This window comes from Theropithecus gelada, chromosome 6 (genome assembly GCF_003255815.1).
Source record: "Theropithecus gelada isolate Dixy chromosome 6, Tgel_1.0, whole genome shotgun sequence".
Classification (NCBI taxonomy): Eukaryota; Metazoa; Chordata; class Mammalia; order Primates; family Cercopithecidae; genus Theropithecus; species Theropithecus gelada.
In genome coordinates, this window is record NC_037673.1 from 120,101,915 (window position 1) to 120,246,093 (window position 144,179).

Consider the following 144,179-nt stretch of genomic DNA (forward strand, 5'->3'; position numbering starts at 1 on the left):
AGCGACATTTTACTGAGTCATTCACTGTGACGGGTGAGAATGGTACTGCCGAGTAATGATTATTTTTAGACAGGCAGCTAGATACTAGACATACATCAATGTTCAGGACACTCAAAAGGTAACAGTAAATAGGAAGACATTTAATTCTCCTTTTTTTGCTGATGTGATATTTTTGTTGATGGATTATATTTCTGGGAGAAAGGAGGTTTCTAGATAAGTAGTACATTCTTTCAAATTGAAAAATATGAAATGTGTTAAGAGTTCCTAGGGACTTGACTGAATAATCAGTTCTAGGAGCTTTGTCTGTCTATAAGACCCAAATTTGCTTCCCTGCAAGAGTGTATTGGTCCTTGGAGCCTACAGGAAGCAAATGTTGACAGCAGCGCTTAAATCAGTGTGTCGTTCTTTACTGCAGGCATTTTCGCCTTGTAGAGACATCATGGTCATGCTGTCGTACACTTTTTTTCTTCTCCCTCATTGTAGATTACATTTTCCAGGTGAATAGAATTGAAGCCCTCAGATGATATAGCATCCCTGTGAGAAATTATGTAGCTAGTATAGAGACCTATTCCCAAACAATTACCAAATAAAGCAGCCTTCAGAGCCTACCATTACACTACTGTTGCACTCAGTCAGGCACAGCCATCTGTATCATTTCCTAGGCAGGAAGCACATCATTTTTAGTGTCATGCTGTGGCCCCTTGTGGCAGATAGACTTTGGGTGTAGGGCCTGAAAAAGTCTTTTTTGCTACTTTGGCAATAGCTTATCTTTCATATGCCAAACCGTTTTTAATGAGGGAGTGTGAGTGGTTAACACATGCTCTCTTCCCTTTTCTTTTGGTATTTATGAAGTCAAGAATGCTGTAGCGGTTTGGTTTTCTGTGTGCTCATGGGGATACATATTTTGGTAAGTGCTGACACCTTTTTTTCCCCAGAGTAATCCATTGTCTCCTTTTTGCTTACCTTGCTACGCTTTCATTTTTAATACTCTGGTCACTCTTTCAAATGCCTCAGGCACGGAAGTTGCCGGTTCAGTGGGAATGGGGAGAGGAAGAAATTTATAGAAATGTTTTCTAGGTTGTATTTATGAATTTATTGGTGGTATATCATATTTCCAATAGATGGAGAGTTTCAATATTTTTTAAAATGTCATTTTGATATTTTATTCTAAGCAGCAAGCCTAAATCAGGATTTTGTAAAAAAGGAACACTTGAAAAAAAATCTCTAAAATAGAACATTAAGAAGCCTAGCACAAATTCACTGATGTGATAGATATGTTTATTTCTGCATAAAACATAAAGTAAAACTGACAGAAGCTTAGCTCATTTGATAAAATCATATTTGTTTAACAGCAATTTATTTTCTTTCAGCGTCTGCCAACAATTTACCCAATGAGATATTTAGTTAGAACAGGTAAATGTTAATTCACTCCCAAGAACTTGAGTCATCACTAAGTGAATAATTTTGTTCACCTCTTTGGTAATTCAAAGTCCTAGTTTGTGCCTCTAGTAATCCAGAATGCTGCTGAATACTTGTGAAATGTTCCCAGCATGGCAGATGCGGCTAGTACCCTTGCTATAAAGAAAATAGGCCATGCTGTGAAAAGATACAATCATACAAAAGGGAAACAATAGGAAAAAGTTACCATCTGAGCAACCTTATGTACCATGTCATTGTGTTACGTGCATTACTGTGTAGACAATTCATTTGACCATTTTATAGATGATGGAACTGAGGTTCAAAAAAGGTAAATAATTGGCTGAAGAATGGGAAGAGAAAAAGCAAAACCCTGATCTTCTGATGCCAAAGCCCTCAGTCATTCTTTGTTACACCATGTTTCCAGAGCCAATTCTGTTAATGGAGAGGTAGAGCTGCAGTTCAAGATGCATATTATTTTGCATTTACAATTAGTTTCCAGTGCAATGAAAGAAGTAGTTCCATACCCCTCGACATTTAAGTTAAGCATCTGTAAGGAGGGAGGAAGACATTTTTAGGAATATTTTCTAGGCTATATTATTTATAAATTTATTTGTTGAACTTGTTATTTTCCCAGTTGGTGGAGAGCTTCAGTATCTCAATTGTTATTTTGAATTTTCTAGGGAAAAAAAAATTTAAAACAACTCTTAATCCTCAACTAGAATTAAGACACATGAGTATTTCCCTATAAGACAGAATTTATGCAAAGCATGATCTTTTCAATCTTTGTATTTGAGGATAAAAGTGTGACTTCTGGCTGGGTGCGGTGGCTCACGCCTGTAATCCCAGCACTTTGGGAGGCTGAGGCAGGCGAATCACGAGTGCAGAAGATCGAGACCATCTTGGCTAACACGTTGAAACCCTGTCTCTACTAAAAAATACAAAAAATTAGCCAGGCATGGTGGCGGGCACCTGTAGTCCCAGCTACTTGGGAGGCTGAGGCAGGAGAATGGTGGGAACCCGGGAGGCGGAGCTTGCAGTGAGCCGAGATTACGCCACTGTACTCCAGCCCGGGCGACAGAGTGAGACTCTGTCTCAAAAAAAAAAAAAAAAAAAAAAAAAAAAAAAAAAAAAAAAAAGTGTGACTTCCAACAGTGTGAACTAAATCTGGCACTTACTTCTGGTATGACTTTTCTGTCTTTCCAGTCTGATTATGTACTGACTCTTATGAAAATGAATCAGCATTTCTCTCAGCTGACATTGATTATAAGGGGTTCTAAGTAAAATTGGGCCTTGGCTATTCAATAACATGTTAGATGCTGTTTTCTGTATGCTTTTATGATTGTGTTAATTTATCATCCGCACTATTATTGTTATGTAGGAACTTAAGCATAAAATGCACAAGAAAATTTTGGTTCAGAAATAGTAAGTGATGATGGATAGCAAATAAGTGGTAAACATTGAGTGACTTTATTTAAAAGAAAAAAGAATTTGAAGCATGTTTACTTCAAAATAAACCAGAGAATTATGCCTATTTTTTTCCTCCTAGGTATCTGTGCTAATCTTAACATTTGCAGTTGCATCACATTCATTTTTAATTGGAGCATTAAATAAAGATAATTAGTTTTAACTGGAAATTAAAATGAGGCTTTAAAATTTATAACTTTCAGATGCCAGGTTTAAAAAAATCTCCCCATTAACTTTTTAAAATAAATTCTCTTTGCCATTCTCCAACAGAAAATTTAGAATCTAGAGTTTTGCAGCCTGCAGATAAGAATGTTAGATTCTAAATCTGAATGCGAACATGGGAACAATGAAATTTTAAATGCATTTGGTCTCCAAATTTAATGTGTTGTTAACCGGAAATGTAAGAATGAATTATATTGAATATCTCTGTATTCAGAGATTTAAACTCATGTTTAGATCTACTCTATTCACTTTAGGCTCTACACAAACATTAGTCAACTTTCAAGAACTATGTTGTAATGTAATACAAGACAAGTAGAAACTGCAGTAATTTACTAAGAAACAAAAAGGTAAACCTCAATGAACTTGGTTCATGGGAAATCATTTAATTTTGTCTTCAAGTCTTCACAGCCATGCCCATCAGCATCTAGTCATCCACTCTTCTGGAAATTCCAGGATGTGGAAGAACATGCTGTACCATCTCCAGAATCAGGAGTTAGAAAAAGAAAGATAAAATCATTTTATAAAGGAGGAGGGAATAAGATAGTGGAATAGGAATCTACACTGTTCATACCTTCTGCAGGAACATCAAATTTTAACAGCTGAATACACAGGAAAGCAGTGTCTCAAAAACCAAACATCAGGTGAACAATCACAGCACCCGGTTTTAACTTCATATAATGGAAAGAGGCATTGAGGAGGGTGGGAGAGAAGAGATACTCTCAGATTGCCAACACCATCACTTCCCCATCCCCCAGCAATGGCCATGCAGCATGGAGGATCTGTGCATTGAGGGAGGGAGAGTGCAGTGACTGGGGAACTTTACATTGAACTCATTGCTGCTCTGTCATAGCAGAGATCAAAGATGTGCTGGGTTCAGCCAGTATCTGTATGTAGAGGGAGCTTTTGGACCTGACCTAGCCAGAAAGGAATTGCCCATTCCATCAACTGAAACTTGAGCTTCTTGGCAAGCCTTGCCATTGCAGACCAAAAGTGCTCTGGGGTCCTAAATCTTGAAAAGCAGTCTAGGACACAAGGACTGCAATTCCTAGGCAACTGTTAGTGTTGAGCTGGGCCAAGAGGACTAGGGTTGCATGTGACTTAGGGAGATACCAGTTGGGCAGCTAAAGGAGAGCTTGTACCATCACTCCCACAATGCCCAGGCAGTGAAGCTCACAGGAATAAAAGTATCGTCCCTCCACTAACAAGAGGAGAGCAAAGAATAAAAAGGATTTTGTCTTACATCTTGGCCACAATAGGATAGGGCACTGGGCAGAGTTGTGAGGTCCCCATTCTAGGCCCTAATTCCTGGATAACATTTTTAGACACACCCTGGGCCTGTTGCCTTGAAGGGCCCCATCCTAGCAGGATTTATCACCTGCTGAATAAAGGGCCCTTGGGTCTTGAAGAACCATTAGCAATGCCCAGGTAGTATATGGTGGACTCTGGGTTCTGAGATATACTGACTATGGTAACCCAGCACATTCTCAGCTGTGGTGGCTACAGTGAAAGACTCCTGTTAGAGAAAATCAGAGGAAAAAGTGAAGAGAAATTTGTTACACCTTAGGTACCAGGTTGGCTACAGTAGGATAGAGTAGCAAGCAGTCTCTTGGGTTCCCTGAGTCCAGGCCAAGGCTCTTGGACAACATTCTAGACACCTGTTCTGGGCCAGAGAGGACCCTACTGCCCTGAAACATGAGTCCCAGGCCTGGCAGCACTCACCACAAACTGATTGAAGAGCCGTTGGACTTTAAGTGAATGTTAGTGGTAGCCTAGAAGAACTCCCCTGCCATGGGATGGGGGTGGTTGTACCCATAGGGAGTGAAGTGTGGGAGGAACTTTATATTGTGATTTGAGTGCCAGTATAGCCACAGTAGAATAGAACATCCAGCAAATTTCTCAGGTTTTTGGTTCTAATCCCTAGCTCCCAGACAGCATCTCTGGACCTGCCTGGGGGAACTTGCCACCCTGAAGAAGAGGACACAAACATGGCTGGCTTCATAAACTGCTGATTGTAGAGCTCTAGGGCCTTGAGTGAACATAGATGGTAGCCAGGTAGTTGTTATGTTGGGCCTTGGGCAAGACCTAGTGCTGCGCTGACTTCAGATTTGACCCTGCATAGTCCCAGTGGCAATGGCCACAGGGGTGTTTGCATCACCACACCTCAACTTCTGGGTGACTCAGCACAGAGAGAAGGACTCCATTTGTTTAGGAGAAAGTAAGGGAAAATAACAAGAGTTTCTACCTGGTAAGCCAGAGAATTCTTCCAGATCTTATCCAAGATCACCAAGGTGGTACCTCTATGAGTCTGTAAAAACCACAGTGATACTGGGCTTGTGGTGCTTCTCTAGAGTTGAAAAATGCAGTTGACATACTGAAGAATGCATCAGAGTCACCCAATAGTGGAACTGATCAAGCAGAAGAATTAGCTTGAAGACACACACCATTTGAAAATATACAGTCAGAGGAGACAAAAGAAAAAAAGATACGAGAATGAAGCATACCTACAGGATCTAGAAAATAACCTCAAAAGGACAAATTTAAGAGTTTTTGGGCTTAAATAGGAGGTAGAGTGAGGGGTAGAAATTTTATTCCAAGGGATAATATCAGAGAACTTCCCAAACTTAAAGATAGATATAAACATTCACGTACAAGAAGGTTATAGAACATCATGCAGATTTAACCCAAAGAAGACCACCTCAAGGCATATAGTAACCAAACTCCCAATGATCAAGGATAAAAAGAGGATCCTAAAAGCAGAAAGAAAAAAATAATATAAAATAGAGCTCCAATACATCTGGAAGCAGACTTTTCAGTGGAAACCTTACAGGCCAGGAGACAGTGGCATGACATATTTAAAACGCTGAAGGAAAAACCTTTTACCCTAGAATAGTATATCTGGTGAAAATATCCTTCAATCACAGAGCAGAAATAATGATCTTCCAAGACAAACAATAGCTGAGGGAGTTCATCAATACCAGAACTGTCCTACAAGAAATGCTAAAGAGAGCTCTTCAACCTGAAAGAAAAGGATGTTAATGAACAGGAAGAATCCAAAGGAACAAAACTCACTGGTAATAGTAAACACACAGAAAAATATAGAATATTGTAGCACTATAATTGTGGTGTGTCAACTATTAAGTAGAAAGACTACATGATGAACCAATGAAAAATAACTACAACTTTTCAAGACAGTACAATAAGACATAGAGAAAAAAAGTTATAAAGCAGATGGACAAAGTTAAAATGTAGAGTTTTAATTGTTTATGTGATCAGTGTTAAGTTGTCATCAGCTTAAAATAATGAGTTATAAGATAGCATTTGCAAACCTCATGGTAACTTCAAATTGAACAACATAGATACACAAAAGACAAAAAGCAAGAAAGTAAATCATACCAACAGAGAAAATCACCTTCACTAAAAGGAAGACAGGAAAAGAGGAAAGAAGGAAGAGAAGATCATAAAACAACCAGAAAACAACAAAATGGCAGAAGTAAGCCCCTACTTAGCAATAATATTGAATGAAAATGGACTAAATTCCCTAATCAAAATATATACAGTGGCTGAATGGATTAAAAAAATAAGACCCAATAATATGTTGCCTAAAAGAATCACACTCATCTATCAAGATACACATATACTGAAAGTAAAAGAATGGAAAAGAGATTCCATGCCAAAAGGAACCCAAAAAGAACCGAAATAAGCTATGCTTATATTAGACAAAATAGATTTCAGAAGAAAAACTGTAAGAAAATACAAAGAAAGTCATTATATAATGATAAAGGGGTCAATCCACAAGAAGTCATAATTTTAAATATATATGCACCCAACACTGCAGTGCACAGATATATGAAGGAAATACTAATATTATTAGAGCTAAAGAGAGAGATAGACCTCAAGACTATAATAGCTGCAACTTCAACACCCCACTTTCAGCATTGGAGAGAGCTCCCAGACAGAAATTCAACAAAGAAACATGGAATTTAATCTGTACTATAGAACAAAGGGACCTAATAGTTATATTACATTTTATCCAAAGCCTGTAGAACACATTCTTCTGTCTAGCACGTGGCTTACTCTCAAGGATAGAGCACACGTTAGGTCACAAAACAAGTCTGAAACCATTTTAAAAAATTGAAATAATATCAAGTATCTTCTCTGATTACAATGGAATAAAACTAGAAATCAACAATAGGGATTTTGGAAAGTATATAAAAATATGGAAATTAAACAAAAATGCTCCTGAATGACCAGTGAATTGATGAAGAAAGCAGGAAATAGAAAAATTTATTGATACAAGTGATACCATAACCTATGAGACACATATCAAAACCTATGAGACACAGCAAAAGCAGTACTGAGAGGGAAATTTATAGCTATGTGTCTATATCAAAAAAGAAAAAAAACTTCAAATAAATAATCTAATGATACATCTTAAAGAAGTAGAAAAGCAAGAGCAAACTGAACCCCAAAATAGTAGAATAAATAATAAAGATCAGAGCAGAAATAAATGAATTTGAATTGAAGAAAACGGTACAAAAGATCAACAAAAAGTTTGTTTTTTTGAAAAGATAAACAAAATTGACAAACCTTTATCCAGACTATGAAGATAAAAAGGGGAATAGACCCAAATAAATCAGAAATGAAAAAGGAGAAATTACAACTGATACCACAGAAATTCAAAGAATTATTAGTGGCTACTGTGAGGAATGATATGCCAATAATTTGGAAAATCTAGAGGAAATGGACAAATTGTGGGATAGAAGATCAATGCACAAAAATCAGTAGCATTTCTATATGCCAACAGTGAACAATCTGAAAAAGAAATTAAAAAATGTAATCTCATTTACAATAGCCACACATAAATACCTAGGAATTAACTTAACCTAAGAAGTGAAAGATCTCTACAACGAAAACTATAAAAACACTGATGAAAGAAATTGAAGAGAATACAAATAAAGGGAAAGATATTCCATATTCATGAATTGGAAGAATTAATACTGTTAAAATCTTCATACTACCCAAAGTAATCTATAGATTCAATGCAATCCTTATAAAAATACCAATGACATTCTTCACAGAATAGAAAAAAATAATCCTGAAATTTATATGGAACCACAAAAGACCCAGAATAAGCAAAGCTATCCTGAGCAAAAAGAACAAAACTGAAGAATCACATTTCCTGACTTCTAATTGTAGTATATAGAGCTATATTAACCAAAACAGCATGGTAGTGGCATAAAAATGAGACACAGACCAATGGAGCAGAAGAGAGAAACCAGAAACAAATCCATACACCTACAGTGAATTCACTTTCAACAAAGTTGCCAAGCACATATGTTGGAGAAAGGACAGTCTCTTCAATAAATTTGGTTAGGAAAACTGGATATCCCTATATAGAAGAATGAAACTTGACCCCTATCTCTTACCACATACAAAAATCAAATCAAGATGAATTAAAGACTTAATTCTAAGACCTCAAACTATGAAGCCACTACAAGAAAACTTTGTAGAAACTCTCCAGAATATTGGTCTGGGCAAAATTTCGTGAGTATTGTCTCACAAACACAGGCAACCAAAGCAAAAATGGACAAATTTAATCATATCAAGTTAATCTTCTGCACAGCAGAGTAAACAACCAACAAAATGAAGAGACATCCCAGAAAATGTGAGAAAATATTTGCAAATAACCCATCTGAGAAGAGACTAACAACTAGAACATAAAAGGAACTCAGACAACCCTATAGAAAAAAAAAAATTCAATTAAAAATGGGCAAAATATTTGAACAGACATGTCTCAAAAGAAGACAAATGACAAACAGGCATACAAACAGGTGCTGAATATCATCATTATAGAAATGGAAATCAAAACTGCAATGGGATATCACACCCCAGAGATGATAAAATCTCAATTAAAATGGCTTTTATCCAAAAGACAGGAAATAACAAATGCTGGTAAAGATGTGGAGAAAAGGGAACTCTTATACACAGCTGTTGGCAATTTAAATTATTCCAGCCACTGTAGAGAACAGCTTGCAAGTTCCTCAAAAAACCAAAAATAGGGCTACCATGTAATCCAGCAATCTCATTGCTGGGTGTGTACTCAAAAGAAGTGAAATCAATATATTGAAGAATTATCTGTACTCCTGTGTTTGTTGTAGTACTGTTCATGATAGCCAAGATATGGAAGTAACCTAAGTGTATATCAATAGATGACTGGATAAAGAAAATGTAGTACTTGTATATAATAGAATACTACTCAGACATCAAAAAGATGGCGTGTTGGTTTGCAACCAACATGGATTGAACTAAAGGTGATTATATTAGCTAAAGTAAACCAGGCACAGAAAGATAAATATCACGTGTTCTCACTTATTTGTGGGACCTGAAAATTAAAACAATTGAATTCATGGACACAGAGAGTAAAAGGATTGTTACTAGAGACTGGGAAGGGTAGTGCAGGCCTAGATGGGAGGTGGGGATTGCTAATGGGTTAAAAAAAGAATGAATGAATGAATAAGACCTACTATTTGATAGCACAAAATGCTTTAGGAGATGGATACCGTATTCTTTATGATGTGATTATTTCACGTTGCATGCCTGTATCAAACCATCTCATGTGCTCCATAAATATATACACCTACCTATGTATACACAAAATTAAAAGTTAAAAACATAGAAAGAATAAATATTAATTAGTATTTAGTAGCACAATAGGGTGACTAACCAAAATAATTTAATTGTAATTTTCTAAATCAACTTAAAGAGAATAATTGGATTGATTGTAATACAAAGGATAAATGCCAGAAGGAATAGATACCCCCTTTGCCATGATGTAATTATTACACATTTTATGTTTGTATCAAAATATTTCATGTACCTCATATATACATGTACTATGTACTCACAAAAATTAAAAGTAAAAAATTAAAAATCCTCATATATGATATGGTTTGGCTGTGTCCTCACCCAAATCTTAACTTGAATTGTATCTCCCAGAATTCCCATGTGTTGTGGGAGAGACCTGAGGGGAGATAACTGAGTCATGGGGGCTGGTCTTCCCCCAACTGTTCTAGTGATCGTGAATGGGTCTTACTAGATCTGATGGGTTTATCAGGGGTTTCCGCTTTTGCTTCTTCCTTATTTTCTCTTGCCACCACCATGTAAGAAGTGCCTTTTGCCTCCTGCCATGATTCTGAGGCCTCCACAGCCATGTGGAACTGTAAGTCCAATTAAACTTCTTTTTTTTCCAGTTTCAGGTATGTCTTGTCAGCAGCGTGGAAATGGACTAATACAGGAAATTGGTGCCAGTAGAGTGGGGTGTTACTTAAAAGATATCTGAAAATGTGGAAGTGACTTTGGAACTGGGTAACAGGCAGAGTTTGGAACAGTTTGGAGGCCTCAGAAGAAGACAGGGAAATGTGGGAAAGTTTGGAACGTCCTAGAGATTTGTTGAATGGGAATGGTTTTGCCTAAAATACTGATAGCAATATGGACAATGAGGTCCAGGGTCAGGTGGTCTCAGATGAAGAAGGTAAAGAACTTGTTGGGAACTGGAGCAAAGGTGACTCTTGTTATGTTTTAGCAAAAAGACTGGCAGCATTTTTCCCCTGCCCTAAAGATTTGCAGAACTTTGAACTTGAGAGAAATGATTTAGGGTATCTGGTAGAAGAAATTTCTAAGCAGCAAAGCATTCAAAAGGTGACTTGGGTGCTGTTAAAAGCATTCTGTTTCAAAAGGGAAACAAAGCATAAAAGTTCAGAAAATTTGCAGCCTGATGACGTAGTAGAAAAGAAAAACCCTTTTGTTTTTTGAGAAGAAATTCAAGCTGGCTTCAGGAATTTACATAAGTAGCAAGGAACCTAATGTCAATCCCCAAGACCATGGAGAAAATGTCTCCAGGCCATGTCAGAGAGCTTCATGACAGCCCTTCCCATCATAGGCCCAGAGACCCAGGAGGAAAAAATGTTTTGTGGGCCAGGCGCAAGGTCCCCATGCTGTGTGCAGCCTAGGGACTTAGTGTCCTGTGTCCCAGCTGCTCCAGCCATGGCTGAGAGGGGCCAATGTAGAGCTTTGTCTGTGGCTTCAGAGAGTGGAAACCTCAAGCCTCAGTAGCTTTCACATATTGTTGAGCCTGCAGGTGCACAGAAGTCAAGAATTGAGGTTTGGGAACCTCTACCTAGATTTCAGAAGATGTATGAAAATGCCTAGATGGTCAGGCAACAGTTTTCCCCAAGGGCAAGGCCCTCATGGAGAACCTCTGCTAGGGCAGTGTGGGAGGGAAATGTGGGGTTGGAGCCCCCACACACAGTCCCTACTGGGGCACTGCCTAGTGGAGCTGTGAGAAGAGGGCCACTGTCCTCTGGACCTCAGAATGGTAGATCCATGGACAGCTTGCACCATGTGCCTGGAAAATCTGCAGACACCCCACATCAGTGAAAGCAGCTGGGAGAGAGTCTGTACCCAGCGAAACCATAGGGGCAGAGCTGCCCAAGACCATGAGAACATACATCTTGCATAAGTGTGACCTGAATGTGAGACCTGCAGTCAAAGGAGATAATTTTGGAGCTGTAAAATTTGACTGCCCCACTGAATTATGTACTCGCATGGGCCCTGTAACCCCTTTGTTTTGGTCAATTTCTCACGTTTAGGATGGCTGTATTTACCCAATACCTGTACCCCCATTGTATCTAAAAAGTAACTATCTTGCTTTTGGTTTGACAGGTTCATAGGCAGAAGGGACTTGCCTTGCCTCAGATGAAAATTTGGGCTGTGGACTTTTGGGTTAATGCTGAAATGAGTTAAGACTTTGGGGAACTGTTAGGAAAGCATGGTTTGGTTTTGAAATGTGAGGACATGAAATTTGGAGGGTCTAGGGGGTGGAATGATATTGTTTGGCTGTGTCCCCACCCAAATCTCAAGTTGAACTGTATCTCCCAGAATTCCCACGTGTTATGGGAGGTATCCAGGGGCAGGTAATTTAATCATGGGGGCCGGTCTTTCCCAGGCCATTCTTGTGATAGTAAATGGATCTTGTGAGATCTGATGGGTTTATCAGGGGTTTCCACTTTTGCTTCTTTCTTATTTTCTCTTGCCCTTGCCATGTAAGAAGTGCCTTTCACCTCCCTCCATGATTCTGAGGCCTCCCCAGCCATGTGGAACTATAAGTCTAATTAAACCTCTTTTTCTTTCCAGTCTCAGGTATGTCCTTATCGGCAGTGTGAGAATGTACAGTATACTCAAGACATACTGTCTTGAGTATAAGACACTTTACTAAAAATCTGTCATTGGTTGTTGTTGCCTCTTTTGTCTGATTCAATACTTGCTGAAAAGTTTTACAGATAATAGAGATGAATGATATACTTGATTGGTGGTTGTTTTGTAGTCATTTCTCTTAAATTTGACATTAAGTTGTTATCCTATGATACTATTTTAGTTTTACCATAAGTAAAACTGGTGCATGGAAACTCCTATGGGAAGGAAATCTGCAGACTAAGTATGGTCCTGTGATGGTTAATATTAGTGTCAACTTGATTGAAGGATGCCTAGGTGGCTGGTAAAGTATTGTTTCTGGGTGTGTCTGTGAGGGTGTTGCCAGAGGAGAATGACGTTTGAGTTGGTGGACTGGGAGAGGAAGACCCACCCTCAATGTGGGTAGGCACCATCTAATGGGCTGCCAGCACCACTAGAACAAAGCAGGTTGAAGAAGGTGGCATAAGCTGGCTCACTGAGTCTTCTGGCTTTCATCTTTCTCCCATGCTGGATGCTCCCTTCCATTCCTCCTGTCCCTCTATGTCAGACTCCAGGTTCTTCAGCCTTTGAACTCTTGGATTTACACCAGTGGTTTGCTGGGGGTTCTCAGGCCTCCAGTCACAGACTGAAGGCTGCACTGTTGGCTTCCCTGCTTTTGAGGCTTTGGTCTTACACTGAGCCACTACTCGTTTCCTTCTTCCCCAGCTTGCAGATGACCTATCATGTGACTTTGCCTTGTGACTGTGTGAGCCAATTCTCGTTAATAAACTCCCTTTCATATATACGTATATCCTATTAGTTCTGTCCCTCTAGAGAACCCTAACCAAAACAGGCCCGTAAATGTTTTTTATAACTTTGGTTCAGCCTAGTGCTTACTATAATTTCTAACATGTATATAAAGAGGTATATGTATAAAAGAAATCTCACAGTAACAGATTTGTATGTAATATGCAAATATTATAAAAAAGACCAACATGGCCTCATATTTATAAGGTGGTCAGATATAACCTTAGATACAACAGTAGAGTACTATTGAACTATATTATTGGAAAGCCATAAGAAATAGGGCTCTCAGTTTCAGCGTTAAAGGAGTATTTCCATCTGGTGGGTGAGACAGAATACACATAGATGTGAATCACTTGGGTCTTATGGTGCATCATGCAAACAAGTGGTGGCCAATGCCCTGTGCTAAGAAGGCTCACGACAAAGTGGTATTCGGCAGTATTCCAATACAGAAGACTTCCTGGAGTTAGTAATTATTTTTGAAAAATTTTATTTAAAAACCTTATAAAACTAATATATGCACATAGGTTCTTTGGACATTCAAACAATTCAGAAGTACATATAGTACCGGATATAAGTTTTCCTTTATATCCTTTCTCAAACTTCCAATTCTATTCACTTATGTAAGGTAACTTCTGTTAGCATTTGCTATATGATATGCTATATTCAGATTATCTCTATTTATCTATCATCTATTTTTCTTTCTATGTATCTGTCCATGAATGAGATCAAACTATATACATATTCTGCAATTTTCTCTTTAATTTGTCAATATTTTTACAATTTTTCTCATGTTAGCATGCATATATATGTATTATGTATATATTTTTTTGAAAAATTTTATATAGCATGTATGTATCCTAATGTAAACTTTCATTTATTGATTTTTACATTTCATCTATCACAAACAGCATTGCAATGAAAATTCTTGCAGTTAATTCATTTATTTATTCGTTTGATAGATGTTTATTGAGTGACTACCGTATGTCAGGCATTGCCTTAGGTGTGGCAAAAATGAACAAAAAACACACAACTAACCAACCAACAAACCAATGATAACAAAAATATGTGGTTACTGATAGAGTTGGGACCATGGACTTAGTAATCATGATAAATACTTTAATGCAATATTTTTTAAAGGTCAAAATTAATTAAAAGTTCTATGATAAAATATGAGAATTTTAAATAAAAAGAGTCTGTAGCTAGCTCATAGTCTAGTTAAGGAGACGTTAAATAAATACAAAATTATTATTATTATTATTGTTCTTCACAAATTGTGATGAGGGAAAACAATAGGCTATTATAAGAGGATCCTGTGCTAAATTAGATTCAGGTGTCAGAGACTGTCACAGATTGGTTTTCTCTGGAAGCCAATCAGAAGAGAATTAGCAGTTAGGGGGTTTGTTAGGGTGTGTTCTTAAGACCATCACCTGGGAGAGAAAAGACAGCAGGATTTGGGAGAGTGAGAGGTTGAGCTGCAATGCCTTCTCAGCTGGAACCTCAGGTGACTCTGGCAGTTCTGGAGGTAAAATGACTTCTCAAAACTCTACCAAGTTAGGACAAGAGGGATGGGCTGAGTTCTTATGTCAATAAATCACTTAAATGTGGACCACCTTGGGAAGGAGTTGTGTCCTTGAACAAGGTGGCTTTATTCAGTTAAGATAATTCCTGAAGGGGTCTGCAATGGAGTGCTGGCTGCTGACTGCACTCATAGCATCTTGAAGGAGGCCTCCGTGGCACATCAGAGAGATGACAGCATCCACCACAGAAACCATATTGCAGGGGAAATGAACCTGCAGGAGAAACAGTAATATGAAATTCCTTCAACAAGTGTTTATGAAGCTCCTGTTATATGACAGGTACGACTTCAAGTTCTGGAAAGTATTGCAGAAGATGAAGAAAAGTTTTTTTACTAAAGGCTTATGAGGTGCCATGACCTGTGTTAAGCCCTTCCCAAGAATTATTTAATCGTTCCTTTCCAAGGAATTTATAAACTGGGTCCCATAATCATTCCCATTTTAGGTAAGAAAATTGAGGCTCAGAGATTTTGCAGCTTGACCATAATCTCACAGCTAATGAGTCATAAGCAGCATTGAACCTAAAGTCTTTATACTACAATGTCTTTGAGTGTCCTTGATCTCAATTTAACATTGCCCTATTATTGTGTGCATGTTAGACAGTTCTGTATTATAGAGTCCTAGAAGTAAGGTTGTTGTGTCAAAGTGTTTATGCATTTTTAAATGTTAGTAGATACTACCAAACTGATCTTCAAACAGTACCAATTTATACCTTTACTCTGGGCCTATAGAAATGCATATTTGCCCACAGCCTTGTCACCTGTGGTTATTAACAATTCTTTTCATTACTGTTAAAATAATAAGTGAAAATTTAGTATAATTGTTATTTTAACTTGGCTTTTCCAAAGGACCAATGAGGTTGAGTCTTTTTCATACTTACTGGCAATTTCAGGGCTTATTTCTTGTGAATTTCCTGTTTATAATTTTTCTGAACTTTTATTGTGTTACCTTATTTTCAATAATTAGTAGTTCTTTGCCTATATGTTGCAAATATTTTTCATAATCTCTTATTTTTTAAATGTTTTTATCCATCTCTCATTGCATAATTTGTTTTGAAAAATTAAGTAGTCAAAGCTTTCAATCTTTGAGCTTTCTGGATTTTATGTCTTGCATAGAAAAGCTTTTTACATCTCAAATATAAAAAATGTTTTATATTTTAATGTGCATATATAAAATTGTGGAACAACCCACATGGAATTTATTTTTGTGAATTATGTGAGATAGATGTTTAACTTAATTTTTTTTCCAGTGGATAGCTAAAATTCTATTGAGTTTTCCTGAATGATTTTAAATGTTACTTTTATTATCTAACTCTCATTGATACTATCTCTGCTTCTAGATTCTATTTAGTTTTATTATTTTATTTTTCCATTCCTGAACCAATTTGATACTAATTATTGCTATATTATTGTAATTACTGTATTTGGTAGGGCAAGTCTCCTTTCTTTGCTCTTCTAGGTGAACTTAATAGTCAATGTATCAAGTCCTACAAATTACCCCATTGGGATTTTGATTGGGATTGCACTGAATTGTAGATTAATTATAGATTAATTTCTAGATGACTTTACATGACTTAAATGCTTATAAAACACCTTGATAAGGTTAAGACTTGAAATCTAAAATATAGTTATCAATTTGTTCAGTTTTTACTTTGTCCTTCCATAAAATACAGTTTTCTTCATGTATCTTATAACTTTCCTCACATACTTCTAGCACTTAGGACTAAATCATGAGACATTACAATATTTGCAGGTATTGTAAGGAGTACCTTTGTTCATAACATCTTTGAATTATTTATTGCTCTGACATGAGAAAAAATAGCTAACACTTAAATATACTTTACTGTATGCCAGGCATAGTGCTTTACATATATAAATACATTTAATTCTCAAAGCAACTCAATGAGGATGGTGCCATTATTAATCTGATTTTACAGAAGAAGATACTGAGATATGGAGAAGTTGAGTAACTAGACTACACAATTATATCTGGGAAAAAGTGGAGCCAGAGTGAAACAAGGCAAAGAATTTCTCCACAGTCTGCTCTTGAACCACTATGTTTTGATCTGTGTGACGGTGGTTCTGGTCATCTTACTAAATCCTTTTATTACTTCTGATCCTTCTTAAAGTTGTTTGATTAGGTAGAAATTGCATAATCAGCTTATCATGGCAATTTAAAATATTACATTCACATACTTATTCTGTTTATGTCACTTTTTTCATATTGCTTGAGGATCTTGCTCTGCCTTTCCCATCATCTAGAATACCTCCCACACCCTTTTTTGAGAAGGTCTCAAACAGCATAATTAATGTATGTTTCATGCATGCAATCATTTGTAGACTACTTAGGATTTTCTACATAGAGAACCATCTTATTCACAAAGAATGTTCTTTCTACTTTTTTCCTTTTCTACCATACATATTATTTCTTTTTCTAGCTGTATTGTTCTTGCCAGGACCTCCACTGAAATGTAGACACCTTTCCTTTGAGAAGGAAAGAGTTCATTGTTTTACCATTATGTGTGCTGTTACCTTTAGATTTTCAATAGATGTTATCAAGTTTTAAAAATTTCCTTTTTTATAGTTTCTTATTAGTTAATATCACTTGATATTTTGGATTTTGTCAAATGCTTTAATGCATTTATGAAGATGATCACTTTTTTGTTGTTATTGTAATCTGTTTATATAGTGAGTTACATTGGTTGATTGTATTTTGTTAACCCAACCCTGAATTTCTGTGATAAACCCCACCTGATCATGATTTCTTATTCTTTTTACATAATATTGGATCCCATTTAGTAATTTTTTTGTTAAGAACGTTTGTTTCCATATTCCTGATTGCTCTGTAGTTGCTTTTTCTTAATGCTTGATTACTGGTCTTAGTAATAGAGTATTTTTGGATTCATGGGAGAAGTTGGAAAGTATTACCTTCTTATATGTTTTCTAAAAGAGTTTGCAAAAAAAAATGGTATTTCTTCTTTAAAAGTGTGATAAAATGCATCAACAAAGCCACTTAGGCCTGGAGTTTCCTTTGTGAGAGGTTCTTAAGTACAAAGTCATATTTTTAAAAAATAGGTAAAAGGCTATTAGAGTTATGTATTCTTTCCAAGTGAGCTTTCATGCATTCTTTGTTTCAATAAATTTATTTTATCTAGACTATGAAATTTACTAGCATAAAGTTCTTTATAATATTCCTTCATTATCTTTGTAATATCTGTAGGATCTGTAGTTATATCTCCTCTCTCTTCCTAATGTTGGTAAATCAATTTTTTTTTCTGATCATTCTTTCTAAAGACTTATTAGATGTATTAAACTTCTCACAGAAACAGCTCTTTGGTTCATTGATTTTTCTCTAGTTTTTTTCTGTTTTCAATTCTATTGGTTTTTGCCTTTATTTTTGTAATTTACTTTCGCTTGCTTTGTGTTTGATCTTTCTCTTTCTTTCTTTCTTTCTTTCTTTCTTTCTTTCTTTCTTTCTTTCTTTCTTTCTTTCTTTCTTTCTTTCCTTCTTTCTCTCTTTCTCTCTTTCTTCTCTTTCTCTCTTTCTCTCTTTCTCTCTTTCTTTCTTTTTCAGACAGAGTCTTGCTCTGTTGCCCAGGCTGGAGTGCAGTGGCATGATCTCAGCTCACTGCAAGCTCCGCCTCCCAGATTCACACCATTCTCCTGCCTCAGCCTCCCAAGTAGCTGGGATTGCAGGCATACACTGGTACCATGCCTGGCTAATTTTTCTGTATTTTTAGTAGAGATGGGGTTTCACCATGTTCGCCAGGATGGTCTCGAGCTCCTGACCTCGTGACCTCGATCTCCTCACCGCCCACCTCAGCCTCCCAAAGTGCTGGGATTACAGGCGTGAGCCTGCCTGCCTGCCTGCCTGCCTGCCTCCCTGCCTGCCTGCCTGCCTGCCTCCCTGCCTGCCTGCCTTCCTTCCTTCCTTCCTTCCTTCCTTCCTTCCTTCCTTCCTTCCTTCCTTCCTTCCTTCCTTCCTTCCTATTTCTCTCTCTCTCTTTCTCTCTCTCTCTCTCTTTCTCTCTCTCTCTCTCTCTCTCTCTCTTTCACAAATGGAGTCTTTTGTCTAGGCTGGAGTGTAGTGGTGTGATTATAGCTAACTGCAGATTTCTTCCTCTTTTTTATTTTCTTAAGGTGGATGCCTAGCTCCCTTTCTTAACTTCTAATAAAGACATTTAAAGTTATACATTTCTTTTTAAGCACTGCAGCATGCAAATTTTGATATCCTGTGTTTTAATTTTCATTCAGATACAGACTTTCTCATTTTGTATGTGATATCTTCTTTGATCAATAGGCATTTAGTAACGTGTCATTATATTTCCAAATATTTTGAGATTTCCTCTTATCAATTCCTAATACAATTCCCTGTTACCAGAAAACTTACTTTGCATGACTTGAATCCTTTAAAATTTACTAGGACTTGTTCTGTGGCCCAGAATATGGCCTATTTTAATAAATATTCTGTGTACACTTGAAAAGAATGTGTATTCTGCTGTTATTGGATGTAATGCTACTTAAGTATCTATTAGTTCAAATTTGTTTATGGCAGTGGTTAAATGTCCTATATACTTACTGATTTTCTGCCTACTTATTCTATCATTATAGAGAGAAGTGTGCTGACATCCCTGACTATTGTTGTGAATTTTTTCCACCACTTTTTCAGTCCTATGTGTTTTGTTTCATATATTTTGAATCTCCATTATCAGGGACATGAAAATTTAGAGTTGTTATGTCCTTTTGATTTTTGTCTCCTTTGTCATTTTAAAATGATCTGATTTATCTCTGATAATATTCTTTGCACTGAAATTTTTGTCTAATATTTATAAAGCTATGCTAGCTATTTTTAGTACTATTGGCTGAGAATATTTGTTTTCATTCTTTCATTTTCAACCTCTCTATAATTTTATTTAAAGCCATTTATTGTAGACAGTATATAATTGGCTCTGGCTTTTTTTTTGTGCTTCAATTTAGGCAATTAGCACGTATTTTCAAGTTTACTGATCTTTTCTTTTATAGTAACTAAACTGCTGCTAATTCTATTCACTGAGTTTTTTAAATTTTAGATAACATGTTTTCTACCTGTATAGCTCCATTTGATAATTTTATTTTATAGTTTCCATTTTTTATCATTTCCTTCTTGTATTTCTTAAAATCCTTGAACAATTTATATTACCTGTTTTTAAATCCTTGTATGAGAATTCTGTTATGCCTATCGCTTTTGGTTTTATTTCTATTGAATGACTTTTCTCCTATTTATTTGTCACATTATTCTGCTTCTTCACACATATAGTAATTTTTTATTGGATATTAGATGTTTTATTGACTATCTGGTTTGCTTGTTTAAGCATAACCCTTAAATAATTTAAGTATGACCCTTTTGGGATCTTCCCTCAATGTGCTGGGCTTTTAATAAGGTCCCTTCACTATGACGTATTAGAAATTGAACATCTCTCAGTTCTTTGTGAACTTGGAAATTGTTCAGATTAGTTTTCCATTGTGCTTTGTTGCTTGCCTTTGTAGAGGTTCACATTACTTATTAAGTGTAATGTGTTTGGAACCTTCCTTAACCATGATCCAAAAAGTGCCTTCAGTCAAAAAGATAGAGCAGCCATGAGGCTTATCTTAATCATTTACCTATCTTCAAAGATTGCAGTCATATGGGACCTGTTATCTAACGTCTGAAAACATTGCTTCTTGCATTTGTGTAGGTTTATTTTTATTTATGGGGTGACAGGAATAGGTCTGGAGCCACTTACTTCCTCATTGAAGAAGTGGAAGTTCTTTCTCTAGTTTTTATTTATATTAATGTACTGAATTTTATTGCTAAAAATTACATCGATATTTGGAACCCTGCTTTTCATAATATGTTACTCATGTATACATTTTTAGGTACTTTCACTAATATTTTAATTAGAATTTTTATATTTGGATTCATAAGTAAGGATGATTGGGAGTATCCTTTAATCCTATTTTTCCCTGACTTTAGTATCAGAGTTGTAATTTGTAAATTTATTTAGAAAGTTGTTAAACTTTTTACATGCTCTGTAATAGTTCTAAAACCAGAATTTATACTTTTCATCTTACATTTCTAATGAAAATATCTGTATTAGATCTTTTATTAGGAGATAGAGGGAATAATTTTATTTCTGGAGTGCCTTTTAAATTTCTTTTATAATTATTGATATATTAGTGTTTCCTACCTCTTAATTTTGTTTTTAAATAGAGACAAGGTCTTGCCATCTTTCCCAGGCTGGTCTTGAACTCCCGAGGTCAAATAATCTTCCCATCTCAGCCTCCCAAAGTGCTGGGATTACAGGTGTGAGTCACCATGTCTGGCCTTCTACCTCTGCTTGTTTGACTTTTTATTTTCCTAATCATGTCATCTAAGTTGTATGTATTTACACCTATAATTCCCTCATGATTCAGAAAATCCTTATCCTTTTCCTATATATGGCATTTTCCTATATATGACATTTCCTATATATGACTTCTAATGTTTTAAAATTTGTTTAATCTTTTTTCTTTGTTGCATTCACCAAACTTTTACCTATTTTGCCTTTTCAAATCATATTTTGACATTTTCAAAGAGTGTATTTTTAGTGAAGTTTAGGAAATGAGAGGGCTAAAGAGAGAAGACAACATTATATTACACAAGAAGAAGAACACACATAAAGACAAAGCAAGAATGTGTGTGGAAAGGTGTGTGAGATGATGAGATGGAAGAGGGGGGTGGGATGAAGGGTCTTGAGGAATATCCTAAGGGCTAGGCAAAGAACTTCTGAGTTGAAACAGCTGATGATGAGAAATGATGCCATGTTTATAAGCTTTGGAAACATATAATTGAAATAGACTTGGAAGAAAATTATTTCAACAGCTTTGGTATGTTGACATGCTCGGATTTTGAAGGCAGAGAGCTTTTCTTGGGATGCTGCCTCAGAAAGGCTTAAGAGAACACAAGGATTATTTAGATAAGTTGTTTTGAAAATGGAAAAATGAAGTGTGAACCCAAAATATAATATTGAAGAGAATATGGTGTATATTGACTCTGGAAATACATGCGTGGTTTTAGCGGTGGGAGAAGGTATGAGAAGGAACATTTTAAAAAGGAGAATGTTGCAAAGTTGTAAGATTTTGAGAACTGAAAAAAAGCTGGTATAATAAATGTTGGTAAAGAAATTGGGTTGAGCTGCCTAACAGGGTGGAAGGGGCAAGCAGGTATCTGCTCAGGATACATAATAGTTACGTGATATTAAATAGATGTTCTACAGATGTTCTAGACACAAGAATAAAATATAAAATCATATTCAGGGTCACCAAAGATTTCAGGGGTCTGGTTTCCTCAAGCTTCAAAAAGCACTTTCAGGTGGATAGGTTTCTCTTTTTGGCTTTTTAACAACCCTTAAATGAGAGTTAAATCTGGTGTTTCCAGTTGAGTCTAACAATTTGAGCAGGATAAACATCAGGTGGCTGGGCGTAGTGGCTCATGCCTGTAATCCCTGCCCTTTGAGAGGCAGAGGCAGGCAGATAACGAGGTCAGGAGATCAAGACCATCCTGGCCAACATGGTGAATCCCATTTCTACTAAAATACAAAAAATTAGCCAGATGTGGTGGCACATGCCTGTAGTCCCAGGTACTTGGGAGGCTGAGGCAGGGGAATCACTTGAACTTGGGAGGCAGAGGTTGCAGTAAGCCGAGATCGTGCCACTGCACTCTAGTCTAGCAACAGAGCAAGACTCCATCCCCACAACACCAAAAGAAAAAAAAATCAGGTAAATTCATTATTATTATTATTATTATTATTATTATTTAGAATATGCTGGGGGATAATAGAAGCCTTCGCCAGGATTGCTTAAGAATCAAAGAGGTTATTACAGGCAAAACTCAGAAGCAAGAGAAGGTACAATATAGTTCTGCAATTCCTTTTTGCCTTCTGATGCTTGACGAGAGTACTCAATTTTGAAAAGAGGTCACTATGCTCTGATGGTCCTTTCTTGTATTTCCTGCTATGGCTCTTTATAGGAAGGCCAGAAACTATCACTATAGCAGCTGTATATATAAACATTTAAGGTCCAGAACGAGTGTAGTCCATTATAACACTTTGACCTTACTGTTTCAGGCCTAGTAATGCTGTTTTTCAAAAAAACAGCATTTAACAGCAGTTGTTTTCCAAATAATGTAGCATGTTTTCCCCTACTCTAATAGCTTATATAAAGAACCATTTTCCCAAGTTACCCATGGATGTTGAAAATAATTTCTGCATTTCCCCTGGCTTACATTCTAGTTGTCAAAAAGTCAAAACACAAACACTAGCTGAACAGACTCAGTTACATCTCAACATGGTAATTGTTAAATCACTCAGTAGGAGGAAAAAAAAAGTCACACAAGGAGTTATTATTATGCATATGCATTTTTAATGTCTGATTCTCTGTATAACCTTAAATTACAATGCAAGTTAAATTTCCCTTGCTGATTTATAAACATAATGTAAGCTCTAGACACAGTTAATGATATTGCAATGTAAAAGTGTTCCGTTGCAGACTAAAGACCTTGCTCAGTGCTAGAAAGCTCCAGGTTCATTTCAATGTGATCATTGAGGCACTATGCAGAGATTATGCATTTATTGTATTTTTTTCATGAATACATGAATGAATAATAAGTTCAACAAACAAGAGTTTCCTACTGGGAATGTCAAACAAATCATTCTGCCAAGTGCTCTGAATTTCAATCAATCACTCTCCATAACACTTGCCCCACTGCGATCTTCAGCTTCAGCAGAGTCAGCACTTGGAATCACTACAAGCTATCTTGGACAGGAGGCATAAGGTGCAAGAGTGCAGAAAGAGCAGGCCATCCTCCTGTTCTTCTCACCCAAGCAGGAGTTCTTTGCCAAGACACATACTTATTGCCTTTATATTAGTGGGGGGCTAGGGTAATAGTGGCTCATATTCCAATAGCCTTGATTCTACCACACCCTTGCTGTTTCCCATAAGTTGAGTCCACAAGTTCTAGTGAATGGCTCAGTGGAGAGAAAGTGTCCATTTGAGGTGCATGGAAAAAACTGAACAAACACTAGTAAACAGAACTGCACAGCTGTAGCACTTTTAGGACCTGAATGAATGGGAACAGTGTTATTAGTGTAAAGACACCATGCAAGATTTGGTTTGTAGAGCATGGAGTCTTTATTTTAGGAAGAATTATTTGAGGTTTTAATGTTGAATTTTGGTGTCTGTCTTCAGGAATCACTATTTTCACCTAAAAGAGTTCAACACCACTATTATGGTAGCCTCGATTCATATTGAGGTGGGAGAAGAAGTGTGGAGAAGAGAACAATTCTTTATTTGCATTTGTTTGTCCAAAGGTAGTTTTAGGACAAACAACTCTTTAGATGGAGCTGTTACCTCCTTCTGCCCCTTTACCTACATCGTAACCTGAGGTGGATTCTGGTACTGAAGTTGAGAACCTTATTGGATGCCAGTTTGAAGTGGATTTCCTACAGCTTGATGCAGCATGCTTAGTCTAAGGAAAGTTGCCCATATACTGGTTGAATATCTCTTAGCCAAAATGCTTGGGGCCGGAAGTATTGGGTTTCAGATTTTCCCTGATTTTAGGATATATGCATACACATAATGAGATATCTTGAGGATGGGCCCAAGTCTAAACATGAAATTTATCAGAGTTTGAAGCATTTCAGATTTTAGATTTTCCAGTTAGGGGTGCTCAAGTTGTACCAGAAAAGCTTGCTACTCATCACCTACCGAATTAATGACTACTCAACAAATTTTGAGTGAATTCCAAAGGCTGTGATAATCAGATTTCTACTTCAGTATAAACACATAGTTTACCTCCTCCCAGTCAATTAAATGTTACCAAATAATACAACTGCTCATGTTTTATTTATAGCCTTCAGAATGAGAATCTTATTTTTACTAACTCTAATTAGACTCTCCTGGCCACAGGACCTATCCTGTATCTGTGTGGATCAGATGTTGGCTGTCTGTTTTCATAGCACATGAAGTACAAAGCATAGCTGTTACTTAATAGAGGTTGGTTCCCGTCCTCTCTATTCCTTAGTATTTATCATAAAAACAAATACCACAAGTTGCAGATTTATCAAGTTTTTTTACAAATACGCCTTTTCCACTATGAATCTGATATAAATAAATACAGGTTTCATTGCATTTTTTATAGAGGAAAGTGGCTGGATAAAATGTGACAATTATTTTAACCTTTAGTGGCAGGCCCTAGATTAAACATTTGGGGTTGGGAAATGATTCCAATAGAAACAGGCTCTTAAATTCCTCTACCAATGGTCCTGGCTGGCTGTGCAATGCAGGATAAATAACATCACCATTGTAAGCCTCAGTTTTCTCATCTGTGAAATGCAAAAGTTGTACAGATTTGTTCCAAGTGCCCTTCTGATAATGTAACGTAGTTTTTAAAGGACAGAGTGGAGCTGAACTACTTGAGGTTCAATTCCTTAGTAAATTACTTACCTTCTCTGTGCCTCGGGGTCCTCATCAGTGACAAGGTTGTTATAAGGATTTGAGTTGATATGTATAAACTACTTACCCAGGTAAATTCTGTAAGTAAGCTATTATTCCAATTCTGACTTCCATGGTTTTAATAACATTTATTAGTTATTGAGTAGTTAATGTTATCACCACAAATGGGCTAAATATTATTTATCTCTTGTGAAAAATATCACAACAAACCGACTATGAACATACTATAATCATCTCTATTTTACAAACAAGGAAAATTAGGCCAAATCCTAAGTTAATTACTAAAATTAGGATCTGAACACGAATCCCAGGCCAGTTCAGTATGCTCCAACATCAGCTATTGTCCCATCCCCTCTCTCCTGTTGGAAATAGACTAGTCTTCAAGGATTGCTGGAAGACAAAGGCAGAAAAGCAGGAAGGAGACTTTTTTGATGCCTCTGCTTAGCTTGGTGTCCGACTCTGAAAAATGTTCTCTGTTGAATTGATTTCTGCCGGTTTCGTTGCTGACTTTGGCACTTTGTTTCACATTTAGTTGGTGTTTATCTAAATGAGTTCAAGCTACTTTCTTCTTCCACACTAAATCCATAATGACCTCTTGCTTCTGAATTAATTACTGGTTCAGTTCGCTGGTATTGCTGCATTCCTTTTCATTTTTTCCAGTTGCTTTCACTGTACTGTTAGCTTTTCCAACCTGCGTTTCTTCTCTACTACTTCCTGTCTCTCTTCCTTCCCAGGAAGAAAGGCAAAAGCAGCAAACTCATATTGTGCCCACAGAACTTCTCCCGTGGTTCCAATTCCTCTTTACAGTGTATGTGTGTGGGGGGGTGGGGGGGAGAGTGTGTGTGTGTGTGTGTGTGTGTGTGTGTGTATGCTTCAGAAATGTTAGCCTCAGTACTTCTGGTGGGGCTTGTGGTAGGTGCCAAAACATCCGTTTCTCACCTGAGAGTTCAAGATGGCCCTGAATGTTGGTAAGCAAGAGATGAAGCCAAGGTGTATTTCTCTGTCAGTCCACTTAAGCCACTTATTTCCACCAACTCTTTGAAGTCAGAATCTGATATCCCAGGGAAAGTCCCTTACATTCTCTGAGGGACAGGGCAGTCCTGCTGCTCCAATGCTTGCTGAAGCAAGCATGTGTATATAGGTGGCGGATTTACAAAAGCAAACACACAATATTGATTCTTTACAATAGTGCTCATTTTAAATAAGATTTTGTATTTAATGCTTTATTAGCTAAAATCTTCTGCAACTCTTTTAAATACTCACCATAGGATTGAATGAGAAAGCAGTTAGGAGCTGCAAGAACGTGAGATTAGCTAAACTGGGTTTACTTTTGAATCTCTAAATCAAATAGGCTAAGTATTCTAACAATCTACCCTCCCATCTCATCTACACATGAGGGAGAAGCCTCTTCTGGACCAGCGATTGAAACAGCTTCTTACCTTGCTTTGTAGTGTTCTCTCCCATTTTTCTCTAGTTATTGATGTTTCGTACAGTTTATGTGTGTTTAATATTCATAGTGGTGTGTATTAATCAACATAGTGAGAGCTAACGGACAGGGTACTTTACTGGAAAATGGGTTTATTGAGCATTCTGGATGTGTTTCATTACTTACAAAGAGGAAAACATCTAATATCTTGTGACCTCACACCAAGAGATCACAGATGATCTCTTGTAAAAGTGAGATATATTGTGACTATATACCCCTTAAGTCTAGAAATGATTAAAAAAAACACAACAAAACCACAGGTCATTATTGAACAGAATCTAGATATAAGAAAATCTTTCTATAAGTCCCTCTTTATGTCTGTAGAACATATTTGTGTTCTTTTGCAGTTTGTTGAGTAGCTATTAGCTGCTGCTGCTGGCGCTCTATACTCCTGATTTTGTCTCCTCTGTCTTAGTTTCATACTTTTCTTAGAGTTAAAATAATCCAGGCTAATTGCACTTCTAAATGTTCTTTCTGAAGTGGCTGTACGTATACACTATCATCAGAAGCCTTTCCTTCTATATATATGCCCTTCAAAATGTCAGCACTTTCCATTTTGATACTATGGATTTACTAGTTTGTCTTTTATGTGTCATCTTGTTTGAGGAACAGATCTTCATTCCTTCTAGTCTATTGATGTTACCACTTAGATGTCCTCAGGCTTCTCAAATCTGGAGTGCTCAAGGTAAAACTCATTATCTCTTTCCTTTCCTTGTTCCAAACCTACTTCCTCCCACCATGTTTTCTCTCTCAGTAGCCTCGTCATTTCCTTCAATTGCCCTACAAAACTTAGGAGCTATTCACAACTCCTTTCCTTCCCCTCATCACACAGCACATGTGCATGCACATTCATACATACACATGCATGCACACATGTGCACACTTCTGTGAGTTTTAGTCCTACCAGCTCTGTCTGTGCCACTTCTACTGCTTCAAGTTTTTATCATCTCTTTGCTGGCCAACTTCAACATCCTAACTGGGTGTCCTGCGTTCAGTCTGTTTTTTGTTAAATCTATCCAATGCCAGATAAATAGTTCTAAAATTCAGTTCTCATGTCTCTCCCGTCCTCACACACTTGAGATGACTTCCTTTAGCCTGAGACCAGACTTCTAAACAAAGTGGACTGTTCTTCTCTGTCAAGTTACTCATTATTCTTTAAAATTACCATGACGGTTTATATATATGTATGTACTAATTTTTTTTTCTTAAAATGCTCTTTCATTTATAGATGGGAAACTGAAGAAAAGAGATTATATCTCTTTTGTCCCTTGTTGAATCCCAAGAACCCAAACATGGAAGGGACATAGGGAGACTGACTTACCCATCGACACACAAATACTGGCTGGGATTTGGAGCTAGTGTTTGAATGTTTTGGCTCTCAGTCTTATATTTTCTGTTAAAAAATATTTGATAATTTGGAGATTTGAGAAAACAAATTACTCAAGTGGTGTCAAGCAAATCCATTGGCCTTTACTTCTTTAGCCGTGAGACTTTACAAAATTATATCAAATGCAAGTTGGCATTTTCTAGGGGCCACAGGAAAGAAGTACAGGTACTATATTGGTTATGATTCTTCTCTTTGGTTTTAACATCCTAAAGATAATTATATCAGTGCTTCTCAGAATTTAATATACATATAAATCACCTTATGTTAAATTCTGAGAAACAATATATAATATATAATATATTTTATAAATATAATATACTATATATACTCATATATAACATATATTAATTAGTAATAATATATGATATATAGTATATTATATATCATATAATATATACTAATATACTATATATAATATATAGTATAATATATTATATAATATATTATATATACTATACTATATACTACATATAGTATATAGTATAGTATAAAATATAGTTTGTATAGTATATATACTATACTATATTATATATTGTATATTACATATACTGATATATAATTTATATATTAGTATATTATATATACTATTATATATAATATATAACATACTAATATATTATACATTATATATACTAATATATATATACTAATATATACTAATATATACTAATATATAATGTATAATATACTATATATACTAATATGTAATATATACTGACATATAATCATATATGTATATAAATATAATATATAAAATTATATATAGTATATAAATATGAATATTATATAGTATATATAATCTATGTTATACTATATATACCAATATATAAATATATAAAATATATAAATATATACTCTATAAATATATAGTATATAAAATATATATTATACTAATATAAATATATTACTATATATACTAATTAGTACTATATATACTAATATATACTTATGTATACTAATATATACTATATACACTAATATATAATATATTATAGAATATACTATAGATACTAATATATAATACACAATATATGCTAATATGTAATACACAATATATACTAGTATATAATACACATATAATATGTACTTATATATTATATACACATAAAATATGTACTTATATACATGTATATGTACTTATATACACATATATGTACTTATATACACATATAACATGTACTTATAGTATACATATTGTATACAATATGTATATAATGTACATGTAAATTTTGCTTTATGAGGTCCAGTAGTATCTGAGATTCTGCATTCCCAACAAGTTTCCAGGTGATGGCCATTGTGCTAATCCACAGATGCATGTCAATAGCAAGGTGCTAGATAATTATGTACTGACCACTTCAAGCTACCTAATATTTTCTTCTTTCACTAAGAAATGTGGTGCATTAAAAAAATTCTCCTCTTTGTCCTATTGCAGTCTACAGAAATAAAAGTTGGTTATTATAACAATATTCGGAACAAATTATCTTAATGCAAATCATATGACTCAATCTCTAGTACAGGTAAATGATGAACATGGTGGAGGTTGGGAATCAACACCCTATATCCACAACAGCTCTCTTCTTGGGTCTTATTTCAGAGGAGTTTTTCTAACCTGCCAATTCTCCATGCCAAAGCAATGATTATTGGTCACTATTTCTGCAAGGAAATCCTCAGTATAATTAATCTGAAGGTGTATCCAAACTGATCTGGAGAATACACTGTGCAGATATTTGTAATTGAACTTCAGTGAAGGCATGGCTCCTTCTCTTTCTCCAGGGGACTGAATTCAAGTGGTAACTCCATCAGGGTTGACATCATCTATCACTTGTCCTGCTGCATTCGTGTAGCTGAACCCAGACCCATAAACTGTCATCTTGAAGACTTTGATTTTAAAGAATCCAGAGTGTAACATCACATACCATGTCAAAAAGAGACATAACAGCTATCACTGATCAGTGAAAACTCTGGGCCTGGACTGCAGTGCCTTTCTGCTTTGAACCTGTCATGCGAACTGACTAGTGTCTCAGTATTAAATTTGGTTTGTGTAGCTATTGCATTGTATTAGTGATAAATTGGGCACATGTTTTAGTCATATAATTTCTACACATCCAGGTTTATTAATTTTTTAAAGGAAACGAATAACACAACATGGCTAATAAATAGCTTGGTTGGTACAGATATTTCTGGTCGGGCGTGGTGGCTCACGCCTGTAATCCTAGCACTTTGGGAGGCCGAGGTGGGTGGATCACAAGGTCAGAAGATCAAGACTAGCCTGGCCAGCATGGTGAAGCCCCATCTCTACTAAAAATAGAAAAATAAGCCGGGCATAGTGATGCGCGCCTGTAGTCCCAGCTACTTGAGAGGCTGAGGTAGGATAATCCGTTAAACCTGAGAGGAGGAGATTGCAGTGAGCCAAGATTGCGCCACTGCAGGTAGGCTAATCGGTTAAACCTGAGAGGAGGAGATTGCAGTGAGCCAAGATCGCGCCACTGCACTGCAGCCTGGTGACAGAGCGAAACTCCGTCTCAAACAGAAAAAAAAAAAAAAAAAAAGGTATTTCTATGTATTACATTTAATGTATTTAGAAATGTGTTGAAAGTTAAAATAACATAGGATAATTTTCACTATAATTGGATAGATGGGAGAGTGGGGATTTACTGAGCCAGGGAAGGAATTAGAGTGATTGATCTGGGAGCAGAGTCCTTTTCTATGTCTAGTTAATTACAGTGCTCAGAACCTTATGAACGATGCTGAATGTGGAATTATTAAATTTGATGATTGGGGAATGATTTTAAAACTTACTAACGAATCCTCTTAGTTTTATAAGGGATCCCCAATTTCAGTAATCCACATAAGACTAAGCACTTCCAGGACTAACAGAAATTTCTTGTTTTGGTGATTAAAAAATTAAATCTCTCCCTGAACCCCTCCTTCAAAGAAAACATGATTTTTCTGGCATGATTTTTCAAGTTGAAACACTGAATTCCTATTTTAATCCTGGTTTTGAGGGAATGTTTTAGGCTAGATCTGTCTGCCTTGAAATGAAAAAGCTGATATTCAGGGAGAAACAGTGATTGCACTGTTTTAATTTACTAAGAACCTGTCTAGATGTTTAACATTTAAGTATTCAGAAAGTTCTCAAGGTCCTGTTGGGGGAAAATACATGTTTAGTGATTGGCCAGATTTTCTTAAAGTTGTTGTTTTATTTCTAGGTATATATCTGGAAGTTCACTTGAGTGATTTAACAGTTTTCCACAGTGGTAGGGTTGGGGAGACTCTTCTCTGAAGTGGTGAGAGAAGGGGTGGAAAGTTACAAAATATTGAAGTGTGCAGTTGAGAGCTACATATTCCACTTTAATTTTCAGTCCTTTTCCTTTTGCCTTCCAGTTACGGCTGGTGGCAGAGGAGAGGAGGCTTTGGCACACATTCAGTGTATTTCTTAAAGCGCTCTGGAGGAAGAACAAGACATCCTCTTCAAAGGCGTTCTCTGTGGGGCTGGTTTCAGGATTAAACAGTTTTAGGCTCTGTTATGACTTTCATGGAGTCATGGCTGGTTTTTTTTTTTTTTTTTTTTTTTTTTTCATTGAGGTCAACATCTCCTTCTGTTCCCCAGCAAATCCCAGGGCAGTGTGAGTCAGAGTCAATGAAATCACACTGGGAATGGAATGGTGGTGTTACACTGTCAGACCCAGAGTTGGGTGTTTCCGCAGATGATTGCTGTGCTGGACAACAGAGCAGACAATGGAGATTTTAAAATATATATGTGTTGTGAGTTAAAAGGAGCTAATTAGGATAGCTTTAATTTGGGGTCTGGTCTGAGAGCCAGGAGTTCTGGAATTCTGCCATGAACGGACTTTGTAATCATGAGCAAGCAACTTAACATTTCTGGGCTTCAATTTTCCCACTTAAAAGTAAAACTGCATGATCTCTAACATTTCTTTGGCAAGATGGTTCTATAATTTTCCTTTAGTTTACCACAAAGAGCCCTGGGCCAGAAAATTTCCTGGAAACTTCTTTTTAACATAAGATCAATCTGATGAATACCACCAATGTAAAAAATAAATCATTAACAGGTGCATATGTTATTTGTAGTAGTATTTGTTTCTTAAATGCTAATCTTTGGTAAATTGCTTGATCATTTGGTATGCAACATACTGTAAGTGTATTACATATTGTATTTGTATTTTATATTTGGAAGTGCCACTGAGCGTTACATATGGCTGTTCTGGATTTGTCAATAATGTTCCCTGTGCATTCCATATGGGAACAGCTATGCAGTCCTTATATGGTAATATCCCTTTTACTTTATATAGTGCTGTTTATGATTTGTATAATTAATGCATATGTGTTTTATAGTCTTGCACGTTCTCCAAATATACCTTTAAGAAGAAAGTAATTAGAGCAGCTCTGTGTAATAAAATTCCCTTCTCCCTCCCCTCCCCTTTCCTCCTCTCTCCTCCCCTTCCATCCCCTTCTGTCCCCTTCCTTCCCTCCCTTCCCTCCTCCCTTCCCTCCTCCTGTCCCTCCCTTCCCTCCTCCCTTCCCTCCCTTCCCTCCCCCTTTCCCTCCCCTCCTTCCCTCCATCCCTCCCTCCATCCATCCCTCCCTTTTTCTTTTCTCTTTCCCTCATTAACTGACTCTAAGGAAGATTATTTTCCAGAGGAAAATCTGTAATTATGTTAACTTTCAGGAATCCTTTTGGATAGCAAAATCATATATATTTAACTTGTATATTATTTAATCTTGGTTAAATATAACTTCAAATTTTATTTCAAATCTTTAAATCTCATATTTTCATAAGGACACATAATGGTGACTATAGTTCTTTATATATTTTACATATTAATATCATTTATATTGTGAAGGCTTAAAAAGAATAAAGATTATGCCTGCGAATAGTTCACTTTGTTTTGATTCAAACTTGTATGCCTTAATTGAAATGGCATATAGCAAGAAATACTCTATTTTGTGTAAGAAAGCATCACTTTTTATTGTCATGAATTAGCTATGAAATGGTCTCATTTTCAAAAAGATATGCAGGACATATGCTTGCACATTCTGTTAGCAGTTAGTGATCCAAGTGGAGAAAACATTTCCATGAGAAAAGCAAGTTACATAATGAAAGAACACTAATAATCCAGAGAAGACTATCAAAAAATTCCATATCATCCACATGAATGATACGCATTTTGAAATGTTTAAAATAAGAAGTGTTCTCTTTGTTGATGATAATTTGTATTTAGTTAATGACCTAACAAGATCATCCAGGGTATTTTCTTTAGTGAAATCCTCCCCCTGCTCAGAAAAGCATGTTTCAGACAAAGAGGCCCTTCTTTGTTGCTGTTGGTTGACGTGCATACTGTGTGTGCGCTGGTGGTACATTCATTTTCCTGACTCATCTTCAGCTTCAAAAAATTGCATGTTTGTTTGGCTGTTTGAAAAAAACCTTCCAGTATTTTTTTTTTTCTCATGTCTGAAATGGTTTGTATTAAAGCTTTCATAATACCCTTCAGTTTCTGTGTTAAATTGATGTTTAAATTGGAAAGAAAGTGGGAACCTTGGCAGTTTAGATAATTCACTTCATCTGGTGGCCAGCTATGTTAACAATCACATCATATGCCAGCACTTAGACGAGATGAAAGGAGCCCCCGGGGCACTGAAGCTACATTTTAGGAGCAGAGGGAAAATACAGTTAGAGTTCTTTGTTTCATCATTTTATTCTATAAAATGGTAAATTGTTTTGACCAGAATTTTAAAATGTTAAAAGAACAATTTAAAGGTTATGTGATGGCTTAGCTGTGAAGCTGAATGCAGATTGTTGATCAGTATGCTGGACAGAAAGTGTTGAGCCTCATGTCAGCAAATGATGTCTTTTATTCTCTGTGTATTGAGTGCTGTGAGGAAATGGTGATATTGTTAGCATATGAATAACATCAAAGCCCTCCACTGGAAGATAAACCTCCATCTTCTGAAATAGAGTGCACAGCCTCTCCTCATGTATTGAAGTACCTCCTTTTCTAACAGTGTGTTCTGTCCAACCCCAGAGCAGTTTCATCCAGAACAGGCAAGTTGATATTCAGCACTGGGTTGCTGGTGCATGACTGCACATTCCATCACTTAGGAGAAAACATTTTCGCATCAAATTGCCTTTCTACGTGAAGGGGAGGAAGGTATTAGTTTTTTTTGGTTTTGTTTTTTTGTTTTTTTTAGTTTTTTTGGAGGGGAAAGCAACACTTTCTTTTGAGGTCCTGCAAGATGTTCACGATTTGTATTATTATTTGTCCTAAAAATGAGGGACTGATCTAACCAGCTGATAAGAGAGTGGATAACGTAACTGCCTCTTCTTCTCTGAATGCAGACATGACTGTTTTCACTGCTGCTGGATTCTTCAATCAATACTGACATGCTGGCCAGACACAATTTTAAAATAATGCATTGGTCCCATTCTTCTCTCTGTGAATATTATTTGAGCATGATAAGTAGTTCTCTTCACACACCTTCTCTTCCCAACTGTCCTGATCAACAAATGCTACCGCTACTCAAAATGGAATTTCAGTTCAGCAGCAGAATTACTGGGGCTTTTAGGAGTAACATCCATGTCAAATGGGTCCTGGGATGATAAACGGTATGACAGCCCATAGCAGAATAAGTAATTCCAGATGCCTTGGATGTTTAGTCTATTAGTTCATGGGGACATGTAAGAAATAGTCAGTTTCCATTAATGTTCAATTTATTATTGGCCAAGATGCTTAGGATATGATGCTGCTAGTCATTTTCTGTAACAACTTTATGTATAGAGGAAGTCTTTTCTGAAAGGTACATGACTGGAACTTCATTTCTGAGCTCATACGTTATGCTGACCAAAAACGTCTGTCAAAACTTAGATCAATGTCATGTGTTATATTTTCATTTTCATTACTCTTGGAATCCTTTTTAAAAAATTCATGTTGCCAGCTGTTATATTAACATTCAGTTAAGTTTAGGTTAGCTGAACTTCAGCCTATGGTTTAGAAATAAGCAGAGCATAATGCTGACATGATTGATTTCCAGTTACTCTGTGTGGTTTCTCTTGCATATTTAAAGACGTATCTGTGTACAAAAGCAAAGCAACAACACATTTGTTTTATAAAGACTGAATGTATGAGACTGATGGAGAGCTGTTTTGGTGTTATTGTAATAGAATAGCTTTTCTCAGTTTTTGTCTCTAACACAGTATAGCAAGTTACTGTTCTCATATTCTCACTGAGTGATATACTTTGAGAGTGTGAATCTTGGTTAGTTAAACTTGTGTGATTGTTGGATTCTGGGCTGCTTCCAAATGGGAGGTTGGAATCAAAAGAACAAACACAAAGGTTTCCCGAACATGTTAGGAATACCAAGTACTATCTCTAGGTTTTGTAATTAGTTTTCAAGACAAATGCTCAGAAAATTACAACAATGGACCTGATTCAGCTCACATTTTAAACCTAGTGGATTTTAATAAGAATTAGTATCCTACTTTTAGATGATTTTCCACTTTAGGTTTTAGTTTATTTAGTTTTAATATTTTAAGTCCTAGATTCCTTTTTTTTTTTTTGACCCATATATTGATCAGCAAATGTCATTGCTCTAAAGTGGATTTTCCTCTCTGAAGAAGAGGCAGTTTCATTTATATCTATTCAAGGAAGATGAAAAAGACATCTTAATTCAATAATGGATAGGTTCACATGCCTGGCAGAACATAAGAGCCTGCTAGTTACTCTTCTAATTATTTTTTAATAATATCCCTTGGTAATAATTTATACATTTTAAAGAACACTTTACCACAGAAGTTAGGAGGGCAGAGGTTGGAATGAACCAAACGATTTCACTGATAAAAAGAATAGTCTTATTTAATGATGTCAGAGTTGGATGAACTGATGGTTTTATATGTCAGAGATTTCAAAGCATCTAAATTACTCTCAAGTTATTGTCAGCTATTCTGATTGTTTGGGATAGCTATGAAACATCATACACAATCATTAATATCCAAGCTGGCAAAAAAAATAAAAGATGATTTAAGAGACCTATAGAAATAAGAAATACCATACTAGCAGAATTTTAAAAAAATAAACTGGTCAAGCATTATTTTGAGACTAAATAGAATATGAAAACCTTTTTGCCAGTGCAGTTTAAAGCAACTTATTCCGTGAATAATGATTGAATAAGGTTGTGTATCTGTACTAGAATCAGGACCTTGGTTGCCAGAGAGTCTAGTGGCTAAATATATTTCTTTCTGGAATATTAATAATAATCTCACCTCCCCAAATCCACCCTTCACAGGTTGTAGTCGAATAGTAATTTCTAAGGCATCTTCAAAGTATATTTTTACTTAAAAGTCTGCTGAGTTATGTCTAGTTCTAAGTATTCTCTTTCTATCCCTATGAAACATTACTGTCTAACAAGGACTTAAAAATAATTTTATTTCAAAATGAGATGGTAGCCTTTGGGGTGGCATACTATAATTCTTCAGGAGCAGCTGTTTTATTTATCTTGGTCTTTTAAAAATTAGATGGATATATTTTTTCTTTATTAGAATTGTATGTTATTTGGTCAAAGGAATTATTTGGAGGAGTTATTGATCAGGAAATGAGTACAGATATATTACTGTACCCTTATATAAGTAAATTAAAAATATTTTTAATCATGGACACACAATAGTTGTTATAGTACATATTTATGGGGTTCATGTGATGTTTTGACCCAGGCATGCAATGTGTAATGATCAAATCAGGGCAATTGGGCTATCCATCACCTCAAACATTTATCATTTCTTTGTGTTAGGAACATTCCACTTCAACTCTTCTAGTTATTTTGTAATATACAATAAATTATACTTAACTATACTTCCCTGTTGTACTACTGAACATTGGATCTTGTTCCTTTTGTCTAACAGTATGTGGTTCCCATTAATCATTTTCACTTTTTCTTCTCCTACCTACTACCCTTCCCAACATTTGGTAACCTTCCTTCTACTCTCTATCTCTATGAATTCAAGTGTTTTAAATTTATTTTTTATTTTTTAGTTCCCACTTATGGTGAGTACGTATGACATTTATCTTTTTGTGCCTGGCTTATTTTACTTAATGTCCTTCATTTCCATCCATGTTGTTGCAAATGACAGGATTTCATTCTTTTTTTTTGTGGCTGGATAATATTCCGTTGTGTATATATACCACATTTTCTTTATTCATCTGATAATAGACACTTAGGTTCATATGTTGGATATTGTAAATACTGCTGCAATCAACATGGGACAGCAGATATCACTTTAATATACCGATTTCCTTTCTTTTGGATATATACCCAACAGTGGGATTGCAGGATCATATAGCAGTTTGATTTTAAGTTTCTTTTGAGAAACCTCCATACTCTTCTTCATAGTCACTATACTAATTTACATTTCCACCAACAGAGTATGAGAGTTCCCCTTTCTCCACGTCCTTGCCAGCATTTGTGATTGCTTGTCTTTTGTATAAAAGCCATTTTAACTGGGGTGAGGTGATATCTCATTGTTTTAATTTGCATGTCTCTGATGCTTAGTGATGTTACACATTTTAAAATATACCTGTTGGATATTTGTATGTCTTCTTTTGAGAAATGTTTGTTCAGATCTGTTGCCTGTTTAAAAACTGGATTGTTTATTTTCTATTAAGCTGTTTGAGCTCCTTATATGCTCTGGTTATTAATCCCTTGTCAGATGCATAGTTTGCAAATATTTTCTCCCATTCTGTTGTTTGTCTCTTTACTTTGCTGATTTCTTCTTTTCTGAGCAGAAGCTTTTAAGCTCCATGTGATCCTATTTGTTAATTTTTGCTTTGGTTGCCTACACTTTTGAGGTCTTACTCAAAAAGGCTTTATCCAGACCAATGTCCTGGAATGTTTCTTCAAGAATTTTGTCTAATATTAATAATTTCATAGTTTTAGATCTTAGATTTAAGTCAGATTTAAGTCTTCAAACCATTTTTATTTTTTCTTTGTATATGGTGAGAGACAAGGGTCTAGTTTCATTCTTTTGCATATGAATATCCAGTTTTCCAGCACCGTTTATTGAAGACACTGTCCTTTCAGCAATGTATATTCTTGGCACCTTTGTCAAAAATGAGTTGATTGTAAATATAAATAATTTATTTCAGGATTCTCTATTCTGTTCCATTGGTCTATGTGTCTGTTTTTATGCCAGTACCATGCTGTTTTGGTTACTATAGCTTTGTAGTACAATTTGAAGGCAAGTAGTATAATGTGATGCCTCTAGGGTTTTTTTTGTTTGTTTGTTTGTGTGTTTTTTTGCTCTGAATTACTTTGTTTATTCTGGGTCTTTTGTTCTACGTAAATTTTATGATTATTTTTTCTATTTTGTGAAGAATGTCATTGGTATTTTGATAGGGATTGCATTGAATCATATGATCTATAAATTGTCTTGTGGAGAATAGACATTTTAACAATATTGATTCTTGTATTCCATGAACATGGAATACCTTTTCATATGTTTGTATCCTCTTCAATTTCTATCAAGGTTAAATTTCAGGGTTCAAAACCTTGAATTTCAATGTTTTACAGTTTTCATCATAGATGTATTTCACTCCTTAGATTAAGTTTATTCATAGGTATTTTTATAGTATTTGTAGCTGTTGTAAATGATACTACTGTCTCGATTTCTTTTTCAAATTGTCTGCTGTTGTTATATAGAAATGCTATTGATTTTTGTATGTTGATTTTGTGTCCTGCAACTTTACTGAATTTGTTTATCAGCCTAATAGTTTTTTGTTGACGTCTTTAGGGTTTTCTAAATACAAGATCATATGATCTGCAAACAACACTAATTTGACTTCTTCCTTTCCAATTTGGATGCACTTTCTTTTTCTTGTCTCATTGCTCTGGCTAGGACTTCTAGCACTATGTTGAATAAAAGTGGTAATGGGGGCACTGTTGTATTGTTCCAGATCTTAGAGGAAAGGCTTTCAGTTTTACCCTACTCAGTATAATACTAGCTGTAGATATGTTGTGTATGATTTTTATCACATTGAGATATGTTTCTTCCATACCCCTCCCCATTACCTGCAGCTGGACCTGTCTTTGATTCTTGGCACCTGCTCTTATTAACCGCACCTACGTTCAATACTCTGGCCAAGCATAATACCATAAGGTGTTAATTAATTCATGCTTGTAGGACATAATAACAATTAATGGATAAACTCTCAACTGCTCCCTATACCAGACCTTACAATAAAATTCCACAAACCTTCCCTCCTCCATCTCTGACCTCACCAACCCAGGAAAAAGGCACCCTTGCCAAACCCCAAAAACAAAAAAGTCTTAATCTAATTCAGCCAGAGCCTGAATATTTATATTTTAGCTATGGGTATTCTCAACAGCTACCCCTCAACTAATGCATTTATTTTTAGAAACTCCACTCCATCACCCTCCCAAATCTAATTCTGTTTTTATAGTAACTTCATCTAATGCATATACTCATCCATTACTAAGCCCATACCCTAAATTGATGCACTCCCAAAAGCATCATCTATCCCCCCACCCCACTCCCCCAACCACTCACCAGTACTGGCAACTACCCCACCAACTCCTGCTAACTCCACTTTAAACCCCTAAGCCCTACAACTCTGAATAATATTTGTCTCTTCTAGGCTCCAAGTTTTCACTTAACGTATATACAGTTTATATAGCTTAATTATTAAAAGCATGACCCTGAAAATGTCTAGATGGACTTACATTACCCCATAAACACATAGGTTTGGTCCTGGCCTTTCTATTAACTCTTAGTAAGATTACACATGCATGTATCCCCATCCCAGTGAAAATACCCTCTAAATCATTACAATCAAAAGGAGTAAGTATCAAGCACACACAAATGCAGCTCAAAACACTTTGCTCAGTCACACCCCCATGGGAAACAGCAGTGATAAACCTTTAGCAATAAACGAAAGTTTAACTAAACTATACTAATACCCAGGGTTGGTTAATTTCGTGCCAGCCACCATGGCCATATGATTAACTCGAGTTAATAGAATTTGGTGTAAAGAGTGTTTTAGATTTATTGTCAGTAAAGCTAAGCTTCATCTAAGTTGTAAAAAACCCTAGCTGAAATAAAATAAACTACGAAGGTGGCTTTAATATTTCTGAAGACACAATAGCTAAGACCCAAACTGGGATTAGACACCCTACTATGCTTAGCCCTAAACTCCAATAGTTAAATCAACAAAACTATTCACCAGAACACTACAAGCAATAGGTTAAAACTCAAAGGACTCGGCGGTGCTTTATATCCCCCTAGAGGAGCCTGTTCTATAATCGATAAACCCCAATTTACCTCACCATCTCTTGCTCAGCCTATATACCACCATCTTCAGCAAACCCTAGTAAAAGCTGCAAAGTAAGCACAAGTATCTACATAAAAATGTTAGGTCAAAGTATAGCTCATGAGGTGGTAAGAAATGGGCTACATTTTCTACTCCTAGAAAATCCCATGACAACCCTTATGAAACCTAAGGGCCCAAGGAGAATTTAGCAGTAAATTAAGAGCAGAGTGCTTAATTTAATAAGGCCATAAAGCATGCACACACTGCCTGTCACCCTCAAGTATATTTTAAGGACATGATTAACTAAACCCCCTATTAATCCCCCAGGTTTTTGAGAATTTTTATTGTGAAAGGATGTTATATTGTGTTGAATGTGTTTTGGCATCTCTTGAAATAATCATACAGTTTTTGTCCTTCATTCTGTTAATTAGATGTATCACATTTATTGATTTTTGTATATTGAACCATCCTTGCATCCTTGGGATAAGTCCCACTTGATCATGATGAATGATCTTTGTAATGTGTTGTTGAATTCAGTTTCTAGTACTTTTTTTTTTTTTTTTTTTTTTTTTTTGAGATAGAGTTTCACTCTTGTTGCCCAGGCTGGAGTGCAATGGCGTGATCTTGGCTTACCACAACCTCTGCCTCCCGAGTTCAAGTGATTCTCCTGCCTCAGCCTCCTGAGTAGCTGAGATTACAGGCATGCACCACCATGCCCAGCTAATTTAGTATTTTCAGTTCAGACGGCATTTTTCCATGTTGGTCAGGCTGGACTCAAACTCTTGACCTCAGGTGATCAATCCACCTCGGCCTCCCAAAGTGCTGGGATTACAGGCATGAGCCACTGCACCCGGCCAGTTTCTAGTATTTTTTGAATATTTTTATATCTATATTCATCAAGGACATTGGCCTGTAGTTGTGTGTGTGTGTGTGTGTGTGTGTGTGTGTCTTTGTCTAGTTTTGATATCAGGGTGATACTGGCCTTGTAGAATGAGTTTGGAAGTATCACCTCCTCCTTGACTTTTTGAAATAGTTTAAATAGGATTGGTATTAGTTCTTCTTTAAATGTTTGGTAGAATTCAGTAGTAAAGCCATCAGGTCCTGGGCTTTACTTTCATGAGAGACATTTTATTACTGCTTCATTCTCGTTACTTGTTGTTGGTCTGTTCATAGTTCAATCTTGTTAGGTTGTGTGTGTCTAGGAATGTATCCATTATTTCTAGATTTTCCAATTTATTGCCTTATAGTTCCTCACTATACTCTCTAGTGATCCTTTGAATTTCTGTAGCGTCAGTTTTAATGTTTCCTTTTGCATCTATTATTTTATTTGGGTCTTTTCTCCTTTTTTCTTAGTCTGGCTAAAGGTTTGTTGACTTTGCTGATCTTTTCAAAACTTTTTTTTTTTTGTATTTTTTAAACCTCTATATCCTTTAGTTCTGCTCTTATCTCTCTTTCTTTCCTACTAATTATGGATTTGGTTTGCTCTTTTCTAGTTTTTTAAGATGCATCTGTAGGTTTTTTATTTGAAGTTTTTCCACTATTTTGTTGTGGGTATTTGTTGCTATAAACTTCTTTCTTAGTACGGCTTTGGTTGTATCCTCTAGGTTTTGGTATATTGTATTTACATTTTTATTTGTTTCAAAAAATTTTTAAATTTTCTTCTTAATTCCTTTATTTACCCAATGGTCATTCCGGAGCATACTGTTTGATTTCCACGTGTTTTTATAATTTTCAAACTTCCTCTTGTTATTGATTTCTAGTTTTATTCCACTTTGATCAGAAAAAAATACTTGATATGTTTTCAATTTCTTTGAAATTTTTGAGACTTATTTTGTGGATTACATATCATCTATCCTTGAGAATGTTCCATGTGCTGAGGAGAAGAATGTGCATCCTGCAGCTGTTGGAGAAAATTTTCTGTAAATGCTTATTAGGTCCATTTGTCTACAGTACAGATTAAGTATGAAGTTCCTTTGTTGATTTTCTATCTGGATGATCTGTTCAATGCTGGAACTGGGCTGTTGAATTCCCCAGCTGTCATTGCATTGGGGTCTATCCCTCCCTTTAGCTCTAATAGTACTTGCTACAAATATATCTGCATGCTCCCGTGTTCAAGGCATATAAATTAACACTTGTTATATCTTCTTGCTAAACTGACCCCTTTATCATTATATAATGAAGTTCTTTTGTCCTTTTACAGGTTTTGCCTTGAAATCTGTTTTATCTGCTATGAATATAGCTATTCCTGTTCTTTCTTGGTTTCCATTTGGATGAAATATCTTTTCCCATCCCTTTATTTTGAGTCCACCTGTTTCTTTGTAGGCAAAGTAAGTTTCTTGTAGGCAAAATATGGTTGGGTCTTTTTTAAAAATCCACTCAGCCACTGTATGCACTGTATGTCTTTTGATTGGACAATTTAGTCAATTTGCATTCAATATTATTGACAGTTTAGGACTTATTACTGCCATTTTGTTATTTTTTTTTTTCTGACTGTTTTATTTGTTGGTCCTCTCCCATTTTTCTTCCTTTGTGTAAAAGTGATTTCCTTGGGTAGTATCTTTTAATTTCTTGCCTTAAATTGTGTATTTGTTATGAATTTTGATGCTTGCAAATAACATCCGATAACCAATTATTTTAAATGAATGAAAGCATAGCTCTGATTATAAATAAAAGAAAAAGCAAGAGAGAAAACTAAAAAAAAAAAAACAAAACTACAATTTAACTCCATCCTTGCCCCCTACCTTTTTGACTTTTTGTTGTCTCTATTTATATCTTTTTATATTGTCTGTCTCTTAAAAAGTTATGGTTATTATGTTTGATAGGTTTGGCTTTTCATCTTTCTACTAAAGATATGAGTGGTTTATACACCACAATTATGTCAGAACATTCAGTTTTTCAGTGTTTGTGCACTTACTATTACCATTGAATTTTATACCTTCAGATTATTTGTTTTTGCTAATTAATGTTCTTTTCTTTTGGATTGAACATTTTCCTTCAGCATTTCTTTTTTTATCAACGTTTATTTTAAGTTCTGGGATACATGTTCAGGATGTGCAGGTTTGTTACATAGGGAAACGTGTGCCATGGTGGTTTGCTGCACAGATCAACCCATCACCTACGTATTAAGCCCAGCACCCATTAGCTGTGCTTCCTGATGCTCTCCCTCTCCCTGCTCCCGCAACAGGCCCCAGTGTGTTGTTGCCCGCCATTTGTCCATATATTCTTATTGTTCATCTCCCAATTATAAGTTAGATCGTGTGGTGTTTGGTTTTCTCTTTCTGCATTAGTTTGCTAAGGATAATGGCTTCCAGCTCCATCCATGACCCTGTAAAGGACATGATCTCATTCCTTTTTTGATTCCATGTGTACCATGTTGTATATGAACCATGTTGTCTTTATCCAGTCTATCACTGATGGACATTTAGGTTGATTGCATATCTTTGCTATTGCAAACAGTGTTGCAATGAACATATGCATGCATGTATCTTTATAATAGTATGGTTTATATTCCTCTGGGTATATAGCTAGTAATGGGATTCCTGGGTCAAATAATATTTTTGCCTCTAGGTTTTGAGGAATCACCACAATGTCTTCTACAATAGTTGAACTAATTTACATTCCTGCCAACAGTGTGGAAGCATTCCTTTTCTTCCGCAACTTCAAGAGCATCTGTTTTCTTGACTTTTTAATAACTGTCATTCTGACTAGCATGAGATGGTTTCCCATTGTGGTTTTGATTTGCATTTCTCTAATGATCAGTGATATTGAGCTTTTTTTCATACGTTTGTTGGGCGCACAAATGTCTTCTTTTTAGAAGTGTCTTTTCATGTATTTTGCCCCGTTTTTTAATGGGGTTGTTTGTTTTTTTTCTTGTAAATTTGTTTAAGTTCATTGTAGATTCTGGATATTAGGCCTTTGTCAGATGGATAAATTGCAAAATTTTTCTCCCATTCTGTAGGTTGTCTGTTCACTCTGATGATAGTTTCTTTTGCTGTGCAGAAGCTGTTTAGTTTAATTATTAGGTTGTTGCAAAAGTAATTGCTATTTTTGCCATTAAAAAGTAATTAAAAGTAATGGCAAAAACAGCAATTACTTTTGCACCAATCTAATAGATTCCATTTGTCAACTTTTGCTTTTGTTGCAATTGCTTTAGGCATTTTTGTAATGAATTCTTTGCCCATGCCTATGTCCTGAATAGTATTGCCTAGATATTCTTCTAGAATTTTTATAGTTTTGGGTTTTACATTTAAGTCTTTAATCCATCTTGAGTTGGTTTTTATATAAGGTGTAAGCAAGAGGTTCAGTTTGAATTTTTTGCACATACATAGCCAATTCTCCCAGTACCATTTATCAAATAGGAATTTCTTTCTCTATTGCTTGTTTTTGTCAGGTTTGTCAAAGATCAGATGGTTGTAGGTGTGTGGTCTTATTTCTGAGTTCTCTATTCTGTTCCATTGGTCCATGTGTCTGCTTTTGTACCAGTACCATGCTGTTTTGGTTACTCTAGCCTTGTAGTATAGTTTGAAGTCAGGTAATGTGGTGCCTCCAGCTTTGTTCTTTTTGCTTAGGATTGTTTTGGCTACACAGCCTTTTTTTGATTCTGTAGGAATTTTAAAATAGTTTTTTCTAATTATGTGAACAATGTTAATGGTAGTTTAATGGGATTAGCATTGAATTTATAAATTACTTTGGGAAGTATGGTCATTTTCATGGTATTGATTCTGCTTATCCATGAACATGGAGTATTTTCCCATTGTTTGTATCCTCTCTGATTTCCTCAAGCAGTGGTTTGTAGTTATCTTTGAAGAGGTCCTTCACTTCCCTTGTTAGCTGTATTCATAGACATTTTATTCTTTTTGTAGCAATTGTGAATGGGAATTCATTCATGATTTGCCTCTCCACTTGTCTGTTGTTGGTGTGTAGAAATGCTAGCGATCATGTTCTCTGCAAACAGGCATAGTTTGACTTCCTCTCTTTCTATTTGGACACTCTTTATTTCTTTCTCTTGCTTAATTGCCCTGGCAAGGACATCTGATACTGTGTTGAACAGGAATGGTGAGAGAGGGCAACCTTGTCTTGTGCTGGTTTTCAAGGGGAATGCTTCCAGCTTTTGCCTATTCAGTATGATGTTGTCTATGGGTTTGTCATTGATGGCTCTTACTATTTTCAGGTATGTTTCTTCAATACCTAGTTTGTTGAAAGCCTTTAACATGAAGAGATGTTGATTTTTATTGAAGGCCTTTTCTGTGTCTATTGAGATAATCATGTAGTTTTTGTCTTTAGTTGTGTTTATGTAATGAACTACATTTATTGATTTGTGCATGTTGAACCAACCTTTCATCCCAGGAAAGAAGCCAACTTGATCGTGATGGATAATCTTTTTGATGTGCTGCTGGATTCAGTTTACCAGTACTTTATTGAGAATTTTTTTCATTGATGTTAATCAGGGATATTGGCCTGACGTTTTCTTTTTTTTGATGTGTCTCTGCCAGGTTTTGGAATCAGGATGGTGCTCGCCCATAAAATGACTTAGGGAGAAGTCCCTACTTTTCTACAGTTTGGAATAGTTTCAGTAGAAATGGTACCAGCTCCTCTCTGTACCTCTGGTAGAAGTAACCTGTGAAACTGTGTGGTCCTGGGCCTTTTTTGGTTGGTAGGCCATTTATTGCCATCTCAATTTCAGAACTTTTTATTGGTCTATTCAGGGATTCACTTTCTTCCTGATTCAGGCTTGGGAAGGTGTACATGTCCAGGAATTTATCAATTTCTTCTAGATTTTCTCGTTTATGTGCATAGAGGTGTTTATAGTATCCTCTGAAGGTTGGTTGTATTTCTGTGGGGCAGTGGTGATATACTCCTTATCATTTCTGGTTGTATCTGTTTGATTCTTCTCTCTTTCCTTCTTTATTAATCTAGCCAGAGGTCTAGCTATTTTATTAATTTTTTCCAAAAACCAGCTCTTGGATCCATTGAATTTTCTTTTCTTTCTTTCTTTTTTTTTTTTTTTTTTTAAGAATTTTTCATGTCTCTATCTCCTTCAGTTCTACTCTGATCTTAGTTATTTCTTGTATTCTGTTAACTTTGGGGTTTGTTTGCTCGTGGTTCTCATTCTTTTAATTATGATGTCAGGTTGTCAATTTGAGATCTTTCTAGCTTTTTGATATGGGCATTTAGTGCTCTAAATTTCCTTAACACTGCTTTAGCTGTGGCCCGGAGATTCTGGTATGTTGTCTGTTTGTTCTCATTAGTTTCAAAGAACTTCTTGATTTCGGTCTTAATACTATTAATTACTCAGTAGTCATTTAGAAGCAGGTTGTTCAATTTCCATGTAACTGTGTGGTTTTGAGTGAGTTTCTTAATCTTGAGTTCTAATTTGATTGTGCTGTGATCTGAGACTGGTTGTTATGATTTCAGTTCTTTTGCATTTGCTGAGGAGTGTTTTACTTCCTATCATGTGATCAATTTTAGAGTAAGTGCCATGTGGTGATGAGAAGAAGGTATATTCTGCTGTTTTGGGTGGATAGTTCCATAGATATCTATGAGGTTCACTTGATCTAGAGCTGAGTTCAGGTCCTGAGTATCTTTGGTAATTTTCTGTCTTGATGATCTGTCTAATATTGTCAGTGGGGTGTTAAAGTCTCCCACTATTATTTTGTGGGAGTCTAAGTCTCTTTGTAGGCCTCTAAAAACTTGCTATATGAATATGGGTGCATATTGGGTGCATCAATATTTAGGATAGTTAGCTCTTGTTGAATTGAACCCTTTACCATTACATAATGCCCTTCTTTGTCTGTTTTGATCTTTGTTGGTTTAAATTTCATTTTGTCAGAAACTTGGATTGTAACCCTGATGTTTTCTGTTTTCCATTTCTTTGGTAAATTTTCCTCCATCCCTTTATTTTGAGCCTATGTGTATTTTTGCATGTGAGGTGTGTCTCTTGAAGACAACATACCCACTGCCCTTCACTCTTTATCTAGCTTGCCGTTCTATGCCTTTTAATTGGGGGCATTTAGCCCATTTATATTTAAGGTTAATAGTGTTGTGTGTAAATTTGATCCTGTCATCATGATATTACCTGGTCATTTTGCAGATTTGTTTATCCAGTTACTTCACAGTGTCACTGGTCCATGTACTTCAGTGTGTTTTCGTAGTGGCTGGTAATGATTTTTCCTTTCCATATTTAGTGTTTCCTTCAGAAGCCTTTGCAAGGCAGTCTGGTGGTGATGAATTCCCTTAGCATTTGCTTGTCTGAAAAGCATCTTATTTCTTCTTCCCTTATGAAGCTTAGTTTGGCCAGATACGAAATTCTGGGTTGGAAATTCTTTTCTTTAAGAATCTTGAATATTGGGTTGGGCATGATGGCTCATGCCTGTTGTCACAGTACTTTGGGAGGCTGAGGCGGGCAGATCACTTGAGGTCAGGAATTTGAGATAAGCCTGGCCAACATGGTGAAACGCCATCTCTACTAACAATACAAAAATTAGCCAGGTGTGGTGGTGTGCACCTGTAATTGCAGCTATTCAGGAGGCTAAGGCAGGAGAATTGCTTGAACCTGGGAGGCAGGGGTTGCAGTGAGTCAAGATCACGCCACTGCCCTCCAGCCTGGGTGACAGAGCAGGACTCTGGCTCAAGAAAAAAAAAAAGAATGGGGTGAATATTGGCCCCCAAATCTCTGCTGGCTTGTGGGGTTTCCAGTGAGAAGTCCACTGTTAGTCTGATGGGCCTCTGTTTGTAGGTGACCTTGCCTTTGTCTCTTGCTGTCGTTAACATTTTTTCTTTCATTTTTACCTTGGAGAATCTGATGATTATGTGTCTTGGGGTTGATCTTCTCATGTGTTATCCTACTTGGGTTCTCTGGTTTTTCTGATTTGAATGTTGTCCTGTCTTGCTAGGTTGGGGAAGTTCTCCTGTATGATATCCTGAAGTATGTTTTACAACTTGGCTCCCTTCTCCCCCTCTCTTTCAGGTAGCCCAATCTTTCATAGATTTGGTCTTTTTACATAATTTTCTGTTTCTCAGTGGTTTTGTTCATTCCTTTTCATTCTTTTTTTTCTATTCTTATCTTCCTGTCTTATTTCAGAAATACAGTCTTCAGGCTCTGAGATTTGTTCCTCTTGTTATTCTATTTGGCTGTTGATACTTGTGATTGCATTGTGAAGTTCTTGTGTTGTGTTTTTCAGCTCCATCAGGTCGGTTTGTTTTCCTCTCTAAACTGGGTATTCTGGTTATTAGCTCCTATAATGTTTTATCGTGATTCCTAGCCTTTGTGCTCAATCTTTGAGGCTGCTGACCTTTCAATGTGGTTTTTGTGGGGTTGTTTTTGTTGATATTGTTGTTGTTGTTGCTTTCTGTTTGTTTTACAGTCAGGCCTCTCTTCCGTAGGGCTGCTGCAGTTTGCTGGGGGTCTGCTCCAGACCGTAGTCTCCTCAGACCCTTCCTCACCAGGAGGTTTCACCAGTAAAGGCTACAAAACACCAAATATGGTAGCCTGCTCCTTCCTCTGGTCGGTCTGTCTCAGGGATCACTGACCTAATGCTTGCTGGAACGCTCTTGTAGGAGGTGTCTGGAGATCCTTACTGGGTGGTCTCACCCAGTAAGGTGGTACAGGATCACTCAGACTCTCAGCACTCAGCCTGCCCCTTGGCCAGGCAGGTGCACTGTGCTGGGGCGAATCTCCCTTGTCCACACCACCTGTACTTTTCAGAGCCATCAGGTGGGAAAGGCTATCAGCTTAGCTGCAAATACAGCAGCTGCCCCTCCTCTCAGTGGCTCTGTTCCAGGAAGAGATCAGAATTCTGTTCATAAAACCCTGGCTGGAGTTTTTGAAATTCCCACAGGGAGGCCCTGCCAGGTGAGGAGGGATAGATTGAGTATCCACTTAAAGAAACAGTCTGGCTGTGATGTGCCACAGTAGCTGTGCTGGCTGTGGGGAATTCCTCCTGGTCTGGACTGCCCAGACTCCCTGGATCCAGCAGGCCAAAATGGTGGTCTTGAGCCTCAGAAGTCACCTAGCATTTCTTGTAAGACAGGTCTGGTGTTGATGAAATCTCTCAGCTTTTGATTGTCTGGGAAAAATCTTTATTTCTTCTTCATGTTTGAAGGATAAGTTTGCTGAATATAATATTCTACATGGGAAGTTATTTTTTCCCTTCAGTAGTTTAAATATGTTATTCTACTCTCTCCTGGCCCATAAGATTTCCACTGAGAAGTCTATTTCCAGATGTATAGTTGCTCCTCTATATGTTGTTTTCTTTCTCTTGCAGCTTTTGGGATCCTTTATCTTTTACCTTTGAGAGTTTGATTATTATATTCCTTGAGGTAGTCTTATTTGGTTGAAAGCTTCCTGGTGTTCTTTGACCTTCTTGTACCTGGATATTCACATATTTCTCTAGTTGTACAAAATTCTGTGTTCTTCTTAATTTAAATAACATTTCTAACCTAACCTCTATCTATATGTATCCTCTTTAAGGCCAATAATTCTTAGGTTTTTCTCTTTTGAGGCAATTTTTAAAAAAATATCTTGTAGGATTCCTTTATTGGATGTATTCTTTTTTCTCCTCTAACTGTATTTTCATAGATTGTCTTGGAGATAATTAATTCTTTTCTTCTGCTTGATCAATTCTGCTAAGAGACTCTGATGCAGTCCTGACTGTTAGAAGGAAAACTAACAAACAGAAAGGACATCCACACCAAAACACCATCTGTACGTCACCATCATCAAAGACAAAAGGTAGATAAAACCACAAAGATGGGGAAAAAACAGAGCAGAAAAGCTGAAAATTCTAAAAATCAGAGCACCTCTCCCCATCCAAAGGAACACAGCTCCTCGCCAGCAATGGAATAAGGCTGGACAGAGAATGACTTTGAGTTGAGAGAAGAAGGTTTCAGATGATCAAACTTCTCAGAGCTAAAGGAGGAAGTTTGAACCCATCGCGAAGAAGCTAAAAACCTTGAAAAAAGATTAGACGAATGGCTAACTAGAATATCCAGTGCAGAGAATTCTTTAAATGACCTCATGGAGCTGAAAACCATGGCTTTTCAGAGAACTACGTGACAAATGCACAAGCTTCAGTAACCAATTCGATCAACTGGAAGAAAGGGTATCAGTGATAGAATATCAAATGAATGAAATGAAGCGAGAAGAGAAGTTTTGAGAAAAAAGAGTAAAAAGAAATGAACAAAGCCTCCAAGAAATATGGGACTATGTGAAAAGACCAAATCTACTCTGATTGGTGTACCTGAAAGTGATGGGGAGAATGGAATCGAGTTGGAAAACACTCTTCAGGATATTATCCAGGAGAACTTCCCCAACTTAGCAAGGCAGGCCAACATTCAAATTCAGGAAATACAGAGAATGCCACAAAGATGCTCCTTGAGAAGAGCAACTCCAAGACACATAATTGTCAGATTCACCAAAGTTGAAATGAAGGAAAAAATCTTAAGGGCAGCCAGAGAGAAAGGTTGGGTTACCCACAAAGGGAAGCCCATCAGACTAACAGAGGATCTCTTGGCAGAAACTCTACAAGCCAGAAGAGAGTGGGGGCCAATATTCAACATTCTTAAAGAAAGGAATTTTCAACCCAGAATTTCATATCCAGCCAAACTAAGCTTCATAAGTGAAGGAGAAATAAAATCCTTTAGAGACAAGCAAATGCTGAGAGATTTTGTCACCACCAGGCCTGCCCTACGAGAGCTCCTAAAGGAAGCACTAAACATGGAAAGGAACAACCGGTACCAGCCACTGCAAAAACATACCAAAATGTAAAGACCATCGATGCTAGGAAGAAACTGCACCAACTAATGAGTAAAATAAGCAGCTAACATCATAGTGACAGAATCAAATTCACACATAACCATATTAACCTTAAATGTAAATAGGCTAAATGGTCCAATTAAAGACACAGACTGGCAAATAGGATAAAGAGTCAAGACCCATCAGTTTGCTGTATTCAGGATACCCATCTCATGTGCAGAGAAACACATAGGCTCAAAATAAAGGGATGGAGGAAGATTTGCCAAGGAAATGGAAAACAAAAAAAGCAGGGGTTGCAATCCCAGTCTCTGATAAAACAGACTTTAAACCAACAAAGATCAAAAGAGACAAAGAAGCCATTACATAATGGTAAAGGGAACAATTCAACAAGAAGAGCTAACTATCCTAAATATATATGCACCCAATACAGTAGCACCCATATTCATAAAGCAAGTCCTTAGAGACTTACAAAGACACTTAGACTCCCACACAATAATAATGGGAGACTTTGACACCCCACTGTCAACATTAGACAGATCAATGAGACAGAAAGTTAACAAGGATATCCAGGAATTGAACTCAGCTCTGCACGAAGTGGACCTAATAGGCATCTACAGAACTCTCTACCCCAAATCAACAGGATATACATTCTTTTCAGCACTACATTGCACTTATTCCAAAATTGACCACATACTTGGAAGTAAAGCACTCCTCAGCAAATGTAAAAGACCAGAAACTATAATAAACTGTCTCTCAGACGACACTGCAATCAAACTAGAACTCAGGATTAAGAAACTCACTCAAAACTGCTCAACTACATGGAAAATGAACAACCTACTCCTGAATGACTACTGGGTACATAACGAAATGAAGGCAGAAATAAAGATGTTGTTTGAAACCAATGAGAACAAAGATACAACATACTAGAATCTCTGGGACACATTTAAAGCAGCGTGTAGAGGGAAATTTATAGCACTAAATGCCCACAAGAAAAATCAGGAAAGATCTAAAATTGACACCCTAACATCACAATTAAAAGAACTAGAGAAGCAAGAGCAAACACATTCAAAAGCTAGCAGAAGACAAGAAATAACTAAGATCAGAGCAGAACTGATGGAGAGAGAGATACAAAAAACACTTCAAAAAATCAATGAATCCAGGAGCTGGTTTTTTGGAAAGATCAACAAAATTGATAGACTGCTAGCGAGACTAATAAAGAAGAAAAGAGAGAAGAATCAAATAGACACAATAAAAAATGATGAAGGGATACCACCACCGATCCCACAGAAATACAAACTACCATCGGAGAATACTATAAACACCTCTACACAAATAAACTAGGAAAGCTGGAAGAAATGGATAAATTCCTGGACACATGCACCCTCCCAAGACTAAACCAGGAAGAAGTTGAATCCCTGAATAGACCAGTAAAGACTCTGAAATTGAGGCAATAATTAATAGCCTACTAACTAAAAAAAGTTCAGGACCAGATGGATTCACAGCTGGATTCTACCAGAGGTACAAGGAGGAGCTGGTACCATTCCTTCTGAAACTATTCCAATCAATAGAAAAAGATGGAATCCTCCCTAACTCATTTCATGAGGCCAACATCATCCTGAAACCAAAGCCTAGCAGAAACACAACAAAAAAGAGAATTTTAGATCAATATCCCTGATGAACATCAATGCAAAAATCCTCAGTAAAATACTGGCAAACTGAATCCAGCAGCACATCAAAAAGCTTATCCACCATGATAAGTGGGCTTCATCTCTGGGATGCAAGGCTGGTTCAACATATGCAAATAAATAAATGTAATCCATCACATAAACAGAACCAAAGACAAAAACCATGTGATTATCTCAATAGATGTAGAAAAGGCCTTTGACAAAATTCAACAGCCCTTCATGCTAAGAAGTCTCAATAAACTTGGTATTGATGGGATGTATCTCAAAATAATAAGAGCTATTTATGACAAACCCACAACCAATATCATACTGAATGGGCAAAAACTGGAAGCATTCCCTTTGAAAACTGGCACAAGACAGGGGTGCCCTCTCTCACCACTCCTATTTAACATAGTGTTGGAAGTTCTGGCCAGGGAAATCGGGCAGCAGAAAGAAATAAAGGGTATTCAATTAGGAAATGAGGAAGTTGAATTGTCCCTGTTTGCAGGTGACATGATTGTATGTTTAGAAAACTCCATTGACTCAGCCCAAAATCTCCTTAAGCTGATAAGCAACTTCAGCAAAGTCTCAGGATACAAAATCAATGTGCAAAAATCACAAGCATTCGTATACACCAATAACAGACAAACAGAGAGCCAAATCATGAGTGAACTCCTATTCACAATTGCTTCAAAGAGAATAAAATACCTAGGAATCCAACTTACAAGGGATGTGAAGGACCTCTGCAAGGAGAACTACAAACCACTGCTCAATGAAATAAAAGAGGACACAAACAAATGGAAGAACATTCCATGCTCATGGATAGGAAGAATCAATATCATGAAAATGGCCATACTGCCCAAGGTAACTTATACATTCATTGCCATCCCCATCAAGCTACCAATGACTTTCTTCACAGAATTGGAAAAAACTACTTTAAAGTTCACATGGAACCAAAAAAAGCCCACATTACCAAGACAATCCTAAACCAAAAGAACAAAGCTGGAGGCATCAAGCTACCTGACTTCACACTATAATACAAGGCTACAGTAACCAAAACAGCATGGTACTGGTACCAAAACAGAGATATAGACCAATGGAACAGAACAGAGTCCTCAGAAATAATACCACACATCTACAACCATCTGATCTTTGACAAACCAGACAAAAACGAGAAATGGGGAAAGGATTCCCTATTTAATAAATGGTGCTGGGAAAACATTGTGCTAGCCATATGTAGAAAGCTGAAACTGGATCCTTTTCTTACACCTTATACAAAAATTAATTCAAGAAGGATTAAAAACTTAAATGTTAGACCTAAAACCATAAAAACCCTAGAAGAAAACCTAGGCAATACCATTCAGGACATAGGCATGGGCAAGGACTTCATTACTAAAACACCAAAAGCAATGGCAACAAAAGCCAAAATTGACAAACGGGATCTAATTAAACCAAAGAGCTTCTGCACAGCAAAAGAAACTACTATCAGAGTGAACAGCCAACCTACAGAATGAGAGAAAATTTTTGCAATCTACTCATCTGACAAAGGACTAATATCCAGAATCTACAAAGAACTCAAATTTACAAGAAAAAAACAACCGCATCAAAAAGTGGGTGAAGGATATGAACAGATACTTCTTGAAAGAAGACATTTATGCAGCCAACAGACACACGAAAAAATGCTCATCATTACTGACCATCAGAGAAATGCAAATCAAAACCACAATGAGATACCATCTCACACCAGTTAAAAGGGTGATCATTAAAATGACAACAAACAACAGGTGCTGGAGAGGATGTGGAGAAATAGGAACACTTTTACACTCTTGCTGGGACTGTAAACTAGTTCAACCATTGTGGAAGACCGTGTGGCGATTCCTCAAGGATATTGAGCTAGAAATACCATTTGACCCAGTCATCCCAGTACTGGGTATATACCCAAAGGATTATAAATCATGCTGCTATAAAGACACATACACACGTATGTTTATTGTGGCACTATTCACAATAGCAAAGACTTGGAATCAACCCAAATGGCCATCAATGATAGACTGGGTTAAGAAAATGTGGCATGTATATACCACGGAATACTAGGCAGCCATAAAAACGATGAGGTCATATCTTTTGTAGGGACATGGATGTAGCTGGAAACCATCATTCTCAGCAAACTATCGCAAGGACAGAAAACCAAACACCGCATGTTCTCACTTACAGGTGGGAATTGAACAATGAGATCACTTGGACACAGGAAGGGGAACATCACACACCAGGGCCTATTGTGTGGTGGGGTGAGGGGGAGGGATAGCATTAGGAGATACACCTAATGTAAATGACAAGTTAATGGATGCAGCACACCAACATGGCACATGTATACATATGTAACAAACCTGCATGTTGTGCACATGTACCCTAGAACTTGTATAATAAATTTAAGTATAATAAAAATAAAAGCATATGCATGTCTCAGTATTTAATTTTAAAATTATTACATAATTATGTACTCCTTTGAATTAGAAAAATTACAAATGCGGCTATATATTATTTTCTCCTATGTATTTTCAAAATGAGAGAGTAAGCCAGCCCCTCTCCCTCTCCCATGCCTAATAACTCAAAGTTAAAGGTAAAGAAACAAGAAAATATGGTGAAAGTTAACCAGCTTCACTTCAGAGGAAAGGCATGTTGGGAAGTTCACAAAGTTAAAAAACTCCCTGTTGTCAATAAGTATTCAAACACAATTTTGAACGTGCAGGATTACTTTAGGGAAGTTGCATATAGAAATTGCCTAGAGAAGAGAGAGATATTAGGTGGAAAATGTTGTCTTAATTCAGGTCACAGTGAATATTGTTTTATGACAAAAATTATATTTTCCTTCTTGCAGAGTTTTTCAATCACAGAAGATGAGGATTTAGAGGACTAGAATTCCAGCTTCCCTTATGTTTAGTCTTCTCATTCTGCTTCACAAAAGTGCTTTTTATTTGACAAAGCAGATGAGAAAAATAAGCTCAGATGAATATGGTCTAATAAGTGGCTATTTTTGTGGAAGGAATGTTCAGTTTGATATACTCCTAAATGAATGATGTTTTTAAAGACACCCAACCCACAGTCTTATAAACAATGAAAATCATGCTGTATATAAATGAACAATATTTACATTTTACAGATCTAAGAAGTAACTTATACAGTATTGTGCAGCTTCCCTTATTTATTCAAAAATTGAGGCTTCTATTTCAACTCAATTGCTTGGTATTTGGAATGGAGTGAATGCAGCGTGAGAAATCTCAATGAGCAGACTGATGTTACTAAATGAGATAAACAATTTCATTGAAAGAGTATCAAAGAATACTCTGGCACTGGATGTTACTGAAGTCCATCATTTTTTTTTTAAAAAAACCTTTATATTGATAACTAATTTTAAAGAGACATGTCTTTGGTAATTTTTTTAGACTTCAACAAAATTAATTGTTCACATGGATGGAAGTTACAGAGATATTTCGATGAATTGAGTGTGTTCTAAGGTTTTTTTGAACTACTACTGGCTAAGATTTTTAGTTTTTGATCATTTTGTTGTTATTTTAGTCTTGGTATGGGTCTAGCACTCTTTATTTTCTGAGTTTGACTAGTTTAATTGTCAGAGCCTAGGAGCATGAAGAGGAATGCCAGAGAGGTGGTACACTGTAAGCCATGTGTGTGTGTCTATTCATCAGCTACCTGAGTCACTCCCCAGCCATGCCTCTCACAAGACGAATTTAAAGTTACTACAGTTAGTACTAAAGATAAACTTGGTAAACTTGGAATAGCAGATGCTTTGGTAGCCACATATCTAAATTATAGTAATTATTTTGCTTCTAGCATCCTCTAATGGTGTTTGGTTTGGGAGCTAATGGCATTTCTATTTTTTTCCACAGTAAGTAACAGTTTAACTAAATCATTAGGGTTGGGTCCAATAGTTACAAGAGTATTGACTTCTATGTAAATCAACAGAAAAGGCTTATAGATCACATGACATGTTTGATAGTTTACTGGAGTTTTTCTGATGGCCACCTTACTTACAGTCAGACAGCATAAAGATTGGAGATGCGGGGTTGGAGGTGGGTTGAGAGAATACCTGGAGAGAAAAAGACCTATGAGAAATGTTTTACATTCTTTCACACTAAAATAAGAAGTTGGGTCATATTCACAATTCTAAAGAGTGATAGAAATATAATATAGCTTAAACAACTAGTTGGGGACTTATATTCCTAGATTATATGATTTAGTAGCTATACATGGGATTTTATTACACACAATGTACTTTGAAAAGTCAACCAATAAAAAGAAAACATAGGATAACTTACATTTTTGTCTATGGTTTCTATTTCATTATGCCTCGTAACTTTAAGAATACAGAAGCATACATGTTAAAATGAAGAAATTAATATTATGGGGAATGCTGAAATCGTTCTATTTTGGAAAATCAAGTTCAGAGTATCAACTGTGGGAATTCAATAAAACTTTTGGCCTTCAGTATAAGATAGACCATAAATCAATGAAGTTTAAATAGTTCTGCTCTCTTGAACACCTGCTTATCTGTCTTGAGAAAATTCTGTAGTGTTTTAACCATCATTTTACGACATTAAAAAGTAATGCTCACTATTGCAGTACTTGGAAAGGCTATTAAAGTTAAGGGTCTGTCAGCCATTCCATTATAAACCCTGATTTCCAGGAGTTTAATATAACCTAGACATTGCATGTAATAAACCCTAATGCAGGAATCTGAGACTTGGATCATTATTTTCTCTATTTAAAGACCGATTCCCCAACAAAGACTCTCTTTAGCCATGGCAAATACTTTTTGGATAAGTTGCAATTTTAAAAATTTACCAAATGCTTTTTCCTTTCTGTAATATTTTATCTCTAATTTAAGATAATCCTGCACAAAGGAATGCTGTGTGTAAAATGGCTTTTGAATAAAGTTAATCTATGTACTTGGAAAGGTGTCCCCCACCAGAATTTCTTGATGCTTCTCACAGTGAAATACCTGTGGGCCCATAAATATGGCATATTAGTTTTCTATTTTGCTGTAACAAACTGATACAAACTTAGTGCCTTACAATACCATAAATTTATTCTCTTAAGGTTCTGGAGGTCAGAAGTCTGAAATGAGTTTCACTGGGCTAAAGTCAAGGTGTCGGCAGGGCTGGATCCTTCTGGATCCTTCTGACAGAGAATGTTTCCTTGTCTTTCTGAGCTTCCTCTAAAGCAGCTTCTGTTCCTTGGCTTGGGGTGAGGTCCCTTCTTCCATTTTTAATGCGTATTACTCCAATATCTGCTTCCATCAGAGGGTACTGGAGTAATCAGTATTTCTTAATGAAATGGGAGTTTCCTGATTCCCCTCACAGGATGTGCAACAGGGATGTCGCTTGACTGGTCGCCCCACAGCTCAAACCCCTTACGGGACAAGGAGCATGCAGACAGGCAGGTGCAGGTACCACGGTGAATGCTTTTGGGCTCTGTCCCCATGGCAGTGCCTAGGGGTGGGTGTCTGCAACTCCTGAAGCCCAGCTGGGCATGTGTTACCATGTGTTCTTATAGCTTTGCTGTCTGCAGACAGCTTGTGTGTTCATCAGCCTAATGGATCATCTGCCTTATTGCAAGGACAGGGGACCATTGTGACAGACTTCTGTATTCCAAGCTCTTGCCCAGTGTCCTGAAAGAATTGGATCCAATGTGGGCTCAAAGGATGAGTGTAAGATTTTATTGAGTGGTGGAGGGGGCTCTCAGCGAGGTGGATGGGGAGCTGCAAAAGGGGATGCAGTGGGAAAGTGGTCTTCCCCTGGAGTTGGGTTACCCAGCGCCGGACTCTTCTCTGACTGCCCCAGCCAAACTCCCCTCAATGTCCATACATCCCTTCTCTTCTTTGTCTGCCGCATTGTTCTGCCATCACTGGTCTGCTGATCTGCCAGTCCACAGGTCTGCTTGCCTTCTCATCTCCTCGCTTGCAGGTCTTGTCTGGAACTTAGGGTTTGAGGTTTATATGGGGGTAGAATGGGGGTGTAGTGGGCCAAAAGGCAACTTTTTGGGCACAGAACCAGAAATGTCTGCCCTTATTTAGGGCCGTGGGTCTTCAAAGGCTTGAGGGTTGGGCTTTTGCTGGCAAACCACCCTCTTCTACTCAGTATTTTCCTGTCTCCTGTGCATGTCATTATGTAGATAGTGTGAAAAATTAATTGTCTAGGATATGATTGTTAGGTGGTCCCAAGTTCCCAAGTGGTGATGCTTGGATAGGATAAGAAGAAAATTTCAGAAGCTGACAGTTTGCTGGCTCTCAAGAGCTTTATATATGCCTCAAACTTGGGTGTGGGCTTTGATTTTCTTCAGTATTGTGAATTAATCACAAGAAAAGCCCTCAGAGTGACTTTATATTTTGAAATTAAGTTTAGCTTGAGATACATCTTCTGGTAAACCTGAGTCTCAAATATCTGAGGTGCACATAAAAATGAGTGCTTAAGCCTGCCCAGAACTTGGGGGAAAGGAGTATGTTTTGGAGGAATGGAGAGGAAGAAAGATGTGGAGAAATAGTTTTGTTTCTTGTTCACTGATGATCTCTGCTGTGGGACAGGCTAAGATGTGATGCCCAGCAGCCTCACTGGATGGCATCACCGTGTACTCCTCCAAAAGCAAGACAGTTTGTCATGGGTGCTGGGTGTCTTGTGGTTATTAGATTTGTGGTGGGAGGTCTGCTGAGATAAGCATTCCTTGATGAATTGTATTCCTTTCTCTTTGTCTGTTACAGGATATATGTTTCTAAAGAAATCATGTTGTAAATAATATTTTTGAAAAGAAGCTTAGGATCCCAAATTAGCTTGCCAACATAGCTTTATTAATCCCTGATGGAGCCAATATGTTTGTTTTAGGGAATGAAGTGTAAGAAGTGTAAGAACAGAAGAAAGAGTAAGAAATGGTAACAGGCAAGTTGACCAATTCAAAAGAGAAGTGTGTATTAAATTAATTTCTACTTCATGATGATTTAAATGAGGTTTTATTTCTTTTTTTCTTCTTTTTAAAAGATACTGAGAAAGTAACTATTCTGTAGGCCCTTGCTTCTCTGAGTATTTTCTAAGTGATGAAGAATCAAAGAAGAAGCTTTTTGAGGGCCACCTGGTAGTCAGGAGTCTCAAGACCACTCCTAGGCTCAGTGCTTCACTAGAAGGACTCACAGGTCACAGGCTGTTGTACTCACAGTTGTGGTTTCTTACAGTAAAAGGATACAGATCAAAATCAGCAAAGGGAAAAAACACATGGGCAAAGTCCAGAATAAAGCTGGCACAAGGTTCCTGGTGCTCCCTCCCAGTAGAATCACATGGAGATTTCTCCCAGAAATGATGTATGATGATATGGGAAAAGTATTGCAAACCAGAGAAGCTCACCTGAACTTCAGTGTCCAGGTATTTTACTGGGGGTCAGTCACATATGCATGCAGCACCTGTGTGATTAATCTGAGTCACTCAGTCTCCTGTCCTATAAAAGTTAAACTGACACATGTGTGTTAGGGCCTCAGTTGCATGAAAACACACATTCACCACATGTCACATTTTAGCAGAAACTATTTGGTCAAACTGATACAACCTGGTCCAAGGCCTTAGGCATATAAAAACACTCCATTAGGCAGGATGTTCCAAAGGTTCAGAGGTCATGTTTAGGAGCTGGTCAAGGGTCAGCCCTCTTGAAGTCAGGTCTTTATTTGGAATGTGCAGGGCTTGAGCAACTTGGGCCTGAAGAGTTGTTTACTATTGAGACCCCTTGATGTTGTACAGTTTAACTGAGGCAGCAAAAACAATATTTATGGCACAGAACCTTTTCTAAAGCCTTCCAGCTAGGATGGTCAAAAGGGAGTATGAGTAAAGCTGTAATTATGCTTTTACAAATACTGAAAATGGACGATCTCTTGTGTTAGATTTGCCTTGATGTCAGAGCTGAGAGAAAGGATTCCATCATGGAGGAAGCACAGATATTGATTAGCATGTTTCTCACTCCTGTATTCTACATGCTCAAAGTGAATAAACATGTGATAAGACATCCCCAAACATTCCTTAAACCAAAGGTACCTTCACTAATTTTGCTACTTTTTAGGCCAGTGGTTCTCAGTCTTGATTGTATGTTATAATAACTTGAGAGATTTCTAAAATATCAATAGCTAGGACACATCTTTAGAAATTCTGACTTAACTGCCCAGGATATAACTTGAGAACTGATATTTAAATTTTTTTCTTAGATTATTTTTAATATACAGAGGCTGAAGACCATGCAATTGATCAGAAGGGGATAGAATTAGGGGAATACTGGTCTTCACTAAGCCAGTGGTTCTGCATGTTAGACTGCAGAACCTAACATTCCCTGGATGTGAGACTCACCTGGGGAAGGGGTTTGGTTTGTAAAAAGATGGATTCCTACACTGTACTCCCAGAGATTCTTGTCTAGTTGGTCTAGATGAATCCTGGGCATTGCAAATTCTAATATACAGTCAGAGGTGAGAATGACTAGTATAAACAATTCATGTTCCTGTGGTCTCTCTATTGTGCTCACTTGATCACCATATTATCTAATTAAATTATAAGAAGTAGGTTACCATCTTTAGGAATCTCAGGGAGCAAGCAATGCACACTGATATGGTTTGGCTCTGTGTTCCCACCCAAATCTCATGTCAAATTGTAATCTTGAGTGTTGGAGATGGGGCCTGGTGGGAGGTGACTGGATCATGGGGCAGACTTCCCTTTTGCTCTTCTTGTGATAGTGAATGAGTTCTCATGAGATCTGGTTGTTTAAAAGGGTGTAATACCTCCCGCTTCTCTCTCTTCCTTTTCCTCAGGCCATGTAAGACGTGCCTTCTTCCTCTTCACCCTCTGCCATGATTGTAAGTTTCCTGTGGCCTCCTAGCCATGCTTCCTATATAGCCACAGAACTGTGAGTCAATTAAACCTCTTTTCTTTATAAATTACCCAGTCTTAGGTATGTCTTTATTGCAGTGTGAGAAAAAACTAACACATACACATTGGGTACACGTGGTTTCTGTGTAGGTGATATTTCAGCTGCGATATGAAAGATAAGATGAAGCCAGTTATAGAAAGATTTAGGAGAAGAGCACACCATGAAGAAGGAATGGCAGGTGCAAAGGTGAGAGATTGTTACATCATGAATAGAAAGGAGGACATACAGTTAGAAGTGTGGCAAGTGAGATGAAGAAGTGGTACAATTTGAAATTGGAAAGGAAATCAGGAGCTCCATCGCACAGGGCCCTGTAGGTTATTTTAAGGAGTTCAGAATTTATTCTTAGGTTAATGGGAAGTATTGAAAGGTTTAGGGCTTGTAGTAAAATAATTTGCATTTTAAAAAGATCTTTCTGTATGCAAGGTGGAGCGCAGATAAGGGTCAAGAGTGAAAGCGGAAAGGCAAGTTAGAGCCACGGTAATGGTCTGAGCAGGAAGAAAGAAGGTTTGGACCCGAGGGGGACAGTGGGGGTGGAAGGAAAGGAACCAATTCAAGATAGATTCTGGAAATAGAAATGACAGAACTGAAAGCTATAATGACCATAGGGGGAGGAGGGGAAGAATTAAGGGTGCTGAAGCAGTTTTAGGCATTATGATGCGATTTGCTGAACTGGAGAAAACTGGGGGTTGATCGAGTTTGGGGCAAAGGAATCAAGAGTTTTTGACATGTCAAAATGAAGACACCTACCAGATATCCAAGTAGAAATGTAAAGTTCGCAGTTGCACATAAATGTATCTGGAGGGGAAAGGTTTGGACTGAAGATAAAATTTGTGCATTATTAGTATACTGGTGACATTTAAGATTTCGAACTGAACGATACTTGCTGGGGAGACTGTAGCCAGGAAAGTTTGGGTATAATGGAGACACAGAAGTGATCATTGGTTTTAGCAACTAGACCAGTGTGGGTGAGTGAATAGGAGGTGAGGTTAGATAGCATCATGCTTAGAAAAGCTATTGAAAATGGACTCTGAATGGAAATAGAAAAATGGAGCAGTTGCCAGAGGGAAAGTTGGAGTGAAGGGAGGATTTTTCAAAGGAGGAGACACAGGAACATGTTTGATGGAAATGATCCTGTGTAGGGTATGAGAGTTAACCATATGGGAGGAAAGCTGGAGAAAATTCCTTGGGAAGGTGAAAGGGGAGGGGTCCCAGGGCACAAGTGGAAGGGCTGGGTTTTGATAGGTAAATTTTTCATTTTATCAAAATAGAATATGGAAACATGCTATTGTCAATACCTCACTTAAGTCAGATACCTGTATGTTTTCTGCCTTCTTTATATTTGTAAAAGAAATTCATACTTTCTGCCTAAGTTAGTCATACTTTGGCTCTAGTTCCGAACTATTCTTCTCACAGTCAATTGAATAACTTTATGAATTCCTAGTCCCAGATTACCCTGTTTTTTTTTCCCTCTCTTTTCTAAATGGAAAATTCTAGTTAAGTGCTCCTAGTTATACTTGTCTTTTCTTGACTGATTTTTACCTGTTTGCTTCAAAACGTATCTTCTTTTTCGCCTGGTGGATTCTCCAGATCGGTTTTTTTTTTTTTTTTTTTTTTTAACTGCTCAACCATCATTATCACCCAGTACTTTACTTTCACTTCTCTGGAAATCATGTATCTAAGCTCTCAGCTCTGAACTGCCTGTTTAACTTGTTATTAATATAATCATTTTCCCTGAATACTCTGATTTCTCTGACCCGTATCAAACTACCCTGCTTTGATGGTTATCAAGAGAGCTTAATGTCATCACTGTCCAATTTTTCTTAGCTTTTTGATTTAACTGATGCCACCAACAGATATTTGTTGAGTGCCTTCTGTGTGCCAGACAGTGTGTCAGGTGATTAGTTGTGTTTATATTTATCATAACAACAAATATTGACTTCCTTTTAACACAATTAATTATCTTCATCTTTACTCTCTCTCCTTGCCACTGTTTGACTTTATTATTTGAATCCTAGAGTGATGCTTCCTATATTTTGTTTAGTATTTTAACTTGTTTCAGGTAGGGGGATAAACCTGGTCCTGGTTACTGTATCATGGCCAAAAGTAGGAGTCTCAGATTACATTTTAAAACATGTAAATGCTTCCAACTGAAAGGTTATTCCATACAAGACAATGTCTTATTTAGCATTTACCCCAATTTATACTTTTTCATAATTTATACTCTCTTACCAATCTTCTAATAATTGCATATGAAGGGATATTACATAGAAACCTTCTTTTTTTTTTGATTTTCATCATCCAGGGTTCAAGGGAGACAGACAGAATAAGTAACCATTTCATGGTAAAAGGATTTTCCTCTTCACCGTCCTTTATCCTCATGACTCCTCCTTTCTCTCATCTCTTCCGGTGATTTATTGACTTGAAACACAAGAATGTAAAGAGCCAATTGAGCCACATCTGTGTGAACAGTAGAAGTACTGCCAACAGCTCTGTCGTGGAACATGGAGGGAAAAATACGTAAAATTCTAAGAATATATTTATCAGGCATGTGAATCATAATGTCTCAGTTTAGTAAAGAAAGTAAGTAGATTAAACTTTTTGCCCCTAAAAAGCCCTCAAATGGAAGACCCTCTGCTCTTAACTTGAAATTGGCTTGTTTTGGTGGGTAATTCAATTCCTCTGGCTTATGTGATTATTACAGGATTGGTTCGTGTGTTACAGTGTAAGCCTAAGGGGTTACGTGTGTGATTGCACCATTATGTCATAACTTCAGAGCTGTTTGAAGTTCACCGCTTATTTTATTAGAAAAATATCTGGGTTTTGGGGAAAGGGCCAACATTTCTTGAGTTTCATGTGTTGTCAGTAATGGATGCCTTTTCTCCCTTGTAAATATAAGCAGCATAGATTTTATTGGTATTCACCAAATTTTCAATCCAGAAAGCCCTAGATTCAGCACAGATGTCTGGTTCTGGTTCTTATCAGTTGTCACGGGACTATAGCTAGTGACACTGCATCAGTGCTAGCCATGAGCCTTTAATACCTCAATCTAAAAGGAAACTTAGTACTGCAGTCTAAAAGTCTTACAGCTACTGCATCTGGCACTCTTGGAGTCCTGTGGGCTTTTCCTTCTCTTCTCAAGGGAATTTGGCACTGAAATAGTTTCCATGCCATGCAAGACAGAAAAACACATCATCCTGGATCAAAACAACCTGCTTTCTTTTTCAAGGATTTTTTTTTTTTTTTAATCACTAACATCTGTCAGCAAGATGAAACCTGCAGGATTTATAAAAAGCATTTCCTTAAGGACTGTTGTGTGTGATTACTTCTCATTGGTCTGACATAATTTAACCTAGACATCTTTCTGCATTTACTTACTTTTAAGTTTCAATATATTGTTTATAGGCTATTTTTGGAGCCACTGTGAGGAAATTGCCCATATGTAATGCATTTCTCAGGAAGACCATGTGTTTTCAGTGATGAATCAAACAAAGCCGTGCAACTGATGCTAATGGAGAAGAATCTTTCTCCTCTCTCTGTTTCTCTCTCTCTCTCTCTTTCCTTGTATCCTGAGCCAGGGAGACAGCTGTTTTCTCCCACACAGTGGAGGAGAGGATGAATACTAAGCTGTGGTGTCTGGCTGCCTGTCAGAACAATAGTAAACTGCACACCTGTCGGCTCTTGGCAAGCAGGAATGGTGAAATGACTAACATTGTTTTCCTAGCTTTCTCTTCTTGACAAGCACACCACTGGCTATGTTTCTTTCTCATTCGGTTCACAAAGGCTTAGATTTCTCCCTAGAGGCACCAAGGGAATTAAGCAGTTTTACTACTGCTTCTAATAAACAGCTTCCTTTAGAGAAGGTGGATTTTCTTGTGGGACATGGTTTATTGCCATCTCTCCACCCTTTTTCCCACACTAGCCCCCTTCACCCTCCCAGGAACACTGCCACAAGAGTGCTTTCTCCCTTTCTAATCGCTGCTTTGCATCTGTAAGCATTTTTCTTTTGCAGCCACTCTGGTTTCCTAGAGGCAATCCAAAAGCCCCTTCAGCTAATGGCTCATTTAGCAATCAATTTGTCAAATAATGTTCACAGATGTTTTTCTGATGGAGCAGCATGCAGTGCAGGTAATGACTGAGTGAGTGATCACTTGTGATAGGTGACAGGATCAAGCCACTGCCTTGCCAGGCAACTTAGAGGTTGGGGTTACTGGTCAATCAGAAGGAGGACAAGCTCCTTTTTATTTTAAAACATTAAAACAGTCCCTATGATTCCATTTCAACTGAGTCACGGACTGGCAGCTTAAGTAGTTCCTTATATCCATACTGGGAGAGTCAAACTGGCATGATACATACGGGGAAGTAAAAACTATGTCTCCCTTAACTCTGTGCTTCATGGTTTTTGTGCTTTGACCATAATGCTAGGACTAGGTATATAAAAAGAGCATAAAAATATTATACATGTAGTAACATCATAAGTGGCTTGAAACTGCCTTGATACCTGTTGACACTTTCTAGCCTCAAACACAACTCAGAGTCAGTCAAAAGAAACATTTACAACAAACATGGAAAACTCTGTAGCCATTAATCTGGAATGATCTGTTGAAGATCAAGAAGAATGGAATCCAACTGAACTTTAAGTACCTAAGCCAGGACAGGACTACTGAACTGAGCAGGCTAAGATTCCCACAGCTGCACTAGCTATGCTTTCTTTCATGGTCCTGAATTGTTTCCATTAGCTTGAAAAGGGTTATAAAACCTACAATCAATTTAGTTTCTGGGGCATTGTGTTTTGAATACCGTTTAATAGGGTGTGACAAAAACACATAATTTCTCCACATGTTCTTACATTGCAAGCAGATCTTATGTGGTGCTCGGCAGTGCACCAAATAATGTGAACCGTACCAGAAGCTTTGGAATTGGAAGTAAAAGAACAGCAACAGACAGCTAGAATGTTTAGGGTATGAGGAGAATTTAAAACTTACTAGTTGAGCACAAAGCGATAACCAAAATCTTTATCCTCTGCTTTCAACTAAGCCTGGCATTAGCCAGAGATAAATAAATTTAATTATTTCATACATGAAAAGTAAAATCATGTTTCAGAAAGGAAAAGATGAGCTAGAACACAGATGGACAGAATACATTTAATAAGAACATTAATAAGAAGAGATGGGTTGAATCTGATCTGCAGCTGTGGGTGTTATATGATAAGGATTTCTGCTCCCTTTTGATGAGCAGAAATTGAACTGCTCTTCCAACTTGATGCCCAGAATCTTCTTCTTTTTTTTTTTTTGTCCTCAAATGAGCAGGCTCATTTATTTTAATGAGAGTTTTTTGACTAAGGACAGAGACCAGCTAGCTCTGCAACCGCTCTTAATCCATTTAGGCACTGTCTGAATTTCTCTCTTTCATGGTTATGTTGTCTCCTAACACTGCAGTGGGTTACTAAAAAATAGGATCTGCTGGTGCTTGTTAAAATTGCTAAATTTGCATACTCTGGAAATTTCATTACTTGGCATACTTGTGATGTAGGTATTTTAGGTGACTTGCAGAACACAGGAACACAGATTGCTCAGCTATAATAGACAACAGATTGAAACATGTGAGCCGGATAGTTGTCAGAATGTTTCTCAGCTTCACTAGCCCACAGTACACTGTTCAGAGCAGGCATAATACACCCTGCTTTTGGCCTGTTTGATCTGAATGTGGAGATGTTAAACTCATTGGTGAGAAATAGCTGTGACACTGTCTCTCTACTTGGACTCCTGTGCAGGACACTAGCATGTTGGAAGTTTTTATGAACTTCATATTCAAATTTTCACTTGGAAATTTGACTAGGATGTGTGAAGAATCTTTCTAGGCAAATTGATTTACCATTAGTTGAACTTATTTTTTGCACTTGCTGTTAGCACTTTCTGGATATTAGTTAATTTAGTTCTCAAAGCAGGTCTCTGAATTAGATATTATTGTCCCTATTTTACAAGGGAAGAATTTGAACGTTAAAGAGATTAAATCTTGCTGACACAGGCTATTGTATGAACTGAAATTTTACTCTGAAATTCGTACTGTTATAGCTTTTAATTTTTAAAAAAAGTTGTAAAAAATTTCAAACAATCCAGGCATTTCAAAGAAAATCAATCCTTCATAATAACATTAATAATGTTTTTGTGAACATGTTTTCAGACATCACACCATTCATATATGTACAGGCATACCTCATTTCATTTCCCTTTGTTGTGCTCCACAGATACTGTGTTTCTTACAAATTGAAGGTTTGTGGCAATCTCGGGTCAAGCAAGTTCATTGGTGCAATATTTCCAATGACCTGTGTCACATTTTGATAACTCTTGTGATATTTCAGACATTTCATCATTATTATATGTTGTAGTGATCCGTGATCAGGAATCTTGGATATTACTATTCCAGTTGTTTTGGAGCATCACAAACTGCACCATATAAGATGGTGAACCTAACCGACAAATGTTGGGTGTTCTGACTGCTCCAGTGACCAGTGGTTCCTCCATCTCTCTCCCTGTCCTTGGGCCACCCTATTCCTGAGTCACAACATAAGGCTAATTAATAGTCCTACAATGGCCTCTAAGTGTTCAAGTGAAAAGAGTCGTATGTCTCTCACTTTAAGTCAAAAGTTAGAAATGATTAAGCCTAGTGAGGAAGGTATTTGAAAGCTGAGGTAGACCAAAAGCTAGGCCTCTTGTGCTGAACAGTCAAGTTGGGGATGCAAAGAAAAAGTTCTTGAAGAAAATTAAAAGTACTATTCCAGTAAACACATAAACAATAAGAAAGTGAAACAGCCTTATTGCTGATATAGAGAATGTTTGAGTGGTCTGAATAGATCAAACCAGCCACAATATTCCGTTAGGCTAAAGCCTAATCCAGAGCAAGGCCCTCTCTTTAATTCTAAGAAGGCTGAGAGAAGTGAGGAAGCTTCAGAAGAAAAGTTTGAAACTAGCAGAGGTTGGTTCATGAGGTTTAAGGAAAGAAGCTGTCTCCGCCACATAAAAGTGCATGGTAAAGCAGCAAGTGCTGATGTAAAAGCTGCAGCAAGTTATCCAGAAGATCTAGCTAAGATCATTAATGAAGGTGGCTCCACTAAACAACAGATATTCAGTGTAGACAAAACAGCCTTCTATTGGAAGAAGAGGTCATCTAGGACTTTCATGGTTACAGAGGGGTGGTCCTTGCCTGGCCTGAAAGCTTCAAAAGATGGGCCAACTTTCTTGTTAGGGACTAATGCAGCTGGTGACTTAAAGTTGAAGCCAATGCTCATTTACCATTCCAAAAATGCTAGGGCCTTTAAGAATTGTGCTAAATGTACTCTGCCTGTGCTCTATAAGTGGAACAACAAAGCCTGCGGGATAGCACATCTGTTTATGTCATGATTTTCTGAAATTTTAAGCCTACTGTTGAGACTTACTGCTCAGGAAAAAAGTTACTTTCAAAATATTACTGCTCAGTGATAACGCACTTAGTCACTCAAGAGCTCTGATGGAATGTACTAAGAGATGTATGTCGTTTTCATGCCTGTTAACACAACATCCATTCTGTAGCCCATGGATCAAGGAATAATATTGACATTCAAGTCTTATTTAAGAAATATGTTTCTTCTGATGGATCTGGGCAAAGTAAATTGAAGACCTGCTGGAAATAATTCACCATTCTAGATGCCATTTAGAGCATTCAGAATTCATGGGAAGAGGTCAAAATAGCAACATAACCAGGAATTTAGAAAAAGTTGATTCCAGTCCTCATGGATGACTTTCAAGTGTTCAGGACTTTAGTGGAGGAAGTAACTGTAGGTATGGGGGAAATAGCAAGAGAGCTAGAGTTAGAAGTGGAGCCTGAAGGTGTGACTGAATTGCTGTAATCTCATGATAAACCTTTAATGGATGAGAAGTTGTTTTCTATGGATGAGCAAAGAAAGAGCTTTTTTCCTTCTAGATGGAATCTACTTCTGGTGAAGATTCTGTGAATGTTTAAAAAATGACAGTAAAGTGTTTAAAAGATTACATAGACTTAGTTGATAAAGCAGCAGCAGGCTTTAAGAGAATTGACTCCAACTTTGAAAGAAATTCTATTGTGGTTACAATGCTATCAAACAGCACCACATGCTACAGGAAACCATTCATGAAAGAGTCAATAGAAGTGGCAACTTCCCTGTTGTCTTATGATAAGAAGTTGCCACAGGCACCCCAACCTTTAGCAACAACCACCCTGATCAGCCAGCAGTCATAAACATTGAGGTAAGACCCTTCTTCCGCAAAAGATTACAGTTTGCTGAAGGCTAAGATGATTGTTAGTATTTTTTGTAGCTATAAAGCACTGCACACTTAATAGACTACAGTATACTGTATATATCACTTTTATATGTACTAGGAGACCAAAACAACTGTGTAACATGCTTTTTTTTTTTTTTTTTTTTTTTTTTGGCGATATTTGCTTTATCATGGTGACCTGGAACTGAACTCAAAATATCTCCAAAGTATGCCCGTATTCATAACCAAAATCTTCTAAGATTGGGTAATGATGTCTGTGTGTTGGGTTGGGGTTGGGTGGAGGGGTTGGAAGGCACCTGCACCTTCAACTTTCTAATAATTATGAAAGAGCTTCCAAAATGATATATATCATTTCTGCCAATTGGCAAATGGCTTAATAAAAGTTAACACTGTAAACCATGCTTATCTAGGCTCATGGGAGATTATGTACTTTTGCAGGGTGCCTTATGGCCTGAAAGAGTTCATTCTTCTTCCAAAATTAAAATGTATTAGTCTGGAACCAAAGATGCAATATCTCTGAGACATGCCTATACCTATACTACAAGTCTGAAATTTCATATAAATTAGATCTTAATAAACCTGCCTATAACTTGCTTTTTCAAAAAATATGTTAGATTTTTTTCCCATAAATATGTATACCATATTAAAAAAAAAGCTGTGTAATATTGCAATCTATGTATCAACTAACTCTACTCAACTAATACCATATGGATAGACGTATAAGTTGCTTCCAGGTTTCACTGATATAAATTAATGATTAAAGAATCACTTTTTGGGCATACCCCTTCCCTTTTTCAGTTATACTATGATCTTTTTTTAAAATAGAATTGCCATTACTGAGTTAAAGACTACATGCATTTAAATGTTAAGGTAGGATGTAAGTATATAAGTAATGAAGATCACAGGTTCTGGAATCAGTCAGGCAGGGCTTGAATTTCAATTTTGTAAATCAATAAAAGTGAATTTCAAACTCTGAATCCACTTCATTGGTGTTAATTTAGTAACGTTTCTTAACTCTCCATCTTAGTTTTTTATTTAAAAATAGGGATGATAAAACTAACATCGTGAGTTTATTGTGAAGACAAAATAAGATGATGAATGCAGAGCACTTACTATACTTTTCAGGATCTGATGCATAGTAAATAATCATAAGGGTTAGCTATTGTTGTTGGATACATTTTGCAAAACTATTTTTCTAGAAAGGATTTACCAATTTATATTTCCATCAAAAATTTAAAACTGCTCATTACACATACCTTGTTTTCACTGGGTTTCTTTAACTGTTTAAATCTTTCCCAAGCTAATATCTGCTCCTCTCTGCCTCTCAAACCAAAAAACAGACAAATTTCTTTATTTTCATTTATCTTACTATTATTGAGCTTCAGTATCTCTAAAAATGTCATTTTTAAAAAAATTGCACATTCATTTTTTTATGAGATAGAATATTCTTATTATTTCTTCTGTTCCTCTCTTCCTTTATTTATTTTTAGTTTATTTTCAAGACAGAATCTCACTCTGTTGCCCAGGCTGCAGTGCAGTGGCGCGATCTTGGCTCACTGCAATCTCTGCCTCCTGGGCTCAAGTGATTCTCCTGCCTCCGCCTCCCAAGTTGCTGGGACTACAGGTGCCAGGCACCATGCCTGATTAATTTTTGTATTTTTACTAGAGACGTGGTTTCACTATGTTGGCCAGGCTGGTCTCTAACCCCTGACCTTAGGTGACCTGCCTACCTCGGCCTCCCAAAGTGCTGGGATTACAGGTGTGAGCCACCACACCCAGCTCTTTTGTTCCTTTTTAAAACCATTTTTTTTATTGATTTACAAAATTAACAATTGAAAATATTTCCCCCATTTTCATGTCATTCAGTATTTTTTTCTATTTTTTTGTTTGCTTATGCCATTTAGAACTTTGACATTTTTTATATAATTGATCTTTTTTTTGTAGAAGTTCTGCTTTCCACTTAATCTTTAGTGAGAGTTTTTTCACATGTAATTCATGGTAATAACCACATTTTATTTTAGTATTTTCAATGATTTTATTTAAAACAGTTTTAAATCTGTAATAATTCTTGTAATAAAATCCTTCAAATTAAAAAAAACTGAGTAAATTTTTTGTATATTTTTCTTCATGATACAGTTTGGAGGAAATAATTTAATCTTTATCATTAAATGTGATGTTAGCTATGTGTTTTGCAGATGGTATTTATCAGGTTGAGGAATGTTCATTCAATTCCTGTTCACTGAGCATTTTATCACAAATGGATGTGGAATTTTGTCAGATGTGTTTTCTGAGAAAATAAAATAGTTTTTCTGTTTTATTTCTTAATGCAATGAATTATATTTATTGATTTTTTTTTTAAAAGGTTAAGCCAATCTTTCATTCTTGGGACAAACCTCACTAGTTCATGTTGTATTACCCTTTTCACATACTGCTGAATTCAATTTGCTAGTATTAAGGATTTTTGTGTCTATGTTTATGAGGTATTTTGACAGGGAGTTCCTTTACTTGAAATGTCTGTCTGATTTTGGTACCAAGCTAATGCTGACATCATCATAATTGCTAAATATATTCTTACCTTATTTTTTGAAAGATTGTGCATAAGATTGTGTTATTTCTTCCTTAAATATTTCGTAGAAATTCCTAGTAAAACAATCTTAGTGAGTTTTCTTGTTGGGAAGGTTTTCCTTTAGAGATACTTATATTTTCAATGTCTTCTGTAAAGGTTTGGGTAAGATTTAAAAAAAAAAAATTATTTCAATTAATTAGCATTAATTTATATTCTTTTGTTTCCCTTTTAAATGTGTTGGGTCTGTAGTAACGTACCTATTTCAACTCAAATGTGGGTATTTTGTGTTTTTTCCTTTTTTTCATTAGTCTTGTGAGAAGGCTATCATTTTCATTAATCGCTTCAAAGAACCAAATTTTAGTTTTGTTCTTTTTTTTTCTACTATCTATTTTCTAGTTCATTGATCTCAGACCTAATTCTTATTTTTGTTTTTCATTTACATTGAGTTTAATTTGTTCTTCTTTTTTCTATCTTCTTAATATAGATTGTTATTTTAAATGTTTTCTTTTTAAAACTATACATTCTCCTGTAAATACCATTTCAGCTGTATTAGACAAATGGACAGATCATGTTTTCATTATTATTAAGTTCCAAATGTATTCTTATTTCCCTTGTGACTTTTTCACTGATGGGTTATTAAGAAACAAATAGCTTGATTTCCAAATATCTGGAACTTATCTAGAAATCATATTACTATTAGTTTCTAATTTACTACCATCTTTGTTAGAGACCATATTCTGCAAAATTTATAACTTGATATTTATTGCACGTTTTATCTCCAGCATATGTATTAACTTAAAGAGTCTTCCTTCCATCTATACTCAAAAAAAATGTCGTTGGGTGTAATGTTCATAAATGTCGTTTAAGTAAGTTGGTTGATAATGTCCAGATATTTTATATTTTCTCTTTATTGATACTTTTTCTTATTTTATTAATTACTTTATATAATAGCTATAAAATCTCCAACTACAGTTGTAAATGTTTCTATGTCTCAGTTTAGTTCTGTAATTATTTGCTTCATGTAGTTTTAGTCTCTATTATTAGGTACATATACATTTAATTTATTATGCTTCTTGATATATTAATATATCAAAAAGATATCACTATGAAATACTCCTTTATCTCTAGTAATGCTCCTTGTCTTGGAGTCTATCAATATTAATATAGTCATACTAGCTTTTTTACACTTACTATATGCTTAGAAAGTCTTTTTATCATTTTATTTAAAAACAGTCAGCGTCTTTGTGAATCAGAAAACAGTATATACAGACATGTAGATACTAATTCTGCATCTTGTGACCCAGAACTGACCTCCATTACTATTTTTAGGAGTACTTCCTTCGAACTTTTGTTCTTTAAAATCTGTACTACTTACTTCTGCAAGGAAAGGAATGATGAGTTGGTTGAATGAAGATCATTAGGTTTCCTTTTGCCTGGAGTTCTGAGAGCTGGATATGGATGTGGGAGTGCAGTGATCTAGCCAACAGTAGTAGGAGCAAAGGAAAAATAGGAACAATGCTCTGAACAAGGATTGGAGAAATAGATAGACACTGGGAAATTTTACATTGAATGCAGTGATCTTAGAGACAAGATCTTGTTCGGAAAAAGGATCCTTAGTTGAGGATAGAAATAATAATGCAATGAATTCAAGAGGCAGAACTACTGTGTTATAAAGAGAAAGGTACACTTTTGAATGGTACCTAAATGCTGATAGAGGAAGAGGTAGTAGGTGTTCCGAGTTGTTTCACATGGAAAAACCAGATTCTTTGGACTCATCATAGTTGTTTAAAGATTTTGTACATGTACTTGATGCTCTTTCAAGAGGTGACAGAAGCTGCTTCTGTCCAGGAATTCCAAGTAGACATATTCAAATAAACTTGGAGATTAAGATTTGCAACTTGGTGTTCAGTTGCATATTTTCATCGCTTTCATTTATTTCCCTAAGTGTAGAGTCATTTGCCTGCATGGAATTTTATTTGCTGGTTAACTGACTTCAGTCAGATTTGTATTTTCTCCTGTTGATCTTTTAAAAAGATATTGAGAGACAGTGAGATGAAGTATTGAAGGAAGACAAGCAAATGAGTGATCTTCACTAATAAGTAACTATTCTAGCCAAAGCTGAGAAATTATAATTGACAAAGATGTTTTTCATAATATGTGAAAGAAATAGGAGTAGAGATCTGTACTGAAATGGATGTAACACAGGTTTTGGGGTAAGAGCTTCAGAAGTAGAAAACATGAGTTGGTGAACTAGTTGTATATGAACTAGTTGTATAATCTTTTACAATCTCTTAATTTCTCTGAGCCCTGATTCTTCCTCAGTAATTGAGAATAATAGTCAACCCTATATCATAGGCTTTGAGTTTCATCTTACATAAAGTATATGAACTAAGTTTGTGTGCTGTAACTAGTACTTACTGAGTGCTTGGTATGTATGGGCTACACCTGTTTTAGCAGTTGGTGCTAGATCCATGAATGAGACAAAAATCCGAGTGCTTAAGGGGAACTCATAATCCACTGGGGGTATTTGCTGTTAATAAATTATTAATACTTCAGAACAGGAAAAGACAATTTCCATTTCTGCAAATATCAAAATAATGCATGTTCTTTAGATGAAATAGCACTAAAGAAAAGTACATAGAAGAAAGGGTATCCTGGCCGGCTGCGGTGGCTCAAGCCTGTAATCCCAGCACTTTGGGAGGCCGAGACGGGCGGATCACGAGGTCAGGAGATCGAGACCATCCTGGCTAACACGGTGAAACCCCGTCTCTATTAAGAAATACAAAAAAAAAAAACTAGCCGGGCAAGGTGGCGGGCGCCTGTAGTCCCAGCTACTCGGGAGGCTGAGGCCGGAGAATGGTGTGAACCCGGGAGGCGGAGCTTGCAGTGAGCTGAGATCCGGCCACTGCAGTCCAGCCTGGGTGACAGAGCGAGACTCCGTCTCAAAAAAAAAAAAAAAGAAGAAAGGGTGTCCTAGTCCAGCTTTTGTTGCTTATAACAGAATACCTAAGGCTGACTCATTTATAAGGAAAAGTGGTTTGTTTAGCTCATGGTTCTACAGGCTGGGAAATTCAAGGGCATGGCCCTGGCTTCTGGCAAGAGCTTTTGTACTGTGTCATAATATGGTGGAGAAGGTCAGAGTGGAAATGGACAACACGAAGAGATGAAACCTAAGAGGAATCCTCGTTTTGTAACAACCCACTCTCGTGGAAACCAATCCATTCCTGAAGGAACTAATCCAGTTTCACCAGAGCAAGAACTCACAAGCCATTCAGGAGGGATGTGTCCTCAAGACCTGAACATCTCCCACTAGGCCTCACCCCCAACACCACCATAGTAGGGATGACATTTCAACTTGAGCTTTGGTGAGGTCCAACAAACCATATTCAAACCATAGCAAAAAGGAAAAAACCTAAAAATCTATCACTGAAATAACTGTTGTTCTCAACTGAGGTGGTGACCCTCACTCTGTAAATCTTTCTGTGAATACACACAGTAGAAGGTTGGGTAGAGATAGATAGATAAATAGGTTTAATTAATTATGCAGAGATAGAATCTTACATGTTTAAAATAAAATTATTGGCCAGGTGCAGTGGCTCACACTTGTAATCCCAGAACTCTGGGAGGCTGAGGCAGGTGGATCACAAGGTCAGGAGATCAAGACCATCCTGGCTAACACGGTGAAACCCCATCTCTATTAAAAATACAAAAAAAAAAAAAAAAAAAAAAAAAAAATTAGCTGGGTGTGGTGGCAGGTGCCTGTAGTCCCAGCTACTTGGGAGGCTGAACCTGGGAAGCAGAGGCTGCAGTGAGCTGAGATCATGTCATTGCAGTCCAGCCTGGTGACAGAGTGAGGCTCCATCTCCAAAATAAATAAGTAAATAAGTAAATAAAATTATTGAATTTAATTTTATTTGAATCTAAGTTTGAAAGCAAAACTAAAGGATAGCAAAGAATTGATGAACTTTAGTTTTTTGCATTGCAAATTATGTAGAATTCTAAAAGATCTCTGTAAGATTAAGATGCAAGATTATACAAATTCAGAAATGAAAGTCTTTTTTAAACTTTGTTTCAAATTTAGTCATTAATTGATTATTTGTTATGAAAGTTGAAGAAATCGCACTCTTCCTTTTGTATACCTTTTCTCCCCCTGCTCTCAACTTTGTTTTACTTTTATTGTTATACTACTAAGGTCACTTTTTCTTCTATAATCAAAATTTCCACAGTTTTTTAGTCTTAGTTTTATACTGAATGCTCATTGAATTCTATATTGATGCTTATCTATATCAAATGTTATGTTAATGCTCATTAACAGTCCTTTTATAATTTCTAATGTCTTTGTTTTGATTTACCTCTTGGCTAAATTGATAAAACATACATAACCATTTCATGTGCAGGCCACTAGAGAATTGCTTAGGAATGAGAGGGTGACACAGGCAGCCAGGACTTGAAGGGCTAAGAACGTGGAGAGAATAAGGTGCACAAAAGGGAGACCACTCAGAAGTTTTACCATTGAGGAGTTTGCTAAATTAAGCTGCGAGGAAAGAGAGACTAAAATGAATACAATTTTTGGCAAGAGAAAAAGTTGGAGATCATAACCTGACAAAGAAAGGCTCTAGTAGACACTCTAGATCATCACTTGAGACTCATGCTACTAATGAAGGCAAACCAGAGACAAAACCTTACAAAGGCTGTAATGCAGCCTAGGTTAGCTCAGTCTCTGGTTAGATTACAAGAAAATTCCCTATATTGTCTGCTCACCAGAGTCCAGGGAAGCTTTGTCTGAAGGATGACTTTATTTTCCAGAGATTCTATTTTTCATGTGTATTTCATGTACATTTCATATGTAATGTTAGTCCCTTAATAAAAAATTGCCATGTGTATCAAAAAACCAGACCTAGAAAACAAATAGTAAAAATAGACTCATAGATGTCCTGGACATCAGAATTACCAGGCACAGATGATATCACAACTCTGATTAATATATTCAGAAAAATATATGACAAGATAGGTAATTTTACCAAAGAACAAGACTTTATTAAAGAAAAAATATTAAATGAAAATTCTAACACTAAAAATATCTCAAAGAAAGAAATAACTGATCATCTTCCCTAGAGCTCCAGATCTGAGTTAATCTTCTGTTGTCTTTAATGGAACTTCCTTTGTTTTTTTTCCACCTATTTTCTATTTCTTTTTTCAGAATGGTCACTACTGTCATCCTTTCTGAAAAATAATATAAATATTCTTCAATATATTTCAAGATAGTCACAGTTCTGTACCAAGCATATCAGACTTGTGAAACTTTGTTCTGTTATGGAAGAAAAATTTAAAATTTCATGTGATGTGATTGAGCATATGGTTGAGAGAAATTTTCTTTAAAAATCATCTTTGGGGCCAGGCGCAGTGGCTCACACCTGTAATCCCAGCACTTTGGGAGGCTGAGACAGGTGGATCACGAGGTCAGGAGATCGAGACCATCCTGGCTAACATGGTGAAACCCTGTCTCTACCAAAAGTACAAAAAATTAGCTGGGTGCGGTGGTGGGCGCCTGTAGTCCCAGCTACATGGGAGGCTGAGGCAGGAGAATGGCGTGAACCCAGGAGGCGGAGCTTGCAGTGAGCCGAGATTGCACCACTGCACTCCAGCCTGGGTGACAGAGCGAGACTCCATCTCACACACACACACACACACAAAAAAAAAAAAAAAAAAAAAAAAGTCATCTTTAACATTCCTGAAGTAAATGCCAGCATTTGATATTCTTTGCTTCTCAGAAAGGGCTAGCTTTCATTCTTGCAATTCTACATCTTATTTTTCAAGCCTAATTTTGAATATAAATATTACTAATGTGACATACCATATTTAGGAGAATTACAAAGAAGGTAGGAATTATAAACTGAAAATATGTTAGAAATTATATATACTTCCTTCTGGTACCCTAAGTTGTGTGTGTGTGTGTGTGTGTGTGTAAAGACTAAAAAACCCTGAGGATAACACTTTAGTATCTGACGATTGATGATGTTACTGGCTATAGTCATCACCCTAAAGTATTTTTGACTACTCATTTGTAATTCATTCATTCATTCAGATAATATTTACTGAGTATCTACTATCTGCTACTATACTGTCCCTGCTTTTGAGAAGTTTGAAATCTAGTGGTATAGGCAGACATTCTTAATTTCAAAAAGGAAAACAAAGGTGGTAAGTGTGAGTATGAGTATGAGCAGGAATACCTTATGTTATTGAGGCTGGGTGTCGATTTAGGACAGGGATCTTTAGAGAAGCCTTCAAAGTGAAGGGTGTGTTAGAGTCTTCAATATTAATAGGAAGCCACCAAATAGAAAAAGGGAGATAGTATGTCCAAAGAAGAGAGCAATTGTGTGTGTGTGTGTGTGTGTGTGTGTGTGTGTGTTCTTGAAGTGGGGAGTGTTTTAGTCTTTTTAAAGAATGCTAGAAAATGACAATTTAAGTATCTCACAGGGGTGCTTCATGAAATCACCCTTCAGCCTGGCCTGCACTTTTGTTTTAAAGAGGTGGCGCTCAGCTCCACATCTGCAGACTGACTGTGCTTTATTTTCTCTAAAACATCCTTCTTCATCTAACATGTTCTTTTCTCATCTGGTCTGTGGGAACCTGCAGAGACCTTGTTACTCCCAGAGGTTGCTTTCTTGTGAAACTCAACTCAGGGATAAAGAAGAGTGGAGGGCAGAGGCTTTCCTTCCAACTTCAAGGTCGCTGGCACTGAATCAGACATAACTAGTAGGTGGGAAGAGACAGTGAAAAACTGTCAAAGGAAAAAAAGAGTCAGGTGGTATGACCACAAGAACGGACATTCTCAAACTTCAGTGTACATCAAAAACACCTGAAGGGCTTGCTAAAACACAAATTGATAGTCTATGATAGATTTCTAGGCTATGATTGATTGCTAGGAAACAACAGGTTTCCACACAGTAGGTCTGGAGAAGCTTGAGAGTTTGTATTTACATCAAGTTTCCATCTAGGTGATGCTGATACTGCTGGCCCAGGGACCACACTTTGAGAACCTCTACCCTAGAGAAGGCAGATTGTCTTTACTTGTACAAATCAGGATCTAGATGAAAAAAAAACAAAAAAAATTTTATCTAGGGTAGTATTCAAAGATTTGGTGATTCCTAAAAATTATGTGTCATATGGTTTTATTTGGTAAAGGATGATGTTATAGAAGGAATGTCTTGAGCAGTTTTGGTAGATGAGATATGGCTTAAGGTTTAGAAGCTGTCAAATGGAAAACTTCTTAAAAGGGAAGGGTAATGTAGATTACTTTATAAAGGCCTCCTACCTTTACAAAGGTAGGAGGATCATTTGAGCCCAGGAGCTTGAGACCAGCCTGGGCAATGTAAGGAGACCACGCCTCTACAACAAATTTTTAAAATTAGCCAGGCATCTTGGAGTGTGCCTGTAGTCCCAGCTACTTGGAAGGCTGAAGTAGGAGGATTGCTTGAGCCCAGTAGGCTGTGGCCGTAGTGAGCTATGATCATGCCACTGCACTCCAGCCTGGGCAACAGAGCAAACCTTGTCTCAAAAACAAAAAACGACAAAAAATGACCAAAAATTTTATGAAGGGAAAAACCCAACTAGATGTTAAAACTTAAGGTTACAGAGTTTGGTTTTCCTCATTTGATCAATATATTATTTAAATATTAATTTATAAACACTAATAATGTGATTGGTAGCTGTAAATACTTAGTGTTGGATATCTAACCTCATTCAAGTTCTAATTAAACAAATAGTTATGTATTTGATATATTACCCAGGTCTGTGGTTCTCAACACTGGCTGTACACTAGCACTTGACTGAATCTGGATTTAGGGAATCTGTAGTGGAATCTAGGCATTGGCGTGCTTTTTAAACTCCTCACGTGATTCTAATGTATATGAAGGGTTGAGAATCACTGGTGTAGTCACTGAACTAGGGATAACCTATATTTCATGAATAAAGATTTTGCTAATTGTTTTTCTATGAAGCCCACATCAACAAATATCTATGTGAGGGTTTTTCATTTACACATTCCTTCATGAAACAAAATTTTCCTAACTTTGGTAAACACTTCGAAATAATGCTGTGCTCCATTTATCGCCAACTGGTACAGGAATCATGTGTTTCTTTCTAATGAGTGTCATTGTATATGCAGAGTAAGAACACATTTAAAAAATTATACGTCACGACAATGGGAAAACTAGACAAGAGTGTATTCCAGCAACATGACAAAAATGATGGAAGTTCTCAGAAACCTGCTGGCAGCAAATTCACTGCCCAGGAGCCACAGATCATGTTAATGCCTTGTTGGCTGTCATCCTGTTAGTTAAATTGAAGGGAGCTTTTGATTAAGGGTATCGTCCAACCTAGATCAAAGTGGAAATGACTCTTGACACTTGGATTCTTTTTAAGAAAGAGGAGTTTGATTAGTCACTCATAAACTTGACTGACCACATAGAAGGGCATAAATTACTTGGTGAAACAGGTTCCTGTTTAGAATCATAGGGATTCCAAGAGCAATCCCACCACTTAAAGGTTTGTGCTAGCAGCTACATTCTAGACTTATTTTCCTCAGGTTTTCAGATTTAGCAAATACAAGTGTTTGGGGTGCCCAATTAAATGTGAACTTCATATCAACAACAAATAATTTTTAATACAATTAAGTCCTAAAGATTGAATGAGGTTTCTTCTTCTAAAAAAATTTCATTTTTTACTGAAATTCACATTTAACTTGGCATCCAATATCTTACCTGGCAAATTTAAATCTTACTCCATCCTCCAAGGAGTTTTTGGCAGAGCTGAGTAAAAAGAAAAGGACTCTCTTGAAACCACTATCTTAGAAACATTAAACCTAAGCCTCACTCAGACTCTTAATCCCTTTGCAAGTAATAACAGCAAAATATACTCCTCTGCTTTACTGTGGTAAAGTTAGGAAAATATAAGAAAGTATAAGAAAGACAAGACACATCCAATGACCAGAGTTCAGTAAGACTATCTTCCTAATTTTCCATTAAATTTGTCCTCCACATTTATCAAAATCGGTAAAAACTTGAGCTTCCGCTTGTCTCTGAGTTTATAACCCTTTATGATTTCATTTTCTCTTTTTTCCTTCCCTGCCTAGATTTATCTGTTAAACCTTATTCTGCCAACACTCTCAAATTGCTCATTCTTATGGTCTATATAATCATGAACCCTACTCCAAGGGAGTGAAAGAGTTACACTATTAGAATGACCTGGGAACTTTTTCTAACTAGACATGCCTGCCTTCCCTGCCTGCCTCCCCTACAGGAAACCTCCTATCCTAGTGCCAATAGGTATGAGAAAACCAGGATGTTCGTCTTAAGTCTTCATAGGGAAAAAAGACAATTGTTTATGCCTGATTTGCCTTTTAGGAAGCTGTTTCCAGAAAGAAGGCACAAACAGTCCTATCGGCAAATAGGTAGTTCTTTGGCTGTTCCCACTTAGCTCTGATTACTTTTGTTAGAAAGAGGTGTTGCCTTCTATTCTCCCGATGGCCATAATTGTTGGCATTTAGAGCTCCACAAATCATGGGGTGCTTCCAGTCACCTTAGGGCTGAGTGCATCCCATCAGTGTTGGCTTGTTGGACACTTGTGCAGGTGGTCACCCCCGAGCAAGCAGATATATGAAACAAATTTAAAGAACCCACAGTGCCTGTCAACTTGTTTAAATTCATAGCCACAAAATAAAAATTGTAGCCTCACCATCATCACTACCCCATTCTAGAACAAACCCAATATAATCATGCGTTTAGCTTTGGGCACATATTTAAAATAAAATAAAATGCATTGCAAATTGCTGCTTGTTTACAAGAGTCAGGATTTCTTTTTAATAGTGAATATTTTATGTAAATATTGAAAAGCTGAAGTCTTCTGAAAAATAAGTTAACCTTTAAAACCATGTATTATATTGGATACTTTGTTTTATTTACTTGTGTTGATGGTATGTAACTGTTCCTGTCTTCCTGACACGTGAAAAACTCACTCTTCGTGGAGCTAAAAGCAGTTTGAAGCTCAAAAGAATGTCATTTGGCTGTGCTTGTCAGACAAGCAAGTGATTATGTAAAAACACTTAGTTTGAATTCACAGTTTTCTCCTGGGAGGAGCAAAAGAAATGATTGAAATCTCTCTTTGTCATGTTGCAAACAGTGGAGTTGGTCATTTGGATGCCGATAAACTTATCTAGGGTTCTTGAGTAGTTTGCAAAGGCCCCATGTGGCGCAGCAGTGCCCACCGATTGGGAAGAGCTAGTCTTTCTAAACATTATGGGTTAGCAGAGCAGTTCAGTGAGTGACCCCAGCATATCGGACTTCCTCTCCCTAGAAAGTGGGCTTGTGCTTGTGGTGAGGTTATCAGCATGCCGACAGAGGCCCTTTACTGTGGCACGGTTGGGGTCATGTCCTTGAGTCACTAAATTCTAGCTCTGGGTTTTCACTGAAAAGGAAAACACCCTCACTGAATCTTCTTGACTGAATTCCTGTTTCAGCTATTGTTCCCACTACTGGGGCTCAGGGCACACTACCCCAAACTATGGCATCTTGGCATTGGAGAAAATGGCAGTAGCAGGAAGGTCATTCTCACCTTCCCTTTGGCCTTCTCCCCTGAAGCAGGTTACAAGACCCTCATTCACGAGGTGCCGTTCTTATACCCAGAGGAAAGGAACATCCTTATCTCTGAAGACATGGGGACACAGAGAAGAATCTGAACAAACAGACCTTGCTCAGTCCCCCTTATGTTATTACCATTAGATCCCACTTTCTTTGTTCAATCGTAATTCTCCACAACTGTCCACTCCTCATCAAATGGAAGCATAAAAGTATAAAAGTTATCTCTTTCTTTGGGCCTTCAATCCCTTATGAAGACTTCTGTGTCACATAAAACTTACGTTAAATACATTCATATGCTTTTCTCTTGTTAATCTGCCTTTCGTTATAAGGTACCTTAGCCATGAACCTAGAAAAGAAACCCGCCCCCACCTCACAAACCACAGAGCCCATGACTGCCAAGCTTGCGTGCCAAGATAATTGTTTGTCTGTCTGTAGCTGCTTGTAGTAGACCAGGTGGTAATACTGCTCAGACCTGGAGGTCAGAACTTCCCCTCCAGGTGTGTTACAGAATCCTTGACATAAACAGCAGCTCACTACAAGAAGGATGCGTCCTTGCATGTGGATCTGGCTGAGGGGCCTTCAGGCACTTCTCACACTGTACATGAAGTTGAGCAGTGAACTTGCTAGGAGAGATGTCTGGGGAGTTCTGTGAAATGTGGGCTCTGAGGTTCCCAGAGCAGTTTTGCAAAGCTGTAGGAATGAAAGTGCTCCTCTAGCTTAGTGGTCCATGTGCCAAACGTGGTACAAATGAGCACTCTTATCTGGCCAGTGAGTATTTGTCATTGGTGCTGGGGGTCATGATGATGGTAGAGGGACCCATGGGCTGCTGAGACTACAAATACTGGCTAAGCCAGAAAGCTGCACGTGTGTGTGTGTGTGTGTGTGTGTGTGTGTGTATGTGTGTATTTCAAAAATGGGTCTAAGGATAGATCTTTGAAAACCGATCTTGATCTTTGAAAAAAATTCTAATGTGGGAAAACATTTGAGTCTAATTTGCTTTAGCTGTTTGAGGCTAGCAAGTGCAGTATTAGATTCCCTGTTAAAATTTAATACATTTGATGGAAAATTACAAAAGGAAAATTTCACTTAAATGTTTAATAACCAGGGTAGTAGCTCAAAAAACTCAAGTTCAGTGATTCTGAGGGATGAGTGTAAAGTAAGACTACAAAATTATTTGTCTCCTGGGAAAGATTCCTATCTCTTTATTTCATATATATTTGTGTATAGCACAATATATGGTAAACATAGAGAAGAAATATGTGTTGCTGGTGCAAAATAATTCTTGTAGGAAGATAATTTAATGAGATTCAAGTGTGTCAGTTTGCCATCAGAAGCATCAGAAGCCAAGAAAGAGGAAAACTATGTTACTTACGGTTTTGTACAGCATTTTAAACATGTATTGTGTAATCTTCTGTCATTTAGTGAAGTTCTATAATACAGAATCATCAATTTGTATCCTAGAATATATAGATGAATATATAAACACACACAGCAATTTTTATATTAGGATCAAGTTATAAAGCCAACAAGCGAAACTGAAATCATGAGTTAATAAATGTACCCTGAAAAACTTTTAAGTTACTCATAAAAACAGTATGTACAATTTTGTTTCTGTATCAGCACTTGTGGATGCTAAAGTTGAAGTGTGTCTAGAATGAGCTGGACTGAAGAAAGAACAAAGAAAGTGCTTCATGCTGATGTTTCGGTGTTTAAACCATTCCTCTTGATATAGAGGGTAGTCATTAAAAACAGGTCTCAAGTCCCCAGTGGAATGATGGGTGGGTGATTTCAAGGGGTTTCTGCTTTTCAGCAGGGTTTATTCCATTGTGTTTTAATGTCAGGCCTCTGTATTCTTTTTTTTTTTTTTTTTTTTTTTTGAGATAGAGTCTCACTCTGTCACCCAGGCTGGAGTGTAGTGGCCCAATCTCGGCTCACTGCAACCTCCACCTCCCAGGTTCAAGCAATACTCCTGCCTGAGCCCCCGGAGTACCTGGGACTACAAGCATGTGCCACCATGTCAGGCTAATTTTCATATTTTTAGTAGAGATAGGGTTTCACCATGTTGGCCGAGTTGGTCTTGAACTCTTTTTTTTTTTTTTTTTTTTTTTTTTGACGGAGTCTCGCTTTGTCGCCCAGGCTGGAGTGCAGTGGCGCGATATTGGCTCACTGCAAACTCTGCCACCTCCCGGGTTCACGCCATTCTCCTGCCTCAGCCTCCGAGTAGCTGGGACTATAGGTGCGCACCACCACGCCGGGCTAATTTTTTGTATTTTTAGTAGAGATGGGGTTTCACCGTGTTAGCCAGGATGATCTCGATCTCCTGACCTCGTGATCCACCCGCCTCGGACTCCCAAAGTGCTGGGATTACAGGCGTGAGCCACCACGCCCAGCAGTCTTAAACTCTTGACCTCATGATTCACCCACCTTGGACTTCCAAAGTGCTGGGATTACAGGCGTGAGCCACTGTGCCAGGCTAGGCCTCTGTACTCTTAATAAATACTATTAGCTTTTCTTTTGCTATGACTAGAATTAAAAGAGATCCTGGTATATCAACTCACAGGCATTGGGTTCCAAAGTCTGTGTAAAATGTAAAGAAGTATATGATGCAATTCCATTTTATTTTGAGACAAACACTTTCAGTTGAATTGGTTTCACTTTGGAAGTAATGTTCTTTATGTTATGTCTACCTGCATGCTATAACTTGAATGCATTCCTCGAAAGCCATGTGTTGGAAACTTAATCCCCAATGCAATAGAGATGGGGCAATTATTAGTTGGGGCCTAATGAGAGGTGATTGGGCCATATGGGTGGAGTAAATGGATTAATGACATTATCATGGGGAATGGGTTCATTATCTTGGGAGTGAGTTTGTTATAAAATGGGGAATTTGGTCCCCTTTTACTCTCTCTTGCTCTCTCCTTGCCCTTCTGCCAGGTGATGACTTCTGCCATTGGATGATGCAGCCAGTAGGCCCTCACCACATGCCAGCCCCTTGATCTTAGGCTTCCCAGCATCCAGAACTGTGAGCCAGTAAATTTCTGTTTATTATAAATTACCCAGTCTCAGATTCTATTAAAGCAGCACAAAACAGACCAAGACACTGCACATACTTCTTTTTCTCTTTTTCTTTTGGTAAAGGGAAAGAAGATGGATTTCATCTCCTTAAGTCAATAAGTTACTTGATTGTTTTACCATATTTACCATAGAACTAATTTTTATAGATAGTTGAACCATATCAATCTCTCTTACAATTCATTTTGCATGTGCAGCATGTGTTGGTGTATGTATGTTTCCATGTGTGTGTGTTAGGGGTGAGTGCCTGAGTGTATAAATACAACTCGTACAAATCTTTACTGTAGCTCGGATTAGGAGATACAGATGTGTCTGGAATTTCTTATATACTATGGGAGTAAGATCCAGCAGAAGCCTCGTGATAGGAAGACAGAGGAATCTTGTGTGAAAATTCCTCCTCAGGGAGGAAGGAACCTGGCTTAGGGAACTCAGCATGGTAAGAAAGGCTTAGAGTGGTGGAGAGGACAAATCTGAGGACAACATGATGTTTTCTACTCAGGTTTTTCTCCTAGCCCAACGCTTAATGGGTTCTTTCCTGTCTCCTTTGGAAAGCACAGTGAGCTATTCTACCAGAAACTCTGTAAAACAATGTGGCTCAAGTGGCACTGCCCTGGTAACCCTCTAACAGAGGACTCCACAAAACACAGATGAGACAGAAGCTGGGATCTTGCCAAGTCCGATGCCTGATGGAAGAGCCATGGTGTAAGCAGATCAGAAATATTTATGAGCACATGTGAGCCCCTGTCTGGGGAGTCCCAGAAATTGCTGAGTTCACAAAGCAGAGAAATTTGAGTTACTACTGCTAATGGGACCACATCTGTACACATAGGCTGGTGAGGCCAAGAGGAATTCTGTTTTCACCTCTATTATTACACAGTGCATGGAATGGTAATTATCTGTTTACACATCTGCTCTGTTGCTATGAAATAAGACTCTACAGGCCAGGAACTGTATTTTACTCATCTTTGTTTTTCCAGAATATAGCCTTTGCCCCTGGCATATAGTAGGTGCTCATTAAGTGTTTCTTTCTTTCTTTCTTTTTTTTTTTTTTAAGATGAAAGAGTGATTTTTGTGTTGGTATGTGCTGATGATGATAGAAATAACTATTAAAAATAAAAAACTATTTGCTGAGGTTTTGACTCTGTTTTTCATCATTGCAGCATGTTCCTTCATAGGCTGTTTCTGTGAATATGAATACGGTCTCTGATAGAACTCCTGCCTGAGAGGAAAATGCTGAATTAGAATTTGGAGAGGGAACCTCTAAATATCCCATTAGATTAGAGCAGTCATGTTTTTATACAGAAGCTGGATAAAGGAGAAAAGGGAGTATTTCAGCTAGAGGCTTGGAAAGGCTGACAATGAGTATAGCACAATACAAGCCTCAGTTTATTGTGTCTGGATGAATGCATTGGCATTTCTAGACAGTAACCTATACATCTGCTTTCCCGGGAGGAGGGGATGAGCAAGGGAGCCAGAAAAGGAGGTGTTCAGGTTGTAAAAATAGAACTAGTGTGAGAGACTGAAGAAAACCATGCTAGCAATGACTGGGCTCAGTCACTTATGCAGCTCTGCCACATTCCTCAGAACAAACAGCTATTAAAATCTGAGCACACAAAGCCTGTAGCAGGCTTAGTAATGACAAGCACTGTCAGCACACTATAATTAACATGGGGTGGTATAATTTATAAGGAATGCACTATACAGTTTAATGCCAACACAGAGGGGGAATATCTGTTGTTAGCCCGCAGAATCAAAAGTAGCCTTTCCCTTGACGCCAGCATCTTTCTTTACAAATGCTCTTTCATTTATTATTTTTTTAACTCATAAAAGCCTTTGTTACACAGAGTTAGTTCTGTGCAAGGCAAGAGCGAGGCTTGTAGGTGACCCGTAACCTCCCCTCCCCCTCCCATATTAATCAAGAAGGAAAGTCTCAGCAGACTGTCTTTACTGTACATAATTAAGCAGTTCTGAATGCTCAGTGAAACTCAAATGGGATGGCACAGAGCCTGGTAATATGACAGTTAATGGGATGAGACTAGCACTTATTCTGCCTCTATAATAAGCAAAGGCTTTTTGCTTTCCAACTGAGGACAGGAAGAGAAGGAAGCAGTCACAAAAGATAACAACAGTGACAACATTGTGTGTTGGGCACCTCTCTCTACCTCTTATGATTGTTTCTAGAAAGAAAAACACACCCTAACTGGAGGAGATTACCTCTTAATTATCCTTGTTCAGTGGCTGTAAGAAGCAGTGGCTTTTACTTCGGCATAGCCATGGATTGGTTTGAGAAGCATTTTCAGCAAATAGCTCTAATGGGAAGGTTTATGTGTCTTTACTCTTCCTTCACCTCCTGCAAACTTTTAAGGTGGCTGAAATACTGCCTTCATCCTCCTTCCCCAGTGAGGAGGATATTTAATGAAATGATGCGTTATTTTGCTTTTAGAAGATGGTCAGCATAAGTATTTGTCATCAAGGACCATTTGCTGCATCTGTGGCTTTCTTCCACTGGTCTGCAAACACGAAAATAGCATCTCTTTCCTTCTCTTAAGAAAGAAACTGGGTAAAATTACCTTTGAGGCAAGGAAATGCAGTGATAGAAATTAACAATTATTTTTAGCCACATAACATTGGTATCACAAATTTAAAATGCTTGTTGGCTTTGTCCATTGAACAACTTGGAAAAAAAATTCTCTGTGCTGTATAAGCCGTGAGAATAACTGGCGTAATGCAGTCATTAAATAATCCTGCAGAGGAGAAAACATACCAAACATTCATCTGGGAGGCAACTGAGCAGCACCGTGAATCTGTACTCTTTGTGTTATGAGACATCCGTGGGAAGCAGAAACCTAAAGTGAAAGAAAAAAAAAAAAAGGCTCTATAATTCAAGAACAAGTCCCAGTGACTACTCAGAATCCCTTAGCATGTAATTGTCTTTAGAGAGGTACTGAAAAGCGAACTCTTATTATTATGGTTTCCAGGGAGGAAGGGAGGCGGTGGCCTGATAGACTTGGCTTTACAGAAAGCTGAGATTTGGAATTTGGGTTTCTATTTTAGGCTCTGCTTCTGACCTGTGCTTCCTTAGAAAGTGCTTTGATTTCCTCACGAATAAACCAGAAAAAGCTCTTTCTGTGCTGCCAGGCTTTCAAATGCAAGGGAGTCATCAGAGGCCTGATCAGCATCCAACATTCTATTTCGTTTGGGGATTGTGTTCTAAGATTAGAGATAGCACTTGGCTCCTGAGAATGTTTTCCCTGGGCTTAGCTGGGAATGCAGGTGTTTTGCTTGAGAAATTAGGGCTGGAAACAGTGAGAAACCCTCTGTTTTTGAAAGGTAACAATTTGGAGAACTGAAAACCTTCACTTCCTTTCCATAAGGATGAACAGAAGTCCTTTCCTTCACATCCATCATATTTTATTTCAGATTCAGAAACCTTTTAATTTCAGCAGAAATCTCAGCATATGTTATCTTGCTCCAAAACAGCAAACGATGGCTTAAAATATATTCATGCATTTGAAGTGCTCACTCTCAAAACAATATATATATATATATGTATATTTCTATTCATATGGCACATATTTCAGCAATTTTGTAGAGGTTTTTTTTTTTTTCTCTTTCTTCTTCCTCTTGCTTTAAACCATGTAAGCACCAAGCAAATATAAAGAGAATTCAAGAGCATTTTGTAATTCTTGAAAGGTTAATTGCACTATTTATAGACCAAACTGTAAAGCAAAAACCCTCAGCATGACCCTTCAGGGTCACCGTAGTAATAGCAACCTCAATGGAGCCCTGACCAGTCATGAATTACTGTCTGTGATACTGAGAATGCTGACAGTTCAATCACAGCACTGTTTCAATAGAGAACTCCATATATTTAAAGCGCTGATACTGTTTTCCCTCTAAATGACAGCCTTGACAGATGGGCCAAAAGCACCGCAGACGTTTGAACAAGGAAATAGAGAGGGAGCCTGCTGGAAGCTGGGCCTCATGCAGCCAGGCGAGAATGATGAATAGAGTGTGATTGTGTCTGACAGGTAGTAATATAACTATTCATTCACCACAGAACACCTGGAGCACACTATATTAAATGGTACAAGATGGAGAGATTCTGTGACAAGAATAGGAAGTGTGAATTCCGGGCTGAGTTTAGGTACAGCAATATAAAAGGTCAGGGGTCAAGCAATATAAACTGCCTCTGAGAAGGCTGTAATTAAATTATTTGCTTACTAAAGTGTTTCTAATGTTTTGCTAACATGTTGCCAGGATCATTACTTCAGCATGTCTGAACATTTCAAATAGAAGCAGCTTCCTCCTCTGTCTCTCTCTTTTCTCTCTCTCTCTCCCTGATAACTCTGGTTATTATTATTATTTTTTTATCACCTGAAGTCTCTTTCTCTCCTTCTGGCTCTGTTGCTACTGCTTCAAATAATAGTCCTGGAAAAATCAAGAGAGAGGTTGACTGGCCAGAGAGCTGTCATCCTAGCAAAAGGACCTCCTGTGACCCCAGTGTCACTCTGCTTGGATGAGGGTGGCATGGAAGTCAGTCATTGTCGGGTCATATGACTGGTGGCGTTCTTTCATGTGCGAAGCAGGAAAGAAAGCTGAAAGAACTGCGGGCCTCATGGAACTCACACACAAGGGTGTGTCTGCAAACGTTTGCCTTTTGCCTCTGAAGTCAGCAAAATCACTGAGATGCTGCTGACCAGCTAAAGAATTATTTTCAAAGCAAAGGGTGAGGTTAGGGCCAGGGATTTCAACAGAGTTGGACTATTTTTCAGACCATGTGACTGACCTCTTCTACAACCTTCCACTGCACACATGCTAAATATTGCTACACCTGCTTCAGTATTAAGTTTTAATTACCGTGTCTGATTGTCACATTCTGAAAGCTTTATTCCCAGGAAGTATCATGTCATGAGACTTGATTGAGCAGAGTCTTTCCAATTTGGCATTTTAACTTATGTGTGCGTGTGTTGTATATCACTTATATATACAGAAAAGACGTAAAATGTCAGTTAAGATAGCACTCCATTTCACAATGTGCATACACATGTATATGTGTGTATGTGTGGATGAGAGCACATACATTTATATTCTGCATTTTGAGTCTCCCTAATAAACAAGAAGCCGGTAGTGAACCCTAGTTTTGTTTTGTTTTTGTTTTTTTTTTCTAAGGTCCTTGTGAAAGGAAACACTTGGTGGTGGCTTTTACATGGGCAAATGTTCATCAACTGCCGCCTCAAATTAGTTTTGCTTGTCACTTTCTTTATTCACAGGATCCCATGACAGCCAAGGAAGGTTACAGTGCTGCCATTGCTGTGCGATTTGGAGGGTCCCTTTGGGAGCTGAGAGGCTGGTCACTTTTGTCTTTTCACATTCCATTTTCTCTTTTTGTCTTTGAGGCTGATCTGGCTGGTATGAAGATGGTTCTGACAGCAGGCTCACTGCCTACGTAAAAGTCCCATGTACCCAACCGCACAATTTCAGATTTGCCTTGCTTATGGAAAACACATTGTAAATAGGTGTAGTTCTCTTTTCCCAGCTTACTGCAGTGTGAGACCATGGGTTAACATTCACAAAAAGATTTTGCATGTGACCTCTCTGATTAGCTCTGGAAAACAAAATCCAATTAAAGCAGCATCCCCTCCCCCATATAAACCCTATCAATCTTCCTCCTTCCCTCCTTAGCACTCCTTCACACCCTTCGTTTCCTGCTGGTATTGCTCAGCTATTTTAAATATTGTTGGTTATTGATTGAATTACAGATATTTCTACATCTTTATCTGTATCTTCAAATCTTCATATATTTTATCTGGCTCATCCTATGAAAGAATATTTAATAGCTATTAGTTCTATTCTGGCCTCAAAAGCATGTGTTCTTGAGAATTGGGCAAACATGCAAAATCCTATGAACATACCAAATAAGAGTTCAGAATAAAACCTCGGCTTTTTTTCCAGTCTTGGTGAGATTTCTCCTCCATATTAGTCTTCTTTGTGGATATTGAGTGCAGATACTTTTTGTAGACATACAACCAAATGTTTCTCATTGCCTCTCCACCTTCTTTTTAAAATGAACTCACTTTACTTGTTGAATTGTGCACAGTCATTGTGTGGCCTTGTATCTAATGCATATCCTTTTTCCTTCCAGTTGAGAGCCTGCACAATACTTAGTGCTGCCAATAAGGGGAAAGTGACTGTTTTGCAAAATAAGCAAATTGGATTATCCAGTGTGTAAATAGGCACTCGGTCTTTTTTTCCCCATGTAAATCAGGAAAAGCAATTTGTTTTTGCAGGAAAAAACCCACACCACTGCTCGTGGCTCCCCCATCTTGGCTGGCACTGGGAGTTCATTATAGGTGAGGAAAAGGAATTTGTTAGCACTCATACAGCTGGAGACAGTAATTAACTAATTTGCTTCCATTTTTCTTCAGTTTAAACATAGGTATTATGAAAAATATTCTGTTGAGTAACTTGAAATCTTTTGATTCATATTAAAATAATAACATGAGCTAGGTTTTTAGATTCTTAAAGATCCATTAAAAAAACTATATGCAAATTTGCCCAATAATTTATAATGTGTGTGTAGTTAGAATCAGATTTGTGCATCACAAGGATGAATTAAACCTTGGTTTCTTTCAGGAAACAATGAGTCAGGGTTGCCATGGTGTAAATTGGGCATCAGTTGAAATGAAAAGCCGTATCACTTCATTTGTGCATTGAAGAAAATTGCTAATTTTTAAGAACTGTTTTCATCTTATGAGAGTAAATCAGAAATGTGGTTAAAATTAATATTAGCAATTTAATAGTCTTGGACACCCATACTGATTAGGGCTCCTTTAATGATTGCTGAGAAAGTGGAATTATAAAATAGTAGAGTTAAAAGGAATCTTAGCAGTCATTTTGACCTGTGAAGCAGCCAAACTCAGAATTATAGTTTACGATGCTGTGTAGTGATTGGACAAAAGAATTCAGGTTTGCTTCCTTTTAGTTTAGGGCCTACTCCACTCACTGTAGTGAGAAAGAGATGAGGCATAAAATAGCCACCTGTTGAAAGAAATGATATACAGAACTGCTGTTTATAAGGTTTAGGGTTTAGTTTAAAATGTATAATAAGCATACATAGGTATGATTCATGCTTATTCTCACCTGTTGTCTCTTTTAACAGTATCAAAGGTAGACGTTTTTTTCTTTCTATTCTTGCCTTCCATTAGCCTAGTTGAAAGTCCTGAACAACTAAACACTGGAAAATGAAAAATTTAAAAATGTTGAGTTCTATTAGGAGGAGGGTTGTAGTCTCTAAGCAGGTGGTCTTGAAGAAGGAGAAGGAAGAGGAGAAGGAGAAGGAGGAGGAGGAGAAAAAGGAGGAGGGGGAATAAAGAGAGTGAGTATTGGGGGCTGATATGCAGAAGATTAATCTTTGTATTCTTGTGTATCATACAAGGCTACCTTGGTTAGATTTTCTGATCTCCATTGCAGAGATTAATACAGATGCAACCCATGGCATCTGTAAAGTGATATTTGTAGATCTCCCTGAACTAGCAAGGGCAGCAATATTCTAGATGTGAATGTGATTATGAATGTTTCTTGGCCACCTTTATCATTGCTGATCCTCATGTTTGATGTCTCAAGCAGTATTTGTAATCACAGATTATGACTGGTGCACACATTTCTAAGAAAGTGGGTATTTGTGGATCTCCCTGAACCAGCAAGGGCAGCAAGTTCTCTGACACAAACCACAGTGTCCCCATGCAGAATAAAGTAAGGACTATTAAAATAAATAAACAAAAAACCAAACTGAGCAGACAGCCAATAAAAAGGCAAAAATCACATCTTGCCATAGTTTTAATTTATGGGGGCAAATTATAGGGGATAAACTAAAAATAAAAGACATTTAATGAAATATTTTGCATAATATTGTGTTTGAAAGTGCAAATGGCATGCTTGTAAGGGAGGACAGAGGGGGAAAAATAGTAAAAGAGCATTGTGCTAAAGCCTGCAGGTAAATATTAGGCTTTAAGATGAAAAGCTACATTTTGGAAAAGTGTTATTGATCGGAATTTTCTCTGCAAGTATCATTTTAGGACACATCTATAGGATTTATTCCATACAATAGAGGCTTGCAGTCACCGTGTCAGGATCCGCCTTGCTTGGGCATCAGACTTCAATTAGATAATGACCATGCCAGGGAGTGAATAGCCAGAGAGTCATTCATCTTCCTCTGTACATGACACAGTGTAACGGGTGTTTCTGATGATCTGTGCACATTGAATTAGGTCATTGCTGAGTTTGTCGGCCTTTGAGAGAGTCTGTGCATTTACATGTGATGATTTCACCCCCCTTTCCTTCCCTCTCCTTCCTCTCAAACAGCATCTATTGTTCCGGAGCCCATATTGTACTGGGATCTGAATTTATGTCCGTGGATTATAAGCAAGGGACACTACCACAGACCATAATCAGCTCATTAGCATTCTGCTCATGTGAGCCAGTGTGAGTACAATTTTCAATGGCCTAATGTGACAGGTAATCATAAATTAGTATTTGCTTTAAAACAACAGCAGAGTACACAGCCTGCATGCTTAAGGAGAATGACTCAGTAAGTAGTACAGCTCTGTAATGAAGTGGGAGCTCATTAAACAGATGCTATCTACTTCACTGAGCTGCAGAAGCAGCAAACAAACCAAATGGAAATGTTTCAACAGAACACTGCAGTCAACCAGGACAAGTTCAGGTTCATTAGCTGTGGCACAATCTACAGGAATTAGTCACAGTAATAATTAAATAGTTGCTTGCTAATTTATCATTTTACATTTGTTACTACATTTGCATAATGTGTCCCCCCATCTCTGGTTATATTAAAATGCCCTTATCTGTGTGTGAAAAATGAAAACCATGTTTTTTTTTTGTTTTTTTTTGTTTTTTTTTGTTTTTTATTAAAAAAGACTTATCAGAAGTGGCCTGTATTTGGCAGTTCATTGGTGATAACCTTGTTGTTTACTTCAAATATTTAAGCTGTGTCTCTATTATAATATTGGCATTGTGTCATTTTTAACAAGCAGTACTTAGGAGGCCATCCTGGGAGGAGATAAAGACCCAGACTTGTCCTCAAGCGACTAAGTGGCGAGCAGGGTAAAATAGGAACTTAGCAGCCGATATTGCTGAATTAACCTGCTGTTGGAAAGAACTTGGCATGCAACTCTGTAATTTCACTGTCCAAAAATAACAAAGCCATGGAGTGAGACTTAATGCAGAGCAGAGGTCAGGAATAGTTTTTCTGTAGATTCCCCGGGTTGTGTTGGGATGATCTGCTCTTCTTCAGAAACAAAGTCATGTGGTCTCCTTTTTGTGAAGCAGTTGCTTAAAGCCGATAAAATACCAAATTTCACCTTGGTTAGAGAAGGATTTAGAGGGAACTGCTAAACACCATGGTGATTAGCATTAAAATGTCTGTGAAGCCACAGGATTCAAGAGGTGGGGAGTGAGAAGGTTGTTGGGGGTAGACGTGAGGCTGGGAGAGCCAAATTAAAAGCAGAAGGAGAGAGACTGCTCCTTCTATCGTGGCCATGTTTGGGTTGGTTGGTGAGGCGGTGATAAATTATTCAGTGGAAACAACACAGAACAAGGACACATTTTTCAGAATTTTAATTAATTATCACTTATTGTTATTGATATGAATTCCCTTTATGATGTAAAATAAACCTCTGAATGCTTTTTTTGTGTTCTCATTCTTTTCTTTCTCAGGGAACTTCGGTTTTAGCAGCAGCCTAGGAAGTGTGTCTGGGGAAGTAAGGGTTATCTTGAAAAGCTTTGGCTCTATGGGCTCTGAGAGATAGAAACCTAGAGGGAGGCAAACACTGAAGACAAATTTTTCATATTTGCTTACGTTTGGTCAAAGTTGGAATTCAGCCAGGGGTAGTACTCCTTTCTCCCCTCTTGATCTTGCTTGTGTGCCTTTGTAAACCTAACGTTTCTAGCAGTGCAAACCAATGAGGTATTCTAATGTTCTTAAATCTTTATTGAGTGTATGTGGGTAAAACCTACCTCCTTAGAGTGCGCTGTGCGAGAAGGTGAAGACATTCAGAAAACATTAGTGGCCAATTAAAAATGAAGATGTATAAACCGAGGGGAGACGTGAAGCACATTATGTTTATGACAGAACAAACAGGCAATGCAAGCTGCCATTTAGTGTGTCGGCAAGGGCCATTAGAGCTTTCTCAGGAAATCAAAATGTACGCCTTGTTATAAAGAGTTTTAGAATATGCATATTGCCTCTGTTTTGTCACTAAATTTAGGGTAGTAGAATATTAATTTTTAAAAATGTTAAATAATTCACTGCAGCGGTCATTCACATTTTATCTGTTTCAACAGCATCTTTTCCTTTCAGTAGTTGTTTCTCCCTTATCCAGGGAGACTAGAAACCACGTGGCCCCCATCCCATGCCCCAGGAATGGGCATGGTACCCGGCCTGGCTATCATAGTACACCATTCCCCTGGCCACAGTGATTGAGTCAGGTATGGATATGTGACCCACGAGGCCCATTAGAACCTTTCCTGAGAGGGTTACTGGAGCTTTTGAAAGAGCGCTCCATATCATTGAGGACTGCTAGCTCTAGTGCTCTGAGCTGCCATGGGCTATCTTTGACCCCAGGTCGAAAGAACTTGTCTAAAAACAAATTCGATGCAGAGAAAAACTGAAAAGAGAGACAGAGAAATAAGAGTGAGCCAATATTTTCCCTCCTTGCTTAAGCCATTTTGTGACTATTTTCTAGTACTTTTAACTTGAAGACATACCTTTATTTTATGGTGGAAACTGAGGCCCAGTGGTGAAATGCATAGTCTGTTCACTTGTAGCCCAGTTTCCTTTTCTTTTGTACATAAATGAACATATTTTAGATTAGTTCTGTGATCTGATGAGTCCTTAGAAGTAGTGATTGCTTATAATATTAAATAATAATATTTAGTATTATAGTAACAATAAAAAATATCTATAAGACTAAACAAGATGTAGTGATTGAAGAAACATATTCTTGGGTTCATTGTGAGAAAACCAAATCTTCACTGTTCTCAATTTTAACCCATCTTTAACCACCTCCAAATTGGCTTCTGTCCCTTTCTTACCATCTTTATCTACTTAATCTCTCAATCTGTTGAACTTGGGTCAAAACTATCTTTCTCATGCCAACTTTCCCAACTCCACAGACTTGGGGAAACCAATCCATATCATCTTAGGGTTCATCATTTTTTTCTGTGCTCTTCTCACACTTGTTGCTTTGCATTTTTTCCCATGTTTATCTGATTAATGTTAGATAAACATTATCTCTACCACTATGTGTATGTATTGTGTATGTGTGTGTATATCTATATCTGTATCTATCATTATTGACTGAGTATCCTATTCATATAGCATTTCTTGGTTAAATTCAGGAAACTATGTTGTTAAACTATGATGTTTCCTTGAATTTTACATCTTTTTAAAGTGATTCAAGTTTAGTTAATAACTATATTGTGATAATGTTAGTTTTATAAATGCCCAAGTGTAGTTAATATGCAGCTAGAGAGCTCCTGACTGGGCATTGACAGTGATATTTCACTAATAATAGTTGCCGTGAGATGGATCAAGTATATTTCAGAAGCAAGAAAGCTTGAAGAATGCTATTAACTCAGTCTTGGCCTGAGCATTCTAGGAAATAGATTTGGCATTGATCTGAGTGTTTCATCAGTAATTTCTTCAAAAGGCAAGTTCAAATAATTCACCTTTGCTTCCTAAGAAAATATGATTTTTTTTTTTTAGAGAAATATGTGACACTTTATTACCTATTTTTAATTTTTTTTGTGAGTATATAGGTATATATTACATATCATTACTTAAATTTGAGCTAAAGAATACCTTATTTTGACTCTTTGGTTCAAAGAACAAGGAAGGGGTTTGGAAGACCTTAAGTGTGTTTTCAACTTAGGCTTAGTTCCAGTAATGCTATAATTTTCAGTTTCCCATTCATAAAATTTGACTTAATATTATCTTTCCATAACTTCATGGTTGTTAGGAAAATAAATTGGCCTTTGACAATAATTTTAACTTCAAATTAAAGATAATCAATGACTACAGAATCTTTTATTCTTCTTCTTGTGTCCATCTCTGCCACCAAAGGGGAACTAGGCTCCAGGAGAATACAAGTAATAGTTCTAACTAGATTCTAAGACTGGCACTGGGGGAATAAAATTCCTCCTCTACCTTACTTGGAAACATTGCTCCTGAGGACCACTCCAGTGACTTTCAATAATGAATCAACATGTTAATTAAGTCCCTTATCTTTCCCCAGTCTCTTCAATCAGAAGTGGGGATAGGACCATATCAAGGGGAATTTCAGTGCAGGATGCATTGTGATGGGAGTAGCGAGTTAGCATTTGAAAAATAGATAATTAAATTGAATGATAATTAATTGACTATGAAGCACGGCATTGCTTTTACTGGATAGACTCAGACTTTAGTTTATCCTAAAGGTCACCCAGTCACTGCCAAGTTTATTTAGTGTGAATTTAGGGCTTATTTGAAAGCCCGAGATTGCACTAGATCAAAAGTTACAATTAATATCTTGAATAGTTGTATATGACTATAAGGATGGAAATACTTTCATCTTTGTCTAGTTTTATGTTTTCTTTGTGAATCATCCACAAAACGCTTTTTCCTGATAGAAATAGCATTTATTGGTTTCATAAATGGTATATAATGTGGTGATAACTACCACTTTTTGACAGATTTCAACTTTCTAAAATAGCTAACATTTAATCTATAGACTGTGAATTCAGTCACGTTGCCAAATATAGATCAGAATAAAGGCAGAGCATCTTTAACTGGTCAGTTAGCAGTACTGAACCAAGATCACTATTTAATCTTCCTTCATTGGGGGAAAAAAATGTTCTCATTGCAGAATTTGCATACCTGCTTTATAAACTTGTCTATACCAGGAATTTTGGAAGAAGACAACTACACGTGACATCATTAAACATATAGAGTAACTGTTCAAGTATTTTACAGGCCTGAAGCTATTACTTTTATGACAGAAACTCATGAAAGAAAGTGTCTGCACATACAGTGTATTGGTTCATGTCTTATAGTGTATTTCAAACATGAACAAAGCCATATACAAGATAGGCCATTATTGACTACAGTTTCTTGTCCACAATCTATAATATTTTCCTGATGCTGCAACATAGCAATCACAAGTGATATTTACCTATGACTTGCCTAATACTGAGTATATTGTTTTATAAGTGCAAAATTTGCTTAGTAATGAAGTGATATACTTTTTTCTTGTATGTATTGAACTGGTTTAGTACCTTGAAATGTTTGCAGCGATGATTACTTGAAGGTGATGGATTTTATATTAATCAGATATGATGCCTAGGCAAGCAGTTTGAATTCCTTATTCTCTAAATGACATTCATTAGGATTATAGATTTGCTTCAATTGATAATTTTACTTTGAGACCATGTCAAAAAATACCTATGACAACCAATTCCTTTTGCTGCCCTACAGTGATTTATTAGAATAGAATGATAACCAATAACAACTCTGAAAACATCTCAGATAATTCTGTTTATTAAAGTCAGATGCTTGTCCTTTCCTAAAAACTTATCTCACCTGTTCAAGGTTGGCATTTCACTCCATTAGAATTGGGTATATATGTTATGAACATTGGAGACTGAATTATTGTGCTAACCAGGAACATAGAACTTCTTTGCTTTGATACCATATTACTGTTCTCTCTGTTTACTTTTGGAGGGTGACTTATATGTGAATACATTCCAGGGTAAAATCAATGTCTCCATTTTTTTCAGTCTATACTTTAGTATTGGCCAAGTGTTGTAATATCAGTCCTTGTTCCTAAAAAAAAAAAAAGTCACGAATTACCTGATGTCCTAAGAAAGCAGATGGAGCTTTTGGTCTTAGGATGTCATCTGAAAGACCCTGTCCAATCAATTCTGTGCTACCCAATTTGCCTGCCTTCAAAGGGTGAAGGACAGAGTTGAAACATTTGAGATTGGAATCTCTGGTTCCAAGGAAACTTGAGTATTTTGACCCTGAGGTCTCTACTACTAAGCCAATCCTCTAGCTTCTGACAGTTCATATTTGTTGAATTCCATAACCTTGATCCTGGTCCTGTTTCCCTGTGAAATGTGTCATCATTTTTGTTTGCTCCTGAAATGCACAGCACATGTGCATACTGCTTCTCAGTAGCAGCCAAGCCACATAAATTCTGAAACTTATGTGACTGAAATGGCATCCACAAGGAGTTGAAAGTGTGTATATTAATAGCTTTCATATGGGCAAGTCTATGTAAATTCACACTATCAGCCAATGGAGCAGCAGCAGTTCTTGGTGATTTCTGTATCTGTATTCCTGAAGACAACAGATGAGCTTTTCCAGTACCCTAGTCTCTTAGTTCCATAACGTGCTCTCCTCTAATTATCTTGACTACCCACTATGGTATGAATGTATGCGTACGTGTCCCTCCAAAATTCATATGTTGAAACTTAGTCCGCAATGCAGCAGTTACTAGAAGGTGGGATTTAGGAAGTGATTAGGGTATTAGGGTTCTATGCTTGTGAATGGGTGAATGGGATTAATGCCTCATAAAAGAGGCTTCACACAACAGTTGCCCTTTTTGTTCTTCCGCCTTCCACTATATGAGGATGGCAGTGTTTATCCCCTCCAGAGGACACAGAGACAAGTTGCCATCTTGGAAGGAGAGAAACTGGGTCCTGACCAGACACTGAACCTACTGGTGCCTTGATCTTGGACTTCTAGCTTCTAGACTGTGAGAAATAAATTTCTGTTCTTTGTAAATTACCCAGTATGAGGTATTTTGTTACAGCAGCATAAACTAAGACATTACCATAATTCAATCCAATGAGGACACCTGAGAACTTGTCATTATCAATATTTAAAACGTTTCCAACTCAATTTGAAGTATGTTCCTCCCCAACTATGATCTACAATGTTTAATATCACTCCTTCTAGTACTATGACTCTGAATAATATATCCAGCCTCTCCAGGATCTATATTATCCACTGTTCCTACTTATCCCTCACTTTCCCTTTTATGTCCTAATTTACTTCTTCACTCAATTTAGGTTCTATGGTCCACCCTTATAATCACTCCTTTGCATACATACTCAACTCCCTACACCTTATTTTCACACTAGCAAGGCCCCATCCTGGTTAAATACAACTCTGACTAATCCAAGCCTGTGCCTGTCAGCTAAACATGGCTGGAACAAAATGGTAACTGTGCATACTATTGTCAGTTTACATTTACGCCATCTACCCCAGGTTGGCTCTGAGTGCTACTTGGCAATTCTATAACATTTCATTCTCCCACTTTTTGGATGGCTGTTTTATATCTTCCTTCTATTCCTCAAAGGTCCAGTTCCGCCTTCCCCATTATCACTTTCAGCTGTTAAGCATGTTTTCAATTTATTTGAGAAAACAGAAGCAGAGAATTTCTAAGAGCTGTGATTACTCTGTCATCCCACCTACCAGGATCTGTGCCCATATACTCTTCCTTCCACACTATTTTGGGTGAATTGTCCATACACTCCTAGTCCTTCCATTTGTGAACTAGATCCCATTTCTTATCCTTCATCATTTCAGGATTCTCTCTTTCTCTTGAATCATAATTTCTCCCCTTTCTACTGGATAATTTCCATCAGCACATACATATTTTGTAAATTTTCTCTTCTTAAAAATCTCTCTGTCTCAATACCATATCCCCTTGAGGTTTTTCCCACTTCTTTGCTTCCTTTGTAGCAAAAAATTCCTGAAAAGCTTTGTCTGTATTCACTGTTTCTCTCAAAACCATAGGATCAGGGCTTTCCCCCCACCACACCCCCAAACTCCACTGAGAGTCACTGATGACAATTTCCACTTTGCTAAATGTACTGGAATATTTCAGTCTTCATCATACTTAACCAACTATCAGTGTCTGATATGACTTGTTACTCCCACCCCTTTGAGCTATTTTTTTTCACTTAGCTTCTAGCATAGCACATTCTACCCAGTTTCTTCTCAATTTGCTGGTCTCTTCTCTCATAGTTCTTTTTCATCTCTATGAACATCATATAATAATGTGCCTCGGAAAATCATTTGAATCCCTTCTCTTCTGTCAACAGTTTCTTCTTTGGTACTTTGGTCTTATTTAGTTAGTTTTTAAAATTGCTACACTTACCATTGCTAAATTTTTTCATAGAGTTTTAGATTTACAGAATGATTGAGCAGATCATACATAGAATTCTATATACCTAACCCCAACCTCCTTACCCCCATATAGTTTCTCTCGTTATTAATATCTTGCATTAGTATTATGTTTGTTATAATTAACAAGCCAATACATTATAATTCACTATGGGCCATAGTTTTCATTAAGATTCACTCTTTGTGTCATATAGTTTTATGGGTTTTGACAAATGCATGTCATGGATCTACCATTAAAGTTTCATATAGAATAGTTCCACTGCCTTAAAAATCCCCTTGCTCTACCTATTAATGCTTCCCTCCCCACAAGTTCCTGGCAATCACTGATCTCTTTACTGCCTCCAGAGTTTTGCATTTTCAAGGATGTCATACAACTAGAATCACAGAACCTTTTCAGATTGACTTTTTTCACTTACTAATGTACGTTTAAGTTCCTCCATGTCTTTCCATGGCTTAATAGGTTGTTTCTTTTAAATGCTGAATAATATTTCATAGTGTAGATATACCACTATTTATCCTTTCACCTATTGAAAGACATCTTGGTTACTTTCAGTTTATGATGATTATGAATAAAGCTGCTATGAAGAATTGCATGCAAATTTTTGGGTAGACGTGTTTTCAATTCAATTAGGCAAAAAATTAGGAGCATGACTGGTGGATTACATAAGACAGTTTTTAGCTTTGTAAAAAACTACCAAACTCTAATCCAAACTATAAAATGTTGCATTTGTACCAGCAATAAAGTAAGTACCCGTATTGCTTTATATTCTTGCCAGCATTTTGTATTAACAGTTTTATGGATTTTAACCATTCAATAATTGTATAAGTGGTATCTCCTTATTGTGTTAATTTGCAGCTATCTAATAACATTTGGTGTTGAGCATGTTGTCATATGCTTATTTGTTGTATGTTTATCATTGGTGTGGTATGTGCTCAGCTCTTTCACCCATTTTATAATTGGGCTATTTGCTTTCTTATTGTTGAATTTTAAGAGTTTTTTGGATATTTTGTTCACAAGTCCTTTATGAGATATGTGGTTTACAAGTATTTTTTTTTCCCAATCAGTGGCCTGTCCCTTTATTCTCTTGACAGTGCAGAAGTTTTAGTGCAACCTATTAATTTTTCCTGTCATGAATTATACTTCTGGTATTATATCCCCATACTCATCACCAACGCCCCTCCTCACTCCAAGATGGAGCACATAGCTTAGGGTTCTGGGGATTGCCCAACTCAATCCACTATCCTGGACACCTGAGCAGTTCTCCAAAGGGGTTCGAGGTTGGGCCTAAACTCCTGGCTACTATTACCTCAGCTGGCATCTACCTGAGAATGCCATCTGTGGGTCTGAAGACTGGGCTGCCCAGCTCATCACAGCCACTGTCAATAGCAATACACACTTCTTGGGACCCAGAGAGTTATCTCACCACTGTTACTGCCTTTACCCACACCATGCTGACCTGAGAACCTGCCCACCTGCCCAGTCCACTACTGGCATCCAAATAAGACACCAGGATGCCCAATAATCAGGCTGCTGGTATCCACCAACATCAGTGCCAGTGTAAACCACCATGGGTCACAAGGATAGACATGCTCAGCTGCCACTGCTCCACTGGGGCCTGAAGACTGGCCTACCTGGCATCTTAGTACCCAACGAAACTTTACCACAGCCTCCACTTTAAGTATACCCTCAAAAAGGAAATTATAGATACCCCTAATGCTGTTTACTGCCAAAGAAATCATACAGAAAAAATACTACTGAATGCACCTAGAATCAAAGCCAAAGTGCCCTATCTAACGAACACAATAAATACACCTTCAAGAAAAAGTCCTCTCCTATGAAGGTAAAAATGAAAAACTAGAAAGAGGTGACTGGTATAACAGATGTGCAGATATCAACATAAAGACACGGGAAACAGAAAAGCACAGAAATATTTCACCTCCAAAGAAACACGATAACTCTCCTGCAATATATCTTAATCAAAAGGAAAATTTTTAAATCCCAGAAAAAGAAATCAAAATATTGATTTTTAAAGGAGCTCAGTGAGATACAAGTGAGTTCTGTAAGATAATACAAAGAAATCTATAAAACAGTTCAGGATTTGAATGAAAAATTTACCAAAGAGATAGCTATTTTGAAAAAGAATCAAATAGAAATTCTGGAACAAAAAATATTTTGGAGGAAATACAAATATATATAGACATACATATACACATATATACATACATGTATATATGTGTATATACATATAGGTACAAATATATATAGACATACATATACACATATATACATACATGTATATANATATAGGTACAAATATATATAGACATACATATACACATATATACATATCTAAATATATAAGTATACACATATATACGTATATATACATATATGTATATATATTTGCCTGAGATTAGGTAATTTTTATATATATACATGTATATATACATATATGTATATATACACTATATATGTATATATATAAGCTTCAACAATAGATTAGATCAAGCAGAAGAGAAAAAAAACCTTAGAACTTGAAGACAAATCTTTTGAAATAATCCAGCCAAGAAAAGTAAAGAATGAACAAAGCCTTTGTGACATTTGGGACAACATAAAATGACTGAATATTTAAATTTTTTGTATCACTGAGGACATAGAGAAAACGAACTTATTTAAAAAATAATAAAGACTTTCCAAGGCTCACTAGAGAAGTAGACATTCAGATACAGAAGGCTCAGTGTTCCCCAGGTAGATACAATGCAAAAAGTTTTTTCTAGGGTACATTATGGTCAGACTGTCTGATATGGTTTTGCTGTGTTCCTACCCAAATCTCATCTTGAAATCTCATCTTTCCATAATCACCACATATCATGGGAAGGACCCAGTGGAAGATAATTGAATCATGGGAGGAGTGACATACATGCTGTTCTCATGATAGTGAGTTTTCATGAGATCTGATGGCTTTATAAGCGGTTTTTCCCTTTTTTCTCAGAACTTCCCTCTCTCCCACCACCTTGTGAAAAAGGACATGTTTGTTTCCCTTTCCACCATGACTGTAAGTTTCCTGAGGCCTCCCCAGCCCTGGAGAATTGTGAGTCAATTAAACCTCTTTCCTTTATAAATTACCAAGTCTTGGATAGTTCTTTATAGCAGCGTAAGAATGAATTAATACAGTAAATTAGTACCACAGAGAGTGTGGTGCTGCTATAAAGATACCCCAAAATGTGGAAGCAACTTTGGAACTTGGTGACAGGGAAAGGTTGGAACAGTTTGGAGGGCTTAGGAGAATACAGGAAGATGTGGGGAAGTTTGAAACTTCCTAGAGACCTGCTGAATGGTTTTGACCAAAATACTGACAGTGATACAGATAATGAAGTCCAGGCTGAGGTGGTCTCAGATGGAGAAAAGGAACTTCTTGAGAACTGTAGCAAAGAGACTGGCAGCATTTTGTTCCTACCCTAGAAATCTGTGGAACTTTGAACTTGAGAGAGATGATTTAGGGTATCTGGCAGAAGAAATGTCTAAATGGCAGTGTTCAAGAAGTGACAGAATAAAAGTTTGGAAAATCTGCAGCCTGCTGATACATTTAGAAAAGAAAAACTCATATTCTGGGTAGAAATTCAAGCCAGCTGCAGCAATTTGCAAAAGTAATGAGGAGCCAAATGCTAATCACCAAGACAATGTGGAAAACTCCTCTAAGGCATGTCAGAGACCTTCATGGCAGCCCCTGCCACCACCAGCCTGGAGGCCTAGGAGGCAAATATGGTTTTGTGGGCTGGGTCCAGGGCACCCCTTGCTGTGTGTAGCCTCCAGACTTGGTGTCCTGCATCCCAGCTGCTCCATCCATTGCCGAAAGGGGCCAAGGTACAGCTCAGGTCATTGCTTCAGAGGGTGAAAGCCCTAAGCCTTGGCAGCTTCCACATGGTATTGGGCCTGCAGGTATGTGGAAGACAAGAATTGAGGTTTGGGAACCTCCACCTAGGTTTCAGAGGATGTATGGAAATACCTGGATGTCCAGGAAGAATTTTCGGCAAGGGCAGAGACCTCATGAAGAACCTCTGCTAGGGCAGTATAGAAAGAAATGTGGGAGGTTGGAGCCTCCACATAGAGTCCCCACTGGAGAACTACCTACAGAAGCTGCGAGAAGAGGGCTGCTGTCCCCCAGACACCAGAATGGTAGATCTAACAACAGCTTGTACAGTTTGCCCTAGAAAAGCCACAGACACTCAACACCAGCCTGTGAAAGCAGCTGGGAGGAGTACGGTACTATGTGAAGCCATAGGAGTACAGCTTCACAAGACCATGGGGCCCACCTGTTGCATCAGTGTGACCTGGATGTGAGACATGGAGTCAAAGGAGATAATTTTGGAACTTTAATGTTTAATGACTGCACCGTTGAATTTTAGACATGCATGGGCCCTGTAACACCTTTGTTTTGGCCAATTTCTTCCATTTGGAATGGGTGTATTTACCCAATGTCTGTACCCTCATTCCTAAATAAGGAAGTAACTAACTTGCTTTTGATTTTGCAGGCTAATAGGTGGAAGGGATTTGCCTATTCTCAGATGAAATTTTGGGCTCAGACTTTTGGGTTAATGCTGGAATGAACTAAGACTTTGGGCGACTGTTGGGAAGGCATGCTTGTGTTTTGAAATGTGAGGACATGAGATTTGGGAGGGGCCAGAGGTGGAATGATATGGTTTGGCTGTGTCCCCACCCAAATCTCATCTTGAATTTTAGTTTCCATAACCTCTACACTGTCAGCATTAGGGACCCAGTAGGAAGTAATTGAATTATGGGGGCAGTTATCCCCATGCTGTTCTTGTGATAGTGCATGAGTTCTCACAATATCTGATGGTTTTATAGAGTCCTTCTCCCCCTTTGCTTGGCACTTCTCTCTCTCCTGTCGCCTTGTGAATAAGGATATGTGTTCTTCCCCTTATGCTATGATTGTAGGTTTCCTGAGGCTTCCTCAGCCCTGGAGAACTGTAAATCAATTAAATTTCTTTCCTTTATAAATTACCCAATCTCAGGCAGTTCTTTACAGTAACATGAGAAAGCACTAATACACTGTCTAAAGTCAAAGATAAAGAATGAATCATAAAAAGAGCAAGAGAAAAGCATCTAGTCACCTAAAAGGAAACACCTTCAGAATAACAGTGGATTTCTCAGTGGAACCTAATAAGCCAGAAGAGGATGGGGTAACATATTCAAAGTGCTGAAAGAGCAAACCCAAGAATACTATATCTAACAAGATTACTTCTATAATTAGGAGTGATAAAGTCTTTCTTAAACAAGTAAATATCAAAGCAATCTATTACTGCTAGACCAGTGCTACAAGAAATGCTCAAGGGAGTCATAAACCTGGAAGCAAAAGGACAATATTTACCGTCGTGCAAACACATGAACGTATAAAACTCATTGGTAAAGCAATCACACAAAGGAAGAAGAGAATGGACTCAAATGGTACCACTACTGAAATCTACAAAACCACAGTGACAGACAAAAAGAGAAGAAAAAAGAAACAAGTAATATCTAAAGCAACCAGAAAACAATGAACAATATGACAGAAACAAAGCCTCATGTATCAATAACCTTGAACCTCAGTTAAAAAGACATAGCATGGCTGAATGGATAGAAAAATAGAATCCAACTATAAGATGCTTATATGAAACTTATCTTACCAGACATATGTGACAGAAAAGAGATGGAGAGCTATTCCATAAAAACAGAAACCCAAAGCGCATGGGAGCAGTTATACTTGTATCAGATAAAAACACCTCAAAGCAAGAACAATAAAAAAAGAGAAAGAATGGGGATATACCCAAAGGATTATAAGTCATGCTGCTATAAGGACACGTGCACACGTGTGTTTATTGCGGCACTATTCACAATAGCAAAGTCTTGGAATCAACCCAAATGTCCATCAGTGACAGACTGGATTAAGAAAATGTGGCACATATACACCATGGAATACTGTGCAGCCATAAAAAAGGATGAGTTCGTATCCTTTGTGGGGACATGGATGCAGCTATAAACCATCATTCTCAGCAAACTGTCGCAAGAACAGAAAACCAAACACCGCATGTTCTCACTCATAGGTGGGAATTGAACGATGAGATCACTTGGACACAGGAAGGGGAGCATCACACCGGGTCCTATTGTGGGGAGGGGGTAGGGGGGAGGGATAGCATTAGGAGATATACCTAATGTAAATGATGAGTTAATGGGTGCAGCATACCAACAAGGCACATGTATACATATGTAACAAACCTGGACGTTGTGCACCTGTACCCTAGAACTTAAAGTATAATTTAAAAAAAAAAAAGAGAAAGAAGGTCATTATATAATGATAAAGGGATCAATCCAGCGGAAAGATATAACATTTCTAAATTTATATGCACTCAACACTGAAGCACAAATATTCATAAAGCAAATATTATTTGATCTAAAGAGAGAGACTGCAATAAAATAGTAGTGGGGGACTTCAACACCCCACTGTCAGCATTAGGCACATTATCTAGGCAGAAAATCAACACTACCACCACCACATTGGATTTAAACTTAACTTGATACCAAATGGACCTAACATATTTACAGAAAATTCCATCCAACAACTGCAGAATTACATTTTTTTACATTAGCACATGGAACATTCTTCAGGATAGATCATATGTTAACCACAAAACAAGTCTCAACAAAGTTTAAACTATTGAAATCATATTAAGTGTCTTCTCAGACCACAGTGGAATAAACTGGAAACCAATACCAAGAGGAACTTTGAAAACTATATAAATACATGGAAATTAACCAACATATTCCTGAATAACCATTAGGTCAATGAAGAAATTAAGAGGGAAATCAAAACATTTTGTGAAACAAATGAATATGGAAACACAACATATCAAAACCTCTGGGATACAACAAAAGTAGTGTTAAGAGGGAAGTTTATAGCAATAAGTGCCTACATTAAAAGACAGATTACAAATTAACAACCTAGCAATGCACCTCAAGGAACTGGAAAAGTAAGAACAAACCAAGCTCAAAATTTGCAGAAGGAGGGAAATAATAAAGATCAGAACAGAACTAAACAAAACAGATGAAAAATAATACAAAAGATCAATGAAACTGAGAGTTGGTAATTTGAAGAGATAAACAAAATTGACAAGCTGCTATGTAGACTAAGCAAGGAGAGAAGTGAGGAGACCCAAATAAAATCAGAGATGAAAAAGAAGATATTACAAGTGACACCACAGAATACAAAAGATTATCAGAGACTATTATGAACAACAACACCCTGATAAACTGGAAAACACAGGAGGAAATAAGTAAATGCCTGGAAACATACCACTTACCAAGATTGAATCAGGAAGAAATAGAAAATTTGTACAGAGAAATAATGAGTAGTGAAATTGAATCAGTAATAAAATGACTCCCAACAGAGAAAAGTCCAGGACAGGATAAATTCACACCTAAATGTACTATCTATCAAATGTACAAAGAGCTAATACAAATCCTTCTGAAAGTATCCCAAAAAATTCAAGAGAAGGGAACTCTCCCTAACTCATTCAACAAGGCTAGCATCACTCTGATACCAAAACCAGACTAGGACACAACAACAACAGAAAAACTGCAGTTCATATCCCTGATAAATATCACACAAAAATTGTCAACAGAATACAAGCAAACTGAGTCTAACAGTACATCAAAAAGGTAATATACCACAATCAAGTGACCTTAATACTGGGAATTCAAGGATGGTTCAACATACACAAATCAGTAAATGTGATACATCACATCAACAGCATATATGACAAACTCACAGCTAATATCATACTAAATGGTAAAAAATTGAAAGCCTTTCCTCTAAGAACTGGAACAAGATAAGGATGACCACTTTCTCCACTCCAAAATCTGTATTAGTCAGGGTTTTCTAGAGGAACAGGACTATTAGGGTAGATGTATATATGAAGGGGAGTTTATTAGCAGCATTGACTCACCTGATCACAAGGTGAGGTCCCACAATAGGCCATCTTCAAGCTGAGGAGCAAGGAAGTCAGTCCAAGTCCCCAAATTTCAAAAGTAGGGAAGACGACACTACAAACTTCAGTTTGTGGCCAAAGCCCAAAGTGCCTCTGGCAAATCACTGGTGTAAGTCCAAGAGTCCAAAAGTTGAAGAACTTGGAGTCTAATGTTTGAGAGCAGGAAGCATGTAGCATGGAAAGAAAGATGGAATATGGAAAACTCAGCAAGTCTGCCCTTTCAGTCTTCTTCTGCATGCTTTATTATAGCAGCTCTGGCAGCTGATTAGATGATGCCGACCGGGACTGAGGGAGGGTCTGCCTTTTCTAGTTCACTGACAAGAGAAAGTAAAGGCCTCTAAATAGAAAAAGAGAAAGTCAAATTGTTCCTCTTTGCTTATGATATGATCTTATATCTGATAAACCTTAAAGACTTCACCAAAAAACTCTTAGATTTGATAAATGAATTCAGTAAAGTTGCAGGATAGAAAATCAAGTATAAAAATTAGTAGAATTTTTTACACCAATAATAACCTAGCAGAAAAATCAAGAATGCAGTCCCATTTATAATAGTTACAGAAAAAAATAAAAATATCTTTGAATAAATTTAACCAAGGAGGTGAAAGTTCTCTACAAGGAAAATTACAAAACACTGATAAAAGAAATTGAAGATGACATAAATAGATGGAAAAACATTCCATGCTCATGGATCGGAAGAATTAACATCATTAAAATGACCATATTGTACAAAGCAATCTATAGATTCAAACAATCTCTATCAAAATATCAATATCATTCTTCACAGAATTATTAAAAAATTCTAAAATTCATATGAAACAAAAAAGCTCAAAAAGCCAAAGCAATGCTAAGCGAAAAGAACAAAGCTGGAAGCATCACATTACCTGATTTTAAAATATATTACAAGGCTGTAGTAACCAAAACAGCAAGATATTAATATAAAAAAAATCACATAGACTAATGGAACATAATAGAGAATCCAGAAATAAAGTCATGTATTTATAACAACTGATCTTTGTCAAAACCAATGAGAACTTATGTTAAGGAAAAACACCCTCTTCCATAGACAGTGCTGGGAAAACTGGATAGCCACATGCAGAAGAATGAAACTGGATTTCTGTCTCTCACCATATACAAAACTCTACTCAAACTGGGTTGAAGAACTTAATCATAAGACCCAAAACTATAATATTAAAAGAAATCCTAGGGAAAACTCTCCTGGATATCAGTCTAGGCAAAGAACTTATGACTAAGACCTCAAAAGCAAAGGCAGCAAAAAGGAAAAATAGACAATTAGAACTTACTTAAACTAAAGAGCTTCTCCAGAGCAAAATAAGCAACAGAGTGAAGAGACAACCTGTTGAATGGGAGAAAATATTTGCAAACTATTCATCTAATAGGAGACTCATATCTAGGATATGAGTCAACTCAACAAGTAAGAAAACAACAAGAAAACAAATAATCACATTAAACAGTAGGCAAAGAACACAAATAAACAATTCTCAAAAGATAACAGACAAATGGCCAAAAGGTATTTGAGAAATGCTCAACATCACTAATCGTCACGGACATTCAAATCAAAACCATAATGAGATATCATCTTGCCCCTTTCAGAATGGCTGTTATTAAAAAGACTAAAAAAAAAAAAAAAAAGGTAGATCTTGGTGACGATATGGAAAAAAGGGAACTCTTATAACTGTTGTCAGAATGTAAGCTAGTGTACTCACCATGGAAAATAGTATGACCATTTCTCATAAAAACAAAAATGAAAACCAAAACAAACTACAGTTCAATCCATTAATTCCACTACTAAGTATCTACACCAAAGAATAGAAATCAGCATATCAAAAGGATACCTGCACTCGCATGTTTATTGTAGCAATATTAATAAGAGCAAAGATATGAAACCAGCCTAAGTGTTCATCAATGGACGAACTGATCAAGAAAACGTAGTGTGTATCTGTATCAGGATATAAAAAATGAAATCCTGTCATTTGCAGCAAGATAGAAGGAAGTTGAGGTCAGCATTACATGTTCTGACTTATATGTTGGAGCTAAAATTTTGATCACATGGGTAGAGTGTGGAAAGATACGTTACAGAGACTGAACAGGGTGAGTAGGGGGCAGGAGAAGGATGAAGATGAGTGGGTTAAAGGGTATAAACATGGCTGGGTGCGGTGGCTCAAGCCTGTAATCCCAGCACTTTGGGAGTCAGGCGGGCAGATCACGAGGTCAGGAGATCGAGACCATACTGGCTAACTAACACAGTGAAACCCTGTCTCTACTAAAAATACAAAAAATTAGCTGGGTGTGGTCATGGGTGCCTGTAGTCCTAGCTACTTGGGAGGCTGAGGCAAGAGAATGGCATCAACCCCAGGAGGTGGAGTTTGCAGTGAGCCGAGATTGCACCACTGCACTCCAGCCTGGGTGACAGAGTGAGACTCTGTCTCAAAAAAAAAAAAAAAAAAAAAAAAAAGAGTACAAACATAAAATACATATAAAATTAGATGGAACTAATAAAGTTAATGTTTGATAGCACAATAAAGTGACAGGAGTTAACAAAATGTATTGTGATCAGGATATGGGCATCCTAAATACCCTCTGCGTGTGTGTGTGTGTGTGTGTGTATACACACACAGGGTATTTAGGATTACATATATATAGGGTGTTTAGGATTTTATATATATATATATATATATATATATATATATATAAATTTCACATGTACCCCATAAAGTTGTACAAATAAAAAAAAAAAAAAAACCAAGATAAAAACACATACCTTAGCTTAAGCCACCAGGTCAGGATGATCAATATCACTCTCTTCCACCTCCACATCTTGTCCCACTGAAGGCCTTTAGGACCAATAACATGCATGAAGCTATCATCTCCTATGATAACAGGCTTCTTTTGGAATACTTCCTGAAGAACATGCTTTAGGCTGTCTTTGCAGTTTGCTTTCCTTATATAAGTAGAAGGAGTACACACTCAAATAACAATATAAAACATAGTAAGTAAATCCTAGGCAATAGGCACTTTTCAACTCCAGTATAATCTTATGGTATCACTGACATATATGCAGTCTTTTATTGACTAAAGCATCATTATGTGGTTCCCAACTGTATTTAAATTTTTGGAGCGAATGTAAATAGTATAGTAATTTAAATTTCAAGTTTTGATTGTTGATTGATGGTATATAAGAAGGCAATTTACTTTGTATATTAACCTTTTATCCTGCAACTTTGTTATAGCCACTTATTAGTTCCAAAAGTTTTTGTTGTTGTTGTTGTTGATTCTTTGGGATTTCCTTAATAGACAATCAAGTCATCTGTGAACAAAGACAGTTTTATTTCTTCCTTCCCAATCTGTGTACTTTTCTTTTCATGTCTTATTGCATTAGCTAGGGCTTCTAGCATGTTGAATAGGAGTGGTGAGAAGGGGCATCATTGCTTTATTCCTGAAATTAAAGGGAAAATAGTGGTTTTTTGTTTGTTTTACCATCAAGTATGATGTCAGGTGTGGCGGATTTGGGGGGTATATGTTCTTGATCAAGATAAAGAAGTTCTGCTCTATTCCTAGTTTGCTGAAATTTTTACCATGAGTGTTTGATTTTGTCAAATGCTCTTTTTGCATCTATTGATATGACCACATGATATTTCTTCTTTAACCTGTTGATGTAATGAATTACATTAATAATTTTTGAGTGTTTAACAAATCTTATATATTGTCCTATGTTTTTAAGACTTTACAAACCTTTATGTGTTGGTGACTTCTAAACTTTACATTAGGTCTTTGGTCTAGTAGTTTAGGGGTAGCAATGGAAGCAGGTTGTATTGGGTACTTCCAGTTACTGAAATCTCAACGTTATTTTAGAGGGGCATAAAATTGCTGCTAGGAAAAGAAAAAAATGACCTTTAAAATTAACTGGAAACATGAATGGAATTGAAATGTTTCAAAAGCTGAGAAACGGAACTATATTATGGAGAGTTGAATCTGGGAAAGGAAGCCCGGAGATTCAGACATGAGATGATATATCCTATTTTCAACTTGAGTTTTTAGTGCTGGTGTAGTTTTAGGAGTATGCATGGTGTATACATGTAATATATACACAATATACATAGACATCCAGTATACATATAATATATATGTACAAATATACAGATACATATAGTATACATAAAAGACAAAACACAAATACATACAATATATACCAATACATACAATACAAAATAATACAAATACATAATTACATAGATATGCATTTTGGTTATTGTCTGTATATTGATGAAGTGTCCTCTTAAGTCTGGTAAAACCTCTGCTGAAATATGTTTGCTCTCGATGCCACATGCAATAAGACAGTATTGAGTGCCCACGCTAAGGGAACAAAATATTAGAATTTATTACTGATTAAGACCAGGAAACAGAGCTATATTAAGAAACCGATGAAACAAAAAAATGATGTAACTCAGAAAAGATATCTTGTCTCCTCCCTGAACTTCCCCCCTTTAAGGAGGGAATGGAAGTTGGACAATGATATGGAGAGAGGCAGGGAGTGACAATACTGGGCAAATGGGACTTGATGGCTTCCCAACTTTTCATAAGGGTTATGTGGCAGTATGCACTCCTCAGAGGGATCAGGCGCATCCTCCCCTGAAACTCTGCTTCCCAATGCCTCTGTGTTAGTGCCTATGAGACTAGGAAACGCATCTAGGATAAAGAAGTGACACAAAAGTAGGGAAGTCTTCCCAAGAAGGTAATGATCTCAGAATTCAGTGTGGACCAGCAGAAGTACTCTTGTAGGAAGTAAGAATTTGGTTGATTCTAACGCTACTGGAAACAAGAAAATAAAAACTGGTTGATTATTTGAGGCAAGATGAAGCAGGCAGAAAGAGACAGCATATAGTCTTGTAAGGAAAGAAAATAAAAAAAGGGGCTCTACTCAGCAGGGTGGGTAAGTAAAGCTTCTGTGTGTCCGTTAGGTGGGGTGGGTCCCAGCAGAGCAGACTACTGGAGGTGGTCTAGGTGAGAGCTAATGTGAGTATCTCTTTCTATCTCCACATTCAGTGAGATCATTTTGGTAACTTGAAATTAGCCATGGTGAAAGCATTTAGTGTTCACGGTGTGGAAATAGGCAAATGTTGCCAATCAGAGCTTGCTTTTGAATCACTCTCCCAGAGAACTGATTAAGTATTTATCAATACACCATTGGGTCCTAGACTCTTTGCTGATAGCAATCAGAAATTCACATGGGCCGGGCGCGGTGGCTCAAGCCTGTAATCCCAGCACTTTGGGAGGCCGAGACGGGTGGATCACGAGGTCAGCAGATCGAGACCATCCTGGCTAACACAGTGAAACCCCGTCTCTACTAAGAGATACAAAAAACTAGCCGGGCGAGGTGGCGGGCGCCTGTAGTCCCAGCTACTCGGGAGGCTGAGGCCGGAGAATGGCGTGAACCCGGGAGGCGGAGCTTGCAGTGAGCTGAGATCCGGCCACTGCACTCCAGCCTGGGCTACAGAGCGAGACTCCGTCTCAAAAAAAAAAAAAAAAAAAAGAAATTCACATGTTGAATTATATTTTGTTTCATCATGAGCTCTTAAGCTTATCTGTTAACTTGCTTTGTTGACAGAAAAACTGTTACGACTTTACTCCACAGTGACTGAAGGAGGTCTGTCCTCTAAGTCTACTACGGCCCAATATTTAATTCTGGGTCAAAATCAGGGCATTTCTGCCTTGGGAATGCTCAAGCTTCAGAATAACTCTGTCGTGAACTTAGTGCCCTAGGTATTTTTTTTTGCTTCTGAACTGCCAGATTGTTTATCTAGAGGTGAGAAGGCTGGAAAAAAACAATAGTGTTACCCTTTTTGAATTTCATTGCATGCCAGAAAGTCTGTGGTTGGTAGACAGACTTATTATGCCAGTCTCTCAGGGGATTATTTCTGAATTTCAGAACTATTTAAAGAAACACAAAGCCCTAACATTTTATATGAGTATGACAAAATGCAATCTGATGCTGATTAGATTTTGTCAGGACCTTAAGCGTAAGTATGTACTGGTTTTGCACACAGCTGTTAACCATTCTTTCAATACTGTTGTTTAAATATTGAAAAAAATCACTGCTACTTGTAAATAGAAGACTCACATGGACAATAAAAAAAATACTGTTTAACTTTCTTAGAGTAAGTCTGTAGGACACAGAACAACTCCAGTATTTTCACACAATAAGAAGCCATGTGTTTGACATAAAAAAAGAAAATAGCATCCTCTGTTTATGAGAGGTAAAATTAGTGTTGAAAAATATGCATATCTAAATTGACACTTTCAGGAGGCAATTAGCCATGTAGGATGGCAGCATCTAGCTGAGTGGAGGCTTCTGGAGTAAATATCATATTTTGGAAGTAGAAACAGCAAAGAGGCTAGTTTACTTATGAACCACAAATAACAGATACTAGATTGTTAAGAGGCAATCTGATATAATTTACTTTGAAATTTAGTCATCAGAACACACAATAACTATTATTTGAAGCTCCTGAAGCTTTGGGTATGGGAGTACTCACATCTGTCTTTGATTTCACCAGCCTGTGTTTCCTTTGAGTGGCCTGAGAATAGTCAAAGTTTTCAGAGATTTCTTACTTCACAAGATCTCCATGGTTGGAGAGGGCTGATGTTGAAGTTGGCTACTATCAGATTTTCCTGTCTTCTCTTAAGCCATATGAAATTCTTCCAAACTCAGAGGGGGATGAGGAAATATGTGAGAGAAGCAAATGGAAGCTGAGACCTGTTTTAAGTGTCTGCATGCATTTGTGTGTCCAGTCATTTATCTTCCCCCTTTAACAAATATTTTAAGGAAGTGTTAAAAAAATACATTTAAAATTGGAAAAATTAAATGAGACAATAACAGCAGTGCGAACATGTGCACAGATGTTGGCAATCCCGTGCCCCACCAGTGTCATGCCCCTGCCACATCACTGCCACTGCTGATGAAAGTGTATGCAAGAATGCTGCCACTCTGCTCCTGCCATTGCCCTTCCCCAGCAGACATGTATGCATCCCACCATGCTGCTGTAGTTGCTGGGGTGCATGAATGAGCACAGGTCCTGCTGCCACTGTCCTGTTGAAGCACTTTGGCTGGCACCCCCCATCAGAGTGTTGCGGCCAGTGGATTGGGAACACGTAAGTGCCTCCAGCACAGCAGGTTTCTAATCTCAAGGGGCTAGAAAACAAAGTCAAGGGCCTGGTACCAACCACCCAGAATTGGAGCATGAAGCCTAGGAGTGTTGAGCTGAACCTTGGCTCCCTAAAATCTTCTAGAAATGAAGCCAGTCAACTGAACAACCCCCTCCCTCATATCATAATTAAACCCCCAAGGACATCAACTAAGATAAAAGAAAAAAACATCATCCAAAAGATAGCAACTTTAAAGATTGATGGCATATCAGCCCACACAGACAAGAAAGGACCAGCACAACAACTCTGGCAGCTCAAAAAGCCAGAGTGTTTTCTTACCTTCAAACAACAGCACTAGTTCCCTATGAGTTCTCAATCAGGCTGAAATGGCTGGAATGACAGGCACAGGTTTCAGAATATGGATTAGAATGAAGATCATTTGGATTCAGGGGAAAGTCAAAACCCAATTCAAGGAATATAAAGAATATAATAACATGATAAAGGAGCTGAAAGACAAAATGACCATTTTAAGAAAGAACCAAAGTAGTCTGATAGAGCTGAATAACTCACTTCAAGAATTTCATAATACGATTGCAAGTATTAACGACAGAATTGACCAACCTGAGGGAAAAATTTTGTTTGAAGACCAGTTCTACAAAATAATTCAGACAAAATTAAAGAAAAAAATAATAAAAAGATGAACAAAACCTGTGAGAAATAGGAGCGTATGTAAAGACAGAAAATCTACAACTCATTGGTTTCCCTGAAAGACACCAATGGAAAGAAAGCAAGCAACTTGGAAAATATATTTGAGTATATTGTCCATAAGAATTTCCCCAACCTCAGTAGAGAGGCCAACGTGCAAATTCAGAAAATGCAGAGAACTCCTGCAAGATATTGTACAAGACAACCATCCACAAGTCAACAGATTTTCCAAGGTCAAAATGAAAGGAAAAATGTTAAGGGCAGCTGGAGAGAAGGGGCAGATAACCTACAAAGGGAATCCAACAGGCTAACAGCGGATCTTTCAGCAGAAACTCCATAAGCCAGAAGAAATTGGGGGCCTATATCCAACATTCTTAAAGAAATTCCAACAAAGAGTTTCATATCCAGTGAAACTGAGCTTCATAAGTGAAGGAGAGATAAGATACAATACCTTTGTCAGATAAGCAAATGCTAAGAGAATTCATTACCATAAGACCTGTCTTATGAGATGTCCTTAAGAGAGTGCTGAATATGGAAAAGAAAGATAATTACTGGCCACCACAAAAGCATACAAGTACATGGTCCATTGACATTATAAAACAGCTACACAATCAACTCTGCATAATTACCAGCTAACAACATGACAGGATCAAATCTGCACATATCAGTTTTAGCCATGAAAGTAAATGGGCTAAAAGCCCCCAGTTAAAAGGCACAGAGTGGTAAGTTAGATAAACAGGCAAAACCTAACTGTATGCTGTCTTTAAGAGGCCCATCTCACTTGCAATTGTATCAATAGGCTCAAATTAAAGGGATGGAACACTGATAGATACATACCAAAAGAAAGGAAATCAGTATATCAAAGAGATATCTGCACTCCTATGTTTGCTGCAGCACTGTTTACAATAGCTAAGATTTGAAAGCAACCTAAGTGTTCAACAGATGAATAGATAAAAAAATGTGTTACATATATAATGGAGTACTATTCGGCCATAAGAAATAATGAGATCCAATCATTTGCAGCAGCATGGATGGAACTGGAGGTCATTAAGTGAAATAAGCCAGGCACAAAAAGATAAACATTGCGTGCACTTACTTATTTGTGGGGTCTAAAAATCAAATCCATTGAACTCATAGAGAATACAAGGATGTTTACCAGAGGGTGGGAACAATAGTGGGGGCCTAGGGAGGAAGTTGGGATGGTTAATGGGTATGAAAAATAGAATGAATAAGACTTACTATTTGATAGCAAAACAGGATGACTATAGTCAATAATAATTACACATTCAAAAATAATGTAATTGGATTGTTTGTGACTCAAAGGATAAATGCTTGAGGGGATGGATACCCCATTCTCCATGATGTGCCTACTTCGTATTGCCTGCCTGTAGCAAAACATCTCCTGTACCTCATAAATATACACACCTCCTTTGTACCCACAAAAATTTAATTAAAAAAAATTAAAGGGATGGAATAAAATCTACCAAACAAATGAAAAACAGAAAAAAGCTAGGCTAATTTCAGACAAAATAGACTTTAAACCAACAACAATGAAAAAAAGACAAAGAAGGGCATTACATAATGGTAAAAGGTTCAATTCAACAAAACCTAACTATCTTAAATATATGTGCACCCAATACAAGAGTGCCCAGATTTATAAAACAAGTTCTTAGTTCTTTGAGTCCTACAAAGAAGCTTAGATAACCACATAATAATGGTGGGAGATTTCAACATCTTCCTGACTGTATTTGACAGATCGAGGGAGAAAACTAACAAAGATATTTGGAACCTGAACTTGATGCTTGACCAAATGGATCTAACATACATCTACAGAACTCGCCACTGGAAAACAAAAGAATATTGTTTTTCTGCTCATTTTCTGCTCATCATTTTCTCATCTGCACATGGTATATACTCTAAGTTTTATCTCACAATCAGCCATAAAACAATTGTCAGTGAATTCAAAACAACTGAAATCATACTAATCACACCCTCAGGCCACAGCACACTAAAACCAGACATTAATACTAAGATTACTCAAAACCCTACAATTACATGGAAGTTAAACAACCTGCTCCTGAATGACTTTTTAGTAAATAATGAAATTAAGGCAGAAATCAAGAAATTCTTTGAAACTAATGAGAAAAAGGATACAACGTACCAGAATCTCTAGGACACAGCTAAAGCAGTGTTAAAAGGAAAGTTAATAGCACTAAACACCCACATCAAAATGTTAGAAAGATCTCAAATTAACAACTTAACATCACACCTAGAGAGACTAGAAAAACAAGAGTGAACAAATTCAAAGCTAGCAGAGATGAGCAATAACCAAAATCGGAATTGAACTGAAGGAAATTGCGAGATAAAAAGACTTACAAAAGATCAGTGAGTCCAGGAGTTTCTTTGAAAGAATAATTAAGATTGGTAGACTGCTAGCTAGGCTGATAAAAAAAAAAAAGAAAAGATCCAAACAAACACACTAAAAAATGACAAAGAGGACATTACCACCAATCGCACAGAAATACAAAAACCTCTCAGAGACTACCAAGGACACCTCTACACAAACACACTAGAAAATCTAGAAGAAATGGATAAATTCCAGGTTTCATGATGAAGACACTGAAAGCAATTGCAACAAAAACAAAAATTGATGAATAGTACTAAACTTAAGAGCTTCTGCACAGCAAAAGAAACTATAAGCAGAGTAAACAACCTATAGAATGGGAGAAAATATTCACAAACTATGCATCCAAGAAAAAGCTAATATATAGCATCTATAAGGAACTTAATTCAACAAGAAAAAATCAACTCCATTAAGAAGCCGACAAAAGACATGAACAAACACTTAAAAGAAGACATACAAGTGGCCAAAAAATATACGAAAAAAACATTTAACATCATTAATCATCACATAAATGCGTATCAAAACCACAATGAGATACCATCTTATACCAGTCAGAATAGCTATGATTAAAATATCAAAATATATCAGATGCTGGGGAGGCTGTGGATAAAAGGGAATGTTTATACACTATTGGTGGAAATTTGTAAATTAGTTTAGCCCCTGTGGCAAGCAGTGCATGTGCATGTTCATTACAGTTCTATTCACTATAGCAAAGACATAGAATCAACCCAAATGCCCATCAATGAAAGACTGGAGAAAGAAAATGTGGTACATATACATCATGGAATACTACACAGCCATAAAAAGAATGAGATCCTGTCCTTTTCAGCAACATCAGTGGAGTTGGAGGTCATTATCCTAAGAGGACTAATGCAGGAACAGAAAACCAAATACTGCATGTTCTTATAAGTGGGTGCTAAACATTGAGTACAAATGGACACAAAGAAGGGAAAGGTAGACACCAGGGCCTACTTGAGGATGGAGGGTGGGAGGAGGGTAAAGATAAAGAAACTACCTACTGGGTACTGTGCTTATTACTTGGGTGATGAAATAATCTGTACACCAAACCCCCATGACACACAATTTACCTATATAACAATCTGCACATGTACCCCTAAACCTAAAAGTTAAAAAGAAAATTCATAAAACAAAAAATAAATGAGACAACGAGACCAATAAGGGTAAAGAATATTAGTAAGCTATAGTTCATACACATGTTCATGGACATGTACACGTTCACCAGAGACGGCGCGCACACAACTCTCAGCTCTCCGGGATCCAGCACTAAAGCAAAACATGATTGGCTTAATGTGTTAGAATGTCCATAAAACAAAACAAACCACTTGCTCAGAAAAAGCAAAGCTATTCCTGCCACTAGAAAGATTGCTCCTCTGGGTCCTCTTAAAGAGGACACTGTGAAATGCCAAGCAAAATCCTCAGCATCCTTACAGCAAATGAGCTGCAGGTTTTTGTAGGTCTCTCACTTTGCAGTGTTTTTCAATGTGGGCTGAACATCACCATGCCAAAATGGAATTCTGGAAACAAATGTAGATAGGTAAGGACACTATGGTGCAAGCAGTCACAGAGCTTTCTGATAATCTAGCTTAATGTAAGGGCAGATTTTATGGTTTTTAGTAGGTGGATAGGCAGAATGGATAGACTGAATATCCTTTGGGTAATTATCCATAAATAGTATACCGCTCAGATGGAATTTTGGTAAGTATAGTGGGGCAGTAAATTCAGTGTTAGCTTCCCTGACGGGTAGCCAAATTATAGAGACTCTGTAACTACAGTATTGTATTTAATTTTATCCTACAAATAGTCCTTGGAGTTATATTTTATTATTCTGAAGGAACATAAGAGTCAAGGAGCAGAGAGTAACCTGTGCTGAGAGTAGAAAGCTAGTGTGAGGGAGTTTTGAAGGGTAAATGTGAGTTACAATCTGGCTGAGAAATCTCTTATGACCACAAGCTTTAAAAAGAAACCCTGGGCCGGGCATGGTGGCTCAGGCCTGTAATCCCAGCAATTTGGGAGGCCGAGGTGGGTGGATCACCTGAGGTCAGGAGTCCAAGACCAGCCTGGCCAATATCGTGAAACCCCGTCTCTACTAAAATACAAAATTTAGCCAGGCATGGTAGTGCACACCTGTAATCCCAGCTACTCGGGAGGCTGAGGCAGGAGAGTCACTTGAACCTGGGAGGCAGAGGTTGCAGCGAGCTGAGATCCCACCACTGCACTTCAGCCTGGGGGATAGAGCGAGACTCCATCTGGAAACAAAAAGAAAACCTGTAAAGGCAGATTAAGAGATGGCAAATTATCAAGGTCTGTTGAAAGCAAATTGAACTTAACTGAAATAAACCCAAATTACACAAAGTTATTCTTGAAAAGAATTAATAAACAGGCTAAAGCGGAGAGATGTACTGTAGTAAACGACACGTTAAAGCTAAGTAAAATTGATACCACTTTGTCTTGGTCACTCTGGTTGGTTGGTAAGTAGGCAAATGAGTGCAGGGAATGGGGAGTGGTATATGGAATGGATTGTGCAGGAGTTAGACTGGAGGACTGAAGAAGAGAGTTTCTGGAATGTTATGTGTGAAAGTGGAGAGACTGGATTTCCCATTATCTTAATTCATCCAAGCTGCTATAAGAGAATACCATAGACTGGGTAGCTTATAAACAACAGAAATTTATTTCTGATGGTTTTAGAGGCTGGGAAGTCCAAGATGAAGGACCTGGTAGATTTGGTACCTGCTGGTCTGTGTCTTGGTTCATGGATGACCATCTTCTTTCAGCATCCTCACATGGCAGAAAGGGACAAGAGAACTCTCTGGAGCCCATTTTATAAGGATATTAATCCCATTCATGAGGGCTGTGTCCTTATGACTTAATTCCTTCCCAAAGGCCCCACCTCCAAGTACTCTCAAATTGGAGATTATGTTTCAACATAAGAATTTCGGGGGACACAAACATTCAGTCTTTAGCACCCATCTATGTTGAGCGAGTTGTCTGTTCTGGGGCTCTGCTAGGAGTTGAACTGTGTCCCTCAACATTCATATGTCGAAGTCTTAACCTCCAGGGCCTCAAAATGTGACCTTATTTGGAAATAGGGTTGTTGCAGAAGTAATTAGTTAAGATGAGGTCATCCTGGAGTAGGATAGGCCTCTAATATAACTGGTAACCTTATGAAAGGGGAAAATCGGACACAATGATACACAGGGAGAATGCTGCATGGAGACAGAAGGAAGTTATTTTGCCACAAGTCAGGGAGCTGCCAGAAGCTAGAAAAGAGGCCTAAAACAGACCTTATTCTAGTGCCTTCTGAGAGAGCATTTCCCTGCGGATTTCTTGCTCTCAGACTTCTGGCCTCTAGAACAGTGAGACAATACATTTCTGCTATTCAAGCCACTCAGTTTGTGGTATTTGTTACCTCATCGCTAGGAAATGAATGCAGGCTCCCATGGGGTATCCTCCTAGCCTGATTCTGGGTTTCCTACCTCTCTGAGTGGGTTCAGAAGACAGGGGAACTCTGGAGGAAGACCCCTGGTCAGGGAGCCTGCAGGCAGTATACAAAGAAGGTGATAGATTTGCAGGGTGCTAGTTTGGGGCAAAAACTGAAAAGTCAGGCTGTTTATGACAGGCATCAACCATTTAGTAGGTGGAAAGTTTTTCCTGGGCAGCAGAATCAGATATTGTGTAGCAAAGACTGGGCCTAGAAGTCAGGAGTAAAAGTTTGGGGATGCCTGTCCCGCTGAGCACGCGACCACTGCAGAGGTGTTCAATCAGCAGAGACTGTGAGGACTCTTACCAGGAAATGTGAAAGCTGGAATCCTGTGGGTAGATTTTTGGAGTTTCTGAGATATCTTTGCTATTTATTTAAACTCACAGAGTGTGATAAATTTATTGATTACATATCAAAACCAAAATTGGTGATGATGTGAACTGAAGAGAGAAGGAAGAAAACTCAAATGTACACCCACCCCACACACATACACACCTCAAGTTAAGTTCTACAAATTTGATGTTCTTTGGAGTTGGATCCCAGATTTACTTTTAGACCCATATATTCCCCCTATATTTGATTTTCTGCTCACATTTCCTCTACTTTCACCTCTGATAAAACTGAGAGTCATTGGGCTTGTATACGGTCAGGGGAGCTCTGTTACCTTTTGTTAGAGAATCTGGTTAATTGCCAGGGTTTCATACTTATTTGTATTCTGGAGAGTACCTTGGGATTTCCTTTTGGAATTAAAGCTTTGCATCTAAAACATGTGTTTTCATTATCACTTTTTTGATACCTTATACAAAGATGCCAGATAGACAGTGTAAAGAAAAAATGATAAATTGTCACAAAAGAAAGTCAAAATGTTATTTCTTATGGTATATGAAACAATGCTACATTTCCACATGGTTATAAAAATTGAAGGTTAACTGCAAAAGATAAACAGGGAAAAAATGGGCGATTGGATGATTAACTGTAGTATAAAATATGCAAGCCTAGTTTAGGAGTCTTGATAAATTGGAATGTTACTTTTATTGAAGACAAGAATGAAGGAGCAATAGAAAAAAGATTAAATAAAACTCTTTCTTTAGAAATGGAAAATAACCAGTTAATAGGTTGAAGATTCAAGAAATAATACTAAAGGATCCATTGAAATTCAACAAGAAAAATAATTACATAGCATAAACCATACTTAATATTGAATTTTAACATGGTTGTCAGTCATGTTATCCTGTATTTTCTCTAAATTTGAAAACATGATCAAGATGATATGCACTTCCTGCATAAACTTTTGTAGCACTTAAAAATTATTTACGTGAGTAGACAAAGCCTCAAGCAATGTGACTTCGTGTGAAGGTAGGTAAAATGGTGAGATTAAAAGGCTCCCTGATTGCTTGTCAATCATTTGGAGGCCCATTGGCAGAAGAGGCACTAGACCTCTCTTACTCTTCCTGCTTGGCTAGCTTCTTTTCTGCCTCTCATTTGATAACTACATAATGCTTTAACTCTCCTTAGGTTGAAGAAATAGGCCTATTGAATCCTACAAACTACACAGAGACAGAAAGGATGTGTTTCAGTGTATTATAATGTTTCACAACAAAATAGCTTTTAGGTTTCTCACCTACCATTAGTGTGACTTTGAGATATTAGGTACCCTATATCTCACTCAGTTATAAAATGGGAGTAATACATATTTCACATGGTAATCATAAGGATTAAATGAGATTGTGTGTACATATCACTTGGTACATAGATCCAATTATGATTAGTATTATTGTTAATCTTTAAGGCCCAGTGATAAGAGGTTGATTAAGCCCAATTATAAAACATGAAAGGAAAAAAATTCTAGATGTTAACATCATTTATCAAATCATCTCACTTTTCCTTTCTTGGTCTTTAGTCTTGGTTTTGATCACAGAGCTTTGTTTAAAGTTGTATTTCATTAAGGCAATGAAGAATTATTGAAGGAAGGAAATCCAGAGCAGTAGTTTTTGATTCTGGTTGCATATTAGAATCATCAAAGGCAGAATTTTGCAAATCGGTACCACTGATATTTTGAGTCAGTAATCTTTGATATTGGTGGTAACCCTACGCAATGTGAGATGGTTAGTAGCATCCCTGACCCTTACCTGCTAGATACCAGGAGTATATCCTTCCCCCCATTCCCCACAGTGATAATCAAAATATCTTCAGATAATGCCAAATGGCCTTCCTTAGGTGACAAAATTATCTCCAGTTGAGAAACACCTAAAAAGAAAGCTGTGATTTAAATGCTATGGGGTATACACAGACATTGGTATTTTTAGAAACTTCCTAGGTGAGTTTACGTGGAATCAGAATCATATCTGGAATCAAATATGGAATCAAATTTGGAACAATTTGACAGGGAATTTATATTTTGATTAACTTGGCTATTGACTACTCTGAAATTCTGAATTAGTTATAAATTTTTAATGAATGAATGATTTTCTTAGAGTTCAGCAAAAGTTGTTGATGGTAATAGTGGCCTAATACCATTTGCATTATCATTTCCATTTGGAGAAAAAATATTTGAGAAAATTTACCTGAATTAAGGAATGACTAGAGAATACATTGAAGAAATAAGCATTGACGAAGAAAAGAAAACTGAGTGAACTGAGAAGAAAGCAAGTAACTTACAAACTCTTTTCATTATTATGCATCGTAGTTGATTTGGTTTCCTGGAGCTAAGAGCAATATAAAATAATGTAGATACAATGAACTTTCCCCAGCATTCTATACATTTATTTTCTTTACAACTGATCATCTAATTGAGAATTTTAACCAATTGGCAATTAAGGTCAAAATATTGGACAACCCATTGATTTTAATCTTTTTCATAGAAGTAACAGTACATTAATTTCCTCATTTTAGTTTAATGTAATAAATAATTAAAAGGAAATTTTATCGATATATAATAGTTGTATATATTTTGAAGGTACATGCGATGTTTTGATACTTATATACAATGTGCAATGATTGTATATTGTACAATCAAAATAACTGAAATATCCATCACCTTGAACTTTTATTTTCTTGTGTTGGCAACATTGTAATTTTTCTCTTCTAGTTATTTTGAAATATACAATAAATTGTTAACTATAATTTCCCTACTGTGCTATCAGATACCAGAACTTATTCATTTTATTCAACTGTATTTTTGGGTTTTTTTTTGGAGACGGAGTCTCACTCTGTCACCCAGGCTGGAGTGCAGTGGCGTGATCTCAGCTCACTGCCACATCCACTTCCCAGATTCAAGCAATTCTCCTGCCTCAGCCGCCCAAGTAGCTGGGATTACAGGTGCCCACCACTATGCCCAACTACTTTTTGTATTTTTAATAGAGATGGGGTTTCACCATCTTGGCCAGGCTGGTCTTGAACTCCTGACCTCGTGATCCACCCACCTCGGCCTCCCAAAGTGTTGGGATTACAGGCGTGAACCACCGCACCTGGCCCAACTGCATTTCTGTACACTTTAACCAACTTCTTTTTAATTCCCCTCCCCCTTTTCTTCCCAGCCTCTGGTAGCCACCATTCTACTCTCTACTTCCATGGAATTCAATCTTTTAACTCCCACATATGAATGAGAACATACAATATTTATCCTTCTGTGCTTGCTTATTTCACTTAACACAGTGACCTTCAATTTGACACATGTTGCTGCAAATGACAGGATTTAATTCTTTTTTATGGCTGAAAAATGTTCCATTGTGTATATATACCACATTTTCTTATCCATTTATTTATTGATGTACACTTAGGTTGATTCTATATCTTTGCTGTTGTGAATAGTGTTGCAATAAGCATGGTATTACAGATTTCTCTACTACTTTTCTTCTCTCATTACATTTATTTCTGCTCTAATCTTTATTATTTCTTTTCCTTCTAATAATTTTGTGTTTGACTTCTGCTTGCTTTTCTAGTTCCTTGAGATGCATTGCATTGTTAGGTTGTTTATTTGAAGTCTTTCTAATTTTTTGATGGAGGCATTTATTGCTATAAACTTCTCTCTTAGTATGGCTTTTGCTATATCCCATAGGCTCTGATATATTGTGTTTTATTTTCATTTGTTTCAAGAAGTTTTTGATTTCCATAATTTCTTCCTTGACCCATTAGCGATTGCAGAACATGTTGTTGAACCCATGTGTTTCTCCAGTTTCCAAAGTTCTTGTTATTGATTTCTAGTTTAATTCCATGTGCTCAGAAAAGATACTTGATATGACTTTGACTTTTATAAATTAATTAAGATTTGTTTTGTGGTCTAACATATGGTCTTTCCTGGAGGATGTTCCATGTGCTTATGAAAAGTATATGTATTCTGCAGCAGTTGGGTGAAATGTTCTGTAAATGTCTGTTAAGTCCATTTGGTCTAGAGTACAGTTTAACTTAAATGTTTCTTTGTTCATTTTCTGCCTGGATCATCTGTCTATTGCCAAAAGTGAGGTGTTGAAGTCCCCTCTGTTATTATATTAGGGTCTATCTTTCTCTTTAGTTCTATTAATATTTGCTTAATATAGTTAAGTGCTCTGATGTTGGGTGTACATATTTACCATTGTTATATCTTGCTGAATGGACTCCTTTATCATTATATAAAGACTGTCTTTGTTTCTTTATACAGTTTCTCACTTAAAGTCTGTTTTATCTGATATAAGTATAGCTACTCTGACTCTTTTTTGCTTTCCATTTGCGTGAAATATCTTTTTTCATTCCTTTACTTTTAGTCTATGTCTGCCTTTATTTGTGAAGTGAGTTTCTTGCAGGCAGCATATAGTTGAGTCTTGTTTTTAATCCATTGAGCTATTCTATGTCTTTTAATTGAATAATTTAGTTTATTTATATTCAATGTTATTATTGATAGGTAAGAACTTACTACTGTCATTTGTTCCTTGATTTCTATTTGTTTCGTAGCTTTTCTTTTTTTTACTATCTTCCTTTGGTTAAGTGATTTTCTCTGGTAATGTGTTTCAATTCATTGTTTTTTATTTTTAGTGTTTCTATTAATATTATAAGTTTTTCCTTTGTGTTTGCCATAAGGCTTGCTAAAAACATACTATTGTTATAGCAAGTTATTTAAAATGGATACCAACTTAATTTTGATGGCAAAAAAAAAGGAAAGAAACAAGCAAACAAAAAATCCTGTATACATTAACTCCCTTCTCCTCCCACATTCTGAATTGCAGATGTCACAATCTCCACTTTTTGTATTACCCATCTCTTAACAAATTGTTGTAGTTATTTTTAATAGTTTTGTCTTTTAGTAGTCTTAGTAAAAAGAAGTGGTTCACACATCACAGCTACAATATTAGTGTAACAATTATGTCAGTGTCTTTTTCTTTCAGTTTGAACAACTCCCTTTAACATTTCTTGTAGGAAAGGTTTAGTAGCGATAAATTTTCTCATCTTGTGTTGGTCTGGGACAATCTTTATCTTTTCTTTATTTCTGACGGATATTTTTGCTGGGTACTGTACTGTTGGTTGCTAGTTTTGTTGTTGTTGTTTTCATTCCTCTAACTATATCATCTCACTCCCTCCTAGCCTGTACTAATTCTACCAAGAATCCTGGTGCCAGGCACATACGATCTCTCTTACATGTTTTTGCTTTTTTTCTTCCACTATTTTCAGGATTCTCTCTTTGTCTTTGACTTTTTTTTTTTTTTTTTTGGAGACAGAGTCTTACTTATGTTGCCCAGGCTGGAGTGCAATGGTGCAATCTCAGCTCACTGCAACCTCTGCCTCCCAGGTTCAAGTGATTCTCCTGCCTCAGCCTCCCAAGTAGTTGAGATTACAGGGACCCACCACCATACCCAGCCAATTTTTGTATTTTTAGTGGAGATTAGGTTTCACCATGTTGGCCAGGCTGGTCTCAAACTCCTGACCTCAGGTGAACCACCTGCCTTGGCCCCCCAAGGTGCTGGGATTACAGGCATGAGCCACGATACTCAGCCTGTCTTTGACCTTTGAGAGTTTTATTGTAATATGTCTTAGGGTATTCTTAATTGGGTTGATTGGTGACCTTTGACCTTCCTGTACCTGAGTATTTGTCTCTTTCTCCAGGTTTAGAAAGTTTTCTGTTATTATTTCTTTGAATATGCTTTCTACCCCTTTGTCTTTCTCTGTTACCTCTTTAACTCCAATAACCTGAATATTTGCTCTTTTGATGTTGTTCCATAAATCTCGTAAGCTTTCTTTATTCCTTGTTTTTCTTTTTTCTCTTCTGCCTGTATATTTTCAAATGATCTGTATTTGAGCTCACTGATTCTTCTGTTTGATCAAATATGCTCTTAATATTCTCTATTGCATTTTTTCAATTGACCCATTGTGTTTTTCAGCTCTAGGGTTTCTGTTTGATTTTTAAAAATTATTTTAATCCCTGCTAAAATTTCTCTGATAAATTTCTGAATTCTCTATGTTTTCTTAAAAATTTCATTGAGTTTCCTTAAAACAGCTTTTTTCAAATACTTGGAGAAATTACACAGCTCTAACTCATTTAGGGTTCATCTTTGGCACCTTATTTTGTCTATTTGATGAAATCATATTTCTCTGAATATCCATGATGCTTGTGAATGTGCAATGATGTTTGTACATTGAGCATGTATTTTTGTCTTCACAGACTGGCTTTGTTTGTGCCTATCCTTCTTCAGAGGGCCTTCCCAGGAATCTAAGCGACTAATTGCTGAGTTCCCTGAGCCTATGACTACTGCAGCCATTTCAGCATTGCGGGGGTGGGGGTTGTTCTAAGCCCCACTTGCTGTGAGTCCTGTGAGGACTCCAAGGTTGATGTGACTTTCTGGCCCAGATGGACCTGGTAAAGACCCAAGAAGGGTACTAGGGCTATGTGGGAATGCCGGCTAGGCACCTAAGTCCAGAAAACTGTCCTGGGAGCTCAGACAAGTTGGCTTCCCAACAGGTCTCTGAACAGATGAGATGAGACCCTAAAATTATGGAGATGAACTGGAATTGATACTGGGCCTCCTTGGGATCTCCTGTGGATAGGAGACTGGTGGGTCTGTCTCATTGGCTCAGACATTGATGCGTTACCCATTGGGCCCTGCATAAACAAGGTAGTTCTTTGACTACAACAAGAGGGGCCAGAACTGAGATTGAGCCCCATTGGGATATGCTGTGAAACAGAGGCTGGAGAGTCTAGTTTTGGCTCAGAGAAGTGTGTTTTGCCTAGTAAGTTTCTTCATGGACAAGGTAGTTCCCTGTCTGCAGCAGGAGGGGCTGGAGATGAGACTCTGGGACTCTTTGGGATTTGCTGTGAGGTAGAACTTGGAGAGTCCAGTCTGGTTGGCTCATCTCCCAGCACATCCTTTTGCATGTGGGATAGTTCCTTGACCACAGCAGAAAGGGTCACATTTGGGACTGTATACCCTTGGGATCTGCTGTGGGATGGAGACTGGAAAGCCCATTAGGGAGGCTTAGACTTCTGGGCTTAGAGATATAGCTGAGTCTCCTTCTAGGTCCTTGTACAAGCAGCTATGAGCTGAGACCTCAATAAAGGGAGGCTGGAACAAAGCCTTGGGGGTACTTTTAGGTACTCTGCCAAGAACAATATCAGCAGGTAAAGGAGACTTTCCACAAAGGCACTAGTGTGTTGGATTCCTTCTGGACCCCTTGGCAGACAGCGGTTTTGGTTGCAGGCTCAAGGCCAAACAGAGCTCTAGCCAAGTCCCTAGGAGGATTGGGCCATTTCTGGCCTTGAATCTAAGAGCAAGCTCAGTGGATCAGTCACCTGGGTTTTGGTCTGCATTCTCAAAGAACCCTCCAAGGTCTTGGAACCCACCACAGCTTCACAAACTCCTACCTGAATCCTGAGGCTACTGTAGAAAGACTTTTGATTGTGAATAGGTATAGAAATCTTATTGTCATGGAGGGGGATATTAGTGGTTTACCTTCTATTCCACCATCATGGTGACATCATTCCTTATAAATAATTTCGTATCTTAAAATATGATCCAGACAGATATGGTTAAATGTGTAACAGTCACCCTTTTAAAAATAACTTTTAAAGTTACTTTTAATATAGTTACTCTTAAAACCAAGAATTTTCTTAAATTTAAGAAAATTAAATTAAGTTTAAGTTCCTTAAATTTAAAATTAAATTTAAGTTACTCTTAAAACCAAATTTTCCCTATAAGCACAGAACCAAGAAACTATGCATATGTTGCCTTTCATAGCAAAATAAATTTTTCAGATATAATTGACTCATGGATCTTGATACAGAGAGATTGTCTGGGTCATCCTAATGTTATCACAATGGTCCTTGAAAATGGAAGAAGGAGGCAGAAGAGTGAGTCAGAGAGGGAGATAACACTGATAGAAGTCAAGACCAGAGAGATGGCAGTGTGAGAAGAAATTGACCTGACATTTGTGGCTTTGAAGATGGAGGAAGGGGTCATGTGGAAAAAGATAAAAAAAATAAATGATCACCTGGAGCCCCCAGAAACAATGCAGTCCTGCCAACACTGTGATTTTAGCCCAGTGAGACTATTTAGACTTCTGACCTTCAAGACTGAAAAATAATAAATTTGTATTGTTTTGAGCTACTGATGAGTAGTATTTTTTATAGCAGCAACAAGAAACTACTCTTATACTAGGTCTTTATAATCTTTTAGTAATACTTAGGATATTTCCTGGATATTGTGATACAGCAAAAAATTTTTGAAGAAGAATATTTGCTACATTATAATTCACAAGAGAAAACATCTGGGAATAATCTAAAGATCCAATAATAGAAGAATGATTAAATTATGGTTTGTCTATTTGGAGGGATCTTATGCATTTATTTAAAATCATGTTTGAAAACAACAAGTGCTATGGGAAATGCTTATGATGTAACAAAAATTAACAAGTGAAACATATAACGCTACATTTACGGTGATAATGTGATTGGAGGTGTGGCCTTTTTCCTACATAAAGACCTTCATAAGGATTGTTGAATTGGTTTCAAAGGCTTATAAATTGCCTAAGGGACACTGAAACCCAATTTTAAAATAATCTTATTTAAAGAATGACCTTGGTTCTATTTAAAAAAAAAACAGATTTAGGGGTATGTACTAATATACATGTATGGGATTATATACAGAATTTATTTAAAAATATTACAGTGATAACAAATTATAAAATTCACTGACTATGATCTTGTTTCTATTTCAGTTCTCTGTAGCTTGATCACTTGATATCTTTTTATTTTGACAAAAATATCCATTCTTCATTAAATTAACTACCATGTATAAATAGTAATAACCTCAACACTTACAATTATGTTGTAACTTCCTAGATATTGCATTTGAAAGCAGGGATCAGGTGTCATTTAATGTTTTCTTGTATTTTTCTCTATTATCAAATCATAGTATCTTATTCACAAATATCATTTACTATTTTTTACTAAAACTTTGTAAACCCTGTCTTCATTGGTTTTTGAGTTTAGTATTTGTCCTACCTGTCAGGTAGAACTGTATCTACCCTGGCATCTGCAGAGAGTTTAGGCAAAATGCAATGTTAAAGGGATGACAAATTAGCAGTCAGTATACATCAGTACTGGAGTACAGTATCAAGAGCAAATCTTGGAACTAAGTCATAAAAGGTGATGTAGATTCCACCTCATACCATGAGACACTTACTCTTGGAACCCACATACCATGATATGAGGGAGTCAAGCAACCACAGAGGCTGCCTGAATGTGTACTAGGTCTAGTCCTAACTAAAGCCCAGCTAAGAGCTAGCATCAACAATCAGACATGAGGGTGAGTGAGCCTTCAGATGACTCCAGGTCTCAGGTTTTGATGTACCCCTTCTGACACCAACCAGAGATGAAATGAGCTGTCTCCAGTAAGCCCTGACCAAATTGCAGATTGGTGAGCAAAACAAATGCCATTGCTTTAAGCAACTCATTACATTTTGGTGTGGTTTGTCATACAGCAGTAGAAAGTTGAATAACCTCTACATTTCTTCTAAGCCAAATATACCTTCCTTTATCCCTCAGTATTCACTGACCCCTGGATTTAACCTACCTTTCTAGTCTAAATCTCTGATGCTCCATCACTCATGCATTGCCACATTCACATTGAGCAATTATTACTTTCTTTCACTCTCTCCATATAAAGCTTAGCAATGTTTTATTCCATCTGTGCTTATCTAAATCCTGCCCATTCTTCAAGGTTCACAATTAAAGCCATGAAATGCACATTTGTTCTCTTGCTTTTGCCATATCCAACAACCTGATCTGGTGCCAGCAGCCTGATTTTCCTTTTGAGAAACCACACTGATGCCAGCAGCCTGATTTTCCTTTTGAGAAACCACACCTTCTTAACAATCTATCCAGAGGCTTCAGGGAGGGTAAACTCCATTGTAAGGTGAATACGGGACCCACGCTTAGCCAGTTGATATAGTCTATCTTCCTGGCTAGTATGACTAGTTCGAGAGTAAGCACATGCCCCAAGTTGGTTCATTGAGACTGAATCCTGGATTTTTCCTAGAGCAATTTTTCAGTAGCGCCTGCTGAACCATGAGGCTGTCAGCTCAGAGTGAATGCCTGCCTGAGAATGAATCCAACCCAGACGAAAGCAGAGCCAAGCATCATATTTTTCCCAGCATCATTGGAGCATCTGGATCCAGCCATGCCTAAAGATTGGTCCTGCCCCCACCCACAACTTCTTAGTTTTGTCTGCCAAACAATTCCTTTTCTGGCTGAATGCCAGTCTGAGTTAGATTTCTATCACTTGGTAACTAAAGAGTCCTGGAGAGTATAGAGCACATCTTTCTAGTCAGTATGGCAGCCCTTGGGTGCCTATTTCAAATGTGACTGCACCTGGAGCTGGGGTGCAAATATTGAGTAAGGCAGGGTCCCTGAGGCTCAACCTTATTCCTGCCATTCTTCCAGTGGAAGTCTTCATGATGCCATTTGATTACAGCATGTCTCAGTGCCATTTTGCAGTGTAAGTTGCAGTGCACATGCCATTGTAAGTGGTGCAAAGACAAGAACTATTTATCTGATTGCATAAAAATCCATATCTGAAAATGCCAGGCATATAATGGGTACCCAATAGACCTTACATCCTTTTTCTTTCGTATTGCTCCTAGCATGGGTCTTGTTCATGGTTGTTGAATGAACTATACATTAATTAGTGCCTTTAAGTAATACTAGATAACATTTATGGAACAATTATTATGTGCCAGGCATGAGTACTATCTCAATTAATTCTCACAGTAACATAAGGTATGAACTATTCTTCCTTTTGTACAGGTGGACAAATCTCAACAAAGTAAAGATTGAAGAGTTAAAAAAAATCTCATCCCTAGTCTCACAGCTAGTAAGCTGCAGAATGAGGACTCCAACTCAGATATCTCTCACACTGAACTATTATTTAGTTTATTTAGCTTATAGTCACCAACTGTATAAAATGCTTAGAATTTTCTGCTTGAGAAACTCTAAAATACCTGTTCTGAATCAAGTTATATTGGTTAGGTTAAAAAGCCTTGAAAGCTTAGGAAGTCAGTTCTCCAATTAATGTAGCAGTACTGCCCAGGCTATGGAAGCAACTTAGCAGCATTTGGGGAGGTGGATAGGCTAAGTTAAAATTTGGAAGACATTGCCATAAGCCAGTCGCAGGAGCAAATTGCCTGAGCTTTGTTCTTTCCACATCAGACACAGATGTGAAGAAAATGACAAGAGTAGAAATTGCAAGAGCCTTTGCTAAAAAGTGTTGCAAATTCTGTGGCTGTCAGCCAGGAGAAAGTAGTGTCTCTGGTTGTCACAAGTGCATCAAAGAACAAAGAATTGCAGGCTGTGGGGAAAAATGATAGGGCTGGAAATGAAGAGCTTATGAGGAAACAGAAAATAAAAATCTAACCAAGGATAAATGGAGATGAAAGGGACTTGAAGGTTTCAGGAAGACCTGTACAAAGTTCAAATGAGTAAATGTAGGGAAATATGCCATTTGTGGAGCTGCAAGGTAAGTTTTCTGCTCCTACCCTCTCAAGAAATAGAACAGGGTCCTTATTAAAATTCTGGTAGTTTTTTTTTTTTTTTTTTTGCCAGAGAAGGAAATGAATCCACAGGCAAATTGAAAAGGATGGCCATATAATCTAGTTTTTTTCTTACAGTACAATATAAAATTAAATATTTGTTATGGATTATAAATATCCTTGAAAAAGGCAGATTTTTTTCCCAGCTTAATTTTCTGGTCGGCCCTATGCAGAGCCATTAGGTAGATTGCTCCTAGGAGTCATGGCACTGTCCCCAGCCTATTCCTGCAGTCTCATTGAGAGCTGAAACATAAGGGGAAGACTGGGACATAGGGATGTACCTGGATCTTAGGAGACTTGCTGGAGGAAAGAGGATTTTCTGTTACATGTATATTTCAGATTCTCATTTTTGATATCTGAAAAATAGACTATGAGAACACCTTCTCTAGTGGTCATTTGTGGGGTTAAATGGATAATGTTTGTAAAATCATTCATCTCATTAACTAGTATGCTTTCCCACTAGTCTGAGAGCCCCATGATGGCAGAGACCACCTCCTTCTTGCTCCCTCACTGCTGTGGCTACAGTGCCTGGCACAGAGGAGGGGTTAAACAAATATATGTTGGATTAAATTAATGCCTGTTGGTTATGCATTCACAAAGATGAAAAATGAGTTTTCTGTTCATTATGTTAATTCAAAAGTAATTTCTGACAAGCAAATAATTTTCCAATGCTAAATTTGCCCCTAAGTAATCAAAGAGATCCTGAAGATGAACTAAAATGGACATTTGCATTTAATGACAGAAACAGAGGGACAATGGGCTCAATTTCCCCATGATAATGACAGAGTCCTTTCTAATCGATATGCTCTGTTTAGAGACCATCATCTTAATCAAAGGACACCTTAAGTGACAATTTACATGTGGTCCTTTAAAAGTGCTAAGTAGCAAGGAAAAAATCCCTTAAACATCATTCTTTTTTGCAACTGTCCCCAGAAGGAACGAAAACAACATAGCAGTTAAAAATTTGCTAGGTGATGCTGAAAAACCATTACTATTTTGCTATCCATCTTCCTAGTTCCAACTTAGAGATATCACTTCCAAAAAGCCTCTCCCTGCACTAGAGATATATAAATTATTAGAGAGGTAGGAATAAGAGATACTAATAGTATTGATACATAAGATCTATTGTGGGCTATGGTAGCACATAGGAGAGCTGGGTGGTGGGGAAGAGGAGGCAGGAAGGAGAGGACATGCCGAGAAACTAGTACTAGAAGAGAGTGATGTCCAATTGGAATCTTGAGGATATCAGTTAAACAATTCATTGAACTCTTTCAAAGTTCCTGTAATGAAACTATCATTTTTATTTCATAGGTGATATAAAACTTCAGCTGTCTGAAAGTAAGTCACTCTCCAAAATCCATCCTATTTCTAATATACTAGCATTTTACAACTTTTCTTTTGTTTCTGGTCCATCTATTCTTTTTACAAGATTAAATACTTGTGACTCTATTAAAGATTATTATAATTATTCTTTCATTTTCACATAACAAGTTATTTTTTAAATTCTAAAATGCTTTGTTAGATGAGTACAAGTTAATGGCCATATTATAGTGTGTAATTTTAATTTTAATAATCTTTGATTATATTTATAATATATAACAATTAACTTTTGTTCATTTAACAAATATCACACTGTTGAATTTACTACAAAAGAAATAAGAAAAATCATGATTTGGCCATATGTAAATTTATAAATGTTATATCATTATTGGCTTAGAGATTAAAACCATAATGAAATATAGATTGCTTATGGATCATGACATCAACAATGAATAAAAACTACCTTCATATAATGTTTAGAAGTTTTGGATTTTTAATTTAAAAATCAGTTAATTTTGATAATTTCCATGTTTTATTTCTAAATTACAAGATAAGCTGGAAGGTATTAGGCTGCTATTGGCAATCATTTACCCATAAGTAAGCTGTTCCAGATGTTGGCAGCCTTTATTCCTAATAAATAAAAAGCTATATCAGTTCTGTTTTTCACAGTGCTTTCTCTTTTCAGTGTTTTCTTTCTTAGCAGAGATTTCCTACTGGCCTATATTATGAGCATATACACGTGACCTACAGATCTTTTCTAAAACGTTAAAACTTTTTTTTTTTTTTGAGACGAAGTCTCGCTCTGTCGCCCAGGCTGGAGTGCAGTGGCGTGATCTCCGCTCACTGCAAGCTCTGCTGCCTCCTGGGTTCACACCATTCTCCTGCCTCAGCCTCCCTAGAAGCTGGGACTACAGGCGCCCGCCACCACGCCCGGCTAATTTTTTTGTATTTTCAGTAGAGACGGGGTTTCACCGTGTTAGCCAGGATGGTCTCGATCTCCTGACCTCGTGATCCACCCGCCTCGGCTTCCCAAAAAAAATATATATATTTTTTGAGACAGGGTCTCACTCTGCTATCCTGGCTAGAGTGCAGTGGTGTGATGATAGCTCACTGTATCCTTCTGGGCTTGAATGATCTTCCTGCATCAGCCTTCTGAATAACTGGGACTACAGGTACACACCACCATACCTAGCTAATTTTATTTTTGGTAGAGATGAGGTATCGCTATGTGACCAAGGCTGGTCTTGAATTCCTGGCCTCAAGTGGTCCTCCCGCCTTGTCCTCCCAAACTGCTGGGATTACAGTGGCATGAGCCACTGTAACTGTCATGATCTACACATCTTATGGGGAAAATCTTAAGGCACACGTCTTAGTTAGTTTTACTATAACAAAATACCATAGACTGGGTGGCTTAAACAACAGGAATTTATTTCTTACAGTATTGGAGGCTAGAAGTCTAAGATCATGGTGCTGTGACCATTTGGTTCCCAGATGAAGTCTTTCTTCCTGGCTTCTCAGTGTGTTCTCACATGGTAGAACGAGAGCTCTGGTATCTCTTGTCTGATAAGGGCAATAATCCTATTATGAGGGTATAGCCTTATGACCTCATCTAAACCTAAATACTTCCCAAAGGCCCCGCTTTAAAGTAATCATCACCTTGTGAGTTAGGACATCAGTATGTAAATTGTAGGGGGCATAAACATTCAGTGCGTAATAGCACATTTGTAGAAATGCTTTGGCCCACACAAGTGATGCCCCACCTCACTCTCTGGGATTTGCTCTGTTTCTTGTCCTAATAGACTGAGGGATCTGCAGGGCCAAGAAGATGTGCACAGAGTCCACACACTCCCTTCCAGGTGACTGGGTGCCTGGGACCTCAGAACTTCCTACTCAAATAGCCTGCCCCTGCTTCTGGGCCTGTAAGGTCCCTTTCCCCGAATCTTTCTTCTTGAGTGTGAGCTGTACTGCTACCTGAAAGCCTAGCAGATGGCCAAGGGTTAGCAGCTTGTAGGAGAAGAATGGTTGGAACTTGTTAAGTGCTGGCTGGGAGATCCACAGGCACGATACAAGGTGGAACCAAAGATAGAAAGAGAAGGGAGAGAGGAGAGCTGGTTCTTCCCATGCCGCTGTGTCCCAGCACCCAACTTTGAAAAGCATCAAGATTCAACATATAAGTCTCACCTGCCAGGTTACTAAGAAACTGTATTTATGAAGTTAGGAGTATAGAATGGATTTTATTTTGTGATTGGTTAGGTTGACTTGTAACATTACAATATGTAGACAATGGTGTTTGAGGTTTCATTTGTATTTTTTCTTTATGTTCCCAAATGTTAAGAGCAGGTCTGATAATCACTAATGCTCCTCAGGTGCACACTCATTAATGTGTATTTTAGTATTAATGTTGAGCTGAGAGATGATCCGTCTGGTTGACTGAGTTGGGAGTTTGTTCTTCAGAGTTCTATCAATGGCAATTAGGATTCATGTGCTATACATTCCAAATCCCCCGAATTTCTCCAGTTAGAAAAGAAAATATATATGCAATAGTTATTTGATTTACTAATTTGAAAAGTTTTATTTTACCCCTGATTCCCATTCCAAATCCCAGCCTACCCTCCACCTCACAGGCTGCCCATGTGCACTTGTCATATGTCCTGCAATTTGTGCCCTTATAAAGTATGTAGTGTTGGCTTGTGTGTGTGCTTTTAAAAAATGTAACTATGAAGGGCATTGAGCTGTACCTCTCATTTTCTTTCTTACTTTTTTCACTTAATGTTGTTTTTAAGATCTATTCAAATTGCTGTCTGAAATGAGTTTATTGCTTCTAATTACATCTTTTACTTGTCAATTCCCCTAGTGATGGACACCTAGGTAGCTTCCAGCTCTCTACTAGCACAAACACAGTATGGTCATAATGAGCATATTTTATGTGATCCTTACCAACCTGGGCGAGAATTTCTCTGCAGTATTTTCCCAGGAATGGTATTGCTGGTAGGGTTTAAGCACACTTATTTCATTAAATGTTGCTGGATTTTTTCCTAGAACTGCTGTATCTATTTTAACTTTTGTGAGTAGTTTAAAAGTGTTCTATCTTTCTACATCTTCATCTATGCTTGGTTCTATCTACTTCTCAAATTTTTGCTCTTCTAAGCCATGTAAGGGGCATCTATCTTATTGTTTTAATTTATCAGTATCTCTATTATTTTAATTTGTATTTTTTGAACCATCATTATTGATATTTTAAAAGAATAGTTAAAGGTGAAAAAAAATTACACTTTCCTTTTCGATTCTCACGTTGTTTGCTTTGTCTTCTTGTTTGACTTGCATCTATTTGTTATGTTCTTGTCCTCAATGAAGAATGTAAACTCATTCATTCATTCAGCAAACGTTTTTGTTTGTGTGTACGCTATATGCCAGGTACATAAATAAAAATTTGGCCATCTTATAAAATACGAAGTGCTGGTGTGTGTTGTGTGTGTGCGTGCGTGTGTTTAATTTATAAAAAGGATATTGAACTCTATCATTCTGTTTCTTGTTGTTGCTGTTGTTTTTCTGATTTCTTCACCATTTCTTCCTTTATTCCTCCCCCACCTCCTCTGCTACCTTTTCTTTCTCCCCCTTCCTTTCTTCTCCTTCTTCCTTCCTTTTTCTTTTCATGCTTTACTTAATACTGTTTGAAGAAATATCCATTTTGCCATATGTACAAATCACCTAACTCAGTTTTTCATTTTTTGCTTGAGTTTTTTAATGGTTGTTTTTGAGCTTTTCCAATGCAAAATTCTACAGGTTAATTGTTTAAAAAATAAGTAGAGTCATTAAATAAGTGGAAGCAGAGAAAAGATTAATGGTGAAACAATTCTGGGATGTTTTTCCTTTAAAGAGAGACTATTTCTATGGGATTAGGGAAAAAATGTGCCTAAGATGTGGTTGTTCACTTAATTAGAGATGGGAAGGTTCTCTGCTATTACAGCCAGACCAGCATGATAGGTCTCACAAGCAAGAGTTTCCAAGGTTGCATTATCATCTCTCCACTTCATTTAAGATTAGAATGTCCCAGCATGTTCCTCAGGAGATAATTTTATGTTGAGTCAGAGAACTTGATGATGTGGTCAAATTGCACATCTATGTTCATTTATGGTCAACTCTGGGTTTTCTTTTTATGTCCATGACATGGGTCTTTAATTTGGATAATAAATCTGTATGGTTTTCTTTTGTGCTATGTGCCTTTTACACTAATGCTAAGCAAGCTGACTTTCAAGTTGTATTTTCTCCTAGTATCCAGGAAGGGCTCTGAGGGAGAGGAGAGAAAGGGGATTTCAGAATTCTAAGTGGTTATCAATTTGTGAATGAGCATATTTTTTGCCTATCACCATTATGAAAGGCAACAACTCTATCTGAGGATAATCACAAATTTGTGGAGGAACTCTTTTAAAAAAAATTGGAATTGTACTGCCAGAGTGAAATTTGTTTTCTGGATACTGACAGAGCAACTCCACCTTGAGAACAAGGTTCAGTAACTTAATAGTATTGTCGTCATCTCTTACTACTTACAATTCTATTTCTGCAATTGATGCAAACAGTTATTTCATCTGTAGCCTCTTCTCTGTGCATTTTAGGGACACCAGGTAGCAGAACTTCATTTTAGGACAGAGATAGAAAAGTGTTCTCCATACAAGCAAAATAAAAAAGTCACATTAACCCTAATTAAAGGGATTCAAGTGCCTTGATTTGGAATCTCATCCATGTTAAATGAATTTCCCTCATTGATTCATATGATGGATGTTCTGCTTTTTTATTGCCAAATGATAGCCCTCAATTTATCAACAGATCTCCCTTTTTGACCAGCGTGATAACACTCAAGGGCCCAGCAAAATCTAGAAATAGAAAGGCAGTTCTCTCAGGAGATAAGAATCTTAATCAATTACAGATTATATCTTGTTGGACTTGGCATATTGTTTTAATAGTCACAGAAAAAAACCCATTTGAATTAATGTTTCTTTATTTGTAACTGCTTTGAAGAACTGAATACTTAAATAAAAATCTGTGTCACTTGCCAGTTTTCCAAAGTAATATCCATTCTCTTCTTCCACCCCTGGCTTCCCTTGCCAACTTTTTATCATCTGCCTATCACTATACAGAAGGAAACAGGCATCCACCTTCAGCAAATACCTGTTTTTCTTGGTGCTTTGTTAAGTAATAAACACATCTGGAAAACAAACAAAAAGACAAAAAACACCAAAAAAAAAAAAAGCAAAAACAATGGTCAGGGTAATCTCTCCTCAACTCCATTTTTGGATCATCTGTCTAAAAATTTGTTTTCATGACTACTGTAAAAATGATTTATCTTTCTGTTGGTAGATCATGATAGAATTTCTTGGATGTCTGAATGAATTGGATAGGGCTTGGCTTACATAGCCTAAGGTGACATGATTTCAGGGTGATAGTCAACCTTCTTCCCCAGCTGATTTCCCTGCCCAGCTCCATCCTATTAACTGCTACCTGAGATTTAGCAATTACATTTTGTTGAACTTAGCAGTCTTTCCTACTTTAGTATGATTGTGCTTATCAGATATTTTCTTAAGGGGAGTGAGTATTTTCAAGGGTGAAAAAAGTGAAGAGTATTACAAAGATATTGGTTATAGTTTAGGACAAGAAGAGATGGCAGATGTACTTCTGTTGAGAGCTGGCTCTGGGCCTGAACTAATGTGACCCTCCACCCCAGACTCCAACTTGCTTCCTTTGCTTCTTGCCAAAGGTTCATGCAATGTTATTGGTAGTGGAACTGGGTGTAGTTGTAAAGTCCTGGATTCAAGTTTTCGCTCTCATTTGATCTGTTGTTTCCTCTTACAAAATGAAAACAATAATCTTTATCTCACAGGGAGTCAATCTGATAAAATATGTTGAAAGGTAATACTGGTATTATTATTACTAAGTCCATACAAATATTTCCCTACCATTAAGGTTTCCCCTTGGAAATTATTATTTTCAGCACAAAACTGGAGATTTTCTCATTCCTTGGGGTGCATCACAAGCTCCCCGCCTGCACCCCCTTATTAGTGTTTTGACATGTCTGGTTTGGTGTTTGCCAGTGTAGAAAACTCTCTTGTTACTGCTCCAGCTACGGTTGCTACCTGTCATGTCTTACTATATCGTTTCTGGCCTACATTAACTTCTGTATGTTATTACCCAGACATGGATAAGAAGACAGGGTATTCTTTTCATTAAGAAAAACCATTCTGAGCTACAGAAATATTTAGATTAAATGCTAGGCACATAGCAGGAGGATAGTCTTTTCTCCTACTCCTCTATCATTTCTAAAATGCATGCATAATGCCAGAATTCAGAGGCCATCGTAGGTCCAGCTGACTTCCTATAACAT